This window comes from Haliotis cracherodii, unplaced genomic scaffold, assembly GCF_022045235.1.
Source record: "Haliotis cracherodii isolate W230 unplaced genomic scaffold, xgHalCrac1.p SCAF_1, whole genome shotgun sequence".
In the NCBI taxonomy this organism is placed as follows: domain Eukaryota; kingdom Metazoa; phylum Mollusca; class Gastropoda; order Lepetellida; family Haliotidae; genus Haliotis; species Haliotis cracherodii.
The window spans coordinates 53,419,244-53,544,065 of NW_027266264.1; the positions used below are offsets into that span (position 1 = coordinate 53,419,244).

Genomic DNA, 124,822 nt, shown 5'->3' on the forward strand with positions numbered 1-124,822 from the left:
CATGTGTCATTTGGTAGTTTTTATTGAAAGCTCTTGAGAAGGAAGATCCGTAGACTTCGCATTAGCTTCATTTTGAAATGCCCCCTTGACACCCATATCATTAAATGAGGGGTGATCTCATATATCAGGATATTGTTTTTTCCTCTTCAACAATAAGTGTTATTGATTCACACAACTGAAATCCATATAAGATGCGATTTAAAAAAGGTGTCATTACTTCATAATAGGTATTAGGTAATACTGGTGATGTTTCATTTCAGGGAAGAAAGGCATGATTCCATGAAACTATTCTTGACATGACCCCCAAACACATTGCGAGGAAAGTTGATGATGCAATGTGCAATAGACTAGGTGAAGGGCCTTTGACCACAGCTGGCGAGTCGATGGACATCCTGTTGACCCACATCCCTCCGGACACTGGGATGAAGTAATAACCGTTTCGCCGAGAAGGACCTTTGGCTTGGAGGAGGAAAGGATGCGATCTGTCAAAGCATTCAGCAATTTCCGCTGATGTTGGTCCGCTAATTAGTAAATTGGGAGTTTGACGCCTGTGTTGATTTATCAAGAGTGTGATTAAACTTAACTGCCCCTCGTCGTCACTAGCGAAGCATGTTTACCAATGCCTGTTGGATTCATGACGGTCATTTGACTTGGAGATTCCGAGGCTTAAATGATTAGGCCTTTCAGCAAGATGTGTTACCATGCATTTTTACCGTTTATGTAGCCTTGTCTACCTTTTATGTTGAACCTCAGTATATATTGAAATCATAAGAAGATATGTTAAGGGTATATATTATTAATAATAATAATAATAATAATAATAATAATAATAATAATGATGATGATGATGATAATGATAATGATGATGGTAATAATAATAATAATAATAATAATAATAATAATAATAATAATAATCACGAAGAATCATGCCAGACAATAGATCCCACCACCCTCGCTCTTCCCTCAATCGCTTATATTTACCAATCATTATGGGTGGACGTGGTTTGATTAACGTTGAGGCTCTTCATGATAGAATTGTTTTGTGCACTTTTGCATACATTTATTTGTTTGATGATCCTCTTGTAAAGCATGTCAAGACTCATGTTAAAAACAAGGCATTTTCTAAAACGATCCAAGGATGTGGGACATAATCTCAATGTCGGGGTTGATTTTGTTGATGGTTCTATACTGCTGGACGGTACAGCAATGACTGTCAACCAAGCGAAGTGCCATATCAAGTCGGCCCAGACTCAGTTTTTCAAGGAGAGGCTATCTGAACGCCCACTGCATCGAGCTTATGTGCAGTGTGTTGAGAAGACTCAGCAATCCTGCAGAGTCCTTCGCTTGGATGAAGTCGTCTGGCCTGAAAAGTGAAACCGAAGGCTTTCTGTTTGCTGCTCAGGACCAATCACTTCCCACTCGAAACCGTCAATGTGTTGATTTTGCATCAAACTGTAAATATGAAATTTAATGAGACTATCCAACATATTGTCAGTGGATGCCCAGCGTTGGCACAAACACAGTATCTTAAACGACATGATGATGTAGCACGATCATTTTATTACCGTCTTTGCCATGCTAGTGGTTTTGACACGGAGGTCCACCCATGGTACGACCCGGAATATGTATAGGGCGTCATGGAAAATGATAAAAAAACAAAATTCTTTGGAAGAGGCCCATTTTCAGTCTAAGAAGTATCCAGGCCAACAAACCTTATCTTGTCCTTTTTGATAAATCCAATGAAATCGTTTATATCATTGAATTTTCTGTCCCCTTTGACACTCATATGATTGACAAGATTGAGGTAAAGCATTGCAAATATGCGGACCTCGCGTAGAGCGGGCAAGGGCCCTGAGCTGTTGATGAGCCAAACCAGCCTGACTCTGCCAGGATCACCCAAACCCTATTTGCTACATTTTTTATTTTAATCTGAACATGATGATGATGATGATGATGATGATGATGATGATGATGATGATGATAATAATAATAATAATTTATATACAAAATGTTTATATTGTATGGTGGATGGGTGGATGTGCTTGCAAGCGATGGGCATGCTAAAAAAGAGTGTTAATGTTTCGCCACAAGTGATCATGGGAATGTAGTGGTAATGTTCACTTTATATAATCTTATTCTGTGTTGTCAGCTCGCTAGGAGCGCACATTCCCAAGGTAACAAGTTAAATGTTTTCCTAACATGTAGAAAAATAGATCTTGCAATGAAATTCACTAAACCCCAAGAATAGAACGGTTGGGGTAAATGTGCAGTAGTTTTTGACAGAAGAGTTTCAACATATGTTTGTAAGATAAACCTGCGATTCTGAAAGTGTAAGGTTTCTATTTCGTCCTGTTCAAGAATGTGTTTGCCGTGTGGATGTTTGGGCGACGAAGCGCAGAATACAAATACGGGATATACACCGAACTGTTTGCATAGCATTTCTATGTCTGAAGGACCGCATTTCAATAATTTGGAAACACCCATCGGCATGGAGCTGTCTTAATCCCAACAAAAGAAATGCGTTGTTTTCGTAGTGTTATATAATCTTCCTGAACAGCGGGTAAACGTTTTCAGGACAAAAAAAGACATATGGTGCTTTCAGGCGTTCGTTTGTAAAGAAACTGACTTCAAACCTAGCTTGAACAAAATCATATCATAATCTAATTTCTTTTTTTGTCTTTACAACTTTCATCTTGCTTCGAGTTAAATTGCAGTAAGATTTTTGAGCTGAGTAAATCTTATCGCCAAATTACCAGGACAATTTCGTTTGACCTACACAGAAAGGAGGGCGAAACTGTGTGGCCCAGTTGTATGTACCATCTGAACCACGCCTTGAAATGTCAGCATGCGTTGCTGATTTCGTTGTTTGAAAACACTCAATAAACCTATTGATACATATACTCGAACATACTCAGTGATATATCCCGTAGACAAGCTGTTCAAAGTGACATGTTTGTCATGTATTGTATATGTGTGTGACGGGTGCCAACTGTGGAGCAGGGAACCGTATAGCCTTATAACCTTATTAACCTTATTATTTAAATCGCACAATGGACTCTGCTTTTAGCAGAGTTTGTTATGATTATGAATTTGAAAACTATACTAATGCATGAGCATTCAAATGTGTCTGTGTCAAAAACAATCCCCACAGTTCACAATGCCTCATATATATTTTAAACGAAAATGAATCGTGCATATATTCCACTGCTTGTCTCGTAAGTGTGTTGGTGTTCCACTTATCGACTCGTGCATATGTTCCACCGCTTGTCTCGTAAGCGTGTTGGTGTTCCACTTATCGACTCGTGCATATGTTCCACCGCTTGTCTCGTAAGCGTGTTGGTGTTCCACTTATCGACTCGTGCATATGTTCCACCGCTTGTCTCGTAAGTGTGTTGGTGTTCCACTTATCGACTCGTGCATATTCCACCGCTTGTCTCGTAAGCGTGTTGGTGTTCAACTTATCGACTCGTGCACATGTTCCACTGCTTGTCTCGTAAGTGTGTTGGTGTTCCACTTATCGACTCGTACATATGTTCCACTGCTTGTCTCGTAAGCGTGTTGGTGTTCCACTTATCGACTCGTGCATATGGCGCTGATGCATATTCCTCACTTGCACGTTTCGGTGTCAGTCCTGTGTAGGTGTTCCATTAATTGCTTAATTTCCAACACATGAAGATGTTAAACTAGTCTTTTGTAGATTTGCAGGTCTTCCCTACATATGTAGGTTTGTCAGTACTCGTTTATGTGCACATGTTCCGTTCCACTACACGCCTCATGCATATCCAGGTGTTTCATCACTCGTCTTGTGCATTATAGGTGTTTAACTACACGTCTCGTGCATATGTAGGTGTTCAACTACTCATCTCGTGCATATGTAGGTCTTTAACTACAGGTCTCGTTCATGATTTATCTGGGTGTTACACAACTAATCTCGTACATATCTAGGTGTTCCACTACTCGTCTAGTGTATATGTAGGTGTTCCACTACACGTCTAGCGCCGATGTTGGTGTTCATCTACAGGTCTCGCTCATAATATATGTAGGTGTTTATATGCACGTCTCGTGCATATGTAGGTGTTCCACTACACGTCTCGTGCATATGAAGGTATTCCACTACTCGTCTCGTGCATATGTAGGTGTTCAACTACTCGTCTCGTGCATATGTAGGTGTTCCACTACACGTCTCGTGCATATGAAGGTATTCCACTACTCGTCTTGTGGATATGTAGGTGTTCCACTACCCGTCTCGTGCATATGTAGGTGTTCAACTACTCGTCTCGTGCATATGTAGGTGTTCCTCTACTCGTCTCGTGCATTTGTAGGTGTTCCACTACTCGTCTCGTGCATATGTAGGTGATCAACTACACGTCTCGTGCATATGTAGGTGTTCCACTACTCGTCTCGTGCATATGTGTAGGTGTTCCACTATTCGTCTCGTGCATATGTAGGTGTTCAACTACTCGTCTCGTTCATATGAAGGTGTTCCACTTTACGACTCGTGTTTTTCACCACGGTGTTTCTTCCCATATTAAGCTGATGTAACTGAAATAATCTTTCACCCAGGGACCTTTTTTGCAAATAAATCGGAACTGCTTCCTAATACACGTGTAAAACTCCGTAGGCATGCCGAGTGAGAATATGTTAGAACAGGTCCCCAGCAATTCGTCTGTCGTAAGAGAAGACCAAAAGTCAGACTCGGTGACTTTGTTGATGGCGTGTTATCGAACCCCGACGACGTGGATCGTTGTTCACTATATCAATCTCTGGATTGTTTTGTCCAAAGTCGATTATTTACAGGGCACCGTCATAGTATTACTGAGTGCGGCGTTAAAGAACTAACACGTATAAAATCCAATATGACAAACATGTTCGATTTAACTTCACAGCAAAGCAAAGCAAAGCAAACGAAGGAACTCTACCCTTGTCATAATGCCAAAGGTTGTCGTCACCATAAGCATTTTGATTTGGTATACTAATTAGTACATTTCATGATGGGTGAAGTGAGTATAGCATTACGTCCGTTTAGCCATATCAGGGCAATAAACCTCAGAAATGAACTTTACACAATAATTGTACTCATGTACTACAGCCTGGCGAGCCCATACATTGAGGACGAGACTATTTGACTAGTTGTTTTACGCCGTTTTTATCACAACGGGGAACACATATAACAAGGGGGTAGGGCTGGGACAAGTCCAAATTTACTACCCGGCTACCCAACCGCCTCTTACCCAACCCTACCCGGGTACCCACTGTAGGTCACAAGAGTTGGGAACACTAAGTCTAATTGGGAATAGTTTAACTGTGGCCCTGCCAAAAACTGTTCAGATATATGTATGAAACCAGAGAACATATAATTGATATGTGGTCTCTTATGAAACGATCGAATCATGCGTACACGGAAGTTGAAGGAAACTTTATCTTTACTTAAACATATACAAGTCAAAAGGAATGTGTGCATCATCATAACGAAATGGGAACATTAGCGATTTGTAGTGTAACCACTGAGCTCTAGTGAGTTTCGGTCATTAAACAATATGTCACGTGACTAACCACGGGTCCGGGTAGTACTGTGGGTACCCGGGACCTGCTCAGTACTAACCCGACCCGAGTACCAGAGTTACCCGTCCCAGCCCTACAAGGGAGGTAGGGTGGGATGGGGAGGGGGGACGGGTTCCCCCCTTAATAACAATATGAATTGCATTACATGTATATATTTGTACTGAGAGAGATGCGAGGAGTGTTTTGAATAGCCTGCTGGTAGTCTGTATTTTCAATTTTTTTGTTAACATTCTATTAGATTTTATCGTACTGTCTACTTGGGGACACTCACAACCACCTCCCATCCCGAATTTACTCTCGTTTTGGAGGCATATATAGAGAATACTGCACTCTTTCCCGTCAGATACCATAGAAAGTTCACGAGTTTCGTAAAAATGGTATCTAACAAGAATGAGTGTGGCATTTTATTACATATATATTTAGGTGTAAATAAATGACAACTTTCCTTCGTTGACAGACCAAACTGAAACCGGTTGTAAAATCTGGTTGCGCATGAATATTGATATATGCCCAAAGATGGGCATTGTTGACATTTCTGTGCATACGCATTAACAACATGTTCCTGCTGTTGTGTTTGCAAACATAACAGCACCGACGCTTAAGATCCGTTTGGAAGAATTTCTTCAATATATGTTAATTCAAGCGCCATGTTGTTGGTACGCAGGACACCTATAAGAAAATTTGAAGTCACATTTGCGCCGCGCTTTGAATATCACTTGCACTGTTGGGGTCCCGTCTGTGTATTTGAAATGGCTCGGTTTCCTTGATCTATCAGCTAAATTTATATCCTGTCCGTACCATTTTGAAAGAGGGAAATCAGAGTGTTCGCCAAAGACATTCATGTTAACTGTACCAACCTGTACTGAAGACGTGAAAATCAACAAACTCAAGTCTGCTTGCATATCAGTGACAGCTTCGAACGAAGGGCAAGGTCACCACCGGAATAAGAAAAGACAACCGTGATCTACTTACAACGCTTTATGCTAGAGATAGGGAATGTTCACATTTGGGATATTTTTGGCCACATAATCAGAACTCAGACACACTTCTGCGGAGTTTTCGGAAGATTTGTATCAGAAATGTCCTATTTTCACTCAGTGATCTGGTCGTGCCGTCGTGAACAAACAACTCCCGAAACAGTGCCACAAAATACGCTTCGAAGGGGACTCTGATGACACAACCGGATCATCCAAAGTAAGTCCAGATATCTGTCCAGATAGTTTAAACTGACTTCATTTCACAACGCCTATCCTTTACGTTAAATCAAATTGAAAGTTGCGAAAGTGGTCGGGTGCGTCAACACATGGGGAGCCTCGATCTATTGATCGGTAGGCGTACTTTGTAAATGGATATAGCTCGATTATATAATGTCTGTAGAAGCTCTATGCATAACTTATATAGAATGCAAACCGAATTTGATGCGTGTGACTATCTTGTTTGGTTTAATAAAGTGTTTGTAAATATCTCTCGCTCTCATGAGATTGCTACAGTTCTGCCTTGTTGCAAAATGAATGATGTCTAGCGATTTTTTATGAATGAAAAAAAGGTCACGGTTATCAAATCAAACGAATAAAACAAGGTCAACCTAGTACGACACACGTGTGACGTACGGATTTAGTATCTTACCACCTGTATCTTCACCACGTGGGTTATAAAGGTAAATAACAGTTTTGTATACAAGTATCATTACTAATTGTATCATAATATTTAACTTTTAGAAACATTTGAACTTAATGTGAGAAAACATTCACCTATTATTTCTATACATTAATGTGACATGTATTATTCTAAGGCTAGCATGATCCCAGTCAGAGACAACACGCACGCAGATTATAAAGCAGTGACGTCATATTTAATTAACGTTGCGGTTTCCTTTTAAGCAATACGTGACTTGGCGCAAAATGAGACTGAATTAATTCACCTTGCATGATATAACGTATCCCTTGACTTTGATTATGATTTTGAATCATCTGAAATTGAGTTGCGCAGTGAACACGATACGTGCCAGTATGTGCCAGCACCCCCAAAGCATTTCAAGTGTTCAGGCCCGTGTGTCCAGACAAAATGGTAGGTGAGGTGAGGTGAGGTAAAATGGGCACATATATAGCGACGTGCAAGCACATGTGTGTGTGTGTGTGTGTGTGTGTGGCTGCTTGTACCAGTCAACTGACATACCATGCAGCAGTTTTAACATAAATACCCCAATGACTTCGAGTCGACCAGTCCTTGCCAGGCAGGGTAACAACAAGTACAATCTTTTAACGTCTTTTGGTATGACGTGGCCGGGGATCGAACCCCCGACCCTTTGCTCTCCGGGCAGACGCTTGACCACTAGACCACGAAGGCGGTCGGGAACATTCATGGAAATCTACATCCATGAATGTATTGTTCACGTTCAAAGATGACAGCAGGTGTTCTCATGTAGAGTCAACCTGTTCTGTCCTATTGGTAATAGCCGTTGTGATTAGAGGTCGAGGTCGAGGTCGAGGTCAAGGTCAAGGTCAAGGTTGCCACCGGGCACATTACATTACCTTTCCAGTTTTTCACATATTATTCAAACAATACTTCTTATTCCATGATCATATCTACGTGTACATAGTAAAAAGGCTTTGGACTTACTTAGTGATATTTGCTTGTTTATAAAAGGGATGTTAAAATAGTGAGGTCCATGATGGAATTGGTGGTCATCTTGAATTATATATCCATGCTGGAGGATATAACACTTGTGTATAGCTGGACTTTCAACCACTTGTTTGTGTGGTCCAGATTCTATTATTTACAGACTGTATATAGCTGGACTTTCAACCACTGGTTTGTGTAGTCCAGATTCAATTATTTACAGACTGTATATAGCTGGACTTTCAACCACTTGTTTGTGTGGTCCAGATTCAATTATTTACAGACTGTGTATAGCTGGACTTTCAGCTACTGGTTTGTGTAGTCCAGATTCAATTATTTACAGACTGTATATAGCTGGACTATTATTTACCGAGGCATTAAGCAGCATTCACTCACTCACTCAATCCAGAATACCCAACACGTCAATCTTTGGGGATTCCGAGTAAGAATATAGGTCCCCAGCAACCTATGATTGTTAGAGGTGACTAAATGCATAGGAACTCAGGTGCAATGGCTTGGTTGTTTGTATCTCATCTCATCCCAATTGGGTGGACCGATGCTCATGATGTCAATCATTGGACTGTCATGTCCAGACTCGATAATTTAAAGACTGTCGCCATATAGCTGGAATAGCCTCACGGACCCCAGAAAATAAATAAGAAATGGATCCAACTCAAGTCTAGAATGACTTGGCAAATCAAGATTGACTTAGCTCTCGGCTGAAATATAGCATTGTTATGGGCTCCATTTGAATATGTTTTTATATATTGTAGATATGTATTTTAAAGTTAGATAACTTTATTTCTGGGACTACATTTAGTCACAGATGAAAGATTGCGAAGTTGAATATTAATCAAACAAACACAACTTATCCCTATTTGCATAGGGAAATATTTCCTTACCGACAATGATATATCTACGTTGAAAATATCACAAACACTGCAGCTGATCACAGATAGACAGCTCGCACATATTGAACGTGAATGTAGGTTATATCCTGTGTAGAGGTAGTGGGTGAATGGATTCGCCTTCCGCAACAATGACAGTGTTCACGTGTCTATAATACAAGCCGACAGCATTGTTCACGTTACGAAGTGTTGCCGGAAGGATGTGTGGCGGGCATTATTTCATGAAACAAGTTGTTCTGAATATTCTCACAACCATTTCATGAAATGCGAACTGCAATAAAAAATGTACCACACTTTGCCACAACCTGCCACATGTGAAACCTTGAGTTGACATCTGTTGCCTGTCAGCTGTTTCAAGTTTCAATCACTTTACATAACATGAATGAGAAGCCCAGATTCTTCTCACGAGATCTGTATATGATATATATCCACACCAATTATGATTAACCGACATGCCCAATAAAAACCTTATGCATTTCTTATTTTCTTCTAGGCTTACGTTCTTCACAATGAGTAGCAATTGAGGGAATAAGCCTGACCAGTCCAACTGTCATTCAAACTCCTGATGTACAGTGTACAACCGGCGCTTTAAAAAACACCGTTCAACATGTTCTGACAGTCCAATTTAAGAATTTCCCTTTTTCTGAACTGTGTCATTCACTCATGCCTTCAGAGGCGGGGGGAGTGAACACCCGCCCGCTTGTCTACTGCCTACTAAGAACGGGCGCATGCGCTGCACGAAGCTTGTAGCGGGAGTATGTGCTATAGAGAGGCGAGCGTCTCGGTGTGGCCGACCTGTCGATATCTATAGTAGTGGCTAACGCTCACGTACCTTGGCTGTCTATACAAGCAGAGCAAGGAGTACTACCTATGTGGATACTATAGTGTGGACGTTGAAGTTGGAGAGATGCCTCAAGTATAACGGTGAGTAGTAGTGTTTGTCAAGTGTTAAAACATCGTTGACTCTCAGTACCTAGTCGGGGGTCGAGTGAAGGGACAATTATCTCACTTCCCATAACTTGTAAATTACTTCGATAATTGTTATGTACAGATATCAGAAGCGAGTCTCCAAAATAGCCGTTTGATGAGTTGTTATGGTCCTCAGGCTGTCCTCACGCTGTTTTAAGAATAAATGTTTCGCTACAAATGAAACATTACTATCTATTTCAGATACTCGAAATAATTACTTAATGATCATTATACTGTAGAGATTATTATGAGACAACTGACATTACGTATATATCGGGTGATGAAGTGTTTATGAAATGCCTCGGTGTTAAGAAGTCCGTAAGCCATTGCTTTCTTGGTCGAAGTCTTTGGAGGGTGTTTAATGTTGACACGGTTGAAAGGTCAATGATTTGTTTCCTCAATAAACTATTCGTTGTTCAAGTTCTGATAACATTTCACCATACTCCTCAAGCTGACATTGCTTGGGACGAGAAAAAAACAAAAGTCCCAAACTGAATATTTATTTCGAAAGGATAGTGGTAATAGAAATATGATAAACTTAATCATGATGTGCAGACAAGCTGTCTCAATCAGAAAGGCATGTTCGAATGATTCACACCCAGGGTCAGCACGTCGTATTATCCGCAACCAGAGCCCATATCGGTATATGATATCTATATATGGTCTCTGCCTCAGCATACATTGATAGAAGGTGTCGTTTCCTTTTGACATAATGTTATACAAAGTGATCAGAGAGTGTAGTTTATGAGTTGGTGACAGGGGACGACTGCAGCCTAAGTGCCTCGGGCTAATTGGGCTGCCACGAACATCGTTTATAGCCTTCATCTCTATATTGGCAAGACATGGCTGATATTTTTAGAAATTTGTACATTTTGTGCCTTTGGTGTCAGTGACACCCCCAGGCGTCAATTGATTGTTTAGGCATTGTTGCGGAACCCACGGTAGCACAGAGGCAGCGTAGGATGAAATCTCCGATCACTATACACCTCGCGTCGCTGGGATGCTTATCTTGGATGAAATTCATCCTCTATTCATGTGGCGCACAGAAGAAAAGAACCGTTTGTCTATGATACTGTCAGCTGAACCGTCTTCACCTCGTATGGTCACGGGTCATGGTACCTCCGGCCTCTACCACATGTGGTGAAACCATCATCCAATGATTTACTGTTAGAACATCATGTATGTTCTCACAGCGAACGTTGAAACTCTTATGTATACAACTGTTCATTGAGTTCCCCTGCTCCTTTACAACTATTCGTTAACGTCATATAAATATACAGCGGATAAAGATTGGGGTAATGTTAACATTGCCCTGTGTGGAGCTGACTAGATTCCTCAGCAAGATGTTTGAACAAGAAGGGTTTTGTGTTGTGTTGGAATCGTGGTAAAGTGTAAAGTACATGTATGTGTGATGTGGAAATAGAGTCACATCCTTCATGTGTAGTTCTTTCAATGTTAACCTTAAAATTGGAACATTTCACCAAAGCGTTTGACAGTGCCCAATAGTTACAAAGCATAATGAACCTTTAAGCTGGACCTTTGTAACAATGCTTGAATGAAGAGAAACCCAGGTGGGAAGGGCTACAAACATGGGTCAACATTGACATAGGCCGATATCTGTCGAGCATCGCTTGGATGATGTAGGGAGTCATCAATTAGCTAAGCCTGTTGCTTCCAACGGCCTGTTAACTGACATACGTAGGCAATTATCACTGTGGAATACTTTAAGGCGCGACTTGACCAGTATATTTCATCAGTTAAACCTGTGGATATGTTGTACCAGGCCGCCATGTTCAAGGGAATTTGGACTCTGACCGTGAACCAATTAGCCTAGACAACATGCAGTGCATGAACTTTTTTATTCTCCTTGAGTCCTCTGTTTACAACAATAAAGATTCATTCTCTAACACCCTTTCCGAATGCCGATTCCATGTGGAATGCAGAAATCATTTGGGCTTACTAGAAAACTGGAATACAAATTGCAAATATTCAAGGTTCATGACTGCAATATTCAGTCCAATCAAATTTGATTCAAGTCATTGATAACCACTTTGTTTGGATGTAATTGTATTATGTCTATTGATCTAACAGCTAATAGGTGTGCTGAGTTAATAGAGACAATGCGTAATCTTACGCATGGTAGTGATTGCAAGGTCTAGACCTTGACTTGCAATGTGCACCAGACCGTAGAGCATAGCTCCTCTTTAAGTAGGCCCTTTACAGAATACAAGGAGAGATTTTGTGAGGAACGCCAAAATCTTGCTGTGATGGGGTCGTATAACAGCGTTGCATCATTGCATTGCCAAATGTATTGAACCATTCATGCTGGTCTTTCTTACCCCATTCAACCTCTCAAGCCCTCACATTTGAAGACGAATGGGTAACAGTTTCACTCGTCATTTAGAGGATCCGGGTTCGATTTCCCTGTAGACTTACATTTAGTCTGTGAAATCTGACTCTGAAAGGTTTAAGGTATTTTTTAAATATAAAATTGTCCTTAAATATGCAATAGATATAACCTTGGTAACCGCTAGGGTTTCATTTGAAATTGCAGACATCTAGACTTACCAAACTGTTATAGACATGCACGTAATATGTTTGATTGTGTTTTTTCTCTATGTGATTCAATTGTGCGACGTCATGGTGTCCCACCGTCGAGTATTGTAGTTACGTTTAGCTATGTAAACCTACATTTAATGACCATATATGTCAGATACGTGTCTTCTTTCGGTACCATTAATCCTGTCACACTGTTGATGTTTTCTTTCATTCGAAACCATCACAAACTGATTGGAACGATATAGGGGTTTGAAGACACAGAAAATCTCAAGTATATTTGTATAAATTCCTCTGTGGATATACCATTACAGACTTACTGATAATTTATATGGAGTAGACAGTGCCGAGACTATTGAATGAATCTTGTACAAATATTCATCAGTTATCATTACGAACAAAGGATCCTTACCAGGCTTGGCCTTGCATCGTCCACTATCAATTATCCCCAACCGGTATAGATGCGTCCACAGATAGGAATTTGCTAACACAAACATATTTCAGAAAGATTTCGGAAACCAAGATCCCGGGGTGAGACAGAGGGCGGGGGATGAGAGCAGGCCGGGAGGGGATGAGGTGTGGACGGACACTGGAAGAGAAACGGGAACGCAGAAAGATAATGAGGAAGATAATTTCATTCATTTCTCTACATTCCACGACAGAGGGGTTGGAAGGAATGTTTGAAGACATGCACCTGCTTTAGATTTCACACTCACGATTGGGAGTACATTAATCTGGCACTTATATTACCAAAATAATTTATTTCAACGTTATTAATGTTCATTTCAACGTTATTTTAGGAACGAAAGCGACTTATAGTTTGGATTTATAGCCTTATAACGTGCCACGTGTAAATCGACAATGTCATGTGCTGATAACCTTGCGAAGTAAATAGATTGCCGGGAAAACGAAAGTTTCGCTTCAAATTTGGATATAACCAAATCGTTTCAATCACCCTAGCACTGCATACTAAAGGACCAAAACACAACTGTAGGATGTAAAACCTGTATCAAATACATCACCAAACAAACAAACAAAACATCACCATCGAATAACCATTTCAGTTTGTTTCATTTCTAACCACCACCAAACATGGGTTAGACAAACATTTAGTCTCTGAAATCTTATATTACACAATAAAACAATAAAAAATTCCCTATGCTGATTTCCCTATACTGATTTTAGTGGAATAGAGCTAGCTTGAGCTGGCTAGACTTGCTTTTGTATGAATTTCTAGATTTTTTTTTCCATAAAATAAATATATTCCACGGTCATGGTGCAGGACTAAACATGGGTATATACTTTCTTCTACCCGGAAGTTTAGTATTTCATCAGAAAATAACAATCAACTATGTTATCAACTCAATGTCAGTAGCAAGTATGAAATATGTTGTTGAAGTATTAAAGTTAAACCTTTTTTTCTTTGAAAAGGGCTTTCCGCTTATATACTACTGGGATACTAGATAGCGAATGCATAATCCTTGTGATAACATGCGCGAGTCTTTAACAAATACAAGAGCATTGTAGCCAGACAACCCAGGGTCGTGTAGAGTGCAACAAAACAAAGTAGGGTAACTGGGTTAGAGCTGGAAAGGGAGGGAGGGGTGAGACTCCAATAGCCTTTGGGATGCGGGAGAAGTGTTAGGGGCGCGTAATGACTGCGAATGTGGAAGTGAGGCCCAAGCTACCTCCAGATGGCGCTGGGTGAGATCAAAGCCTCGGAATGGGAACAGTCTGGTCGGTCTCCTGGGTCTGCAGATTTGGGAGGTGGGGTAGTTACTATGGAACAGGGAACACATCATACGGGGGATCGTGTTTATTGCCCGACCTACTGGGAATATAATGGAGACTCCAGCAGATCTCTTCTCATCTGACATTCTTTAGATTATGCACTCTCATAAATGTAGATAATAACAAATTAACTCTGTAGACATGGTTATCAGAGCGCATGCACGAAATAACGTGTAAGTGTGTCACAAGCATCTGTTTCATTTCTTTCAAGGATAAGTTTTATATGTATGAACTAAATGGCGGATGTGTATATTCCAATATAAACACATTGTAAATTAATAATGGTTTTGATAACACTCATCACTTAAACCATGACAGTTTTGATGACACCAACTTAAGCATGAGTCACAATGTATTTGACGTCCTTATCGACCTTTATATGTGTCGAGGGGGGGCACGGGTGGCCCTGTCGACTAAGGCGCCGCGATTCGCTATGCAGAGTTGCGTCCCTTGGGTACGTCAGAAACCTGTGATTGTGGGTTCGAATCCCGGTTCGCCCCGACTATATTTCTAGGTTTGTCAGCACCATAGTGGTTAACGTCTCAGACCTGCATCACTTCGGGCTTTTCGTCCACATTAAGCTAACTGGAATAAGTTTAAAAGCGGCGTTAAACCCAACTCACTCACTCACTCATGCGTGTCGTAGCAGTAAAGGAATAAGATCAAAATTAGCTTGCAATAATTATTTGTGTTCAGAGTAAATAGATACAACTCAAAACAAGGATCATCCTATTTTACATATTACTATTGTTAATCTGACATGCCATGACCTAGAACTATAGTAATATGACATAAGCGCTGATTCATATGATTTTTTAGTAGTATGTATAAATATATATACGGTTGACATCGTTAAATCTATAGCGTGATATGCGTATTTCGAAACAAATTTTACATAAGCTCGTAATATAATACGTAGTTACTAGTTTGTTTGAACAAAGTAATCAATAGTGACCATGTGTCATTATATACATGTATATGTACTCAAATATACTCAGTTGCAGTTTTGATCAATATGTAAAGCAGCATATATTTCGCATTTTGCAAAAATTATCTCCAATTTCATTCACAAAATGTTCAGGCAAAGAAAATCTGCATCTCCTCTCTAGAAAAAATATCATAGCAATATTTGTATTCTATGTGTGTCCATGTTTAAATTAGTCATGTTCATGTTTTGAACCCTGTCCCTAGACTAACATTTAGTCTCTGAAATCTTATATCACACAATATCCTTCTTGACTCTAAAAATAAAAAAAAATATTACTCTATGCTGATTTTAGTGGAATAGAGCTAGCTTGAACTGGCAAGACTTGCTTTTGTACGCATTTCTAGATTTATTTATTTTTCATAAAATAAATATATTCCACGGTCATGGTGCAGGACTACCCTGTTCCCTGTGGGTGTTTATGTACAATATATGTTCTTCTGTAGGCCATATCATCATAATTATTATCAATATAAGGATATCAGTAGATTTACATAATTTCAATACGGTACTTTTGCATTTGAGTATATATACTTGTTTCGTCCAGTTGATTTCATTGTAACATATGGATGTTTGCGTGCTATCGACATACATAAGTATTCAGACAGTGGGTAATAGAGATACTATCACGCAGTGCTTAGATTAAGCTGCTTCTAGCCTTGTAGTGGGATAGATTAACATGATATGATAATGGCTGCATCATAATGCTTTGTATCGGGAACGTGGCGTACACTGGAGGCCATCTACGGGTTCCAGACGGTGTCGCGTTACGTTAAAACTAGTAATTCAGGACCATTTTACTCAACTAATCCACGATATTGTCAACAGTTTTCACATATTTTACATTTACGGCTTTATAAAATCCCAGATTCCTGCACACACTTCAATATTGTTAAGTCGTCCAGCCTAGGAATATGGAATGGTGTGCGAGGGGCATTATCAAGAGGGTAATGTATCCGCTTTAGAGGACGGACCAACGTCATCCTGGCTTGGTGAGCTTGATGTTAAGCCTACTTCTTGTGCAGCAGCATCCACAGATTACTGCTGTTCCTGATGTATTGGATCAACGATCGTGATATGAGAGCCCCCATGTTAAATGGCCACACGGAATAGGCAGATCAGCATGTCGACTCTCACGGCTTGACGTGCATTGCCCAATGTAGTGCAGTTCGACAAATTGATAAATAATGTTTGTCGTCAAGTTGAAAGTTTTCAAATAACATGAGATAAATTTTTATTTTATTTAAAAATGATTAAATATGTTTAAAAGTATGAAATCGTTTTATTTGAATTGATTACTCGTTGAGATTTGGTTCCACTTAACTAATACTTGAGTCGACTTAAGGGACCGGAAGGTCAGTCTCTTTGACTTGGATGAATGCATGTCGTCATGACCCAATGACATGAATCGTTACTCATGCTTTCAGTCACTAGTTTGACTGGTCCATGCTCGAGTATGTACAGGCCATCGCCATATAGCCTCCATATTGCCCTCTGCGGCGTTAAACAGCATACTCTCTCAGTCGCTATTTTAATTGATAACTGATACCTGAAAAAGATGGATGACTTCTGAGATGTATATCATCATGTACGATTTATGGCCTGACACATATTCCCCGCGGCTGATATGGAATTTAATACACAAGAAAAACGTGAATAAATACATTTTATGATCTTATTTGTGTTCGGGCAAAACTCATATATTATTCCATAATTGCATTTTGATGAATATATATGGCGATAATTTGTTATTATAAATGTATAAGAAAATCAATCCTGTGCCTGAATTACCAATTGAATTATACATTCATTCATATTGTCTTGTTATTCATTTTCGTGTTTGCACAAGTGAAATTGATCAAAATATGTGTCACAAGTTCACAAGAAGACGCTGAACTACATCATTGTGGTTGGCGTGATCGTCGGAATCGTACAATCGACTCTGAGATTTCTTTTGATTATGGAAATGTTTTTGTCGCTTATATTTACCAAAGATCTCTATTCATGGCACACCCTCACAAGGGCTTGGTGAAATTGCCTTTTGCATATAGATCCGTGGACGAATCTTGACTGTGTGCTGCCAATCATATTCTGCGTATTGGTGTGTTTAAACAGAGGCCCATGCTGTTCGCTTGAAGGGTCCCGAGACAGATTATCAGCCAAGCTAAATACTGGTATCGATGAGCTTCCGGATGCCTTGTCACACCTTCTATGATATATTAATTGACCGATGCTGCTGAACAGGCCTGATCTTTAGTTAACTCGCACTGTCTGTGGATAATCTCTCCAAATATAGTCTGTCGAATTTGAGCACAGTGAGAAATGACAGGGGAGATATTAATAGGGGCATTAAACCAGCGGAGGCGTCACCTGAACGACCTCATTATTTTGGAAAGTGTTTAGAGCCTCGGTGGAAATCCTGCTCGCAACTGCCATCTTCATATCGCTATTCTCTCTGGCTGAACACAGAACACCATCTGTAAATAAACACTTCATAATTTAAGTTAATGTTAGTTGTAAGGCATACATAGTGATAATGATTCAGTTGCCCATTTTAGGTTATGGGACGTGTTTATACTGGTTGATTTTGTAAGAATGACTGATAATCTTGGAAAAAACTTTGTAACCGTATGTATTACTAATTGTGTATATATCATGTATGGGCCTCAAGTGGTCAGCGTACTGGAAGAGGATGTGTTGAGTTGTATGTGGTTAAAGTAAAATATGATTCTTTACCGTATATGTTGTTCTCGGGGAGTTGCCCTGGGCGCTGCTTTTTAACATTATTTCAATGAAGGTATGTCCACTTAAAGTGGGAAGAAATTCCAATGTGTCGCAGATCCAAGACATTAAACTCTTTGTTGAAACCTGGGTATGATGCCAACATACCTAAGACAATACACGTTGGACTGGGACCCGAACCCACGTTCAGCCGATCCTGACATGACGAAGGGACACAACTTTGCACAGGAAGTTAAGGCGTCTCATACACACTGGGGCACCCTTGCCAAAGCACATACATGAGTCAAATTTTAAAGAATCAAGATTTAAACTTTCATCATTATGCTTCAGGCAATTTATTGATTTATCTTTTTATTACCTTTTGAAATCAGATTAGTACCCATAGCGACGCAGTATTTTACGCCAGGAACGTCCTTCAAACAATGGCCTCCCATAGTCAATAGGTCATCACGGTACATGGATTGTGTTTTGTCTGGAGCAATGTTTGAGGAACGTTTTGTGTGAGTTTCCTCATATTGTGAATCATTGATAAGTCTGGTGCTTCATATTTGTTTATGTCCTCAAGTTTCCCTTATACCATCTGCTCGGTTTGAAAGGATTTTAACTTGTAATATTCCCAATAAGCTGCGATAGCAGGTGAAAGATGAACCAGCAAGGATGTTTGAGAAACAATTTCATTCAATATGGACAGCTTACCAAAGAAAATGGATTTAAATAATGCCTCAGATCGAACATAAATTATAGCATCTCTTAGTTCCCATTCTGAAGCCGGCCACGTTGTAAGATTGTATCTAGCTGCTCTTTTGTCATAAACAGGAGGCCACTTGTTTAAGTATTACCAATTAGACCTGTTAACTCAAGTGAGAAACAAGAAGTGTATTATATAATAAACGGTTATAGGTTATTTACATCTCGTGAATGAACTTCAAAACCAAAAATAGAGCATTCTTTTTAACAGCAAATTCAGTAGCTAATGTAAAATGTATGTCACATCGTCACTTATAAAACTAAGTATGTACTTCTGTGAGGAAGTTAATGCATATTGATTCATGTTTATATATGTTGTATTCTATATTGACTTTGGGGATAAAAAAATGCAACATGTCTTTTGTTATCGGGTATCTTAATCTTGTGTTCTCGCCTACTCTTTCACTCTCACAGATTCTCGCAATGCGTGTGTAATCTCTCCTTCTTTAAAGCTTAAAGACAACGTTTCGTTTGTGGGAGGGCATAGTTTAGAATATTGAATCCATTAATCAGACTTTCTTCATGAAAACAAGATTAAACGGTATCAAAATACAATAACAGTGGTTCCAAACTGCTGCAGGGAAGGCATAAATATGACATACATGAGATTTATGACCTACAGAGCTGGTTGTATTTCAAGCCTCATAGGCGGCAAGGCACAGCTTAGATATCGCGGACACTCCCGTTCAGCTAAGCTATCCGTTCATTCATAGTCAAAGAACAAACACTTGACCATTCAAAAGTGAACAATACATTGCCATAACATATTCAATGATTGATTTGTTTGTGCTTGTAATATATTTGATGGGTTTCTAGTGGATGTGGCCTATAATGTAAATGTTTATGAGCTTGGGTTCGGGTCCTGATAGAGCTCAGTAAGTAGAATGACAAACATCCTTAAGAAGATTATCTTTGTTGGGCTGTGCGGCAGTCTTGTGGATGAACGCATTCACTCGTCAGCAAACAAAACGGGCTAGTTCCCATGTAATGCATCCCTTCGTAGTGTTTAAATATTGTGTAAACGTTAATGATAGGTTTGACACATAGACTAACCTCTAGTCTCTGAAATGACTATATTTTACAGAAAAAACCCAGTTCTTATCGTTATAAAATATAATAAAAAGGAGCGCAGAGATTCGTCTCATTTTCAGACCTGAAACTCCAGTAATCAAGACCTGTCCACTATTATCGATATGCATGGGCTGTATTGCTATAATTTGTTTAAGGGTCTGTATGAAAGAGTAGTTTGACAGTGCTCAATAAGTTGAATGATAAACGCGCGCAAGAAACTAATGCAATGTTTGCGGTAGCCTGGTGGTTAGTGCGTTGGTTCGTCACGCAAACAACACGGGTTCTGTTCCATATGCATGTAATAAACCCCTCCGCAGTGTTTAAACATTTTGTAAACCTTTATGATTTCAGGTTGTAGGTTTGACAAAGTTCAACGAATAGAATGAAAAACTAAGTAAGAAACTAATCGATAGTAGGGATGTGGGGTTGTCTGGTGGTGAAAGCGTTCACTCGTTTCCCCGGAACAAAGGGTTTGATTCTTAGGTGGTGTTTGTTGGTTTGTTGGTTTGTTGTTTAACGCCGCACTCAGCAATATTCCATATATGGTAATCGTCTTATATTGTTTCCAAGTTCATTGTTGGCAGCCATAACGTGTTAATGATGAAATCTTTTTTTTCACCAACTTTCTTTCCTTCAAAACAACGCAGAGGAAGCCAGCTAGACTGTCGTGATGCTGGACCTAAGTGTTGAAATTAAAAGGCTAAGGGAGTCATTGTATGAATACAAAGAAATCCCAGAAGATCATGGATGTTCCTGTTGAAGTCCATTAATTGACAACCTTGTTCTTTTGTCAAAGCCCGTACGATTGTATGGGCATCAGTACACCTTAGTCGTAGCTAAAGCATGCGACGCCAAATCAAATATTTTCGGCGCAGAGAGAAAACAAATCACCATAATTCATCATAGATATTCAACTTGTATAGACACCACTTGTGCCTGGCTTGTAATCCGTTACTCGGTCAAAACCCGTGTGTTTTAGAGATTGCTATTAATGAGTCACTTCTTACATAATTGAATACGTCCGCGCTGAACACGTAGAAACACGTGCAGCTTATGTCGGGTTGTAAAGTGGTATCATATATGTCTCCAAAATATTTATATTTAGCAAATATTTCCACTAAAAGATTTTGAAGGGATTAATCCTTTATGGTTGCCATGGTGATCGCCTCGGACAGATGTGTTGAAATGCGTAGAGTCACGATATTCACTCTTCACATCAAGCGTACGACAGGGACGTAATATGTCTTACACTCTTCCCTTACTTTCCCACAGCAAGCTGTATAAATTCCCCTATAAACCACTTCAAAGCAATTTTTGTGTCAGACCTCAATTTTAATTTTTAAAAATATGTTTTATGGTTTCTGTGCATACTGTTTTGTAATAAAATGTCTGCCATTGTGTACACAGTTTCAAGGGAATAAGTATATCCACCTTGGCAGGTGTACACTGCATCTATATGTGGTGTGTATGTGATAGAAAAAAAGATCAAAGAAGAATTGGTTGTATACGGGCAAGCTATATGTTGATTATCTGAATGCCTATGTGTTATTTCTTTGTATCACTTCTCAAGAAATGAACATTTATATGTGCTGTAAGACACTTAACATTGTGGGAGGTCCTGCTTTTCAGAATAACAAGCAGTTTTTGGAGAATTGATATGGTTGTAGTTGGTTTTAATATCCACTTTCTTAAGGCGTGATCACAGGTCTTTTTACTTGTATCTTGGAAAGTCGTCCTTTCACATGCTTTGGATGTAAAAGCTCCACAGTTTTCACTGCATTACTGAGGCTAGTTCAACTATGGAGCTACACCTTTGCTGTGACGTTAAGATCATTCGCCTCTCGGCTGGTGTGTCGTGTTGTTGCACGTGTGCAGAGATGTTAATATCATTCGCCTCTCGGCTGGTGTGTCATGTTGTTGCACGTGTGCAGTGGTGTTTATATCATTCGCCTCTCGGCTGGTGTGTCATGTTGTTGCACGTGTGCAAAGATGTCAATATCATTCGCCTCTCGGCTGGTGTGTCATGTTGTTGCACGTGTGCAGAGATGTTAATATCATTCGCTTCTCCGCTGGTGTGTCATGTTGTTGCACGTGTGCAGTGGTGTTAATATCCTTCGCCTCTCGGCTGGTGTGTCATGTTGTTACACGTGTGCAGTGATGTTAAGATTATTCAACTCTCGGCTGGAGCGTACATTTTGCACATTTGCAGTGATGTTACGATCATTCGCCTCTCGACTGGTGTGTACTTTTCGATGCACGTGTGTATTGATGTTAAGATCATTCAACTCTCAGTTGGAGTGTAAATGTTCCACATTTGCGGTGATGTAAAGATCAGTCGCCATGTAGTTACGCGTGTGCATGATATTAAGATATTCAGCTATTGGGCTAACCGCTGAGATACACCTTTACAGACATGTCAATTTCATTGGCTATGTTTAAAATGTGGTGTGGGTGAGTCAATTTGTTTTAACGTCTCTTTGAACAGTATTTCAGTTATGTCACGGCGTGTCAGCTTGGTGTGGGAGGAAATCCCGAAGTGTTGAAGGTCTTACATCAACTGTGAAGCCAAACCTTTACAATTATGTTAAGGCCATTGTCCTGCCTGTTGCTGAAGATCATGACATTAAGCTAATGTTAACCTCTTTGTAACTGTAGATCGAAACGTTTGAGTTTGCATGAGCGTCACCAAAAATCCCCCTCAGTTTGTTTGATCCGTCTCCATTTCTTGCGTACTAGTTTGATTTCATTGGCAACCATATTGAAACCGTTATTTATGCCCATTGGTCCGGCACTAAGCAGGTAATTGGATGACATTTGGCTTGTTGCTTATGTGCTGGGGAGTCCTCTGTTCTGTACTTTCATCTAGGTACTAATTCTACAGCATTCTGGCTTTTGACTATTTGTAATTTGTATTTTCAAGCTCTTCTCAGAACCCAGAACATTAATTGCATCTGATTTGTTTTATGGATGGTCTTACTCTTGTATTACTCAAGTCTTCTGAAGCCGATTTTTTTATTCCAGAAGTCAAAAGAAGTTTTTGTTTGCCAGCAGTCCTTAGTTTTAACAGATATTGCTATGAATGGCATGTACGAAGGCAATGTTTCCAAGCCTGTTTCGTCTTCGGTAAATTTTGTTCTAACCAAACCTATTGTTTAGTATTTAATATTAATGTCAATATCACACAGCAGACGCCAAATATGTTAAATAATGCCATGGTCTAACGTTACCATCAAATGCAGTAGTTGGTTTTAAATGCACGTATTGCAGTATACAACATCTGTAAACTATGGCCAACATAAATGGAAATGCAGGTCAAATGTAAACACTTACACAGAATTGTATAGGCAACATACACAATAAGTTCATTTCAGACACAAGGCCTTACATTCCAAAATACAATCGCTTCACCATTGTCAGCAAATCTGGTAGGATAATGCATGACAGGTGAGATAATTCGTACCCCTGTTTGTCAACATTCCTCCAGAACCATGAACGACTGACACAAGAAGAAATCCCCACTCTTTAAGTTTCCTCCTGACGCAGAATAAAAAGAGACCGCGTTGACTCTTGCTCCTTTCGTTCAACTCTCTACATGCCCGTGTTGAGACGTAGAAAGGGGTTGGGAAGGGATAGGGGGAGGAACAAGGAAGTTGTGGGGTAGGGGTGTGTGTGTGTGGGGGGTGGGGGTGGGGTGGGTGGGGGGTGGGGGGATGGTTTATGGTAAAATATTTACGATTGATTTATTGACCTACAGCATATTGCCCGAGATGGGGCATGACCCTGTGTATTGTCCATCAAAGCAAGATATTTAAACATCCCATGTTGTTTAATAGGTTATTATACCATTCACAGATTTATTGGAGCTGTTGATCTTTAACTGTGCATGTTGAGACGGGGTTCAAGGAGGTTGTCCTTTATCAATAGACGGGGCCTGTGGTGGTGGTGGTGGTGGGGTGGGGGTGGGGGGTGGGGGGTGGGGGGTGGGGGGTGGTGGACCCTCGTGGAGGGGACCTTTTTTCTCATGACTGTAAGGTGAACCAGGTTGGATTTTTCTTATTTAAAATCGCATGGAATGGCCTCCTGAGACCTGCATCACTTCGGGCTGTCTTCCCACATTAGGCTGACACGCAGTGATATAACTGGGATACTGTTAAAAGCGGCGTTAAACCCAACTCGAGTAAGCTTTTAGATTTACATATTACAAACTATATGATATATATCAAATGCCCAGATATTATTGCATTAACATGGCAAAACAACTTAAAATTTCACACAAAGGAAAAGTGTTTTTTATTTCAGACCTGGAATAATTCAAGAGTGCTTTTCTGCTAAAGAATCGTCTCACCAGTGTTCTACTTTAATAACGTTTTCTAACGTACGTGTGACATAAATCATATTGTTTCGGGCTGAGATATCAGATTTAAATAATGAAGCTTGACAGAGATAGTGTTGCACTCAGCCAACCACGGAAATGGCATTTTTAAATACCCAATACATCCATGACACCATGTCTATGTAAATTGCAACGGCTGTTTCATACAACTTAACATATTAAGCGTCCTATCGTCTAATGATGCTTAAAGTCTGTACCCAACATCAATCAACGTTTTCAGTTGTAATAATAGTCCAGACTTTTGCAACAAATATATGTTTAGTTTGAATATATATGTTTATATATCATGTTCTCTAGTCATCTTAAAATAACAATTATGTTCTAAATTTATAAATTCGCTGGACAATGGCAAATCGAAAACGTAACATCAATGACAGTCAGTTTGTTCAATAATGATCCAGCCAGCAACTTACTAGCTATATCACGTCGGCTTGTAAAAAAATGTTTGAGTCTGGACCAGACAAACCAGTGATTGATAGAGTTAGCAACGATACTCAACAAAGCAATTTCTTTCTCAACTTTTTAAACATAATTTTATTGCACATTAATGTTGCAATTATCGAAAAATAAACGGCTGGTCAATATTCTATTTCAAATCTAAGCTTGTGTCAAACTTTTCACAGGAAATGGCATTCAAAAGCCTTCACACTCGAGAATACGTTTTTCGAAATATTTCCCCTTAAGAAGTGTTGTGTAAGACGTTTGCCATGTCTGTGGGCGACATGGTGGACAAAAGTCCATCGATTAACACCCAGCGCCATACAGGCCAAAGGCAGGTTCTAATCTATACATTACAACACGCTTTCTAGAGAAATCACCGTCACCTGTCACACGTAATATCCGATCCGGGTTTGTTTTATGTGAACTCATTGGTAGTTGCTGTGATGTATGCTCGTGATATATTACGAAGTATTATCGAAAGTCGATGTTTTCGCAAGATGTCTCTTAACCTCATTTTGCAGCACTTGTACCTTTTGCTAAATATCTTTTACGTTTTGGGTTCATCATACTTCAGACCGAGGTATTTCATATATTACAATGAAAAACATTATTACATACTTCATTGTGAAAAACTGAGTTTTCACAAGTTGAGAAAAGTGATATTTTCATTGCAGTGAAAATAACACTTGATATTTCACTGCAGTCATGCAAGAGCTACCTTCCCGCAAATTGTCTCCCTTTATCGTAAGTGTCTGGCCGTTATCTTTTTTACGTTACTTCCACGTTGACAAGGCAAAACAATGACAGATGGTCATTTATGGAGTTAATATCTCTTTTTGTCGTTTGTTGTTTGTTTTTACATTTGTAATAATACAAATTAAATTTCAGTTAGACAACTACGCAAAAAGTATATTATAAATAGGAAATTCCAGGATACGCCACTCGTGAAAATATCTTCTTTCCCAAGTTATTCTGAAACTGTTGAACTGAACTAAAATGAATATGAAATGGTTGGAGAAACTTACTGTTTTACGCATTATTAATAAGTTATTTCCGAATATTCATGAAAGTTCCAGTTGAGGTAGCCGAGTGATAAAAATGTAAGCTCATCACACGGAAGGCCTAGGTTCGATTCCCACATGGGCCAGATGTCTGAAGTCATTTCGGGGACCCCCCGCTGTGATATTCCTGGAAATATGTATGAACGCCACTCAAACCATATTCATTGTTAATCTCAAGAAATATTTTTGGTAAGGGTATCATCGTACCATAAGCACCACTGACCACTTATGTAGTTCCTATGTTATACTTTCAAATGAGTTAATACATCACATATGTCTTCTTGTAGTAGCTGAGTGCGTAGTTCGTGCCATGGCACGTGCCACCAATTCATTGATACACGTGTGCCTCATTTGTCATGGAACAAACGACACACGGGGAAACAAATCAAGATTGACGGATAATATCTACGTTTTACTTATCGATGGTAATCTTTCTCTAAATATAAATACATTTTATCCACTTCATCTTCTTCACCGGCATTGCGCCCAGAATCCAGGCGGAAAGTATAGGTTATCCGTGGAAAGGTCATTGAAGGATAAATCCGCGGTATTGTTTCCATGTGATCTGTGAAGAATGTTATTTTGTCAGAAACACCAATCCATCGCTGAAACACGGTCTTCTTCGTAATTCAGTTGTTTCAGGACTTTTGTGCGTGGGTTTCTCCGCTTTAATCACCAACAGCATAATACCATCACACGCTTTCTTGAAGCACGTTACTGGCGTGAAGAATGGATAACTTCGGTCCATTACTGCAATGGAAAGAAAACATATATGCTTCTAGTGTGGTCTGTTAATTCCATTAGGAATTTGCTAACGTGAATAGACGTTAGTACAACTGTAACATCTGAGTTAATACTCAAGGCTCTTTGCAATTCACAGACAACTGTGTTGGACATTGGTGATTCTTGTACCACAAGATAAACGCTTTTGAGAAACAATCGAGCTTTTGACGTGCAATAGAGCTTTAGACATACATTCGAGAGTGTTCTATCTTCGAACATGTCTTTGGGGCACGGGTGGCCCAGTCGTCTAAGGCGCCGCGATTCGCTGTGCAGAGTTGCGTTCCTTGGGCATGCCAGAAACCTACGATTGTGGGTTCGAATCCTGGTTCACCCCGATTATGTTTCTAGGTTTGTCAGCACCATACGCGTGCTCGTGGGTTTCACCGAAGTGGTAAACGTCTGAGACCTGCATCACTTGGGGCTTTCCTCCCACATTAGGCTGACACGCCGTGATATAACTGGAAAACTGTTAAAAGCGGCGTTAAACCCAACTCACTCACTCACTCACTCGAACATGTCTTAGAGTATTATGCGACTCAGAAGTTGTTTCATCAGTAAATCTGTCAAAAATTATTATGATAGACATGTGGAGGATATTTCCATATTTGACGCATCAGTGACAAAGATAATGTCAAATTCCAAATTTGACATTTACGATATGTTCCCGTGTGTTTTTGTCAGGTGAACAGTTGACTTGCCTTTGCACGTGTTTGTGACGAATGTCACCGTTTGTGCAGGGCACTCTCACTTTTTTGCGAACAGCTGGCATCATCACTATTTGATAATGATTCATTTACACAGTCATGTTTATGCTGTATTCGGAATCGTATAATGGACTTTTAAGATATTTCTGACGATTATGGAAAGGGTTTTGTCGCTTTTATTTACGTTTGTTTTTAACACTTCTCTATTCACTTACTACTATCTTGAGAGGTCGTCAGTAAAAATTAATTGTGTGTGAACTTGCAGAACAAATAGATCAGTCTTGATGACATTATGAGCGCGTTGCATGCAGTGTATATTTGCTTATTTCTTCTTCCTAAGTCAACATGTGTATGTATGCATGTTGCGTATTTGCTTAACAGGTCTCATATTTAAACAAGGCTGTTCACGAAGCTTCGAGAGGTGGGGCTATATTGACTGAATGACTCGTAATTAAGACATATATCTCGTACTGAATACCCCTTACGTTTTGGGTTCATCGTGTGTAACAACAACGTATATCATATATGTTATGCACGGATGTATACGTGTAGATCGCGAATACAGTTGCACCGAGTTGAATATGAAATGGTTGATGTTGCCTCCGGATATTCATGAACAGTCTAGGGTCCAGAAGTCGTTAGCTGGCAACGCCAGGTTCGATTCCCCACATAGGTACATATCTTATTCTGCTGTCCGTCGTCGTGACATTGTTGGAATATCGGCGCAAAACCAACACTCACTCTCTGAAAATTCTTGGAATCCACGATTGTAACAAATGCAGTTTACACACTTACACGTAGTCTCGAATATATCTCATTTGGCACCAATTTCCTTCCGTACGGGACACAAACCACTTAATTAATTCTTCAGAATAAATAGGATCTCCTTCACGCAGTGGTCTAGTTGAAGCTTGAGATAGTAACCCTGTAAGGCTCATTCAGGTGCTGTAACAGGAAGTGTTATCTTAAGTAGTGCGTTTCTGTTTAGGCAATATCATGTTATTGAATTTGTGTTTTGTTCTTCACACGCTTCAGAAGCAATGCAAACTGAAATTGAAATGACAAGGAGTCAGATGAGAATGTGAACAGCCCTGAAGTAGTCAGTAAGCGCTTACAATGAATATCCTCGGGGTGCAATATGTCAGATAAAAGTCAGAAAAGTTCTTAGCTACGGACACGGACAAGAATAGACTCTGAGACCAGAGCTGCAGATTGGGATTGAAATGTCTTCTATTTCGGGGCTCACAATTCGTTAGGAGTTTAACTGGGACAATATATTCCGTTGAAGTCAAACTGGTTCTTTTATCATTGGTGAAACGGCATTTTCATTTCAATCAAACGAAACATTGATTTCTCTTGTTTCGGTGTCATGTGCTGATGCGTTAAGGTAATAACGTGGAATGTGTATGACGGCGTAGTTTACAGCTTCGTGAAATGTAATGGAAATATTCGCAAGACCTTTTTAAGCACGATGATAACGAATGTCCAACTATTCTAGATTATTTTATGGTCCAGGAACGTGCTCTTTCAGCCCTGACGATCAATCTAATTTCCTCTGTCTGTGTATGCTCATACAGCGACGTGTCTTCGATAATAAATTTCAAAATGTATGAAAAGACATTCAGTCCACAAAGAAAAAGTAAACGAGGTAAATGAAGAAAGGGCCTTTGTCGTGAAGAATCTAGGTAGTTGAATCGTGGGATTTAAAAGAATCTGTACCATGATTTACAAAAACGCAAACACATTTTGTATGTGTGACATATGAGGTGTGGGTAATGTAGGTATGCCTTAAGCTAGAATGTGTTCAAATTATTTCAATTCATTCTGAGGCAATGCTTGACAGTTTTCAAAGAGAAGGGTGTTTTATGTAAGTTCTTCGCTTTGCAACCGTGTGAATTATGCTTATTTAGCCATAAAATCACATCTCCTTCAAAATGCTATAACCCGGATTTCGTAATTCTGATCAGCTTTATAGACCCGGATACACATTAACAGGCACATGAATACCCGCTTCTCTAAACCGCCGTCAATCAGGCGTGTAACGTTCACAGGCGATGCCTAGTCACGATTTAGGGAAATGACAATGCGTTGCGTAGAGGACTCAAGTTGGTGAGTACAAACTCAAAGGGGGATGAATCTCGGGGTGATGATCATCCTCAGAAAAGTTGATTCCAATCGTTTGTACCTGACAGTTAAACGTGTATATATGTTTATCCCTAACAGAGCCCGATCTCGCCCTAATTTGAATATCAACGTCTCGGTAGCGTGTATATGATATACAGATATCTCAATAGGTTGTCCCCGAGGTGTGAAATCAAAAGAAAACCATTATTCTGTAAAGAAATGGAATAAATACCTTGTCTGTTTTTGGTTTCCTCTGACATGCACAAGGAGCAGCAAACATTAAGTCTCATGTTCTGTTAAACTTTTCAATATTGCTTATACCAAGAAGTCGGATGCTAGTTACATGTATAAGTGCAGGCAATATTGAACATGGTACATGTAGCAAAACCTCTGTTTAGGGCGGATAAACGTACGTGACAAGCAAATGTAAAGATCATCATTTACGAGACTAGGTGTGTCATTACTGCAGCGTGTACTGAGACATCGTTTGCTCCAGGATGATTATACGCGACCCCATCGATCTAGTAGTGATGAGTTCCTAAACCAGATGTAAGCATCAAGCAATTCACTTACTGACCAACCCACCTACTGGACAGGAAACATTCCCCCTTGTCATCCGAAACTGGCTCCCACTATGAAATTTGCAGACCATTGTGGCGTCACAATCAAATGACATCACTAATGGCTCTGCTACTGAAGCTGTTAGCAGTACTATTTACACTTAAGATACTGCTTATTACTGTCTACAAACTGAAAAAAATGAAAGAAATGATGATGGATGATAAATCAAATCTCACCCGAGTGCCTTTTGATATAAAATATATCAACACTCTTTGATAAAAGTGGAAAAACACCTCGGCAAGCGTCTGAATTTTATCAACTCGTCGTGATAGATTTGTTATCAAAAGACACTTGGACTCGGGTGAGAGTCTCTATAACTATATCTCCATATATGTAACATCTATAATGATAATGCAAGCTCAAACTAAAACGCCAAGCAGTGCAAAAGTAGAGGATAGAAAGCCAAGAGGACTGCAAGAATCACCTCTGACATATGGGTCCATGTAAGGCCACGTAGTGCAAGAGCAGAGGATAGTTTCTACAACACCAGTTTGTCACCTCTCAGAAAATAACCAGTCTTGATTATCCAACAAAACAGATTCCATTGGGCGTAATGGGGAAAACAGTGAAGAAAATCAGTTATGTCACTATGTGTTTGCCGAAAGGGTAACCATGTCTTGCCTACCGGTAGCACCCGCCACTCAAACAATTTGCATAAGAAAGTATGTGTTTAGTGCTTGACACCGCACGGCAGTACTCCTGCCAGGCGTCAAGTAAAGAATCAGACAAGTGATGGACCAGAAATCCAGCTCCACGGTTGCACAATTACTTATATTGTAGAAACGAAAAACGATATGTAAATTTTGATTTACATCTGCTGAGTACAAATGTAGAGATTCTCTTGCTTATGAGCAATGAAAGTCCATATATAACCACGAAGTGCACGAGTAGAGGAAAACTTTTTACAAATGTACACTAGTCTGTCTCCCAGACCACCGGTAAATTTATAAAGGAGACCAATTCAATTCTAGAATGTGGCAAGTCTAGATTGCCTCAGCTCCGGGACATGAAATTTAGGATTGTTCTGGGCTCCATTTGGATCTTTTTATTTTGTAGATATATATATTATTTTAAATAAGATAACTATATTTCTGGGACTGAAAGTCAGACTTATATATACACAAGCGGGGATGTTTAAATTGTTCTCTGCACATGCTGTTTGTCTTAATAATGATATGTAAACAAAACAGGAAAAAAAGGAAAATTTTGACAACCCATTTCCTCACCAGATATCGTGTGTTTTGGGGCAGCAATTGTTACATATCCTGTCTCTAACAGGCCCCACCCCAACCCCGTGAATATTAAAAGATGGGTTCCTAAGAAGTCAAACATGCACACATATACGTCCAGTAATAATTATCAAGTTCGTGAAGTTACGTGAAGCGTTAAAAGAGGATCGCAGTGACATTCCGCATCGCCTTATATTACCGGTGGTGTATTTGCTCAAGTGCATATTAAGTAAATACACAGCTATACTCATTATTGATTTTCCTTACTACATTCAGCTCTGAAGCCAGGTGATCTTACAATGAATGGATCGCAGTAGGATGATACCTCCCCGCGATATATTGTCAGTGGTGGAATATATACTCAACGTTTTGTCTTTTTACAACATAGTCTATGATCGTCGGCAATTTTTAGCCATGTCATTCAATAACACTAAACTGCCGGTAGAATATAACTTTACACTTGAAAATTGGACTTGACCATTTAGAAATGTTACCAAAACGTTAATGGCCTGAAAACAGTCACCGAAACAGTAACTTGAGGTCTCAAACACAACCTTGATATCCATCATATATATCACCACCGAATTGCCATTTCTTGTTTGATTTATTTTATCCACAATTAAACATGGTGGGTACTTTCTTTTGTCAGGCACTTTAGTATATGAAAATTGAATCACTAACATGATGGTAGTTTCAATACAACTGTATCCATTCCGATCGGATGACATACATAATAACACAAGGCACATTACATCTCGATTGTCTATACAGTATATCAATCAGCAATCACTTCCCCGGCTCACACACACAATGTTCTAGTTAATGTGTGCATCCGCAACAGGTTGCACAGTAACTGTCATTAAACGATTGTATCAATGTCACGCCCAACACGATTTGATTAAAAGAATGGGAACAGTATGTCAAGTGTTTTCAGAGGAAATATAGATTCTGATCAAGCGATATATCAAAATCGATTTTGGTGACTTAATTTGGGACTTTTGAAGATGTGAACTTGCGTACCAGATGAACTGAGCAATGTAATAACAGTTTGGCGATGTATACTCATAACGCCCATCTGTTAGTTTATCCAAATAAAGATGATTCATATATAGAAACCAGCCTCAATCTGATAGAAATTTAGAAGGAAATTTCAGTTTTTATTATGTTTATCTAATAATAAAGGCGTCGCTAACTCTATGTTGTTATCTTTGTTGATATAAACAAATAAGTGGAGAGTTTCCAAATACAATAATAACGGGATCTGAGAATAGTTTAACTTACACATGCTGCTAGGGTTTTCATTCCTGGCTCAGTTTGTTTTCAGCAACAAGTTTGTTTACAGACTTAGGTAACAGCTTGTGTTTAAGGAGAGTGAAGGTGTTTACCTTCTTTATTTTTTTCATAAAGAGAAGGTCGGTCTTATTTTATTCACAGTGTAAAATGTTAATATGAACCTTGTGAATCCAGAAACCTCTCATTTCGGACGTTTCTCTATGGAACGTCTATATATGTCCCGATCCCGATTTTCATCAATCCGGACTATTCATTGTCATTCATATATAGAATGTGAACATGTTGCATTCATACATAAAGCAAAACTAATATTATGTAATAAATCAACGACTGTGTACTTTATGTGTCAAGTGTCAGGGGGCACCTGTGCCCCAGTGATATAAGGCTCCGCAACTCGCTGTGCAGAGTCGCGTCCCTTGGGCACGCAAGAAACCTATGATTGTGGGTTCGAATCCCGGTTCGCCCCGATGTTGTTTCTAGTTTATCAGCAACATGCCCGTGTTAGTGGATTTCAAGAAATTGGTAGACGTCTGAGACCTGCATCACTTGGGTCTCTCCTCCCACAATAAGCTGACACGACGGGATATAACTGGAATACTGTTCATAGCGGCGTTAAACCCTACTCACACCTTGTGTCCCCATCGCACGGTACAGCAGTCGGCTGGCACACACAGACTAGATGAAAGTATTAACTTCTATTTTCTGTCACAGTCAAATCAATTTCGTTTTTGAATTTATATGAATGATTCATAACATATGTCACAAACAGGGACGCTATATTTATCGGCAAACAATACCGTGCGCACGATATAGTCATGCTTGACTACGTGAACCTTTTTTTCTGTTACAACAGGACATAGCAGGATGCGCAAGGTGACAGCATAATGGAATGAGGTGATGGGCTGTTCAGAGAAGTGTTAACACACGTTGGCTATGGATGCTTAATCGCTGAGCTGCAGAGAGCAGGGAGTAGACACTTAAGGTAGATTGCACTTCATTATTCTTTTGAAGTTCACAATGTCTCAATATTAATATCTTATTCATGCATCCACGGAAATCTTTCTCAAATATCTTCAAATTTTTCTTCAATATAATCATTATTGTCTCTGCCAGAATATTTCTTCCTATGCTATACTTTTCTTTAAATAACTTCATTTCTTTACTATATATATTATCCTATATTCATATCTTATCTATGCAACAATCTTCCGTTATATGTAATTTCTTCAAATTTCCAAAATATCGTCAAGATATACTTTATGATATATTTTCTTTACACAATTATATTTCTAGGCTCTACATATTTTTTCCCACTATTCTCTTTCTATTTATTTTGTTTTATGGCTGTAACGAGATGTACTTGAGATATTTCTAATGAGTACAAGGTAAACCCGACTCACTCACAAACTTCAATACAGGAGTAGTATATCTCTATTGTTCCAGCATATTACCTTGTTTACAATAACTTCTATACTATATATCGGTATTCCTTCATTCCCATCTTAATGCTCAGGGGAGGTAAGGTAGCCTGGTGGTTAAAGCGTTGGCTCATTACGCCGAAGCCCGGGTTCGATTCCTATCATGGTAATAATATGCGATTTCTGGTGTCCCCTCGCCGAACCATTGCTTCAGACAGCGTTCAATCTACGCACTCGCTATATGTACTTGTGTTGTTTCATGGGATATTATATTTGTTGGCTCATTACGATATGGGTGAAATATTGCCAGTTATGATTCAATATTTTCGCTCCTTTACTTCCATTTCTATTCCTTAATAGTTGGTAAATAACGAGCCAAACTCTGTTACAGTTTTATGCAAAACTGTATGTCATCAAAGATGTCACATATAAGAGTCTTGGTGTAGGTTTACTCTACATAGTATGTTCTGTGTTCTCTGTTCATAATGAAACTGAGGGTGCGGCATGTCCCCTTGGACCAACGTAACTTTCACAGTTGCAGCATGCACTGAGTATGTCAAAAGTGAATGAGTTGGGTTAACGCCGCAATAGTATTTCAGTTTTACCATCCCAAACTGGTCTGCACAACGAATATCGCTTGGGTGAGATCAACCGATCTCTGTTCGGAAATATCGCTTCCATGAAATTACACCACAGTGCTTTGCAGTTCATTGTAACGTCATCGGTTACCATGACGTCACAGTCAAATGACATCACTAATCTCTCTGTTACTGAAGCTGTTTAGCAAAACTTTTAACACTTAATACACTGATTATTGCTGTTTACAAAGTGAAACAATTGGAAGAACTGGTTAATAAAAGTTTAAAACTCCTCATCAAGTCGACTCGTGCAGACATTTTGATATCAAAAGACACGAGGGTGAGATTATATATATGTAATCATAGTATACTGGAAGAAACTCGAAGTGATGCAGGTCTTAGACGTTTGCCACTGTACAGTTAATACGACAAACTCAGAACGTCATTTTTCTTATTCGCGATGTGGTTATCCCTTTCTGTAATGGATCATATCATAATGAACGAAAAGGCAAACTTTACTACATTACTACATAATATCAATAATTGTTCATCTTACCGTGTTGAAAGTGACGTTTTGTCGATAGCTATGTACAATGTAGATCATTACGAATCACTGACCAGATTGTGAAAAGAGACATTTGTCACATTTATGAATATGGGTTTATTCATATAATTGAAAAGAGAATTCATTCGTAATATGATCACGTATAGATTTTCAGTAAACGTCAGGTTAAGCTAACTTGACATCTCCTCGTGAACGAAATTCGCTACTCGCCTGGACGAAAACGATCGTTTAATGATCGCTGTTGGGATACAAGAATTTAATCGTAAGTTATATCCAGCCTTAGGTACATTTTGCATCGTTCTATCCATCTTCTGGCTTTAGGTATCTGAAATCGTCCAGTCGAACGTCTGACTATATCTGACGTCGTTCTATCCAACTTCTGGCTAATCTGATATCATTTTATCCAACTTTTATGGCTATATCTGAAATCGTGCTATCGAACGTCTCTGGCTATATCTGACATCGTCCTATCCAGCTTCTGACTCTCTCTGACATTACTTACCATACTTCTTGAAAAGCCCTATTTGCATTTCAATTTAAGACGGCTCAACATGCATTTCAATAACCCACGATCAATTTCAAATACATTTGAATGGAGAGCAATTAATTCTGAATAAGACATTTTATATTCAGTGCTATTGACCTAATGCATGTTCGATTGCACTTTATTAGTTTAAGAACCTCAAGGGAGACTACTTATATTAAGAAAAGTTCCATATGTCCATACAAATTGGAAATTTACGAACCAGTATTGTGCATTCACAAATCAACCTAGAGTTACAATAATGACAACAAGAGTTAGGAAACGTACTTGCGAACACCTGAATTGTACAGACGTAACAGACCAAATATTTACTTTGAAACATGTTGCCTTTCTTCCTGCAGAACTTCCTTAGTGACATATTCTATTGTAGTGAACAATTATTTTCAATGGGTATAAGGCAGCCAAAGGTTGGATGGATGCCAGGGAGTCTATTTCTATCAGTTCTATTTTCAGATTCTTCAAAGTGAAATTTTTACAGAACCATTGATTTGACAAATGAATGTCGATGCTCATGTTAAATGACAAGAAACAGCAGGATGGTCTTGACGTTATAATTATAACCATCGACGTTTTGGGCAAACCTAGTTCTAATTGGACATGTCTATAATGAACTCACTATGTTTACGTCTCTGCAGGAAGGCATTAAAACATAAGCTAATTATGCGTTTGATGGATCGCCAATACATGACAATGTTCGTTTGATTGTCGCTGAGTGAGTGAGTGAGTGAGTGAGTGGAGTTCAACGCCGCTTTTAACAGTATTCCAGTTATGTCACGGCGTGTCAGCTTAATGTGGGAGGAAAGTCCGAAGTGATGCAGGTCTCAGACGTTTACCACTTCGGTGAAACCCACAAGCACGCGTATGGTGCTGACAAACCTAGAAACATAATCGGGGCGAACCGGGAGTCGAACCCACAATCATAGGTCGCTGGCGTACCAAAGCTTCATCTGTCAGTAACTGATACTGAGAAATGTTGTCGTTTTAAGCGGATTTAGATTACCAACAACAAAAATATAATGGCCTAAAATCTTGATTAGAAATGCTCGTTCTGTGAATCATAAAGTTTATGGGAATGTGTCGGCCGTTCATAAAATTTAAGTATCATATGTTTTATTTCAAATTCCGTGCCTTATATTTCCTGTTTGAACATAAAGTCTAACCAGCCAGGCCAGTCAGTTATAACCAGCAATGCACGCAATATTGATACCATGGCGATATCACCAGTGTCATGCAGTTCGTTTTTATGAGTTTCCATTTCTTCCAAAGAGCAGATGGGACATTAAGCACCAAGAGACATAATAAGCTATACTTAGAATTGAGGGCAAGGAACGAGCCTAATTACAATCCAGAAGGACGCATATCAACCCAAAATACTACCAGACAGTTATTAGATTACGCTAGAGGGTTCATCAAGTTTTCTAGTTTTTCTAGACTTGTGTATTGCATGAGTATACATTATCAATGATACTTGGACTTCATGCCTTTCAGAAAGATGCAACCACAGTCATCTAATGTTTCAAATCCTATTGTAATCTCATGAAACAATATACTGTGTAACTTTAAATACCTTTTAATAACTTTTAAACCTTTTGTCATACAATCGAGCATTCTCTTTCTGCGAAGATTTCAAAGGCAAAAGTTGTTTGATTAGGGTTACAACATCCAAGGCCTTAATAGAATTCTGAAAAAGGACACGTGGAGGTCATTATCAAATTTGACGCATTAGTGACAGATTTATGTCCGATACAAGTCCCTATTTTGACTTGTATAATATGTTCCCGTGTTCTTTGTTTAGGTGAACAAGTTGTTTGCCTTTGCATGTGTTTGTAACGGGTGCCACGGTGGGGTAGGATACGCTCACCTTTTCGCGAACACCTGTTATCATAACTTATTAAAAGGGACTCGTCACCACTTTGTCGGCACGTTCAACGGACTCGGATTTTAGTAGCGATTCTTATCATTATGGAAATGTTTGTTTTTGTGAATTATATTGCCATGTCAGACATGTTATTTGTAACACAGGAAAGCCAAACGATTTTCGTAGAAGTAAATGGGTACCAGGTAGGATGTAATTTCTTTCGGTTAACTCAAGGCCATTTGAGATAACTGCTTGTTTGGTACAAGTAAGTATGATATCACATAATAATTACCTGAAGTATAATTTATTGTAGCGGAGTTGTTTATTGAAAAAACGGTTTTATAGAAATATGATTAAGGTCAGCTGTCATTTTCAATCAAGGTAAGGTTATTAATGATTACAAAATGAGTTTAAGTAAGTGGTTTTTGATTGACTGTTTAAAGCAATTATCTTTAAGAACAGACAACTGTTCTGGGACCTGTTTTCATAGGCACCAATATAAACATGCATTGTAATGTATTGTTTGCCAAGTGTCTGCAATTAAGGACTAGACCTCCTTATTTCAACCGTCATGCCTATATAAAGAACCAAATACCTTGCGACATGGGACTGTTGTGTTTAGACGTTTCAATTGCAAGACAGCACGCAAATATGCAGGACGCCAGATAAAGTATTTGCTGGAATAAGTTACAAGCTCATGTTATAATAGATCGAAACCCATTGAAGATTTGTCTAAATTGGAGTACATCCTCGTTGTCTGCCTCCCCGCAAACTGTTATTCGATTCCTCCGGATCAATATAAATAAATATGGTTGGCATCAACTCTTTGTTTATACACATCTTTACCTTGACATTTCCGAGTGGGCCATTGTGTGCGTTCCTTGTTAGGTGGGAAGGTTGAGGGGAAATAGGATGCGGGAGAAGAGAGCATCTCGACGGAAGTGGATAGTGTTCCTCTCTACCAACAGCAACTGACGAGTCATCACGCAACCATTGGGTGAATGTCTACTCTGGCTTTGATATCAAGTATATCTTGATACCACGGATTGCTGCCATTATTTTTCAAATAGATCCACATCTGTAAAACCACGTTAAGATACATCAGTAGTTTTCGTGCGTGGTAAGAGCTAACAGAGTTCTGGAATGACATTAGTTTACTTACCTTAAGTTAAGTTGATATATAGCGTTGACGATAGTTGTAGCTGAAAGTGGCTTTTCGCAACTGGACCCTGGTAACGTCGCCAGACATAATTTAATGATTATCTTCTGTAAATCCAAACCGGGTTCAAAAGAAATTTCCTACCATAATGTATTGGGGCTGGTCACGTGACCACTTTTGGAAACCATACCATGTGTTATAGATACATGGAAAGCTCTTGGAAATATACATTCAACAATATCACTTACATAAATCAAAACCACCACAAAAATGACTTAGCAGCCATTTAAAGTTGGGAAACAATCAAATGTGTCGGTGTCTATCATTGACTCCTTATACATCAAAACCAGCGCTTATAACCCCCAACAGTATGGTATCAGCAGACCCTAGGCATGATCGCAATACAGACAAAGCAAGGTCATGGATAAAATAGGGACTAAGAACCCAATGAAGAAAAAGACCATGAACATACATTATAGCTGGCGAAATATGCACGGACATTCTTCCAAGTTCCAAATAATACGTTTGTGAGATCCTTAGGGTAATGCATACTACAATCTGGTGTTTCACTAATGTCAAGGGATTTACCTGTATATTACCTAGACGACCCGAATTCCCCAATATTTGTTGTAAACCCCGGCTGTCCTAAGGATGTCTATTTGTCCCTTTCTCGTCACTTAGTTATTAGTGTTTGTTAATTTGAGCTGCATATACTATGAAATGTTAGTTTTATCAACATGCATATTTTTCCTTCTTATCCGATTACCAATTTCATTATTTCATGTCCACGTGGGTACACAGTCAGTGTTACTATATATAACCAGGATAAACCATCATATGTTATGTCAATGTTGAGACGTACATTGCATGTCCATTTAGTGACTGGGTTCCGTCTTAGCGCAAACGGGCATACCTAAAACACTTGTCAACTCGTTGCGTAATTGTTTGCATGTATTTCCCCATATATCATATATATTTCACATGGAATTTAAAGCACACCGGGACATGCGGAATTATAAAGTATGATTGAACACATTTAACTGTGTATTTGGAATATTTTAGATGCAAAACATATGTAAAATCAAAAATTATTTCTGAGGGATTCTTTGTCGATGATCTTGAAGTCATGCGCGCATTCTGATTGGTTTGTCGTATTTTCGCACATAACATTCATCGATAGGGGAGCGAGTCCATGACACATGCGCGCAATAATAAAGAAATGCTTTCTTAGCGAATGCCACGGAATCACTTACTTTATATTTATGTTCTGGTGCCCCCAGTTGCGATATTATTGGAATTTTGTTAAGAGCAGGATCTAGCATGCTGACTTTCGAATACCTGTTTGCCACGAACGTTTCTAGGTTTGTCAGCACCATACCCGTGCTCATGGGGTTCACCGAAGTGGCCAACGTCTGATCCCTGCATCAGTTCGGTCATTCCTCCCAATTGAACTGACACGTCGTGATATCTCTGGAATACTGTTACAAGCGGCGTTCAACCCACTCACTCACTTATGGTCACTCACATTCTTAAGCGACTTTTTTCGTCACCCCATTTCACTTATACTCCACTCCTGTGTTCGATATCCTAATATGAACGTGTGATTACATGTGTCATTCAATGTACACCCCAGATAAATTGTACTTAAAGAGAAGATGTAACATAATTGCTCCAGTCGTGAGATTTCAATAAACGCGTGACGATTTCAATAGACTGTAAAAAAACCGTGTTCGATTATCTTCACTGGTAACAGACAGAATCAATTACAGTAGGTATTTTGAGAATAGTTTTAGTGACAAAACTATAGACCTTCAATAGCAATGTACTTTCATTATTGACGTTTGTATAGTTTTGTCACATACGGTCTTTATTCGATATATCTCCTACCTCACAATTACACAAGTGTCGATAGGTACTGTAGATCCATAGGTGTTTACGTCACGACAAGTTGTGTTTCTTTGCCTAATGGTTGTAAATTACTTTTGAACTCGATTTGGATTTGCAGAGGATATTCATTTAGTTATGTCTGGCGATGTTACAAGGGTCGAGTTGCGAAAAGCCATTATCAGCTACAACTGTCATAAGGCTATATTTCTTCAATCATTTTAATAAATTGAAAGATAAAGTTAAAGTAAATAAACTCGTTCTCATGCCAGTGTTTAAATTTAGTTCAGGATGGCAGTGAATTCCTGGCTGAGAATCAACTGCACCAACAATGGCCTGATGTCATCATATTGGTTTAATATCAATGTAGGATAACGGGGTTACACTTAATGTCATGTCGGCGATAGGGTCATGTCATAATTATGCTGATGTATACATATCGAGTGACACCAGCAATTCACGTCTACGTATACACAAAATCCAGGGTCACTCATACAGGATTACGCCATCACTCGAGTGCGCAGAAGTTTATGTGATAATGTCCTTCTGTTCTCATTTTAAATTAAGAAGAGTGAAGAATATTTGTACTGTCTAACCGTGAGGGGATTCCGTTCATGTAAGTCAAGGGTTAGATGCAGTTCACACTGGCAGGGAAAAAAAACTAGTAGAAGACTTATCATCCCTCGAAAAGAAATATTTTGCAAACTATGTCAATTTGACCTTGTGGAAGACGAGTTTCATTTCCTGCTAGTATGCGCTCCACATACTCACCTACGCCATATCTGTATTACTTCAAATGTTATTTACACCCAAATGTCTGTAAGTTTAACGTACTTTTATCTACTACTACAACACAAAGCATCATTAGTATCGCTAAATATCTGTAAACAGTAAAGAAGAAAGAACACGTATTTTATCATTGTGACTGTCGTCATGAATACGTTATACATTTTGTACAAAAGACCTGTGGCCTGTATAGTAATGAATAAAGAATTTGAATATCCATGTAGGTTGTGGGGGTAAAGTTAATGTAATTGGGCAATGTCATAATTGTGTATAAGGGGACGCGATATTGTGGTTGTCACTCGATATACATGTAATTACATCAACATAATTATGATATTATCCTTTTTCCGACATGACATTAAGTTTAACCCCCATAACCTACATGGACAATAAACCATTAGAACATGACCATTGTTGTTGCAGCTGATTCTGAGCCAGGAGTTCTGAACTAAATTTAAACACGTAAATCTATTAGACACTTTGCAAAACTAGAGAGAAATTATATTACGTGGTTTCGGTTAGAGAAATCACTCGATTCGGTTCATTCCCGAAGGAGAATTGACAGATTCTCGTGATTTCTCCATTACCAACAAAATCAGGAGATACACCTAGCTAGGTGTTTAGCTACTTGTTTGTCATGTTAGTGATCCATTCCTATAAGTTTTAACCACTATTTTGCTTTTTACGCCCAAAGAAATCTGTTTAGCTGTAAAGTTGCTGATCTTAGCGAAATACAACTGTTACAGTTAACACGTCATGCTGTTTTCCCAATATAATCATCAAAATCAATATTAACTATATCAGTGGAACTGTGGTGTGTCTCGGACAGTGAAATAGACGTTGTCTGTGCATCAAAATACATCTTCTGCATATCATCACGATATCTAATGTAGATGGATGTTGTATTATTTTGTCGTTTGCGACCCTGAATCTTCATTAGCATTAAATATAATGCATGTCTGACACACAACAGGAATATTTGAAAATATTATGCATCTTATAGAATATGTTCGGCAGGGATGGTCCAGCGGTTACGGCGCCGGTATTTGCTCCCTTAGTTACCCAGGATCCTAAGATTCGCTTTGTTAAAGATCCTTGATTTGCCAGCACTATAACCTTCGGAGATTTCGTAATACAAAACCCCCCCAGTAACGATCTGTATTAATGGCTGACCAGGATTCCTAGATGATTTGTTTGAATCACAGTATCGCTACGACAATTACCCTTGGTTTCTCAGCACTGTACCTCTTCTGATGGTGTCAATGGATAATCTACGGGGGATTCCGGGTGAAAAAATAGGTCCCTAGAAACCTACATGTATGCTTGTAAGAGGCGACGAAATGGATTGGATTGTCAGGCCAGGTTACCTGGTTGACTGCATGTTATCGTATCCCAATTGAGTGGACCGATGCTCTTGATGTCCATCAACGGATTGCCTGGTCCAGGCTTGAATATTTACAGACCTTCGTCATATAGCTGAAATATTGCCAAGAAATTGAAATGCCACGACCAGAACACTGGACACGTAATGATAATACTGGAATATTGTGGCGTCATACCCATCACACACTGGTCTGAACATCTCACATAACGCTGGTCTCAGCTGGAGAGTCGCCATTGCACTCCCTCGAACCATCTCTTCTCTCAGCATCTTCACAGCGGCTGTCAGTGTAATCTGTAAACATCCTGTCTCTACTTGCTGCACAGGGGGAGCGTCTACTTGTCATTAAGCTCGCTCACCCACGTAATGAATAATGTTGTGCGTTTACCACAAGGGTTGGAGAGAGCGTAAACACTTTAGCAGTTGCCTATCTTAAAGTCTTCATTAATTAGTTATGGCTTCTTCAATTAGAGTAGGCGTGAACGAGATGTATTGAGAAACTGTTATGCCACGTGTTTTCGAATTCCCGTAACGCAAACGTATAGCTATATAGACCCGGCACTGCACAATGTTTTGGAATATTTTTATTTTATGAAAACAAAACCAATCTAGTCCGCTCTAGCCAGCTCGATTCCACTTCAGCATCAGGAAAGTTATTTGTTTAAATTTTAGGGGAGAGAAATGTGTTGTGTAATGAAAGATTTCATGGACTAAATGTTAGTCTAATATAGACCATGTGGTTTTGTTTCTTGCTTTATAAAGTCAGTTGTAAAGGTAGTATGTCATTGGGAACTGTTCATCAGGGGAGTGGAGTTGCCTTGTACTTACGGGGTTAGCTCGATTGGAGTTGCTAGTATGTTTCCAAATCGGTGTAAAAAGATGCAAAAAACATTTCCATAACCATAAGAAATCTCTGCTAAAACCTGTGTTGATGAATCACCATCAAAGGAAAAAGATGTCATTGAGCTTATTCTGCCCTACCGGTGGGACATGCCACAAACGCATGCGGAGACAGATCAATTGTTCACCTAAAAAACAAACACGGGAACAGATCATAATGATACAAGTCAAAATAGGGAATTGCATCGGTCGTCATTTTTTCACTGATGCACCAAATTTGGATATTTCCGTCACATGTCTTCCTCCATAAAAAAACTTTTGAAACCTACCGAGTCCTTGAAGGTAACCCTGATCAAACAATGACGCTCTTTGAAAACCTTCGAAGTACTTCAAAAGTTGACAGTTGTGACACCAACGGCTGGAGCATCTGGATATTGCTCGACGTGAAGGGAAAGTTGACCATTGGAAAGTTGAAGTCATCTGTCCTGTTACACAACCTTGTGGAAATTTGTTTGTCACTCTGAATCTTTATGTATGAATCTAAGTACGAGATGAAGCGATTTCAGAGGTTTCATTCCTTTCTAGGTCAGGTGGGCAAATTAGTGAGAGGGATTTGGCTATTGTTTAACCATATCAGATCAGCGATATACCTAAATTTAAGTAATACTTCTTGACCCAAATCCCTTGTTTTCATCTTGCCAATCCGAGCAGAAATTCCGATTCATATGCCTAAAGAGTGAAATCAGCAAGAAGGGAAGAACAATTAGTGCCCAAAAGGGGCCTACTTCTTGCCTAAATGTCTTATCCCCAAATTTCAACCATCATCATTCACTAATTCACATTTGTTAACGACCAGTAAAGATCCGGGTTGACCCATGCGGGATCGGGTGGTCAGGCTAGCTGACTTGATCGATGTATGTCTTCGTGTCCCAAATTCGTAGATTGATGCTCATGATGTCAATCACTGGGTTGCCTTGTCCAGATTATTTACAAAACGCCGTTACGTAGCTGGAATGTTACCTTGTGTGGCGTTAAACACCAGACAAGCAAGCACTTATGTCTACAAGTCGTGTCTCTGGATGTTAGCGAACAGTGTATGGATGTTGTAGATAATCCCATTGTTATATACAATGTAAGCGAATGACGTCTATGGACTATTCCAGACAGTTTTAGTAGTACCGGGAAATAACTTCACTGATTTCGTTGAGGGAAATAGCTGTAGCACATACACAACATGTGATAGACACTTGGAAGCTGTAACAAAATTCCGACTCATATAAATATCTAATTTCACCTGTACCGTGTCGACCTTTCACAAAAGTACCTGTCATCATAATGTTAATTTGTTTGTGGCCGCTGTAAACCACTATACAATGGGTATTGTCGGACACGTTTATATTAGTTTTTTATTCGGTAACAAAACAATTTCAACCCTTTGCTGGAGACTGATCGTTTCGTGGAATATACCTCGTCACCTTATCGACATATAACCCCATTATTTTGAAAGATCCGGAACTTAAGTCACATGCTCAACGGACTTGCCATAAATCGTGACACACCACTTGTTGCGAAACTCAGATGCTTATGCAAGTGACTCCCACTGTCGGGATCATGTGTGTAGAATTGAAAGACATGACTGTCTGACCCACATCTTGATGGTCATGGGCCTGTTCTATTATACCGAGTAGGAGATGTCATCTATTGACAAAACGTTGACCCTTGCCTTTCTGGTGGTTCTATTATTGGCACAGCGTGTCACAACGAAGCACTTACGTCTAATTGGTCCCCATTATACACATTCTGAAGATATGTGTACCTTCAGTCTATCATGAACTTCCCACCTCAATAGAGATCGCACATTCGACGGGCGATGGTTTCTTTAACATCTTTTATACGTTGTCTGATAGGGGTTTCATGTGCCCGCGAAGTTGAGAAGTAAATCTTAGGTTGGTTGCGATTCAACTGAAGGAATGACAAATATAATAAAAGCGATAAGTTGAGATTGAAAAGTCTCCACCAAAGCGTCGAGGTCATGCATACAAGATCAACTCAATCCTACTACAAAAGAACGACCAGATTCGTGGAACATATACCAATGCAGTTAAAGTAACATTGTATACGTGCATCTGAATACGATTTGTCTGAATTTTATATCTATTTTATGTTTCGTTCAGTCTTATGCACATAAGCAGCTGCAATAAATTGCTTGTCGGTGTGTTCTGAATGTGCCCTGGGAAAGTCATAAACGACGTGTGTAGTTTACAATTTCTATTGAAAATATATGACATAGAAATTGTTAGCGTGTGACCCAGCTTCTAGCTACGGGCAATAGTTCAATGCCGTAAAAGGGACATAAACTGGCGTTGCTAGGCAGTACCTGTCGAAAATATGTTGTATTGTGACTGAAATCCCCAAACAGTCATTTGATGGGTATTCGTATTTACAAAACTGACACTTATTGGCAGGACCCTTGTTGCAAGTTTACGTGTACAAAGAGCAGATGAATTGAAAACTCTGTTTGGTCTGTTTCCTGAAGTTCCATATGGCTATAAAACTGAAATAAAATTGACGGTTGCATTCCAACTCGGCCAGCGGCAACATCTAACGCATAGGCACTGTACAAATTTGCCGTTACTCGTCTTTGGATTCGCATTAAGTCAGCGCTGGGATTAGGGAAGCGTGAACACTCGCCGACCTGGCTGTCCAGTCACGTCACAGTGCATTTACCGCTATGGCCTCGTTGCATGTATTTAGTACTGCGTTCCCGTTGTACATGTGGATAACGACGTGCTAAGCGTTCTACGCTAGCAGTATGATTTCGAAGTCCATGTTACCTCTACGTACAATGTAAACATTTTGTAAATACGGGCACATTATTTAGTTTTGAAAGACGTTCACGATGCTGTCCACAGCGCTTCAGTTTACAGTGTTTATCCAACCACGAACAGATCTCAGATTGAACACTTTGCAATTTGCCAAGGCATCAGGGGCGCAAGATGTTCAGCTTAGTTATTAAGTAAAAAAGCGTCGCTTTAAGTAAACACCATCCCATCCGTCAGGTGTAGTGGAATGCTTTCCCATCACAATGCAAAGTATATGGCACTTGAGACTGTCTACGTACTGGGCCATTTGGATGGTAATGTTTAAAAAATGTTCCGACGTGATACCATGCGATGAACAGACTCAGAATGTGGATACATGTTTATGTATCGTGCTGTACAATTACGCCTTTTGCCCAATTCCGCTTTCACAGTTTAGCTCCAGTTTGGTTCCCTACTTGGTGTCCAACTTCTTGTTTACCAGTGATGTAATGTACCAATGTGTTAATATTGTGCACAGGATTTCAAGAGTAGGTTTCAGCATACTCGTGCTCGTGGATTTCGCCAAAGTGGTAAACGTCTGATACTTGTATCACTTCACGCTTTCCTTCCACATTAAGCTGATATAACTGGAAGACTGTTAAAACTTCGTTTAAGCTTAAGCCAAGTTGAACTCACTAATTCAAAAATATATTTTGATACATTTATCGTTTTACATTGTATTCTTCATTCACATATTTACTGACACTTTAACTGATGAAGTGGCAGGATGATGGATTGAAACCATTTGCTTAAAGAAAGCAGGCTTTGAAAATCCATATGTCTTGGATCTCTATAAACTACCAACGTCTACTCCCCTTTGGGATTCCATGTTAGATCTGATTCCCAGCAATCTGTTGGTCGTGAGAGACGACTTAATGGATCGAGTGGTCAGGCTCTGTGACTTGCGTATCATACCTAACTGTGAGGATTGTTGCTCACAATATCAATCACTGGATTGTCTCCTCAGACTCGATTATTTATACTTTTTGGAACATTGCTGAGTGTACGGTAAATAACGGACTTCTGGATATTATCAGAGTTCTAGTAGTTAAAGGTTTTCGGTTGAATGTAGTATCTTAGTATAGGATTAAACGGATGACCTGCCGTTGCTAAGTCGTCTATTGTTAATGATTGTTAATCAAGGTAATCAATATTCCATATTGTATAATACATAATTCGTTTTCTGTGATTCACGAAATTAAGAGAACTTCATACACAGAGGTCTGACATTTGAAATGCCATCCTCGAAAACAGTTTCTTGTATACATCGTCGTTCTTTATACATATACCGCCGTGAAGCTGATATTGAAAAATTATCTTACCTCAATCCTATGCATGATTAGGGCTGAAGTATTTAAAGAGCTTTCCTCTCAGAACTTAAAGAGTTATCAATGTTTTTTGGAAATTTGGAATATTGGAATTACGAAATGAAATATGGAGAACATTACTCTATTGAGGACCTGAGAACTTTCAACTTTGTCATAAAAATTTGCGTCGGTTGCGCAATGTCAATCTGTCTCTCAATATTACTGTTGTCATGATTTGTAGATCCGATGTCCTTTTGTCTCTTCTTCACTTCTTGGTTTAAACGTATTGTGCAAATAGCTGGCGTTTTACCATCCCTCATTACACTGCAATACCTCTATTGAGGACCTGAGAACTTTCAACTAGGTCATAAAAATTTGCGTCGGTTGCGCAATGTCAATCTGTCTCTCAATATTACTGTTGTCATGATTTGTAGATCCGATGTCCTTTTGTCTCTTCTTCACTTCTTGGTTTAAACGTATTGTGCAAATAGCTGGCGTTTTACCATCCCTCATTACACTGCAATACCTCTATTGAGGACCTGAGAACTTCCAACTAGGTCATAAAAATTTGCGTCGGTTGCGCAATGTCAATCTGTCTCTCAATATTACTGTTGTCATGATTTGTAGATCCGATACCCTTTTGTCTCTTCTTCACTTCTTGGTTTAAACGTATTGTGCAAATAGCTGGCGTTTTACCATCCCTCATTACACTGCAATACCCCCTGCATCTACTTCCCCTACAGCGGCACCACTGTGACAAAGTGAAGTGTGTCTCCAGCTATATGGGACTCTCTCGATGATCAATTGCTCCATTGAGAGGAGATATTGACACACAACTACATAAGACATTTGCACGTCATGAAAGGTTAATGCCATTTCCCGAGACTTTATTCTTGTCTTGTTGACCATGCCACCTCAGACATAGCAAATAAACCTTTTAAGTTCTACGGGTCTTGTTTCCTGGTGCCTTCACAAAGTCGCGCCAGTCCATATGTTTTAGGTCATAAATTTGTCCCTTGTGTATAACCTTTTCATAACCACATTGATTTTAGAATTCCCTGTCTTTATTTCATGACCGGCCTGGTTGGAATATTATCGCAAAAGCAAACACTTTTGATGCCATTTCAGTCTCGTACTCATTGCCCGTTGATGTTATTTTCATAGTGTATAAGCACCACCTTAGAGTAAACAGTGTTTAAAGCACTCAAGGTTTCATGCACATCTGCAAAATAGCCTGATTCCGTTTCCTGCATTGTAAAGTCGGCGTGAGGTTGGACAGACACGTTACAGTGTGCATGATTTTCCATGATGTTCCCAGGGCACAAATGCCTCAGGGACGAGACAGTGACTGTTTTGGGGTCACTGTGATTTCTGTTTGAGACATGGTATTTTTTCGGACACGCCTCGGGGCATTTTTCTCTGAAAGGGGGGCTGCATAATATTTGTCACGTCATGAATTTTGATTGTACATCCATCGTGTCCAGCAAACTATAATTTTCAAATCTGTGGCAAAATTATGTTTTCCAGTATTTTCTGGGACAATTTGATTTCCCGATTTTATTTTCAAATTATTGTCAATCAGTGACATAGTTTGCTCAAATGTATGTCCAGAGCAGCTCACTTGTTTCAGAGAAAATATTTTCTTTCTCAGGGGAAAAGGAATGACTGACGCATGCCAAACGTTTAAACGAAATTCTGGCACTTTTATAGTTTGGACTTGTACATATGTGATGTAAATGCTCACTTGAATTGGAATTTCTCAAAACAAACTACAGATGTTTGTTTCCTTTTTGCCCAAATATATATGCCTTTACATGATACGTCGGTTTTGAGCTGACTGGGGAAATCATACAACCGCATTTTATTATATGTCTGCTGTCGCATTACTTCTGAAATAACATTTGATTGATCTCCTGCCATCGAAGACACTTTGGCAAGCCTGCAACTACAGTAAACTACGGTTATAACGAACTCAAAAGGACTAATAATTTTAGTTCGTTATAACCGTAATTCGTTATGAGCATATATACAGCATAACTACAGCATATAGTCGGGACTAAAAAGTTAGTTCGTTATATCCGCTAGTTCGTTATAAGCGTGTTCGTTATAACCGTAGTTTACTGTAATTAGAATATTTTATGTAAAGAACGATTATTTTACGTTTGGTGCCTACCCCGTTGGGATTCTGGGAAAAACACCCCAGTTTCCAATGCTTGTTGTCAGAGACGATTAAGATGCTCGGTCGGTCAGATTCGGTGACGTTTCTGAATGTGCGACATTGGTGCTTCAATGACGTTTCCGTCAAGGTGTCAGTCATTGGTTGTCCTGGTCCAGACACGATTATTTACAGGCCATTGTGATCTAGCTAGAATTTTACTGATTGCGGCGTTTAACAATATTCATACACCTGCCTGTTGTTCACAGTGAACATACGTTAACTGCCACTGTAGTGGATAGGGCCTCACACCAGTAATGCACCAGTAATCCCAGTTAGCAAAACGCCAACAAGGGAGTTCATGTTCGCATCAAATCGGTTGCTTTCGCCTTATTGTTGTTTGTTTGTTTAACGCCGCATTCAACAATATTCCAGCTATATGACGGCGGCCTGTAAATAATCGAGTCTGGACCAGTCAATCCAGTGATTGACACCATGAACATCGATCCACGCAATTGGGATCGATGACATGCATCAACCAAGTCAGCGAACCTGACCAACCGATCCCGTTAGTCGCCTCTTACGACAAGCATAGTCGCCTTTTACGACCTATTCTACCCCGTATCTTTACGAGCCTCGTCATAAGTAAAGGTAAGATAAACAGTTTCCTTTACTCACTGGTTTAAGTTGTTATTTTGGGGGGCGGTCGGGTAGCCTAGTGGGTAAAGCGTTCGCTCGTCACGCCGAAGAGCCGGATACGATTCCCGACATTGGTACAATGTGTGAAGCCCATTTGTGGTGTTCCCCGACATAATATTGCTGGAATATTGCTAAAGGCGGCGTAAAACATCACTTACTCACTCACTGTTATTTTTGCTTACAGATTAGGTCTGTTTAACCATTCGGAGTTATGTTCAAACAGTTCAGATTATTTACGTCATACATGTAAAATGATAGCCACGGGCAGAACAACTCGCTGTGTAGTTTTGCTTCCCTTGGCGATATGAGGATCCGCAGTCGTTGTTATTTATCCCAGATTCTTCCCGATAATGATTATTGATCAGCGTCATACATGTGCTACGTTCTCATTTTCTTCCTTATGTAGCTAAAACGATGTGATTTTACAGCACAAATATATCTGTTCAAAGCAGTGTTAGATTAACCCCACTCATTCATTCACTCACCCATTTAATGATTATGTTATTAGAAAGTGTTAAACACGTAATATATTACCTATATGACGTTGATGCATCTACTCCCTCTAATTCATGTTGTTGAGTCCCATAAATATGCAATGCACATAGCTTGTAGCCTTCATGAACAAATTTAATGCATTTAGAGAAACAAGGATCGATGTTGATACAGACAGACATTGATTCCATTAATAGTTTTCAAAATGGTTTGATAAATATGTTCTATCATGGAATAGTACCATCCATACTAGTTCCAGGTACATCCTATATAAGTAGTTGAATGTATCTCGGGACCAGAAAATGCATATGTTACTGCAGAAATAATACATAGAAATGTTGTGAACCCGGCTTCTAAGATTAAAGGTAAACGAATGTAGATGGACTGATATTGATGAATGTTTACGGTTTTGCACTGTATGTGAAACAAATATGGAGAACTATTATCATTTAACTTTAGAATATGAATGTTACAATGATATTAGACAACTGAAACTACATGTACCAACAAACGTTTGCCCTAATCCAAATATGGATAATTTTAAAATGCTGCTGTCATCCATGTAAACAATTACTTGGAAAACTATGCAAATACCAGTATAACAGCTGTAAGAGAAGAGGTATTAAAACCTGTAAATCCGCAAATTGTACTGGCATTACCTGTTTATTTTTCACAATCTAAATGTATGTATTGTCTATGGCTCTGTGTCCATTGTGAAAACCCTTCTGACCTGGCCATCTTTATGTATAATCGAGGTACAAGGAGTGATGTTGATAAAGACTGAAGTTGTTATTTCGATATACCCGTTCCAAGATACCGATAGTCTTTCTAACCTGTACCAGTCCCAAAGCTCACTCCATCAAAATAACAATTTCAAGACAGCATCAATGATAAACAGTGTGGTTATCACAAGCAAAGGTCTTCTGAAGAGTTCCTCCAATCCATACTACTACAGAAGAGCGATAAAACTCCGCAGCGCAAGGATCTCACTGCCGCGTGGTTTCTGATTGACAAAGACGTTTGAGGCTTGCTTTGATTTTCAGTAAGTTAGCGTAAGACACCTTGCTGAGATGAACATGTGACTCATGTTTCAGGTATGCGTTCTAGTTACTGAAAGTCACCTGCTCGATGGCAACATCCATCCACTGGTTCTGCACGAGGTCTCTACACAGACCAGCAGACATAGACTATGCTTAATGGCTGTTACAAATAAATAAAACTCATTTATTGCTTCGGTGATGCAATTAAAAGCTCACATGTGGCGTGTTTTAAATTAACCATCAGTAGTGGTAGCAGATTCAGGCCCCAACCAGACTCTCATGTTATTGCTTGTCTCTGATTTGATAGTAAGATTAACATAGCCTTAATCTTTATGTTATTGGAACTAGAAATGTTGAAGACGATTCCCTTTGTCTATAAAGAATCATTGATAAGTCGCACTTATGGTAGGCATATATATATTGGGGATTTCTGAGTAATGATCTCTTTATTATATCACGTAAGAGGCATTTTCATTTAGAAGAGAACAACATGTGAATAAAATGTCTGAGTAAACAGTAGAATTTATCATAAAGTGCCAGATTATGTACATCATTGTGTGTTTGTAGAGGCAGTCTCACATCGGGAAAGCTCTATCTTAACTGGTTGGGAACATTACAGATAGGTTTTTCGAGCAAGTAGGCTTCAAATTGATGGAGCTATTTAGAGAAGTTACTGCTGGTGATACCATTTTTGACGGAATGAAGAATTGCTCACACATGACACATCCTATTATGGGCCAAGAGCATTAGGTATAACATCGGAAAATATAGTAGAAAGCTGATTTTTTTCTAGATACCTTCAGTAGATCATACTGATGACCCAAGCAGAAAGTTCCCCCCTGGTGGCATTTTCAAGAAGGCCGCCATTATTTTGGAAAATGATATGAAATTTTGTAGTTTTACCCTCCTGATATCATGCAATATATCAAATGAAAGCTCTTTTTTATACACTTTCACACCATACTGATTTAATATTTGATCCTTGTAATTTAAATTTGATTTGTTTTATGAGCATTTGAAGAATTATTGAACTAGTTTTTTTATGGAATACCCGGTAATAGTCAGGTGGGGAAATGATGAAGGCAATCTATGAAAAAGAAGAAAGTATTTTTGAATTTGCAGTACTTTAATCAAACCGTAGAAAACATCCCCTTATGTCAATGTAAGAGTTTTAATAACTTCTTACACAATAGTAGGATAGCCAAGTACTATTAAAATCGATCTCCTGTGGATATCAGGTCCCTGGGAAGTATGTCCAGTTTCATTGCATTGTTCATGAGATGCTACAACGTAGTAAACAGTTGGAGCAGCATGTGTACAGAGATACAAATCGAGAAACAATTTTCTGAATAATTTAGTAGAATCAGCACGTCTTGAAGTGAAGTAGAAGTTTAACCATTAACATCATTATCTCGATGACATGCTTTGTCGCTACATTGCTTCCGCTACATCTCTGCTTTGCAGACGCAAACTATCATCATCAGGACTTTCAGAGGAACAACAGGTCTGTCAGTTTCAAAGGGAACAAGCAGGGAACAAGCAGCCCCTCTATGTTGAGCAACTCCATCTATGTGGGTGATAGTTTCCCTACCATTGTTGTACAGCATAATATGCCCAAATACTTTGGAATTTGGCAGCTACTGGTGTTGGAAGGAGGGATTCCATCTTGGATCCAAATGAAGGTAAGGTTGCTCGATGAATGGATTTGAAGTACATCTTGTAGCGATGTTTATCCAGTGACCGTAACCCCACAGCTTCAGACAGCTTTAGAAGGAACATCTCTCCAACTTCTGCAATCTCAGCTTGAGAAGAATGAGGTCGATGGATGACACCCAAACAGCACCAATTGTTGGTACAATGAAACAGTGCAAAAGCTTTCTTCTACCCTTGATTGTTGGGTGCAGACACAATATCCCATCCAGTGATTGCATGTACAAACACTTGGTGCTGTTTGATGCTGTGAAAAGTTTCCTGAATTTTAGAGATACTGTACACTTGTAATGGGTTCCGTCCAAACATCATATGAGATCCATGCTTGGAGTGTCTTGTGCGACCATCATTACCATCGAATCTGTGTCCACCACCACCACCACCACCACAAACAACAACAGCAACAACAGTATCCATTGCAGTTGATGCTATCAACATGACCCCATCTGTAGTGCTTTGCGTGACATTGTAATGCATCGGCATCGGGGCGTGGCGTGGCGATTGTGCTGTCTGTGATTCCACGACCACGTGTCATACTTACAGAGATCTTCAGCAATCGCATTAAATCTTGTTCCATTGCCTGATCACTGAAGTTTCCACGCAAGAATTTCTTTGTTCTTCGAATGGTAGTGAAGTTGTGGTACTGCTCAGGAGACATGGCATCAATAACATCTTTCAACTGGTCAATGGAGAGGCGGGCAGATTTCGCATATGCAAGATTCTCCATCAGATTCTCCATAACACTTGTGAGCAAGTGGACAGATTCCTCATTTACCACACACTCAGTGATACATTTGGCATTCATTGTTTTGTGTGAGACGAGTGGGATCCACCCCACTGAGGCACTCGGGTGTTAGTAGCAATGTGGACATGCTGGCTGCTGTTGATAGCAGGTGAGCACCGAGTGCATGAGCATATGCATGACCTGTCATCATGTGGATCACAGTGTTTGGGGCATAGACAGTTGCCTACATATCTTCTAAGCCACTTACACTCAGGATGATAACGGATAGAAAGACATATCCAATCGATCCAAGTTCAAGTCGAATCTTGCTCAGTGCTGGGTAAGAGGATTTCACAATTTCGGTTGCCTTGATGTAGAGAGGCTGGTAAAATGTAACAGGGCAGACACCAAGTGAATACATTTCAGCCAGCTTATGTGCAAAACACAAGGCCGAAAGGGTGGTGTCAGGCTGGGATTGATCCTGGATTACAAATGGTAGAATCTGAATTTTACTTTTTTTCATAATTGTCTCCCTTAACAGCTCACTGCATAAAGCCACTCCATGATGTACGTTGTGAAACAGGTCTATTAAGTGAGGAACATGTTAACCAGAAACAATTCAAGCATTTTGCTAACTTCTTGAATGTTGATGTGGTGTGTTTTTTGCGTACTTTTACTGGAACCTTACCGAATTGACCTGCAGAAGCACCTGTCATGACCCTTTGGGTAGACCGTGGGAAGGAGCCTGGACTGCCTCAGGACCTGGAGTAGTGGCAATACCACCATAAACATGTTTCACATACCACCCAGTACCACTGCCTGTGAGGGTTTTCCCATTGATACTGGCGTCATCAAATATAAGATTTACCAGCTCACCCTCAAGATCACACGATTTATCATCTGTGATTAGGGCATCGTATAGACGCTGGAACTACCTTTGTTTATCTGCAAATGCCAAACTCGTCTGAATATCGACCAATTCTCGAGATTCGTATTTGCGATTGATGTAGAGAGATGTTGCCAACAGTACTGGTGAAACAGTACCAAATTCCAAAATTTTGAAGTTTTACATTCATGATATGCAATATATCAAATGAAAGCTTTTTTTATACACTTTCGCACAATACTTTAATCAACCTTGTGATATAATGAAGATTTGTTTTAAAAGCATTTGAAAAAATATTTAACAAGGTTTTTTGGTGGAATACCCGGTAATAATAAAGAATTAAAATCGGACGTGTTCATATCATTTTGCAAAATAATGGCGGACATTTTGAAAATACCACCAGGGGGAACTTGGGGAACTTTGTGCCAGGGTATGACTTTTTGAAGGTCTCCAGACAATTTCAGCTTTCTAAAAAATATTTCCAGGTTGTTATTTTTTTGTCTTATGCTCTTGGTCTATTATATGATAAAGTGATTATATGAGAAACCCCTATGATCGTGGGTTCGCATCCCGTTATGTTTTGATTAGGTTTCTACGATTGTCAGTACCACACCCCTTCGCTTGGGTTCAGCAAAGTGGTAAACGTTTAAGACCTGCATCAGGCCTCGGGTTTTCCTCCTACATTAAACTGAAACGCTGAGATATCTGGTACATCCTGATTAGGAACATTGATTTGTAGTACCATTGCTGCATTCGCGAGGTACCTTAAGAGTCTACAACCTGAGTCCCTTTGGGATTCGGCGCACACGCAATGGTCACATAATATTCTTGGAATATTTCTAAAATCAACATAAATCCACACTCACTCACCGAATGTTGTAGCATTGAGCATCATCGCATATCTTGCAAATAACAATTACACTTTTCCTCTTACATATGTTGATTGTAATGAGACACAATTGTTCCCCTTTATCAGTGAGTAAATAAGTGAGTCGGGTGCAACGCCACTTTGAACAGTATTCCAGTTATATCACGGCATGTCAGCTTAACGCGGGTGAAAAGCCGGAACAGATCTCAGACGTTTACTTACCTTGGTGAAACCCACGAGCTCGGGTATGGTGCTGACAAACCTAGAAATATAATTCGGGCGAGCCGGGATTCAAGCCCATGATCATAGGTGTCTTGTGTGCTCAAGGGACGCAATTCTGCTTAGCGAATTACGGCGCCATAAACGACTGGGCCACCCCATTATCCAACTAAATTCAATCTGATAGAACTGATACACACACCGAGTTAACAAATGTGCCAATACAGAATATGGTTTGACTTATGCAGCACAAATAGAGAGCTGGTACGTACATGCACATAATCAACTCGAAGCAGGCGGTCGCAATTACAGCCTATGCTTGGGAATGTGTTAGGCAGACACAACAGTGAGAAGTTACGGTTCTTTAAAGTAGCCCGCTCTTGCAAGCGTGGTGCTGCAACACTTGCGAGCGTGTTTCCAGGGATTTCGTATCCTGGTTACTTAAGGAGTCCTAGGAACGTGCGGGGCCAGGCAGGTTTCAGACATTAGAATAACACGCATGTTGCTATTATGACGACATTGACTGGATTAGGACAAGAGTATCTATTGATTGCGCATCATCAGCGTGTTGGTATCGTGTCACATCATTTCCTGTGGACTTTAAATACGGAAACGTTGGATGACAATTTGTCTTGACGGTCTATAAAGTGCAAAAGTGTGGATTTGCTTTTTTCGATCTTCATGATAGATTTGATTCCGTTTTGAATATGGATAACTTTTGTTCAGCTATAGCTCTTTTATTTGTGATAAGTTTTCCAATCAGTAACCTGGCAGCTGTTCTTAATACCGTACTGCTTCTCCGTATCTCACTATCTGCTCCTCTATAACTCCTACACGTGGAGGCGGTAGCTTAGAAGATGGAACCTCATCGCATAATCATATGACTTCACAGAAGGTACGTCAGTTTGAATCTCTTTGATTATCCTTCGCTGTCATAGTCGGCAGAGACTTGAAGGTAAAAGATAAATCTGTAAATTACGGTCATGCACAGGACAATTATTTGGATCCGCTGTGATCATGAATATCACTTGATAAAACATGTATACGACATAACAAAATCAGAGAATTACGAAATGTGACAAAACTGCCAAATATATCTTGTTTGAAAGAGTTTAACAAAGTCACCACCATGACCTCAGACATGATCAATGTCGTGATATCTTTGATATGAGTTGTCCACCATAATTCCAATGTTCACGTATATACTTATTTCAGCTACATTGGTGTTTGTAGCAGACGGTATTATCATCCGCAATTTGTCCGTTGAGCCGAAACTCTACAAAAAGGCTACTGACATCTATAATGTTATGTATATCTGCATAAAGAGTCAACACTTGTTTCCCTGCCGAAATGCTTAGTTGTTTGATATTTCCCTAAAGTATACATATATGGTGAAATATATTCATAATATCGACTTGAAATTCCTGAACTTAATTCCATCTGCTTCAGTGTTTTTACCCTGTGATCTCTGTGATCTCAATTAGGTAGTCCAGTGGCCTGAGGAGCTACATTTCATAGTACAGATTTGCGTCCCCTTCGTCGTGAAAGGATCTGCTGGCCAGTGGGTACTTCACGGAGTATTGGTTTGTCAATAAAGTACCTGTCTTTGTTGGTTTCACTAAAGTGGTAACGTCTACAGCGTGACCCTTCAGGCGTTTCTCCCACAACCATCTGTCACGTCGTGATATGACTGGAATACTGTCCAAGGTTGCGTTATAACGGATCACTCACATATTTGGCCACAAAGCAATCCTTTAATCACTTCCTGGTTGCCTGAAGGTGACTAGAGCATTATACTTATGCTCCTGAATTTTCCTCCCATGAAGAAATTGATGGATGTCTAAGACCATAGTTTTCAATAAATCGCCTAAATTAATGTTAGTTTTTTTACAGACCTCTACAACCAGGATGGTAACGGATAGAAAAACATAAATATTAACATTTTTTCTGTCAATTAAAATTTGGTTACTTCTCGTTTGTTTTTAAAAATGTCTGTGTGGCAATTTTCTTAACAGGGAAGGTCTACTATTATTTTATTTGGCTACAGACTTTCATTTTGACTGACAAAACTATCTTCTGAAGCTTTGCACAAATTAACGAAAACGTCATACGATTTGAAGTAGTAACATCTGAGCGTTACTATTCAATGTAACTTCCACCAAGAGAAAATGTCAATTAATCTTTCAATTACGTTGCTATTTGCCAAGACTACGACAAGATCCGTACACTAACATTGATTCAAATGACATGCAGTCAGCAAATATGCATTTGAGCACTTTTTAATACCCAGTGATCTGCAATCAACAGAAAAATGAAAACATCGATCATGTTCACGGAAAGTAGATACTTTTGCAGTTTTACAGAATGTGGCATTACTGTAGAACTCAATAAACACGCGCATCACATTCGTTAACTGTATGATATTACATATCATTAAACCCACACACTGATGGTGAAATGACTCTATGCTCAAAGAAATAAAAACAACTTTCATGGTATTAGAATAAAAACGGAGGAATAGATCATGAAACATTTCTTCGCATTGAAGCACAATATCGTGTCAAGTATTTATACACTGTGATCTGTAATAATTATCGTTACATCGCAATTGTATCTAGTTCAAACCACTCCATGTGCTTACACTGAACAGTTTTAAAATGGTTAAAAAATGGTTGCATGGCATGTTTATTGCGATATTGTTCCTTCTGTGAATATGAATGACACACATTTCATAGAAAGGATTGATGGTGTATACGTATCTGTACCTGTTAAATTCATATTGTCCGAAGTACATTGCTATTACACTAACCATTTGTCATCGCCGGATAATGTTTGTTTGTTGTTTAACGCCGCACTCAGCCATATTCAAGCTGACGGCGGTCTGTAAATAATCGAGTCTGGACCAGACAACCCAGTGATTGACACCACGAACATCGATCCACGCAATTGGGAAACGATGACATGCATCAATCAAGTCAGCGAACCTGACCACCCGATCCCGTTATTCGCCTCTTACGACAATGAGTGTACAATACCATGATCATTTTATATGAATGTACCTCGACACAATGAAGGATCTCTGAAATACTCCTATATACTTCTATTGGGCTGCATGGTTGACTTGGAGTGGTCATCGACCAAAGGATGATGTAGTATTTAAAGGCCGACATGCGGGCATAAAATAATCTTGAGTTCCAAACATTCGCAATAACCTTGCGTTATATTTAAACATGTTTACATGATATCGTAGAAAATATAAATTGTCAATGCAAGAGAATAACCAGTCTAGGTTATCCGCCACAACAAATTAAAATTTGGCGTAAAGGGCCAAATAGCTGTGCAAATTATATGAATGGACCACTGAAAATCAGTGATGACACCAGGTGTTAGCGAAAAGGATAAGCATGTCCTGCCTTACAGGTAGCCCCCGACATTCACAAAATTTGCATAAAAATCGTATGTATTTATTGCCTGACGCCGCGCAGCACTGCTCCTGCCATTCGACAGCGACCCGTAAACAAACCAGACCTTCAAGTGATAAATGGACCAAACAATCAAGTGACTGGTTTAACAATAGGTTAATTTCGATAGGTTAATTTAATAGGTTAATTACATCTGCTGCATATACAAGGTATCATATTTGTCATAAAACTAGCTTACTTTAGCTTTCTGTAATAGCCTAAAATGGCCTTTAGAATTTAAAAAAATTTAAATCAATGTATCCATTAGGAGAAAAAACTCACTGAAATTATACGAAAACCTTAAGATCAGTTCTCTTCTCTTCGATCATTCAGACACCAGAAACAGGATATGAATGTTCGATGTTTCTCCATCGAAGTGTTGAAATTCAGGAAGCAAGAAGTCGCCTACAAGTTGTATTTTGTGGAGTTTGTAAATAAAACCCGTGATTGGAATAGCTAGTTCAATTCTTAATGACCAGGTTAACTTATATTATTTCAGCGTTTATGCATTATTTATTCAGTACATGTTCCATTGAATGAAACAAACTTGATCGATCAACAGATGTCAACCGATAAATGTGCAGAATGCTTCTTCTGTCAATATGTGATTATAAACTCAGGCAAACTATTTGATAGTTTTTCCACATATACGTGTGTAAATGGGCCCGCTGCCCTTAGTCTGTTAGAAGAAGGATGCCTCTGAGAACATGCATCTCTTGTATTGAAGATGCAGCTGATAAAACGTTTATAATGTCACTTCTCCTTAACGATATTCTGTTACTAGCTTGAAGTTGGCATCACTTAATCATTGTCCCTGACACGTGATACACATTAACATAGTATGAAATGCATTATCATCTGGATCAAGATGCTACTCAAGTCTGGTTTTAGGGAACGCGTGGATGAGACATGGGGAAGCAAATATAAGAAGTTATAAATTGTTAGCGTTACAGAGAAAAAGGGATTGCTTCCAACAACACTTATTTTCAAGTGCCTACTCTCTGTTGAGCAGCACTCCGTATGTGAAGATTGTTTGTCATTAGTGTGTGGAAAGAGAGTCCGTTAATCCCTTGTTCAGTTCCAATCGGGAAACTACGACCTAATATTTTATAAAAGTAAATTCCAAGGAGCAACGTACATCTGCACAGATTGTACTCTAAAGGGTGTTTACGATAGATGTTACTTTTGCTTATATATAACCATTGTTATGAATTAAGATAAACGTATATTCCATCGAAATATGAAAACTAGCAATCCCTACCTCTATTGTGTATATTAATGTCCATAATACTCCATAATATTGATATGTGTGTTCACCTTGCTCTGTTAAAAAAGTGTTCATGCCTAGTGACCAAAATGTAAAACATAATAGCATGGGCCTAATGCATGCCATTTCCGTAAATATACGTTATTCGTATTATTATTAAAATTATATCACATCTTATAGAAGCAACACCTTCCATGCATTCATTGTATACGACTGATCATTCATTGACAACATATAGAGCGGTTCTTCTGTCGTATCCAACTTGATTGTGATTGACATTAGTGTTGTAATAAAAAGTGATATATGTTTGTTGATGGTCCTGATGTAAAATACGTGGAGGTGTTTCTGAAGATTGAGACAGGGTAACTAAACCCTTGTCACAAAAAACCTTAAGTCAAATAATATAATCGTTAAACAACAGCAAAACGAGTAAAAGTAATGATGGATGCTTAACTGCATGATCAACATTTTGTACGTAACTCATCATAACAGAAGATAGAGGGTGAAGTCGTCAAAGTGAAATGACAACCTTATTCGCGAGCCGTTCAATACAAATCATTAACATTTCATACAAATCATTCATTGCTTGAAAAACGACTTTACGTTTCATCCGTTGCCTTGGTAAGTATTTTATATTATGATTTACATAACATTGTTTGATTTTCATGTGATCGAAAGGAAAGTCATTCATGTGTAGTTTGAATGAACATTTCTTTCTCTGTTTAAATTATATTTTTCTCAACCCGTCTTTATACTGCATTGTGAATGGCGCGATCGACTGACAACCGAACAAAGGACTATAGAAGATTACATGAGATGAACCATTTCTTCGGTAATTACACACCTCGCATGGTAGCAAATGGCGCCAGAGATCCTTGAGTATTATACTTCATCTGCATTCCAACGCTCTTTCAAGAAGCTTTTTTTGTTTGTGCGTCTCCTTACAAGTTAATTATTGAAACAAACCAAACAGCTATTACCCTTGCTTGTGCAGTGGTCATTATCAATTTGATGATGCCTCTTATGCACAGAAATACAAGAGTGTTTGAAAAACCCACAACATCACTTAGGTTAATATTTACAATACTGAGCCATAAATAAACTGATATATGTTAATACATGTCTCTGATGTAGTGATTGCTTTGTACTGAAAAGATCCTTTTCATAAGATCCATTATGATAAGAGCCATTGGTACATATCACGATGAATCTGACATCGCATGAAGGTCCATAACTTAGGTTCAGTTTATAAAGGTGCCCCTGATTATTAATAGTATTAACTACATGCATGTGTGTGCCATGTTGCGTCATTTCTGGAAAGAAAAATCTGTAGTAATCTATTTTTCTTTCTTTTAACGAAATACGGAATCACGTTATCGATGGTTGTGGGACGAAGAGACGGACATTGAGCTAAGACCGAACAGTGTATTGATTAGTTCAGAAACAGATTGTCGTTTGCTTGGCTATGATGGATTCCAACCACCAAACGGACATCACATGCGTTTTTTGACGCTCTGATTTAGACATGGTCGTTAGGTTGAACGTCAATTGCAGAAAATCAGGCTATACCAGGGGATAGATAACGCCTAATACAAAGACAGAAATTCATCTTCATTCAAGGTCATGGTAAGTTATTTCTTTTAGTAAAACTGGCGACATTTGACCTATTACTTCTTGATTAAGACAGCCCGTGCCATATATTTCTCCTCATTTTGTTTTCTTAAACAGACAACCGTCTGATTTGGTTTGAACTGTATTATCAGAAAACAGATCGTTTCCTTGATGCTAGTTTAAAAAAATGTTGATTGGTCAGAACAATTTATGATTGCAACATAATCTTGTGAATCTTGATGAACGGAATGAATGATATTTATGAATCCACACTTCAACATATAATCTGCGTTAGTTTAGGTTCAAACTACTCTTTTGGGAACGTAGAATTTATTGTGGAGGTCACACACAAGTATACGTCAATACCCAATGTTTTTTTAGTTTCATGTAAACTATATGTATTTTCCTTACAAAGCTCCACGAAAAACAATATGTTAATCCAGCAATCTGTACGTCAGAAAACCCAGTGTGAAACCAACCAACAACCAACAAATGGTATACTATCAACAAATGTATTACAAAATTCACAAAGTTTACAAATCAGCATAAAACACTGCACAGCAGTTACAATGGTAGTAAACAATAGATTGGTTGTACAATCTTCAATGGTAATATTTAATATAATGGCAGTGGTCAGTTTAAAATAAACAAATACAGTGGTGATAGCTAAAGTAAGTGATAATAACGTATTTTCACCCAGCGACGACACTGGTCAGGCTTACGAGATGGGCTAGGCAGGGAATTAGGGATAATGAGCGATCCTCACATGCAAGCTGGTTCAAAAGCTATGAAATGCGTGTGAGACGAAATGTATGCGAGAATTTGTGAGAAATGAGGCAGGGACGCTTTGTCCGACTATATATACAGTCTAACCAGCTTCCAGAACTTTCCAGACAAGGCTCTATACGGGACCAGTCTCGCCGTTTCCGGAATTTTACGCACCACACTAGCCAAGCTCCTCACAGCGATAGTACGTTCCCGGAGCTCCGTGTAACGAAGGTGTCACGCGCTGGGAAGGAGCTTGCACACTAGCATCTAAACATAGTAACTTCCTGACGACTGCTTAGATTAAAAGACACTACATTCTTGACGACTAATCACTTACCAAATACAATGCAATGAACGTAACATAGTAACAATCATTGTTAAATACTAGAAATAAAATACGCTGACATATAACAATTAAACAGTATATAATAATGAATTATATATGCCACAGGGGATACAAGTTCATGACTAGACTGCTGATGCCTTACTGTTTTAAAGACGTTGAACCAAGTGGACCTCTTAGAAGCGAAAATATACTATATATATTGTGTATATGTCACCATTATTGGGAAAGTCTTTGTCAGATTAGATAATGCAAGTAAGTCGGTCGAGGTTATCAGTCAAGAAACCTAACCTTGACATCTAAACGTGAAGGCTTTTTATTCATCAGATGTTTACCTATTACATTAAATCCATTACAATAGCAATTTGTGCATGGAAATAGGTTGTGTGTCTATATAGGCAAAGTGGGGATAAGTCATCAACTATGTGTAGTTATCTAAGGGTAATACCATTTGAAAATATATGAGATTGGCCATAGAATTTTTTCTACCTCTCTGAGCTTGTTTATAGATATCCAGCTTTGAAGGATTACGCATATATTTATATATGAATATTTAACGTGGGTAACAAAAGTATTTTAGCTGATATTTACTTCTAATGTAGACACAGCAAAAACATTTACTCATGCGCAAATAAAATAAAGTTTACCCATATTCCACAAGATACATGTGTATATAAAATATATGTACCGCACGTTTTAAAATGACTTGAAATGGTTTCTTTCTTCTGTCTTTTTTTTTCCAAATGCTTTCCGAAAGGAGATTATTATCAAATAATATTAAAGAATATGAAGATTTGATTTAATTTAAATTGCCATATTTTGAGATAGTTTACATCAAAAGACTCTAGATTTAGATTACAGAAGCGTTATACAGACCGAGTATCTAACAGGGGTAATTTCCGTAATGACCGCAAGTTAGGTCTTCAAATGTGACATTCTGTGTTAGCCAAAGTCGTAAACCTGCCATTAGCGGTCAGACATAGAAACGTTGTCCCGCATTGGCAATCATGCAAGGAGAATCTTGCTCTTCCCTGTGATGTTTGGTCGTTATTCGATTGGACAACTTAATTTTTCATCTAATCCGCAAATGGATTCTGTTGTACGAAGTTTAATCGCGGAGGTAATAGGGAGTTTACGTAAAATTGAAACTGCGTGAAATTCCCTCTGAGCTGATACAATCTGATGAATAGGTAAAGGGGGTTCTGTCAACAGTCGCTGAGTAATAGGATCACATTAAGAAATCTATAAGTTCTTTCAAGGGCGATCATATTTGTAGTTACCATCTTTGGCTGGTTAAATAGTTCAGAGCTCAGTGCAGGCCGTTTATGGCTATTAGTATTGATTGTCGTGACGATGAAACAATATTTACAGAGTGAGATTAGACGGTCAGAAGTTCCAGACTGCCCACACGTACCTTACTCTTCTTCTGAAGTAGTTACTGAACCCCCGGATGAAACAGGAAAGGACACTTTACGTGTACTAAAAGTCTGTTTTGCGTATCATGTATGATGCGGGTAAATGAAGTTGGTTTTAAATGTGATAGGGATGTTTTTGCCGAGAAGCCCAGGATCTGGTATAAACATGTTATGTAGTAGACACAAGGAAGTGGACATATGATGCTGTGCACTCATTGTTGTTTGGATCAATACATCAATATTCATCTAATGAAGAGTCAAGACTTTCATGGCGAGAATGAATAGCTGATTGCTTGTTTATTATGCTCATGGTACTATGTCTTGGAAGTTAGGTCTCAATTTTGATTTCTCTGTTTGACGAATGGAGCTGTACTATTGAACTAATTCGGGCTGGGTGAGGAATGTTTGTTTTCGGTCTCCATTAGAGTTCAACAGAAAGATTGCCTGAAACCATAACTGGTTCCGTCTCCGTGTGAGGATATGTACATGTAAACCCCGTTCACGTAGAAATTAGTTTCTGATTTCATATTGTATAAAAACACTTCAAGGAATAGTTTGTCTCATTGTGAATTCGCTTTGTTGTGGCATAATTTGAACGATAATGAATCACACATCCCAAATATTTGGCCCTGCTGTTTTCTCAGAAACTGAAGGAAACGCGCCTTCTCGACATTGTTCAACTCATTTTGTTTTTTTTGGAAGCAATGTTTTAACAGGGACTTATCCACTGTATGGAACCAAGGGGTAAATTAATCCACAGTAACTGATGTTTGTCATAAGAATCAGCTAGATCGGTGTATTGATTTATTCCTTGTCATCCTGCCAAAACGCACCATGTGGATCAATGCTCATACTTTTAGTCACTGATTTGCCTGATTCAAAATCGATTATATACATGTGTATGTCGGCTTGATATAGCTGGAATATTAATGAACGTTGTGTTATACATTCACTTGACACATGTGTAAGTGACGCCATACCGAAGCATGCAGACAGGATACTGTACACGAAATACAAAACCATCGTGGACCAAATGGAACTGCAGCTATTTGTGGAAAACCGGTAAACGACTAACAAGTACCATGATGCATTGCACATTTGGTTAATGGTCCACCGTACTGACATACACAGAACCAGAGCCACTCCCTACACAGATGACATTTACACCCTGGGAAAGTACATTGCCCTGTTAATGGTGGCATATAAAATTCTGTCTGCAGATAAATCACATTACTTCACTTGTGTATTGAAAGCAGGTTGCAAACGCATGTTGTCTATTGCTTATTGTGTTTGTGGATGTATAGGATAATATAAATAAATAAATTGTCAATAAATGAAAGCTTTCCAAACTCATAAGAAGTCTCTGCCAAAAGCAAAGTCGAGTGTACGTTTTTGACTATATAATAAGCATGAGTTTATGAGTCATTTTAATACAGTGATGACAGGTGTTCGCAAAAAAGGCGAGCGTGTCCTTCTCAACCGGTTTGACTCGTCACAAACATGCAAAGGCTAGTCTATTGTTCACTTAAAACACAACAACAGGGAAATGTCCCCTACGTGATTACATGACTACTACAACCTTTCGCTGTGCAGAGCTAGCAAATGAAGTTGTAAACATCTGAAGCTTCTGTCACTGGCTTTCCTCCCATACTAAGCTGATCCGCCATGATATAAGAGAAACACTGTTTAAAGCGGCATAAAACCAATAATTCTAACTTCACTCACTAACTGACTCTGAAATATGTTAGTACCTATTCTATTCAATCTAGCATGTGGTAATATGTAGTGTACTGTTTATTGTCTCCCAAACACTAAATGTGCTCACCGATTTACTTACCAAGCCTCTGGTTATTGCGTTTCGTTCTACAGCCATTGTCTGGCCCAATCTAACAAATATGACAACATTATGAAAACAGTTGTGTTGAGTTACAGTAATAATGAAGATGCATTATAATGATGGCATTGTGGTGCTACAATCTACCTGCGCCGTGTGATTTTCCCATGTGGTCCACAGACAGTTGTTTCTCTGTAATGTTATCAGCTGGCTACAATAACGGCATGTGGAGAAACCTACCGTTGACGCCAAAGCTTCGAACGCCACAATACAGCAACTCGGCTCTCAAGTCAGACACCCGCTCCCCATGGTGTTATGATTGATTGGAGAGCCGCGGAGAATGGCACAGGTAGTGTAAACCTTGATACCTAGCCATAATAGCTTCATGATGTTAGTTTACAAGACCATGATTATTCGACACAAGGCCACCATCTGGTCACATAAGGCCTTAATGCTAGAAATACCACGGTTGATTCAGAAATACTACAGACAACATGATAACAAAGAATGTTATGCTACTTTGTGCAGATGTAACCAAAGCTTGTTATTCTTGTGGGAAACATCCTTATACTTGTTTCCAAAGTTATGGGGTGGTGGGAGAGTACAGTGTTTAAGCTTTGTTTATTCTCGCCAAGATCCGGGTTCGAATCCTAACATGGGTGCCATATGTGGAATGCACTATTGGTGTCCCCAGCGTGATATGTTAAAAGAGTCAAGCATGTTTTAGTTATTAATTAGATATTGTTTGCTAACAAGACCGTTTAATTAGTAATGTCCCCTCCAACTACTCTCCACTGTCAACGCTGCTCGTTACTGAATCCTCTCGGAGTTGAACATATCAGACCCATTTTGTAATACAAATTTAGGACTGAAGAGTAATTGGAGTTGTTTCAGATAATTCCTTATTTTACTTCGTAATCAAATTAATGTTGTCGCACATTGTGTTGTTTCGCTATTCACTGGAAAGGTTACTTCAGCATAAACGATACTCTGTCATTTTGACTTCCTTTAGCGACAGAGTCACCTATGATTTGTGTTTGTGTTAATTTGTGGGGATAGAATTATCTGGCATCGGATTGATCTCCATTTCCATCAAATTTGTTTTTGGCATTTGACAAATGCGTCAGTTAAATCTCATGCTCATGATAATAGTATTACTACGACATTTTTGAACACGCTTTAAAGCCAATGCGGCGTTGCTTAATATGACAGCACTGTTGACAATTTGATGAAGTTTAAAAAAATATAACGAGAACACGTATATAAAACAAAACAACTGATATTTTTCTATATGACATCATAGATATTTTGTTTTTTCTATGTCTTACGTACACACCAAAGATTCGTAACGTTTCTGAAAGATGAGCTATCTTATGAGAAATAGATTGTCTACATTTGCTTTCAACAAACGCAGTTATGAAACATTATCTTAAATTGGTTGGGGGAGCAGCAAATTGACGATGCTGTGGCATGCGAAGTAATCGTTGTGTAGGCCTGTACTCCAACGTAATGGAAGCACAACATGAAACAATTTACAGCTTCTATAGTTCTTTGTTTGAAAGAACTAAATGAGTAGAAAGGCCCATTTGCATCTGTTTTTTATGGAACGGGAAATGGTAAGAGTACCTTCATGACGCGCTATACGTCATGCCGTGTTATACATTTATCAATTGAGATCGGTTTGTAGGTCCTTACTTCATCAGAAGCTTCAATGGATTCGTGACACGCTAAACATAGAACGGCATGTCCATCGTTGAGAATATCGTCGTCCATTAGATTTCTTGGCAGTGACAGAAAGGCCGTGCGTGTGAGGCGACCAGTAGGTCAGAATCTATTTCCCAAACAACAAAAGAAACAAGACAGCAAAGAACTGAACAACTAATTACATGAACATCTTCATTTATCACGTCAGTTGTAATAATAAATTGGATTGATATTTTTTGTCCGTAGATTTTTTTTGTCTTATACCTCTGGGGTATTAACGTTCAAGACAATCAGTTAGAACACTTCCTGTGTCGACGACTGCATATCCCGGTTATAACGAAGTAAATCACAAATTTTGACGGGACAAAAGTCTGCCAAAGAAAGCCCAACGGCATTCTGTATGATATGATGCGTCATAAAGACAGCGACCACATCACTGTAATATGTCATGTTGATGACATCGGTTTTACATTAGATTTTGCACGTAAAAGTAAGAAGCAAGATTTATTTAGAGCATATGTCCTTCGTTGAAATGTAAGTGAAATCGGTGAGTATATTTTTACTCCGCTTTCAGCAATATTCTCAGTGTTTCGATCCACTGAGCCATACCTAAAGATGTTAAACGATGGTACTTCGCTGTTAACCAGTATTGTGCTCGGCATTAAGGGGATAAAGCAAGGACGGGGCGGCTGGGAGTTGGTAGAATATGTCTGTGTTAGTAATCCATGTCAACTGCGAGATGGTTTCTCAATGGGTAAACACTATAAAACTGGCATAAGTCTGGACTAGTAGAACCAGCCACACAAACACGTCCATGTCAGTCACTATATCAATGAAGTAATCGTGAACGCGACGTTAAACTCAATTTTACCACGCCTTTGGCAATATCCCAGCATTATCACTACATGGGAAACCTAAAGCAGGATTTCCACATCGTACACATGACTGGAACAGAACTCGCGTTTTCGGCTTCACAAGCTACAGCTTTAACCACTGGGCTACCCTACCGCCTGGAACATCAAGTTGTGCCAATAGCATCGGCATAGTCAGTTTCCATGGAGTGTAAGACTACAGCTTGCCAAATGTGAACCTATTTACAAAATAATTTTTGATGTGACACACAACTACAACAGATTAGTCTAAAAACTCCAAACCCGACCAGCAAGTGTGTGAATGTAAATAACGGTAAGTGAAGGCAATTTCGTATTATCGGCAGGCAAATTATTTTACAACTATGTTGTAAATAGAGGGGACTGATGATTTATGACGTGGTGATATAAAATGTGAATGACAGCAACCCATTCTTCCTGAATCAGTATCGGTTCACCTGTCATCTTTACAGACACACTATGAGGTTAGTGTGACAGGTTGATAGCAAAGGTCCACTCCCACCAGTTACAAGCACCTACATAACACTGGTCGTGACTCATGCTCTTCTCATAGCGTATGGCGTTACAGGTAGAAATACTGCGATGATAATAAGACGTAAAATTCATGTGATAGGTCGACGTTAACAAGGAAAATCATATGATTTCTCCACCCAGCCGTCTCTTAATTCAAGTCAAAATCTCTCAGCCGCTAACACTGTCATATTTCGCAACTTTAATTGGCTCATTAAAATCAAGTGGGCATGCTTTGAGCTTCTATACCCATACAACGTTGCACACAACAGCCTGTGTTCGCATTCATGGCTATTCTTGACACTCAAACATAGTATTTGTATCAAGGCTTCGCTGAAGCAGCTTGATAAGCCTTACTGATACTTCTGCACGGATAAACTCGAATTATATCATGTAAGTCTATTCAGTAATAGGTAAGGTACAAAAAAGGTCCTCATGCTGACCTCTGATGTTCATTGGTGGGCAGACTGATTCACCTAGCGATGCTCTACACAGGAGCAATAGTTTATGCTTGGTTTAATTAGGAAACGTCTTTTTGCAGGCAAGCAGACGCTATGACGGTGGAGAGAACGCCGGCTTGTGAGATCCTGTAAGATCACCCATACAGGTGGCTCTCTCGGAAACAGAAAACATTCAAAGTAAGTCACACAAACCATCACAAATCTGTTATCTGATGGCGTGATTCAATTGTTATAATGAGTTGTGTGCATTTCGTTACTTGTTAGGTCTTGAGAAGTGTCAAAAGTGGTTGTTTCAGTGAGCTATAATTGTTAATGTAGATGCTTAGAGTAAGTAAACTCCGTTTTTGTTTGATGGTTTTACTGTGTTCCATACGTGGAACATTTGTTTTTTTATTTTAACGAAATTTAATCGCTGTGAACGTTTGTTTGTGATGGTGCCAGAGGTAGGTTCACCTTTGCGAACACCTGGTAACGTTACTGTTTGAATGTGATTCATAAGGACACGCTCATGATAGTCGGAATCTACAACGAACTTTGCTTTTATTTGGGCTTTTGTCGCTTTTATTGTAAGATGTTGCAGATGCATTTGCCATAATACTGTTATATTTATTTATCATTTATCACATACAGTTCATGATATATCGCTGGGATGACACATGATGCATTATTTCAGTTAAGGTACACACTGCCTTTTCGCACAGCAATTCAACTCGTAATGATAACCATGTGCTTTTTAGAACATGCTTGTCCATTCGCCTCCACACCATATCAATGGCTCTTAATGTTTCTGAAACTATGATCGAGATGCTGAAGGTTCTTTAACAAGTGTGCTTATGGTGCTCTCGATTACAATAGAGCCGCTCCCCTTGTCACATGCACATGGTACAACGCTCGAGCTGTTCACATGAATCCTCTCGCTATCCATCACCCCTGAAGTGGGTGGGATGGTACTGCGCGTTAAAGATGCTTGGACGCCTTTCTCTGCTGAAGTCGTGCGAGTACACATGACATCTCCCATGCTGCTCCCCCTCGATCCCGATAGAATATCACTAGTAATCTATAATCATGTAAGAAATACTTTCTGACGGAAATTAATGGCGTGGTCTCATGTGATGAAATACAAAATGTATTTAATCTTGTATATCAACTTACTTCTTTGCACAGTGAATAATCTGAATTTGACACTCGATAGTTTGAGTTTGTTGTATTGATTATGTTCTAGCCACAGTTTTGGGCGTTTGAAAATGAATTAATGAATTAATTAGAGATGTCTCATTAAAAGAGGCACTCGATAGTTTGTGCCTGTTGTATCGATTGTGATCTGGCTGTACTGTGTTTTCGAAATCGAAAAATGAATTAATGAATTAATTAGAGATGTCTTATTTAAAAGGACATGCAAAGGTGGTAACGACACGAAGAAATATATACAGATGTTTGTTCTTTTGATGGTGTATGCAATCAATGTATGTCCAAGTTTGATTGTGTTATTGTCTATTTTTATAATTAATCAATTCAAATTTGAGGATGTCGATGTGATCAATGAATGTTCAAGTTGATTATATTAATTTGTTACATGTGTATTCATTATCGAATTTAGAAACGACTTTCAAATGCGAAATGCATGCTTGTGTGTTTTAAACAGTCGCTGAGCACTATGAGGACGTTAACCGTTTTTCTTTAACAAGCGGTCAGTTGCATCGGTGGGTCTGAAATTCATGTAGACAAAAGTTGTCTCCAATATGATTCGTACATGTAGTTAGTAATAACAAAAAATATATTATTGTCAGTGACATTTAGTCATCTGTACTATGCCCTATCAATAATGAGTTGTGACATGTAGAGTTACATATTATTTTTGCTATTCCGCATATCAAAGGAACAATACTACTCCTACCCTTATCGGATCAATTTAGGTTCCTTTTATCATTCAGATCGATATGTTTTCTAGGCTGTTGATGTCAAGTACAGCCCTAGAGTGTCACGATTGCCATTTGCAGTTGGTTCTACCGGCACGGATATTGACAGCTTACCTAAGATGTATCACGATGTAACGTTTCACAGATTGCCTACAATCCATTACAGAGTGCCGTTGTTTACATCATTTGATTGCGGATTTCCTTGTCTGTCACCAAATTTTTTTTGAGGATGAATTATGCGTGTTTCAAGTGCAAGGGATGTATATCTTCAGATTTAGAAGGAGCGTGTTCGTCATGATCAGAATGAGTGTGTAAATATTACCTGGATATGCGGGGCGGTGGGGTAGCCTAGTGGTTGAAGCGTTCACGCCGAAAACCCGGGTTCGATGTGTGAAGCCCATTACTGGTGTACCCCGCCGTGATATTGCTAAAAGCGACGTAATACCATACTCACTCAGTCACTACATTCAGCTACTGGAGAAAGTTTTGTTGTTGTTTAACGTGGCATTCAGCAATATTTCAGCTATGTGACGGTGGCCTGTAAATAATCGAGTCTGGACAATCCAGCGATTGATATTATGAACATCGTTATAATCGCCGAGGAACAATGACACGCAATCAAAGGATTCCGAATCGAGATACGATGTCACATGTCACACATTCGATAAACAGAACCCCATTCAGTGTGCCATCTTTATGTGTGAGGAAATCCCGAAGTGAGACGTCTTAGACGTTTTCCTCTTTGTGAAACCCACAAGTGCGGGTATTGCGCGGACAAACCTGGAACTATAGTCTGGGTGAACCGGGATTTGAAACCACAGTCATAGGTTTCTGGCATGCCCAGGGGATGCATATCTGCACCGCAAATTGCGGCGGCTTAGATGACGGGGCCTCCCGTGCCCCCAGTTACATAAGACACACATAGTCTCAAATTTCATGACACACATTGAAAACATTTTAAAATACTTTCCATTATACTCGTTCTTAAAAATAAGACTGTTTAACCTTGCCTCTTGGAATTACCATCACCGAAAATGAAAGCTGAAGTTTTTATGTGTGCCGTTAGGGTAATTAATGTATCAATTCACTTTGCATCGTAGATTAAAGTTCTGGATATATCATCATACGTAAGTACGAAGAGATATTTTTCATTTTCTTTTGCCTGTACGCATAAATGTCAGGAGTATATTTCAGTTTTTAGCCTACAGACCCCCCTGCCTTCTTCAATCGGCACTCTCGTAGACCAAGAATGTAACTAATGGACTTGGTTCCAAGCCAAAGTTATTGGCAACTAATAGGAGAAATGGGAGAAGGGCTATAATTTTTAGATAAACGTAGCGTGTCTTAGTTAATTTTCATCATTGCTTCTTGAAGACAAACTGAAGTTTCAAAGCATACTAACGTTATGTTCTGGTCATGGGTACCCATGTTTTGGTGCTTAAATTTTTCAATTATCTCGACGGCTCGATGACATGAACCCATTCGTGGAGCGATCTTTGGCACAACGTAGAACGCCAATATTTATGTTCCTGTCTCTGTATATGTGTGAAGCTGGAAACAAATAACCACTTCACACATCAATTACCATCGTTATGTCTTGTCCTTATAATCTTTGCAGACAGTGAGGATAAGTGCATCTCGGTCCCATTTTTCAATCCGTGTCTTATTTTTCTCATTTTCATGCATGTGCTTGTGTCTAATTAACTTCCAAATATGAACTGCAGATGGTGAAAATGCGCCTGCACACTCGCTGAACCTAGCTGTCAAATACAGTCTGAAAGCATTCAACAGAAGTGCGTCATTCACAAACTTTAAAACATCGAAACTAATAGTTTCTTTACTGAAGTTGTCAATCAATTTTCAGCACGTTATTTCTCCTAGTCATTGAAAACATATCAAGTAGTACATATCAAGCATGAATGAATGAATGAATGAATGAATGAATGAATGAATGAATGAATTTCTTTATTTCCTCCAGAAGTTACGTCCGAAGATTTACACAATCTCTGATATTCTCAGAGCAAATGCATCGTGCTAGTATTTATATAGATGGGGACAATATTAACACATAAAATACATTATACATGATATGTTTTCCCATGTAGACTGGTTCATAATTCCAGATTGTGAGTTTACTGAGCCCCAGAATAGTGCGAGCATATCATTCTCTTCATTCAGAAGTTCAATTTGGACATAACTTTCGATATCCAGTTTGTCAATGAGGGTCGATCATTTATAAAATATTCACAGTGTAGAAGTACATGTCTGTCATAATCATAGGCATGTTTAGAACATTCACGTGATGTAATGGGTCGGGAAGCTATCTTAAGCGAATATTGGATGCAATACCCAAGATGAGGATAAGTCAGTGCTAGTTTCCATTATACATGTAGTTTAAGTTTAGAGTGAACTGACTCCACTCGATGAGAAGAACTCTGAGCAAGTAATGTATTTCACTTTCAGTGTCATTTTTGTTGCGATTGCGAAAACATGACATGAATCACAATGTGAGTGACCCTCTTACCGAGTAGATATATATGTAGGTAACAGCTAAAGGTTGATTTAAGACAACTGAAAACTTGAACAGAAAGATAATACGGTGTGAAATGAGAAATATGTGTCCTAATAGCAACCTGGTTAGTACGGTCGGTAACTGAAGGAATATTTACAAATATATAAGAGACATCACTCTGTTTAAGTATTCGATAGTTCAGTGGATTAAATAAGTAACGTTTTGTTCAGAATTTTCACTGTGGTTCATTTGCAATGTACCCAAAGGTCTATATCAAGGGCATCGTAACTTCTGTCTGCATGTATATATCCCGGACTGTCTATTACAGTGGTGTCATCGATGCACTGATCATCAGCTGCATCAATAGTACCCTAAGTACAGATAGACTACGTGAAATTCATGCCTTTGTGGTTTTGGGGTAGCCTCGTGGTAAAAGCGTTGGTTCATCACGCCGAAGGCCTCAGTTATATCTCATCAAATGGCGACGTCGTATTTATGTTAATCTTTTTTCTATTTTTTTAACCTTGCAGGTATTTACAACATGTACATATTGTCAGCCATGTAACTTATAACATATTGTTAGTGGACGAAACATCCCTTGAAACACCAGGAAGAGGAGGACCAAACATGTTAAAATAATTTGTTATTGCTTTACTATGTGTGTATTCACCATTGTACACCTTGTTGGCTGGTCCGGTCGTTTAAACGTTCACTCTACAGGCAAGAGAACCTGGTTCGATACCAAACATGAGTATATTACGAATGTGAATCTCGTCAAGTGGCCCCCGCCACGAATGTGTTGGAATTATTCTGCAAGCGGCGAAAATCCACTCACTCACAAGATGAAACTACGAGGCGTACTTTTTTAGTCCTAAAAACTTACATTACAGACAAACATTGATAGGAATGTCTACATGTATAAAAATTCCGTACGATTTGAAAAGGCTTAACTGTATACAAAATCACACGCTTGATCAAATTAGGTTCCTACAAAAGGATTTATTACTTGTAGATTTACTTCACGAAACATTCTAGGTCTGATTTTATCTGCAACACCGTACCTATGTACGAAGAATGTGACAATTTTAACCCATCCTTGCTTTCCTCAAAACAATGGCCCGAGGTCCCCGTATCTACTGGATTGCCGTACGTGGCTAAGCCCAGCTACAGGGCATACGGAAGACCTCGGCTCTATGACGTGTAACAATGGCTCTTGGGAATCAACAGCCACGCAGCGAGTAGAAAAAAATACATTGTCCTTAAGATGAGACAGTATGTTTATATATGTCAGAAACGACATCCCTTGAGAACACCACGAGCTGATGGCGAGTGAGATATGAACGTAGAACGAATAAACAGATAAATAGATAATAGAATGTTGATATGAACGAACAGTTTAGGTTTACATAACAAATAGGCTAAGACAGATTAAAAGTAAAGGACCTTCTTCTGATCTGCGTGTGTCTGTGGATATTCCAAATGAAAAGGGTATTTCTTTAAAGCATCACTGTATGCCATGCAGATGTCGCTGCATGTCTCAGACAGTACCTCACAAGGAGACAGTTAGACATGAAGAAAACAGTTTTCAAAGCAAACACAAGTTGATGATGTAAAAAGCAGCGAATTTACTCAGGACCAAAACGATAAATTGTAGTTTACCGTGAAACCTTGTTTACTAGTAATGATGTAGTTTACATCAAACGGTCGAAGTTATTGGTATATTGGGTAATGTAGATGAATGACTTCATCTCATATTAAATAATAGTGATACGTCTTCAACTACACACAACGAAAATGTGGTATTGGATAGGGAATGCATACATTCATCAACAGACCTCTGTTTGGCATGCACATGTGTGCACGCCATAAAATGCTTTATATTATATAATATCATTATGTTGTGTCTACCTCTTACTTTTCCTCGTGGCTTTAATTCCCGAATTCCACCGGATCATGATCTTGGTTTGTGGGCACCTTCTGTGGCTCATAGATTTCACATTTACAAGTACGACCTGCATTACTTTGGGCCAACTTTAGGCTGATATGCCGTGACACATGTACAACTGAAATATTGCTCGAAGCGGCGTTGGGCCTTGCCATCCACTTTCTTCCCCATTAAATGCAACTGAAGAATTCAAAACCATTCTTATACGATTTACATATGTGTACATTTTATTAATACCTCTTTTCTTTTCCAGATGAACACAACCATGGGAAGCGTGGTCAACAACGGCGTGTACAACAACATGACTTTAAATGAGACTCGACTAAGTGATCTTGGATTAAACAGTCAACTAGACTTCGATGAAAGATTTTCGCCAGAGAAGGTGTTGGTTGACCAATATGTAACACCCGTTATATATGCAATAGGCTTCCCTGGAAACATGCTTTCATTCATAGTCTGGATTCAAAAGAGAATGCGTCATTCGTCTGGGTGCTATTTGGCGGCTCTTGCGCTGGATGATCTTATCTTTTTGTGTCTACATGTCATGTTCGAGTTGCAAACAGTATGGCGGGTACATGCTCTGGATGCCCCGGGAGTCTGCGAGATCTACCCTATCTTTTATATTGCTTGTCAGTACCTCTCCCCACTGCTGGTGCTGGGATTTACAGTGGAGAGGTACATATCCATTTGTCATCCATTTAAAAGGGAAAAATTCTGTACTACGAAAAGAGCCAAAATTGTGATAGCCTGTTTAACTGCATTGTCACTGTCTATGAGTGGTATTCAAGGTTACATCTACACCTACAACAGCAATGCATCAGACTGTGGCCCCAGAGATGAACTTGTTACAGCACAACCCATCAACTTTCTCATAGTTTGGAATATGAGTATCGAAATGTTTGTCTTCCTTCTTGTGCCTCTAAATGTTCTCTTTCTAAACATACTGGTGATCCGGGAACTCAGACGACTGTCCAGAGTGGAAACCCAACAGCTTCATGGTCGCGGTCAGAAGACGTCTGCAACAACGGTGATGCTGCTAGCTGTGTCTTTCTATCAGATTATCACCACCCTTCCCGTCACAATCGTCTACGCTCTGTACTTCGAGTTCCCTTCAGGGAGCTCAGATGTCCCAGTGTCCCAGGTGCTACAAGATCCTCAGTGGAATCGGTTTTTCACATACTATTTGATTCAAACTATCATAAAGGAATACGGCACTACCCACTATGCATTTAATATATTCATATACATGATAACGGGGAAGCTCTTTAGAAAGGAAGTCACCAAGTTGCTGTGTATGTCAAAATTGTGTGCGTTCCAATTCAAAGTTCCCGTTACGGAATATTCAAGCCTTCGCAGTACTGCCCGAACATCACTAAGACTTCCCAATCTGTGGGTATCTGTGAACGGGCACGTGGAGAAGGAAAAAGATGAAACTAAAGTCTGACTAAGGAATTGAAACTTACTGTGAAGAAGTCGATTCCGAATTGCCAGCAAAGGCATCCCTTTAAATCAAGGGCGCTGCAGTTTACTCTGCTTGTTGAAGTTGGTGAATTGAAGTGACTGAGAGCAGAAACTGGTGTCTGGTGTCTAGCCGAGTGCTAAAGAGGATTACAATAAGTGCAGTCTGAAAAGCTCAAACAGTGACCGACAGGAGAGGCCAGGGCAAAAGTTATCGTATCACGGGCGTGTTGCTTTGGACTGAGTAGTCTCATCATAGATTTTCCATCAATCGTCGTGATCGTACAATCCTACTGGAGGGGGCTAGATATTATCTGGACTGTAAATATGTTAGTATATGTGCTCTAACACTGTAAAAACCACATTGAGTATTGTTCAAGTACACTTGTTGAAGATGACAAATTATGTTGGTTGTGTTTCCGGTTAAATCCATGGAACGGACAATAATACGGTTACGTTTGGTGAAACTAACCAAATGATATATATGAACCAGAAGGGGTCTTGAATTGTCTTTTTGGTTTTGTCATTGGTAAAGACTAACATTAAGTGCCGATATGTTACTGCATCTATTTTTAGGAACATACAAAGACGCATGAAATATATACCTACCCAAATGTGATCTAATCATTGCTTGTTTGTAGACATTATTAACAGTTATTGGAGTTTTCATTTTCTAACGTCCTTATTCATGATTCAAATATAAATCGTAATGCTATGAATGTGCTCTGTTTATGTAATATACGCTATACGTGCGACAAATTCCTCGTGGGGAGAATGTGATATGATTATGCGCTGTGATTTTTGTACCTAGAACTCGTTTTCACTGTGCATGTTCTTTCTAAGTAAAACATATTAATGTTATCCAATCATTGTCTTAACTTACTTCATAGAGAATTATTGAATGAACACTATTGCCTAAAATTATGAATAAGTGAATTTGCATTGTCGCCGATATTGGCAAAGAATATTGCCTGATCAGTGAAGTAGAAACACATTACAGCCATGATGTGGAATCGAACCCGGACACACGGATGTACCAATATAACGTCACACAGAACAGTTTCGCTGTGTTAAAGTGAAATTCACGTTATTCAGTGGACTTTCACTCCAGGTTCACTATTTAGGTTATTCATTTATGTTTCAGTTTAGAGCAAAGCAAAACCGTGGTTGCGCAGTTAATTGCATCAATTGCCACCCTGTGTCGTGGTAAACCGTACATAAATGTAATTGTTTTTCTCTGATTGAAACGTTTGTCAGAAGTCCCTGAAATGTATACCAATGATGTCTTATCAGAGTACCTGACTTGTAAGTCACGTCAGCCCTTTTTTACGTCGTCCGTCGTAAACATCTTCTCCGAAACCACTGTTTCAATGAAGCTAAACTTCATACGCTTGTTCCCAAAAATGATGACACATTATTTGTTGAAACGGTTCTGGTCCGAATTTCAATATGGCTCCATGGTATCTAAACCGGTGGTCATTATTCCGTCGTTTGTGTTCAAAATGAAGTGAAGTTTGGAATGAATGTATACCAACGGAAAAGAGTAATTGTGCTTCTCATAAAGTCGTGTAAATGTTATGTTATTGCAAAGAACAAGATAATATTTGGTCATTCGTCTGATCAATGTTTTATCATATCAATACCCATGCCGGGTAACAGGACAATGAAAGACACGCCCTAAAAGAAGGGTGGTGTAACTATTCAATTAACAATGAGTGACCACTGTTTGCCTTCATACAAGCGATGCATTGAGAACACAAGATGACTGAAAACAACAGTACGGGCCTGTCATTAATTGGTTTCAACCCAGGAATTGTCCGAGCTGTTAATGTGGCAGTCTGGTATTGATTCCGTTGATACACCAACTGAATAGGGTTGTCTTGTTAACGTAACGTCACACATGGACCCTCGGCCGAGGTATGTCACGAATGTTGTCCTGCTGTAGATAACATCTCCAATTCAAGCAACTTCGATTTGCTCCATATTCCTGTTTGGAGCATACCCACGGCTTGGAGACGTTGATTTTCAACAAGCGTGGCATTGCGTAAGCGTTACTTACGGTTAAACAAAATTGTTTTATGAGAACAAACAATCATTGTGTGTTACTCACACCCCGTGTGTGAGGATCATGCTGCCAACAAACACTCACGCATCAGATTGTGCACCGTGCATGAACATACACGTGCAAATTGTGAATCACGACCTTAAAATCGAGATGAATATGTATTGAAGGATGCAGTATTTATTTTTCAGAATACAACTATTTTTACTTAACGTAATATGAAGCAAAGTTACTTCTCTGGAAGCATACCATAGTGAGACTCAATGCCACTGAAAGAAGTCAATGCGGTATTATAAAATGCCATTGAAAGAAGTCAATGCGGTATTATAAAATAAAACTTATGCACGCTGATAGTGCTCATATGCCCTAAAAATACATTCTAGACTCTCTGGATACCTTCTTCACCGAGACAACGGAATCAGTGAAGCTGAAACTTCCCATGCTTAAATGTTCTCACCTAAATGTTTTAAAGAGGTTTGAATCCGAATTTCAATAAAGCCGCAATGGCCGCAATATTGTTAACCCTGCTTATTGTCATTGCTCCGCCATTTTGTGTTCAAAGCGTAACTACATTTGGCATGTCTTTAATCAGTAGTAGGATGCATATGATTTTACACAATTAGACTTATGCCCATGATTTGACATTTGCCATCAGAACCTATTTTTAAATTCTCTTAAGCATCTTCTCCGCTGAAAATGTAGGAATGAGGAACCTGTACTGTGACCTGTAGACGTCTTCTTGTGATGACATTATATATCGTTTTAATGAGGAGGATGTGTTTGTTATGTTTCGTTAAATTTAAACAAATATCAAAATACACTTAATATGCTTACATGCTATTTGAACCATGTACACAACCAGCCAATGAATTTTGAAGGCATCCAAGTGACAAGGTATTCTCTGTAGATGACAATGGTGAAACGTGGCTACCGCGCTGCCATTACGTATCTCGTACACGTATATCATGATGCTCCGTCCTTTGCCACTGTGAAATGAGATAAGAAAAAGGGCATGTAAGATGATCTATGATTAGAAAGACCTTTAGCTGCCACCTCAAGCGTAAAATAGGCACCCTACAGTAAGCATCTCTCATAAGAGAGTTGAGAACATTCTGAGCAATGAACTGGGCAATACAATGGCTCAGCACGCCTGCTGCTGATCCGAAATGCTCCAGGTTCGTCATCTCTATTGTGAATTTACGTGTTTCTGGGATTCCAAGGGACTACCTCCCGAAAGATCAGACCATTAATGTCCACTACTAATCTGCTCAAGCAACTACGCAAGAATACCAAGGCTTGGAAACTCACTGAAGGACAATATTCCCTGTGCATAAGACAGTTGGCGCCATGGCTGCAATGCCATCCTCGATATTCACCAGATTTTGGAACAGTCAGATATCCAGCTCTTCCCAAACTTGAAGAAAGATTTGTCTGCCATACATTATGCAAATGATGATGTCATCATTTCTGCAGGAGACAACCTTTTCTACCACCAGCATCGTTGACAGACCTGTGTGGACCTTGGAAGGGATTATGTCGAAACATATTAAGCAATCAACTCCATCACATCAGGCCAACATAATTTCAGGCGCCCGCTGTACCTCCAAAAGAAACACATTTTTAAAAACATAAGATTCACAACAAACAGATTCAAAACCACTGTTTGAAATTATTACTCTACTCAATCGCTAATGTTCATGTGGATTTGTTATTCTGAAATCACACTGCGAGTGAGTGCCGAGTTACTACGTGTAATGTATCATTGGCTGAATGTACTGGTCGTTTTGTAATGTGCCAGGAGACACACATACATTGTATGTATCTTTATCCACAGCGTAATAGGATAAATCCAGTAAGATACTGATTTCTGTGTGACCATTATTCAATGTCCAGGACACGCGGGAATATGGAGAAGGAAGGGTGTTATTCAATTCATTGTCGTTCAAACCCAAGTCACCTTATATTTACGTCGGCCTCAATAATCAAATAGGAAAACAAATACGTGTGGGGAAATGTTTGCAACATGCACAGAAGTGGGGAATTTGGCGTCTTGGATGAGGAAGAAACGCGCTTCGTGTACCTATCGGTGTTTCTGTTGCAGATATGCAAGTCTATTTATGGGGTCCGCTCAAATATTAGGAATCAATATGAGGATCGCTTTTCTGGGACATGATTCTGTTCTTGAATATAACTTGAGAAGTTTTCACATATTTTGTATCTGCATGGGCAAGCTAATACATATGATCTTCAGATGACATCCTATATTTTGTTTGAGTATTTACATTGAAAAGTATTCCTTTCAGAAATAATTTTTATGGTTTCGAAGTATGTTTAATCTTACGCCAAACAATTGCTGAAGCGAACCACCAATCACAATTTTAGGTCCGCAGATTACTTCAATCATAATATCTGATGAGGGATAGCTGGAACCCCTACACGTGTGTCCCTGTTTGAAATGTACAGCATTTAAATAGAATGTTCCCTTTCTGTCTATGCGCAGTGAAAGCTTTATGAGGCGTAAGACGTATTTCCTTCGCGATCAATTCCAGTGAAGATATTTTTCGATGGTCCAGTTGTTTAAGTATCGATAATGTCTGAGGACGCTTGGTAATGAGTGTCACGCTTTTGCCTTTGTTTTCATATATCAAATAAAACACAGATAAAAGTGAAATACATTGCAGCCTAATCCTTGCAGCATTATGTTCGATCCATGTCTGAATTATTTCTGTATGAAATGGACTCCAGTCTGTCTACATCGATTCTTTTGCCTTGGTAAACCTAAAGGATAGCAGTGTGCAGAGACAATATGTCGTCACTTATTCCTATATAATTTGCAAATATTTACTTTCACACTATATCATGATTCAACAGACATGTCCCTTCCCATATTTAGCCCACCTGAACCAAAGATCATAGTGATCTTACAACACGGTCTTTTCGTCTGACGTCCGTCATCATCGGCGTCTATACATAGCTGAAACCAATGGATCTTCATGAAACCTGATATACCTTTCCTCATGATGATGATGGTCCTAAATATTTGGAATAGATCATAAACGATTGTCAATAGCCAATTTCATCAAATGTTCTGTCGACATTGTCGCCAAAAGGATTTTGTCGCTATTATTTGGACATTCTTACTGTATCGAGATCGTTACCGAGTGGGCTTTGTCTAAGTAGTGAACTGGATTTCGAAAGTACACACACACACACACACACACACACACACGCACACACACACACACACACACACACACACACACACACACACACATATATATATATATATATATATATATATATATATGTGTGTGTGTGTGTGTGTGTGGGGGTTTTTTTTTTGTTACTGTGTGATCGTTTTTGTGTGTGTCTCTACGTCATCTTCGAGCTGCACAGTGTGGTGACCACAAGGCCTTGGCTGGATTATCTACCCTATGATTCTATTTTACAATTACTATGTTCATATGTTTGTTTCATAACTGGCAAAACTCTTTTGAACACAGTAACAATGCTACTTTGTATGTTAACATTGTATGCATTTCAGTTCAGTTACGCTATATTCAAGCCTTCGCAGTACTGCTGAAGGCCAATAAGACTTCCCAGTCTGTCGATGTCTGTGAACGGTCATGCGGAGAAGGAAAAATATTGAAACAAAGTCTGACAAATAAATTGAAACTTACTGTGAAGAAGTCGATTCCAAACTGCCAGCAACAGGACCCCTTTAACTCAAGAGCACTGCAGTTTGTGCAAGTTAACTGACTGAGAGCACAAAGCGGTGTCTGGCGTCTGGCAGAGTACCAAAGACGACTGCAAGATGTACAGTCAAAAATGTTCAGTCATGTCATGTCATGTCATGGGCATTGCATTATCACGGGTTGTCCGAATTCTATTATTCACTCTACATGCCTACATTACATTGTGAAATACAACATAGAAGTTCAGTAGAATACAAACAGCTATTTATGTTAAATTTGACCTGTCTCATGCAGACCCTGAAACAAACATATCTGAAAATTCCCAAGCAAATCTACAATAAAATACGTTCAGATCTAGAAAGTGAGGAACCCTTGCTCTAATATACTCTCCCCAAAAGAAGGTAATATTTGAAAATAACAGATGATTACAGATATAAAAAGAGATATCGAGTGATGTTACATTGGATGGATAAGAAAAGCGAAAGACAAGGTGTAACGATCAACGGAACATGTTGGTGGTGTATTGGATGGGTGCAAACAACCAAAACAGACGACAGAGACGTGCAGTTAAAAGATGAACGTTTGATGTGACTTGATCAATAATGGGTCATACCCCAGCGATTGGTCAAATATTCACTTAAACGGTGTGGCATGGTTCGAATCAATATTCCAATGACAATTTAAGCGAATCTTGTCCACTCCTCTTGCAGCGCCTGGCCCAGTTCGGCTAACGTAGCGGACTGCAGCTGCCTTTGACGTCGGAGCACACGTCTCCCGATTATGTCCCAGACGTGTTCTAGAGGGGATAGGTCAAGATTCATGGCTGGCCATTGCATTCTTGTGATGTTTTGCTGCTGGAGGTAGTCAGTAAAGATACGTGCACGGTAGGCACGAGCGTTATCGTCTTGAAAGAAGAAATATGGACCAGCATGGCGCAAAAAAACGGCACGACTTTTGGTGCTAGTATCTTGTCTGTGTAGTACTGCTAAGTGACCCATTCACTGGAAAATATGCAGTGGCGTTCTGGCAGTCGTAGGGATTCCGCTCCACGTCATTCCAGACCCACCCCTAATCTGTCCTGTTAGCTTATGTTGATGTTCGTTAGAACGCCTCCAGACACAATCACGCCTATCCAGAAACCCAGGGTGAATCTGGACTCATCTGAAAACATTACACGAGGTCATAAGAGATTATCCCTGTTCCTAAACTCCAAACAACATTGGCGTCTGGCTAGAATGTGTCGACATGTTAACGGTTGTACAACATGTTGTCGCTGAGCATGCAGAGATCAATGACCAAATATAACTGCAAATTTTCATTTCAGGAAATGCTAGTCCAGAAAGTCTGCTTAGAGATTGCAACGTCGTACAATCATGTAAAACATTAACGCAAGAGAATGATTAGCCTCGATTATCTGTCGGATCAGATCCGAATAGCAGTGGAAATGATATGAATGGATCACTGAAAATCTGTGATGGCACCAAGTCCTGCTCTACCGGTAGCACCCGCCACACACACAAGTTCAATAAAATGTGTTACTTTGTTGCCTTACGCCACACAGCAGTACACTTGCCATACAAGGACAGCCTGTAAATAATCGAGTCTTGACCAGACAAACCAGTGGTTGTGGACTAGAAACTCAAGCGATAGGACGTTTTCTGATTTTTTGAATACTAAAAACGATGTATTAATTTCGAAATACATCTGCAGGCTGTAAGTGCATACAATCTGTTGCTTAAAGAAATTATTTAAATTTGAAACACATTTGGGTGAATGTAATTATAATATTTTGAAATAAACACTTTCCTACATGCATGTTGTCACATGGACATACCAGATAAAAGTGATATTCATCCTCAGTAGATTACCCACGGGAACATTCCGGGTTACAATTCGGCCCCAGCGACCTACACATGTATGCTCGTCCGTGGCGACGGTGACTTGGTTGATTGGATGCCACCGTACTCCCACGGCGGGGGAGCGTGCTCATTATAGTAATCATTGGTATGTCAAGTCATTTGTTTTTGCTGACAGGCCGATGTCAAATAGCTGGAATATTGCAGAGTATGGAGTTTAACAAACAAACGCACAAGTCACACAGAAGAGTGTTTGTTATTTGAAAAGAAAGGATAAGACAATACATGTATTATTTGTTTTATGGGGCAAATAGTAACTTAGGGCACGTTTCTAGTTCGCTTTAAAAACAATGAGAAGGAGACAGATGTTTAATTCTAATTCTTAGCGCCGTTTTGTCGCATTCATAACTAACAACAAGTAATGAGGTCGTGGACGTCAACCGCTTTGATGAGACCTTCGAGACGGGCGTCGTGATACCACAATGAAAATCGTGCGAATTTTAATTACAACAAAAATTTTTTGACACGTTTCAGATAATTGACCACAAGTGGAAAGAATAATAGTCTACCGTTAGCTTCCAGCATGTCATCGGATGCTGATACAGTCCCAGAGCGGGAGAAAGTGAGGTGTCTGGAGATGGGGTTGGGGATGGAGGCGATGTACAGGTAGGTTTTCATGATGTGCTGCTAATAGATCGGCATTTCCTTACAGTAACACATGGGAGACATAAAGCGAAGGTTCCAGGTTCAATAAACAGCACCAGAACCAAGGATGACAAAGGTTAATATGGGTATGGGAAAGCTCCCGATAGGACCGTCTCACTTCCATTGCAACTATTTTATGGTGTTTGTTATCAATACGCTACATGTTTATGCAGTTGCTTCTCAACGGTAAGGTAATACCAACTGCGTTTCAGTGTGTACCTCAAACCATGCCATACAAACAACATACCACATTCACTTGACAGAAGATCTGTGAGTGAGTGAGTATGGTTTTACGTCACTTTTAGCAATATTCAAGCAATGTCACGGCGGGGAACATCGAAAAATGGACTTTACACATGGTACCCGGATCTTCGACAGTACGAGCCAGTGCGTTAACCACTAGGCTACCCCCATCGCCACACAACTAGAGAGCAATGCATGTCTACAGGGGACCTACATGTAATCTGTCCCTGGATCGACACACAGCTAAAGAGCCATTCATGTCTTTTGAGGACCTATTCTGTCCCTGGATGGAAACACAGGTAGAGAACCATGCAAGTCTACAGAGGACCTACATGTATTCTGTCTCTGGATGGAAACACAGCTAGAGCGCCATGTATATGTACAGATGACCTTTTCTGTCCCTGGATCGAAACACAGCTAGAGTACAATGCATGTCTATGTAGGACCTACATGTATTCTGACCGACACACAGCTGGAGAGCCATGCATATCTACAGGGTACCTACTCTGTTCCTGGATCGACAAACAGCTGAGAGCCATGCGTGTCTACAAAGGACCTACATGTATTCTGACCCTGGAACAACACAAAGCTAGAGAGCCATACATTTCTACAGGGGACCTATTCTGACCCGAGATCGACACACAGCTAGAGTGCCATGCATGTCTACAGAGGACCTACATGTATTCTGACCCTGGATTGCCATACACCAAGAGCTCCATGTATAAGTACAGAGGTCCTTTTCTGTCCCTGGATCGACACACAGCTAGAGTGCCATGCATGTCTATGTAGGACCTACATGTATTCTGACCCGGGATCGACACACAGCTGGAGAGCCATGCATATCTACAGGGTACCTACTCTGTTCCTGGATCGACACACAGCTGAGAGCCATGCGTGTCTACAAAGGACCTACATGTATTCTGACCCTGGAACAACACAAAGCTAGAGAGCCATGCATTTCTACAGGGGACCTATTCTGACCCGAGATCGACACACAGCTAGAGTGCCATGCATGTCTACAGAAGACCTACATGTATTCTGACCCTGGATTGCCATACACCAAGAGCTCCATGTATAAGTACAGAGGTCTTTTTCTGTCCCTGGATCGACACACAGCTAGAGTGCCATGCATGTCTATGTAGGACCTACAAGTATTATGACCCGGGATCGACAAACAGCTGAGAGCCATGCGTGTCTACAAAGGACCTACATGTATTCTGACCCTGGATGGAAACACAGCTAGAGCGCCATGTATATGTACAGATGACCTTTTCTGTCCCTGGATCGAAACACAGCTAGAGTACAATGCATGTCTATGTAGGACCTACATGTATTCTGACCGACACACAGCTGGAGAGCCATGCATATCTACAGGGTACCTACTCTGTTCCTGGATCGACAAACAGCTGAGAGCCATGCGTGTCTACAAAGGACCTACATGTATTCTGACCCTGGAACAACACAAAGCTAGAGAGCCATACATTTCTACAGGGGACCTATTCTGACCCGAGATCGACACACAGCTAGAGTGCCATGCATGTCTACAGAGGACCTACATGTATTCTGACCCTGGATTGCCATACACCAAGAGCTCCATGTATAAGTACAGAGGTCCTTTTCTGTCCCTGGATCGACACACAGCTAGAGTGCCATGCATGTCTATGTAGGACCTACATGTATTCTGACCCGGGATCGACACACAGCTGGAGAGCCATGCATATCTACAGGGTACCTACTCTGTTCCTGGATCGACACACAGCTGAGAGCCATGCGTGTCTACAAAGGACCTACATGTATTCTGACCCTGGAACAACACAAAGCTAGAGAGCCATGCATTTCTACAGGGGACCTATTCTGACCCGAGATCGACACACAGCTAGAGTGCCATGCATGTCTACAGAAGACCTACATGTATTCTGACCCTGGATTGCCATACACCAAGAGCTCCATGTATAAGTACAGAGGTCTTTTTCTGTCCCTGGATCGACACACAGCTAGAGTGCCATGCATGTCTATGTAGGACCTACAAGTATTATGACCCGGGATCGACAAACAGCTGAGAGCCATGCGTGTCTACAAAGGACCTACATGTATTCTGACCCTGGAACAACACAAAGCTAGAGAGCCATACATTTCTACAGGGGACCTATTCTGACCCGAGATCGACACACAGCTAGAGTGTCATGCATATCTACAGAGGACCTACATGTATTCTGACCCTGGATTGTCATACACCAAGAGCTCCATGTATAAGTACAGAGGTCCTTTTCTGTCCCTGGATCGACACACAGCTAGAGTGCCATGCATGTCTATGTAGGACCTACAAGTATTCTAACCCGGGATCGACACACAGCTGGAGAGCCATGCATATCTACAGGGTACCTACTCTGTCCCTGGATGGAAACACAGCTAGAGAGCCATGCGTGTCTACAAAGGACCTACATGTATTCTGACCCTGGAACAACACAAAGCTAGAGGGCCATGCATGTCTACAGGGGACCTACTCTGACCCGGGATAGACACACAGCTGGAGAGCCATGCATATCTACAGAGTACCTACTCTGTCCCTGGATGGAAACACAGCTGAGAGCCATGCGTGTCTACAAAGGACCTACATGTATTCTGACCCTGGAACAACACAAAGCTAGAGAGCCATGCATTTCTACAGGGGACCTATTCTGACCCGAGATCGACACACAGCTGGAGTGCCATGCATGTCTACTGAGGACCTACATGTATTCTGACCCTGGATTGCCATAGACCAAGAGCTCCATGTATAAGTACAGAGGACCTTTTCTGTCCCTGGATCGACACACAGCTAGAGTGCCATGCATGTCTATGTAGGACCTACATGTATTCTGACCCGGGATCGACACACAGCTGGAGAGCCATGCATATCTACAGGGTAACTACTACAGGGTACCTACACAGCTGAGAGCCATGCGTGTCTACAAAGGACCTACATGTATTCTGACCCTGGAACAACACAAAGCTAGAGAGCCATACATGTCTACAGGGGACCTACTCTGACCCTGGATCGACACACAGCTAGAGAGCCATGCATATCTACAGAGGACCTATTCTGACCCGGGATCTCTACAGTGAGACACACATGTGCATGTCCTATGGGGAATCAAACCCGGGGCATTTACGAGACGAATGAACAATTTGTTTACTTCAGTGACATTTCCGAATCATGTTTACATGCTTGATGCACATAAGCTACGACTTTTTACAGGAACACAATTAAGACATACATGTACTTGTCTATATGTACGAACATGTAAACAGACTTGAACGCAATAATATATTGCATGCACATTCATACCATGAAACCGTTCGAAAAAACATTGAAAATATAGGAACAGTACAGTGTGTTAAGCTTATAAAATCTGCACATGGCAGCGAAAGTTTCTGTGCAATGAAGAGTTAGGGAGGAACTTCTCTTTGGAAAAGAAACATATCTTGAATTAAATCGCTCTAAAATAACAAAGAATCACATAAAAAAGAATTTGAAATATTAAAAGGGCTCTTGGGTAGCCCAGTGGTTTAAACGTTGACTCGTCACGCCGTAGGCCCAGGTTCGATTCAGAACATGGGTATAATGTGTGAAGCCCATTTTCCTGGGTCCTCCGCCGTTATAAGGCTGGAATATTGCTAAAAGCGACGTAAAACCATACTCACTCACTCACTGATATATTAAAACATTAAACTATGTTGATGTAAAATCAAACGTTTTGGTGGGGAGCGTAAATGGATTACTGGTCTTATTTTAGGAAACGAAATGTAGGTCTTAATACGACCGCGTCAATATGTATTTCACTTTATCATGCCATTGAAAAAATGAGTTCCTACAAATTATAGCTTTGAGAAAACACGTTTATTTGGAAACATGGCATCTTCCAGATTTTCTTTGAAGAACTTGGAAACAGATGCGCGTTTCTGAGAAGATGTGCAACTGTCGTTGAAACTGCAAACGATTATATAACATAAATTCAGTCTGTGCTTACACCGAGATGTGTGATGTTATCCTGATGATATGATATTTGCATTACTGGGAACGTTCATCCTTTGAGGTATAAATCATTGGCAGCAACGTGAGATTTACAAACTAAATAAACACAAGACTTGGATTAATTTATTTCGGATGAATGTTTTCATAGAACAGACTTGGAAACACCTCAGTACGAAATAATTAATTCTTTACCTATCCTTGTGGAGCTGCAAGATATGGTGCGTGCACACATGCAACAAACTACACCTGAGTGGTATGTAGGGAGCGCTGGAGGAACAGAGCGATTACGTCGCAATAAGAGGAATATCAAAGTTAACGAAGTAAGAAATTATTGTGATAAATAAAGAGGGTGAGTATGAATGCCCTTTTTGGAATGTGATTCTGTCGGCCATCAATTTGTTTTAGCTGACTTGCCATAGTCTTGTATTATTGTGTTTATTGGTGTTTTGGGATGTGCTTTGACACTCGTCATTGTAAAAAGTACATTAAAAAAGTGACCTGAATGATGAGTTTATGATGAGTGCAATTACCACTGTGTTATGATGTGTGTTATCAATACGCTACATGTCAATGCGGCTGCTTCACCAAATGTGTTTCAGTATGTGTTTTGAAACATATGCCATCTAAACAACATACAACATTCACTTGTCAGAGGACCCTAGACTAACATTTAGTCTCTGAAATCTTATATTACACAATGTCCTTCTTGACTCTAAAAATAAAAAAAATTCCCTATGTGGAATAGAGCTACCTTGAGCTGGCTAGACTTGCTTTTGTATGCATTTCTAGATTATTATTTTTTCATAAAAAAATATATTCCACGGTCATGGTGCAGGACTTAGAGGACCCGTGAAGACCCGGTTAGAATTGGTCTTCAATAACCCATGTCGGTCGTAAAAGACGACTAACGGGATCACTGGTCAGACTCGCTGACTTGGTTGATGCATGTCATTGCATGTATTGCGTAGACCGATGCTCATGCTTTCAATCATTGGAATATATGGTCCAGAATAATATTTACAGACCGCGTTACATACCTGGAATAATGCAGAGTTCGGCGTTTGACAACAAATAAACAAAAACAAAACTTGTTAGAGCCTCAGTTGTACATACTAAACTTGTGAGATGATAACATCCACGTGTTATTTACAATGTATTTACTCAGAAATGACTTGCGCGGCTGAAAACTTGACAGTAAATTCAGCGTCTACTTCTCATTATGACATCAGGCATTGCTAAATGCATCGACAACTGGCTTGCCATTATATCTCCATAAACAAGTGTAAGGAATACTAAGCTCTAGGTGATGTGTGTTAAGTGTGTGTTTAGTGTGAGGCCGTAGGTTTTTGGTGATACTAGTATGCTGGGTTAGATATAATGCTTATTTATATATATTTAAGGGTTTCAGTTGACAGCCCACGTCGGAGACGTTAACAACTTTGGTTAAAGCCACGAGCACGGATATGGTATTTACAACAATTATTTTGTGTAGAGTGTATTGTGTGGACTTTAGTGTGTAGTCTTCAGTGTGTAGAGTGTAGTGTTATGTAGATTGTAGCGTGTATTATGTATAGCGTAATGTGCAGAGTTTAGTGTGCTGTCTGTAATACTTAGTATGTATTGTATGGTGCATATACATACCGATTAGAGTGTGATGCATCTTTTGATTTTAGTATTATACGATATTTTCATCTTGGAGCAGAACAAATACAGAGCATGATAAAATAATAATAATAATAATAATAATAATAATATCATTATTATTATTATTATTATTATTATTATTATTTTAATTTATTATTTACAGATTAGATATAAAGAAATGCAGCAAAGAGGGTTTGGTCGATCATGGCACAGTCAGGCTGGTTAGGCTCATCATCAGCTCAGGTCCCTTGCCCCCTCTACACGCAGCCCAGAAAGCGAATGGGACTTCTCCCGGGAAGCACTGCCTTGTCATACCCACCCAGAACTTTTCGTAAATGTGAAGACTCCCCATCACTGCAGCCTTCTGCCTTACCCAGATTGTCAGAAGGGCTGTATTCCTGGTAGCAAACCCGGGTACTCTCCCGATGTCAGTCAACAGATTGGGAGGTACCAAACCTAAGGTACCTAGAACAATGGGGAGTGGTTACTTTGGATGCAAGCGTGACATTTCAAAAGCAAGGTCTGCATATTTGCCATGTTTTTCCTCAGTCTTGTCAATCACATTACTATCAAACAGGACAGAAAATTCAATGATATAAATGATTTCATTGGATTTATAAAAAAGGACCAGATCAGGTTTGTTGGCCTGGATATGTCTGAGGCTGGATACGGGCCTATTCCAAAGGATTTAGTATTCATCATTTTCCAATACGCCCTCTACATATTCCGGGTCGTACCGTGGATGGACCTCTGTGTCAAAACTACAAGCATAGCGAAGACCCCATCATGTCGCTTAAGATACTGTGTCTGTGTCATCCACTGACAATGTGTTGGACAGTCTCATTAATTTCATTACATAATCTACATTTAATATTCACATTCTGATGCAAAATCACATATTATTATTATTATTATTATTAATAATATTATTATTATCTTGTTAATTGTTTATGTTGCAGGATTAACAAAGTTTACAAGCATCACACAGATGGGCGATGAAGTGAGACTAACCTTTAAGAATCTCCATTTATGGACATTCCATTGCGTGCCGCGTCTGGAATGGAGCTCCTCGTGGTGATTCTTTGAAAATTCTTTCAGTTATGACACGGTGTGTCAGCTTGATATTGATGGCAAGTGTAACCCGATGCAGGTCTTAGACATTTACCACGTTGGTGAAACCCATGTACACGAGATGACTTCGTGAGTGAAGCATATGATGACTCATCGTCTCGGAAGCATCTCACTCGTTGAGTTATGCTTCAGTTATCTCTCAACTATCTTTCACGCTTTGCCTAGCATAACTTCTTACAAAGGCTTCATACATCTTCTCATTCAGAATTTCGCTTCGTGTTATAACTTAAACTCTCTGGACCTTGTTCAAAAGCAATTACCAAAAGAACAACATCTCTGCTGAGATGTACATATGTCTAAAAACGGCTAAATACCTTTCTTTTATAAATTGTTTATTCGTCATGAAAATACCCCATTCAGTGTCTTCCCCAGATGAAGATCATTCTGTATCTGCTACCTTTCTTTTAAAAAAACAACATGATTCTTTATCGTCCGTCGGCGTTAAAACATACATCATTCAACACATTGGATGCTGTCGTTTCTCATGCTATGTTTGCTAAACATGACTAAAAATAAAGTTGATATACGTGCCCCTTGCTCAAGCTAAGAGCAAAGGTGTTCTAGAAATAGACTCTAGCTTTCTTTCCCATCTATAAATATAAGCTCATTACTATTTTGAAGGATGCCATTTCAAACGGTAAGAGGAAGTTAAATGGGTGTCGTGACAGATACTCCTATCTTGCTTCTGTAGAAAGTACAGAACATTCATCAAAAACATATCGAATTCCTGGACATCCCTCGGAAGAAGATAGATTACAATGTTTGTAAATATTTCTGATAAACATAACAAGATACAAATAGAGCTGTACTGGATGCATACAGTCATAAACAACCCGAGCTCTATCCCTTCGTCTTCTTTTGTAATTCCAGCTCATACAAGACATATTTTTACTTCTAGACGTGTAGGATTTATAAGTTATTACTTATAGTATTCAGAGTAAACAGTTGGTTTGTTTTTTAACGCCGCACTCAGCAATATTCCAGCTACAGGACGGCGGTCTGTAAATAATCGAGTCTGGACAAGACAATCCAGTGACTAATATCATGAGCATCGATCCATGCAATTCGAAATCGATGAAATGCATCAACCATGTCAGCGAGCCTGACCACCCGATCCCGTTAGTCGCCTCTTACGAAAAGCATAGTCGCCTTTTACGGCAAGCACGGATTGCTGAAGACCTATTCGTCCCGGATCTTCACGGGAGAATGTAAACAGGAAGTTTTTCATCATGTAAATTGCACTTTATAATAAAATTTTCAAAAGTGTTTAACCTGGAATTGCTAATGTATTTTAATTCCAAATGGCGCTTAGTGGCACAGTCAGAAGCGGACGAATTTGACGACTGAAATAAGAATGTGTTTACGCTCTCAGTGCAAAGAGATTCAACTGTACAAAATGTTTTCAAGTATTATACTATTGTGTATGGATTGATATTTGCACATTAATAAACGTATTCAGAAGCGACAGAATTTGGCTTGTGAAATTGTACCTGAGAAACGTTGCTTTGCAACTGCCACCTCTAAATAATCAGTATTAGTGAGCACTGCCACATGGGGGCCGTGTGTCTGTGTACATACAAGACGTAAACGCCATAGATTAACCACTTTCGAGTATCTGCCGATACAGATTCCATGAGGCGCAAAAGCCAAAATAGCGGTGAAAATGATATGAGGCGCAAAAACCATAATAGCGGTGGAAATGATATGAGGCGCAAAAGCCAAAATAGCGGTGAAAATGATATGAGGCGCAAAAGCCAAAACAGCGGTGAAAATGATATGAGGTGCAAAAGCCAAAACAGCGGTGAAAATGATATGAGGCGCAAAAGCCAAAATAGCGATGAAAATGATATGAGGCGCAAAAGCCAAAATAGCGGTGAAAATGATATGACTGGATCACAGAAAAACGGGTGTTCGTGAAAAGGTTAAGAACTGTCATCCAATGTTGTGACGGTATCAGACGGACAGTGTGGTTTTTGCGCTGCTTTGATCAATATTCCATCACAATCACTGCGGTAGTCACCAGAGTGGGTTTGACATATTGATTGTACACATTTGGAGAATCAAACACGGGCGAACGACGAACGGCTGGACTGACACCCCAACCAATAACCCCCACCCCCGCCCCATTTGATCTTTGTAGAGACTGTCATTCGGTGAGCGGAAGGTCGTTGGTTCGATCCTCTGTCCCAATCATGCAAAAAGATGATATTGGTTATAACCCTGCCCGGCGTTCAGGGAGGTAACAAGGACCGGACGGCTCGGAATATGTATATCTTATGTGTCTGAATGGGGTATCCATGTTGAACTACAGCATGGTATCTCAGTGGGCAGTGCTATAACACCGACATAGTCCGGACTAGTACAGGCACCACATACAAAGGTGCATGGGCGTCGCTACGTAAGTGCAATGATATTGAACGCGATGTTCACCAATTTCACCTCAAACCAGCTGTATATAAGTTGCGACGTCATTGGCTACTCTACGGAGATGTACAGTCATATGTCATGGCAGTTAGCATGTCAGAGTGAGTGAGTGAGTGAGTGAGTGAGTGACCGAGCGAGTGAGTTTGGTTTAACGCCGCTCTTAACATTATTCCAGTTATATCACGGCGTGTCAGCTTAATATGGGAGGAAAGCCCTAAGTGATGCAGGTCTCAGACGTTTACTACTTCGGTGAAACCCACGAGCACGGGTATGGTGCTGACAAACCTAGAAACATAATCGGGGCGAACCGGGATTCGAACCAACAATCATAACTTTCTGGCGTGCCCAAGGGACGCAACTCTGCATTGAGAAACACGGCTCCTTAGACGACTGTGCCAGCCGTGTCCTCTGTGAAACAAAACATAGGTACATTATAATACAATTTGCGTATAACATATTCATCTACAGTAACCACTTTGAGGGAAACACCCCCCAGCTATTGTTGCACATGATCCCACTTTCTGTATTATAAACAATCTGTCACAGTCAGTCATTAAGGTGACGAGGTCATTGAGGTCACACAGTGTGATAACAAAACGAGAGTAAACAATTTTCGAGTTGCGAGTTGCGAGCCGTGAGTTGTCATTTGAGAGTCATAATTCGCAAATTGCGATAAATGATATGAAGATTTCATTTTTGTATGTAAAATATATGCATTCGAAAGGAAGACTAGCCCTACAGATCCTACTTTACAGATACATACCAAGCTTCCATCAGCATCCCCACTCCCTTTTTGTGGAAAGTTTAACAAGGATCATACATGACTCTCCTGATACCGAAAAGATATCTAAAGAACAGGTAATATGATTGTAGGGTCGCTTTTAATTAGACCATGTATATTAAATAGCATCCGGTATGTAACGTCAGCTAGTCATCCCAACATCGAAACTAAAATCCTATGGTTTATAAGAAATAACTGCTTCACAGAAATGGCATATGCTCTTCCAGATTCCCTCAGAGCAGCCCCATCACTTGATCTTTTCACGCCATGACCTTAAACAGTTTTGTTTGACAACTCAGCCATTTGACTTTAATGTAAATATGTATTTGTGTTGTCAGCGCTTTGATCATGTTTTATGGCGTGGAAGTTAGCGTATTATAAGAATTCTTCATATATATTACATAGCTCTCAGATTCAGATATTTAAAATCGATCTAACAGAGTTTGATAATAAAATGTATCGTAATATATTAATCTACCCTAACCAGTTTGAGGATACCGCTTCCCAGCTATTGTCCCACGTGAATCCAATTTCTGTATTACACACAATCTGTCACAGCCAGTCCTTGAGATGGAGAGTCACACAGTGTGAAAGCAAAGCCTTGAGAAACTTTGTTTACTGAGCCTCAGTCTGAATGAATTCAATAGCAATGAAACTTAGGCAGCTGCAATCTGTTAACGAGGTACTGAAACATATCAGCATTCTGGGCGTCCCTTGAAGATAATGAAAGATGATTTTGGAAAAAGTGAAAACACAAAAGTCGCAACTCGCAATTCAGCAATATGAATACCCGCGCCAAACCTTGAGACATTTCGTTAACTAAGCCTTACATAATAGCCTTATTCTGCTGTTGATACATGCTAATGAAACATTGGCAGCTGTAATGTGTTAATGAGATGCTGAAACATATGAGCATTCTAGGTGTTTCTGTTAGATATGAAAAGTGAATTTGGAAATCGCAATTTAGCAATATCCATCTGTTAATCACCGAGTCAGACGAAACAGTTATTGATTTATTGACCAAAGATCCATTCCGATAACATATGATCAGTTAGTATTCATATTTGATCGATCCTTATTTTAGTCAGCTCGTTGACAAATAGCGGCTACTGTTGACCTATTCCGCCCTGGATTCCACACAGGGGGGACAATCAATGGTGTTGTTAATATGTGTGGTGGCATTACACATCTAAGTTTCAATGAGTAATGGACATATCTCGTTGAAAGTTTTCTCTTGGCGACATATAGCTCCTTGCTCAAAAACTGATGTACAGTTTGAGTTGATGTCTATCAACACCTGGTCCCAGAGTGGTTGTGATTAATTCCCCTGGTTCTGGTATAAGATTTATTGGGTCGTGTTATCTGATCAGCCGCTATCAACTCAGGCCTGGGGAATCTCTTCATACAAAACCCTGGACTGTATAATAAACATTAGACCTGCCAGAAAGTGACAATCGGCCACACATCTGTTTATCTGACTTTCGCCAGTATACGTTTAGTGCGATCAAGGATTAAATGTAAGACATATCTTAAATATATATCAGTCAAGAATGTAAGCCAATGTCTGCTTCCGATTCTACGACTATAAGCAGACGTCATACACCACCCCGGAGTCATTAGGAACACTAAAGTGAAGATTCACCGCAAGACTGTTCTGCACTCTGATTTAAATCCACTAATATCCTCTCCTCATTTTTCCTCGTCTGCCTATGCACCTGTATCCACTGCAAGACTCTTTTCCTCGCTCCTCTCTTTGACCCGAATCCCCTGCAAAACTCGCTGCTAGACCACTAACTCCACTCCTGGCTCCACTGCAAAACCCCTTTCTAAAATCCTCACCTACTCAAATGCAAAACTTTAGAATCCTATCCTGGCTCCACTGCCAGACTCCTTTATAGAACCTTCTCATGGCTCCTCTGCAAGCCCGTAGAATCCTCTCATGGCTTCAATGAAAGATTTCCAAATTGACTTCTCTCTTTTCTCCACTGCAAGACTCTCGCTTGGGCCCACGTGATACTTGTACTCAAATTCACATTATGTTTTTATGCCGAACAAGGGTTCAAATATCCCTGGCGGATGATGAAATATTAATGTTATGATCGGTCATGAGAAGAAGATACATCATTGAAAAATGATTAGCACACATAGAATGGTTTCCGAACCAAAATGTAACGCTCCAGCACATCAGGAAACCCGAGCTCGAGAACGATGCAATTCCTCAGTGCTCCTGTCATTCTTGATTTTGACACTTCAGTGATAGGTCGTCAAATCGCTTTTCGCCATTTGTATTGTTGATTTTCATTATCCACAGTAAACGTAAGCTATCTGTTCTTGCTTTAAAGCGGTATGTGCGATCAGATTGGAAATGCAGCATCTACAACGTAACGAACAGCTAAGAGATATTGGCATGTTCAAACAGAGAACTCAGCGAGAGGTAACCAATATGTTCAGTGTATCTCAATCAGTGATTGGCTGACACTGGCAAACGTTTCTGCAGACACAAAATGTTAATGATCGGCCACGCACAGGGTGACACAGATCCAGGATCGATTTCTCAAAAAGCAGACTTTACGAAATGGAACCCACACAATCAAATCGATGTTCAATTGCGCACGAGCACCTGAGTTCAAGATGTTGTCCAGATATCAATGCTTGGAAGAGTACCGACTCACTCCGGACTTTCTGGATAGGCGTGGATGTGTCTGGAGGAGTCACAACGCACGTCATGCGAACGTCAACGTAAGATAACAGGACAGTTTTGGGATTCCGGAAGGCCACTGCATATTGTCCATGAAAGGGGCACTGGACAGTACTATACTGACATATGTATACTGGCGGCACTACTTGTACCGTTCGCGCGCAATGCTGGCCCACGTTTTGTCTTTCAAGGCGATTGTACCCGTGCTCACCATTCGCGTATCGTACCTAACTACCTCCAGCAGCAAATCATAACAAGGAAGCTATGTAACAAAGGTTATATTTTGGAATAACACTTTCTGAGTAAAGTACAGATTATCGTACTTTTTTGGCGATTAGGTGCCTCACTCTGGCAGTGTGGGTTCGAATCCCGGACGTGACTGAACCCCCAAACTCACGAGAATCTGTTCTCTACTCAGAAAGTGTTATCCAAAATATAATATTTGTTTCGTTTCACCACTTCATAAATGGCATTGTGTGTTCAATGATGCAATGGCCAACCGAGTCCTGACCTTTCCCCTATTGGAGCACGTCCGGGATATGATTGGGAGGAGTATGCGCAGATGTCAAAGGCAGCCCGGTATGTCCTGGGCCAGGAGATGCAAGAGGAGTGGACAAAACTCCCTCAAATTGCCATTGGGAGATTGATATGGATCGTTCCTCACCGTATAAACATGTTTGACCTTTCGTTTGGGGATGACCCATTGTTGATAAAATCATTTCAAACGTTCATTTAAATAATAATAATAATAATACACAACCCTGTCAACTGTCCTGGTTGTTTGCACCCTTACAATATGCCGCCAACATGTTCTGTTGACATTTGTGTTACACCTAGTCATTCTTTTTTCTTATCCGTTCGTGACAATCACTCGTTACGTCTTTGTATTAATGTAATCATATTGGGTTGTTTTTGTCGAATATTCCCTACTTTTTTAAAGAGAATATATTTTTTATTGCAATTTGACTGATTGTTGTGTCAATTACGGAGCAACAAGAAAAGTGAAATATGTTTGTCATTATTGAAGTCCTTTACCGGTGATCGACATCTTTTTTTTAACGGGCATGACATCAGGAAGTGTTTGTAAGCCAGGAAATGACAACCGTGGGAGTAGCGTTGAGTCCATAGTATAGGAAACTAAGAAATCATTTATTTTAGAAAAAAACATATTCAGTTGAAATAACAACTTTTAGGGCATGAGAATCGCAATACGTCATAATTTGACTTACTGTACTGAAAAATAGTCTTTCAATCATATTATCGGGTTTCACTGTTGCTGCAATCTCCATGTGTTATAACATTATCATACAATAGACAAATCAAAATGTCATATAATACATTTTAAGATACTTTCTTTTCTCACCTATGTTCGTTCATGGCGCCTACTCAAACACCTATTCTTTGAGGGGCGGTGGGATAGCATAGTGGTTAAAGCGTTTGCTCATCACGCCGAAGACCCGGTTTCGATTCCCAATATGGGTACAATGTATAAAGCCCACTTCTTGTGTCCCCCGCCGTGATCTTGCTGAAATATTGCTAAAAGCGGCGTAAAACCATACTCACTTACTCATTCTTTGAGCGCAATTGGCGCAGTTGGCACAGCGTGTACTCAACTATTATAGAGCAGAAAAATCTACTCTACTGTGGGAGTAGTATCCTGCAGAGCACACAGTGCCTACTCCTCCGTTGTACTTATGCAGCTGTTGGTGTGAACAGATTCTACTCCATTGTTGGAGTGCATAGCACCAACTCCACTATTGCAGTACACATCACCTACTCCATTGTTTCACTGCACTGCAACTGTCATTAACAGTATATAAAAAGACTACTCCACTATCGGAGTAGATAGCGACTTCTCCACTATTGGAGTGGATAGCGTCCACTCCACTGTTGGGCTGCACAGGGTCTACTCCACTGTTGGACTATATGTCAGTTATATCACAGCATGTCAGCTTAATGTGGAAGGAAAGCCCGAAGTGATGCAGGTCTCACCCAGGAGCAAGGCTATGTTGTTGAAGAACCTAGAAACATATTACATGTAACTGGGATTCGAACCCACGAGCATAGGTTCCTGGCGTGCCCAAGGGAGTCCACTCTGGGCAGCGACGTGCAGAGCAACAGTTTACTCCACTGTGGTAGTGCACAGTACCTACGTATACGCCATTGTTGAATTGCACAGCGATTACATAACTGAAGGAGTGCACAAAGACTTCAACACTGACAGTATGCAAAATGACTTTTGGAGTGAACAGCACCTTTCCCCCCTCTATTTGAGTACACAACACCTACTCCACGGTCGGAGTACACAACACCTACTCCCCTGTTGGAGTACACAACACCTACTCCCCTGTTGGAGTACACAACACCTACTCCCCTGTTGGAGTACACAACACCTACTCCACTGTTGGAGTACACAACACCTACTCCACTGTTGGAGTACACAACACCCACTCCCCTGTTGGAGTACACAACACCCTCTCCACTGTCGGAGTACACAACACCCACTCCTCTGTTGGAGTACACAACACCCACTCCACTGTTGGAGTACACAACACCTACTCCCCTGTTGGAGTACACAACACCTACTCCACTGTTGGAGTACACAACACCTACTCCACTGTTGGAGTACACAACACCCTCTCCACTGTCGGAGTACACAACACCCACTCCCCTGTTGGAGTACACAACACCTACTCCACTGTTGGAGTACACAACACCTACTCCACTGTTGGAGTACACAACACCCTCTCCACTGTCGGAGTACACAACACCCACTCCCCTGTTGGAGTACACAACACCTACTCCTCTGTTGGAGTACACAACACCCTCTCCACTGTCGGAGTACACAACACCCACTCCCCTGTTGGAGTACACAACACCTACTCCACTGTCGGAGTACACAACACCTACTCCCCTGTTGGAGTACACAACACCTACTCCTCTGTTGGAGTACACAACACCCTCTCCACTGTTGGAGTACACAACACCTACTCCACTGTCGGAGTACACAACACCCACTCCCCTGTTGGAGTACACAACACCCACTCCACTGTTGGAGTACACAACACCTACTCCCCTGTTGGAGTACACAACACCTACTCCTCTGTTGGAGTACACAACACCCTCTCCACTGTCGGAGTACACAACACCCACTCCCCTGTTGGAGTACACAACACCTACTCCACTGTTGGAGTACACAACACCCTCTCCACTGTCGGAGTACACAACACCCACTCCCCTGTTGGAGTACACAACACCTACTCCACTGTTGGAGTACACAACACCCTCTCCACTGTCGGAGTACACAACACCCACTCCCCTGTTGGAGTACACAACACCCTCTCCACTGTCGGAGTACACAAAACCTACTCCACTGTTGGAGTACACAACACCTACTCCACTGTTGGAGTACACAACACCTACTCCCCTGTTGGAGTATACAACACCTACTCCCCTGTTGGAGTACACAACACCCACTCCACTGTTGGAGTATACAACACCCACTCCACTGTTGGAGTACACAACACCTACTCCACTGTTGGAGTATGCAACACCTACTCCACGGTCGGAGTACACAACATCTATTCCACTATTGGAGTACACAACACCTACTCCACTATTGGAGTACATTACACCTACTCCACTGTTGGAGTATACAACACCTACTCCACTGTTGGAGTACACAACACCCACTCCACTGTTGGAGTACACAACACCCACTCCACTGTTGGAGTACACAACATCTACTCCACTGTTGGAGTACACAACGCCCACTCCACTGTTGGAGTACACAACACCCTCTCCACTGTTGGAGTACACAACACCCACTCCCCTGTTGGAGCATGCAACACCCACTCCACTGTTGGAGTATACAACACTTACTCCACTGTTGGAGTATACAACACCCACTCCCCTGTTGGAGTATACAACACCCACTCGACTGTTGGAATACACATCACCTACTCCACTGTTGGAATACACAGCACACACTACCCTGTTGGAGTACACAACACCTACTCCACTGTCGGAGTACACAACACCTACTCCACTGTTGGAATACACAGCACACACTACCCTGTTGGAGTACACAACACCTACTCCACTGTTGGAGTACACAACACCTACTCCACTGTTGGAGTACACAACACCTACTCCCCTGTTGGAGTATACAACACCTACTCCTCTGTTGGAGTACACAACACCTACTCCACTGTTGGAGTATACAACACCCACTCCCCTGTTGGAGTACACAACACCTACTCCACTGTCGGAGTACACAACACCTAGTCCACTGTCCGAGTACACAACACCTAGTCCACTGTTGGAGTGAACAGCCTACGCCTTTAATGATAGATATAGTCAGTAACGATCAGTAACTTGATTGGTAGAAGCGGTTTTGTGTCATGTTTTCGTGGTACTACACTGCAGTACATACAAAGTAAACTGTTGAAACTACGCGACATGTCCTCTTCAGGAATGCTGAAGCATGATAAGTCCCAAAAGGATAAAAATGCCAGTACATATATGTAAAAATATATAAAAGTAACGATATGACAGGGACAAGTGTAACAACATGAATAGCCCAGCTAAATGCACAGTCACAATGACTGTCGAGAAAATGTTAAACAATCGTGACTTGTGGAGACAACTTCCATCGGGTTCCATGTAGACCAGTTGTCCAGGTTAATCTTCTAATTCCTCAGCTGGAATCCATAAACGAACTACATGGGGAAATCATGTTTTATCACCAGATCTTTCGGTTAGTGTCCTCTTGTGACTAACTTTGAATAATGCAAATATTAATATTAGTAGTAAAATGTTTATTAATGTTTCGAACACTCATATAATAAGTGCGTCCAGCCAAAACTTACTTTTGAGCCACAATAAAAAAATTATAGCGTCGTATTTACTTTAAAAACAAAATTAATGAATGAATTTAAGATATAAATCAACAACAAAGTATTAGTAATACTAAAAATGAGTTGGTATTACAATAAAGATCATAATAATAGCATCCTCGTGGGTATTCCATTACAATATAGTCATCCCAAAAGTCCTAACACTGTGCCCTCATCATCGAGTATTCTGTCATATCACCTCTGATGTCGTCGAGCATTTATGAGAATATGATACAACGTGGTAATAAAACACGAACTGACAATTTTTATTTTCATGAATCCAATTATTGGTTTCCCCCGCGGTGCTGTTTCCGTATTATTACACATCCACTCTTTGTATGGTTCTTTGGGGATTATATGCTGGGGGCGTTCAAAGCGTGCGTAAAATGTTGCTCTACCTTGTGGAGGAGCGGTGCAGTCTGTCGTGTCATAATGCTTAACCAGAACTAAAACGTTTTACTTTCATAGTATTTGAGAGAAGATATTTCATGCTTTTAAATGTCTGAAGCAATTCCCTACTTTAACATGTAACATGTATCCCCGTGTTTGTTCAGTCGAACACCTTACTTGCTTTTGCATGTGTTTGTGATGGGTGCCACCGGCGGGACAGGATACGCTTAACTTTGGCGAACACCTTGAATCATAACAATTTTGTAGTGATTCATACACACATGTTTATGATAGAAAAACATGGTTTCGCAAATAAAATTACAGGAATGACATGAGTATGTCCTGTGTGTTCAGATGAAAGGAATATCTTAAAGCGGTGTAATAATGATCGACTTTGGCGGGTATGCTGAACCAATAATCCTGGTTTACCAAATTTTCCGAAGATGAAAGGAAGTTGTACGAAGAAAAGGGGAAGTATATCAGGAATCCTCAAACCTAAAGCCTTGTATGCTCTGGTGCTTTCACGTTGTGGTTGTCTTTGATTCTCGCATTCTTTACTAAACAAAGGGAGGCAGCACGTTTGCACTGATTGTACGCACGTTCGCGATGGATGAAGGGCTCGGGGCACAGGCGTGATAGAGTCACATGGAGGTTTCAGATATGTTTGAATATAAAATTACACATGTATGTAATTTAGATGAATGACGTTTTGACCTGTGAAGTAGCGTCCGCTTCCCCCTACTGATTTCATTTGCAATGAAACTGAGGGTGGTGAACATTTTAGAAAAGTCTTCAATACATTCCATAAAATGTGTTTTTGTGTGTCCAGTCATGTATTGGCTTCACAACCATAAGATTTTTCAAATTAATGACTTGTAATAATAATTGCCAGAAAAAGAAATTTCTTCTTAGATAAACTGCAATGCAAAGGCAAGTAAATACTTCTGAAAATTTGACTTACTAAACAATTACAAACGTTATGAAACATAACCAGGCAACTGGAAAAAAACTGCAAACTGAAGGTCTGAGACACAGATATGATACAAATGCACAACTGCATAAGTATTTCTTGTTTGTTTCATTATTAGCCAACATGAAACATATGGGTGTATACTCTTTCATGGCTGGCAGTATGTATGAAATATCAATGTACAAATACCAAATCTAAGAAATATACAGTTTTGTTTCTAAGATCATGCTATTTACACAGTCATTATGGAGGTATTGTAGTATGTCCAAAATTGACAATCAGCCGACTCTGGCAACCCTGTGGTAAAAGGGAGATAATTCATATTACTATAGTTAAAAGAAGTGTTAAGCACTTTGTACTGCGTGAACATCAAGGAAATGTCGACATGGGTTCGTATCATCGCATCCAATCAAATGTTGGACATGGCTCTCGGTTATACATTTCAGAAAGGGGTATTCACATTTTCATTTTGATGCTTGCAGAAATGTGCTGCCTGACTGAGTGAGTAATTGGTTTAAGTGTAAGTAAGCATGTATCTGAGCATGGGAATTATTGTACTTAATACATGCAAAGTGTTAATGATGTACTATACATCCTTCGTAGTGACGTGCAGCTATACATCTTCGTAGTTGGGCTCAGAACTTTTCAGCTACCCCTTAGACCTTCACATGGTTAAAGTTTTGATGCACACACATACAAACACACTAAAAACACAATATAAAACACACACACACACACACACACACACACACACACACACACACACACACACACACACACATACATACATACATACATACATACATACATATCACTCAAAGATGTTCCTTCAGATTACTGTCATATTGTTACACATGTTATGTTTATATACTTATTCATGCAGTTTAGAAATGTCATCATCCGTCGAAAACCCTTATCTTAATTTCCGTTTGTTCCACAGATATATTTGGTACGCAATCAGACCAAAACAGCAAAAACTGTTCGATTATAGATGTAACTATGTTTTCCGAAATGCGTAACACATTTATAACCATTTGGATCATTTGTTGGTGCAAGTTTATGAATATGATTATTCCGATTGATCAGTCTTTCGGCAAGTATGAATGTTCAAACAAACTATTGAAAAGTAAGTCTAAATTGGGCATCAGGATGTCAGTTGAAGGATGCAAACATTCAGAGATTAGATGGTCTGTTCAGAGTGTTCTATTGCTGATCTCTAAAATATCCTCTATTGTGTTTGGAGTGCCACACAAATTATGAGCAGAATCAATGCAGTCGTTTTTTCTGTCCGTTTTGATAAAATCTATTTTGGGGTTCTTCATCACATACTTTTGGATGAATTTCTTTAATAAATATAGATTTAACGTTATTGAACCACTCTTCTTTTGTTTGTCGTTGCATAAAGCCACACCGACGTGTACAAAATCAAGTAGGACCTATTTAAACCTGTGATCGATATTAGAATCAACGTTCCACGTTCCACGTTCTTGGGGAACGATGACACGTGTTTAATCATGACACTGGGTCTGATCCTTTTAGTCGCTTCGTGCGACAGGCACAATTTGCTTGTGACCTATTCTAACAGTGATTCCCCACGGGCTCCATTGCAATGTTTGATGTGTACTGATTCGGATTTGGACATTTGTAAAGAGCAAATCCACATGTAAGTGTTTCATACACTCTCTGGTAAAAAAAAGAAATCCAAAGAGTACTGTCATTATGGATAAATATCATAAATAACGTGTGTGTCTGGGTGCATGCATGAATTCATCTGTGTCTGGGTGCATGCATGCATTCATCTGCGTCGCTGCAAGGTCGCAGCAAGGTCACCAGTCCCCTTTTAACGTTATGCGGGATTAGTCTATTCCTCGTTCAGAGCCTGAATCAATTCTAACACTTGTCTGTCAATCTGAGTGTTTTGGGGGCGGAGATTGTGGGGAAGGGGTGGAGGGGCATTCCGGTATTTGTTTTTTTATTATTGTGTGTGCTGGATGATACCGCTCAATTTGGTAGAGACTGGTTTTGTATCGATTGATCCTGTACTTATGTCGTTGGCCTGGGACGCCCGGAGCGGGGTCGATCGTCACCATCTTGGGTTTGTCTGTACCTGTCCTATAGCCTGCTTATCACAGACTATGACGTAATGGCCACTGAACGCTTCTGCCAGTTTCCAGCATGCCAATTGGCCGCAAACGCTCCGCGCGTTGCTTGCAGGACAGACGCCCCATCGCTACTTCAAACACCAACATTGCATGAAATCAAGTAAATCACAACTGTATGATAAGCAGAATCAATAAAAAAATAATGGTCCACTGAGATAATCGATCATAGTTGGAAGTGCCAAAATCGGGAATGACATCATACGCACGTGTGTGGTGCAACTACTATAGGATGCATTTTAGTGTTAAGTTTTACAGACACAAACGTTCTTGCATAGCTCGTTAGTCGTCAACACTATTCTTTGTTCTAATACTTTGTACTAACACTTATATTTCACGATCCCCTACATTTTTAAAGGAATATTTGAGACAAGGGTTTGGTGGCACATTTACTGGAACCTGCTTTATATAGCCATATACGGATTTGTATGCTTTGGAATCTCCTACTTTTAATGGACTTTCGTTTTTTGTACAAGATCCCAATTGTTTCTTAACCATGCCATTTATAGTGTGTCAACCGCATAATCGCAGGGAATATAACCTGGGTCACCACGGCCTCGGCCCAGTTTCTTCATACAGCAAGGCATATTGCCAAATATAATTCCATAAACAGCATAAGTGTAACCTGATACCCATTTTTCTTAACTGGCTTAATATATACCGACCTTTTGATGTTCCACGAGGGGGCTGGAATTTTTTTTATCGCGATTAGATATTAATATTCAGCTACAGCTACAAAATCCAGATATTTTTATTTAGAAATATGAGCCTGATTTTTTGTAAAGAAAACCTCTAGCAGTATCATGTTTGTGGCAGGCATTTGTTCAACAGTCTGAAGCATTTATCTTTTAAAAGAATTTACAGGGTCCAAATATTTAACATCGATACAATCCCAGCCTTCCACACGCACGCACACTCCTCTATTCACCCTGCCCCACCCTCCGAATATCAAATGGTCGGTCCCTTACCAGAGACAAATCAACCTGTTGTTGCCTGTCAAATAAATCATAGCTAGGTGGCCTATACATTTACAGTATATGTAGCAATGCAGTATCACTGACCATCAGCATGTGAAGGGAGGTTGAACGAAGTGGATGATTCAACTGACATACGAAGAAAGGGCACGCAGAGGGCCCGAGAGGGAGGGCCTTGAATCTGTATAGCAATCACTTAGTAATGCCCAGACACTGATGTCCCTGGACTGTTCTCCATGTCAAAAGGCAATAGCAAATGACCACTTGAGGTTACTCATTGATGGATCGATGCTTTTAAAAAGATATGATGACTTTTTGTTGGTTTATGTCACATAGATCCCAAGCACGTTGGTAATTTATCTAATGTCTCACTGCTACCTCTGCTGTGACTCAGCACTGCGTGCACAAGCATCAACTTCCCAACATCAATAATTAATTTTTAATACTCTTACATTTATGGGTTTTAGCAATGATCATACGATACTTTTACAACTGTTTCAAACGCTAGTGTTTGAGTTACTGGTTCGGACATACTGGTGTGCACTCCATTTCCAGCCTGACGCCAGACCTTCTGACATATCGTGAATCATTAAACTAGAAGGTACAGACTAGTGTTTCCTGATGAACATAATACAGTGCTGTCTTGTTGTCTGGAACCCCCTAAGAACTAGTTAAGAATGTTCGACTAATCAGTCTGATCAGTGTGGCAGTTGTGAATGTTGTAAATGTATTTGCAGTAATTGCCGGTGGCAGGGGACGATTGACGGGCCACTGGCGGCGTAGCAAGTGATCTGAGTTTTCGCCCCCTGATTGTTGGTTATGAACATGGAAGGCTTCATCGTTCGAGAAATTTCGGGCTGGGACAGTTCCAAGAAAGCAGGCTGTACCTAAATAAAAGCGGTAAGAGGACGATTCGAGGCCTTTTTCAACCTTATGTGTATCTATCTACCAAGTACGGACTGGATAGCAAGTTATGAACACCGATATCCTGTCATCTTCCTACACTATTCTGGATTCAAGAATGGAGACAGGCCTGTTTCAAAACATACAAAAGTGACAAAATTCTTAACATTCGCAAGTGCACTTACATTATTTCTAGGGCCTGTTACTTATGGTGTCTGCCACTTGTTTCACCTATTGTAATGCCATTACTTTATTGTTAACCTAAGTTCTTTTGTATTTCAACACAATTTACTGATTATTCATTGATCATGTGTGGTCATTTACTGATTTCACAATTCAATTCTCTGCGAACCGCTGTCTGGGTAACCTTTACGTTTCGATTAGGTCATGCCCTCGTAACAGTGTGTAAAGTAAGTAATAGAAACAGAAGCATTTATTATATCCACCTTTGTGCATCTTTATGCATATTAATCAAATTGTACAAATTCTAACTTGTGGTAAGTTGTGCTTTGAGTTTTTTGGCTTTAACTCTTGGGACTATTACTTGGGTTCGAGACAACCCTGAATTCGACACATTCATTTGGACACATCCGGATTAAACTAGTGGTAAAATAGTAAGAGTTTACAGGGAATGTGAGTTCGATACAACCGGGGATTGGAAACGTTCGAGTTCGACACAACGGGGTTCGACTGTATATGTGTTGTAAATGTACGATTTCATAACGTTAGTTACACGATTACTGACATAATTCACAACAGCTGGGCTCCATCTTGCATGAACTAACAAAACATGCACTTGATGTATTCATTTAATAGTTCATGACCTGTACATACATAGATACAGCTAAACTGAAAAGGAATCATTCAAACGAGAGAAATCAGATGGTGTAAAACGTATGAAATTCATTCTCAGTAGAATCTCGTAGCATTTTGCTGCGTGTTTATTTTGACTATGACAAACCATGTATATAAATTAAATATAACATTTTAAGGTCACCAGGCGGTAAGCTGCTCTCTCTTGTATACTGTGCATAAAGTATTAATACTGGGAAAGGTTAGCTTATCGTTGGGATCAGAGAGATTCGGTTTCACAGCGGGACCTGGTCGATGGACATGCTTTACCACAAGCATACAGTGATTAATGAACGCACGGCGATAGCCATGTACGTAGAACATGCGCGAAACAATGGTCCATCACACTTATCCCATGCAATACATCATGCTCATTCTTCTTTTCGACAAGCAAGAGTGTCTGTGTCATTGTTAACCATGGTGACTTCGAAGTTAATGTGCACATCGAAATATATCACTTATCAGTGGCGTGTTTACATAAGGGTTACTGACCACAGATTCAATACATGGAGTCGGCTCTGGAACATTGAGGGACAGTTTTATGCAGAAGCATTATACATGAGGGAAATAATATGGATGTGTTGAGACGATTCGTGCAGTAGTGAGGTATGCGCCAAGTACTCTATGTAAGCTAATGAATACATTTTTATATGTGAGTGAGTCATTGAGTTTGGTTTAATGCCAGTTTGAACAGTATTCCTCATATAACCCGGTGTGGCAGCTACCTGTGGAAGGAAAGCCCCAAATGATACAAGTCTTAGACGTTACCACTTTAGTTAAATACACGCGCACGGGTATGGTGCTGACAAACCTAGAAACAATCGGGGCGAACCGGGATTCGAACTCACGATCATAGGTAGTTACTAGCGTGCCCTTCACAACGAATTGGACCCGTGAAGAGCCTGGGTAGAATGGCTCTTCAGCAACCCATAAACGGCGACTATGCTTGTCGTAAGAGGCGACTAACGGGATCGGGTCGTCAGGCTCGCTGACTTGGTTGATGCATGTCATCGATCCCAATTGCGTGGATCGATGATCATGATATCAATCACTGGATTGTCTTGTCCAGACTCAATTATTTACAGACCGCCGTCATATGGCTGGCGTATTGCTGAGTGCGGCGTTAAACAACAACACAACGAATTGTGGCGCCTTCCACAACTGGGCTACCCATGCCCCCTTGATACTAGTATATGATGACAGAGGACGTAGGTATCTGCAGAGACTATTATTTCCTGAAGCATTTGTTGGTCTCAAAGAGCCGGAAATAGTTTATCCAAGCTTAGAGAAGCATGATAGCTATATTGGGGTTCAGAACAGGATTGTCATAGGATACATGTGTTGTTCATTGGGAGGGAGGGAGTATGATTGTACGCCGCTTTGAGCAATATTTCAGCAAAAACATCAGGGTGGTCTTCTTACATTGTACCTATATGGAGAATCAAACGAGGGCCTTCGGAGTGACGACCGAGCGCTTTAACCACTTGGCTATCCAAAGGCCCATGATTGTTCGTGAATATGTTCTGATAAATAGTTTTGTATTCTGTGATAGGCATTATGACGTTGGAAGAGCTTTGAGACCTGAAACATGATGGGTAACAACTTCTTTATCATTGTAACGACGATTGTGCGCTACTTCATGCCACCTCTTTAAATGAAAACATCTCTGAAACGTCGTTACAAATATAAAAAAGAAGTCGTTAATAATATCTATAAACGTTTCATTTCTTGATAATTAATACGAAAAACTTACTTTATGCCAATTATATGAATGACGAGTTCAACCGATAGAATAGGAATGTATACCTTTTTCGCGAACACCTGGTGTCATCACTGATTTTCAGTGGTCCATGCCCATTCATATAATTTTCAAAGCTATTTTGCCCTTTACGCCAAATGGATCCTGTTTCGGCAGATGATCTGGACTGATAATTCCCTTGCATGGACAATTTGTATTTAATAGTACAGTGGTTTATTCCCAATGTGCCCACAGTCTCATCCAAACAAATTCCGGTTCGATAGTTGTGTATTCATGCACCAGTAGGTATTGACTTACATTTAAAACAGACCTGTGAACCATTTTGTTTTACTCCCAATGTGTCTACACAATTTCAATACATTGTACTTTTTACTCCAAATACCAAGTTGATAATATTCTGATCACCTGACATGCACGCTATATTCTCGACAGTATTTACTTATACTGATCAATTAAAACAACAGCTTAGCCTGACTTACTGTCGTACTTACCCATGTTCCTTTTCTGATGTATATGGGATTGGATATCTATTTACTCATGAAAAGATAAATCTATACATGGTAAAACATAGGTGCATATCTGTTGTCAAACGTCAGTTGAACCCCGAATATTAAAACAATTCTCTGGAATCGCTGTCCATCATTTGAATACGTTTTAAAGTTAATTATTTGGGGAACTATTAAATGAAACAAACAAGAACAAAGTACCTTACATCATCTACAAATAGAAACCGTTTGGAAAATATGTACTGGTACAAATCTTACCCTTCTTCTTCCTTACTTCGTAAATATATATCTTTACCCATGTGAGCTTAGCATAGCCCCTTTATGTTCATTTATGAAACATGTTTCCATCGTCTTGTCATTGATTAGATACAAAACACCATCCCCTGTAATCAATCAGCCAAGATTATGAGCCGAAACAGATTCCTTTTTGCCTTGAAGGCAAAACCGGTGAGAAATATATGAATGGATCACTAAAAATCAGAGATGACACAAGGTGTTCGCGAAAAGGGAATTATCCTGCACAACTGTTAGGGCGCCACTCATACAATTTCCACAAAAATGTACGTATTTGTTGGTCGCCTTACGCTGCACAGTAATACTCCCTGCCATACGAGAGCGACCTGTAGAAATCGAGTCTTGTCCAGATAATATAGTAACACGATAGCGCATTTACTGATTTTGTGAAAACTAAAAACGATATGTTAATTTGGAGTTACATCTGCTGTGCACAAGGGCAGAGACTCTGCTGTTAACGAACAACGTTTAAGCAATAACTTCGTGACTGCACTGCTTAAATGCTGAATTGACATGTCTGATAAAGAATTTACTTGCTGTGAGGAACTTTAAATGTAATAACTAACAGTTCTCTTATGTGAGCAGGTTAAGAACATATACCTGGCCAAATAACATTATGACTTTCAACCAATCAAAAATCAACATTAGATACATATTTAAAGGCTGTTTTAACCACGCAACTGTAAAACCTTGGTCTTAGAATGTAAAACCTCCAAGCAGGTACTACAAATCAACTGTAACACCCCCGAGCAGGTATTACAATTTAATTGTAACACCTCTTAGCAGGTCTCATTTGAAAGTTATACCTCTCAAGGGTTTACGATGAGACAGGCAAACATCTACAGTTGCAGTAGGTCTATAAATGTTCAACCGAAACCTCGGAGTCTTGTTTTAACTATAACAACGCGTTCGTCACTACGTCGATTGTTTTAGCGAGACTACGGGACAGAATAGACCCCCTGTAGTACGTGCTTGTCCACCGATGTAGTTCACGTGTCCAATAAGTCCTATGTAGAACATGCTTGTTGTTAGAGCGGAATTTAATTGAGCTCGGATAGGGAAACGATGGTCCTGCTATCGACCACTGGCTTGCTATTACCCAGATTCAATTTATCGCTTTGGTATTGCTGCTTTTGACGCAAACAATGTTGCATTAATTCATTCACGCAATCGATCCTAACCTAGAGAGTATGTTCCAGCGTGCGTGACCATATGTGCAATGCGTTGTGCGTTGGGTTTGTTTTCATAACAGTGCCATGTTTTAGTGTCACGGTTGAACCAACATTTATAATTCACATTCAACGAACGGCAATTTCCACGTTTATGCTATCGATGGCATCTATTTGTAATTCAGTTCTGTCCTCATCATCTAAACTCCATCATATATTATGGGGTACATGACATTTGGAATGCAGTCTGGGAATACTATCACGAAAATAGACGTTGGTGCAAGTCCTGGATGATATCTGGAAATCGCTTTTGGTAATTGATCGGATATTCGCTAATGTTTAATTGTAGGTTCATCACGAGTGCTTTCTGTGTGTGAAGGTAAGAGAACGGGTGTAGTCAATTGGCATGAACTAATGTTCTTATCAAACATTTCGGAGCTAAACACGTCATTTAGCCTACTATCGTTGGCATGAACATTGTGGTTCCAAACAATGTGGAAATATTGGTGTTATTGAACAATTATGCCCATTTAGACCAATGAACATGAACTACTTGTGTCGATCAATATGGTTGGAATTATATTTGAACGAGCATTATTTTAGTTATGAGTTAAGGTTAATGCAAGTTATGTGTTAATGTCAGTTAACTGTAACTCGATCTCGAGTGAATAGACGCACTTTAGTCTTTGCGGCTCCGGCAACGTTGATTGTGGATCATCAACGATGTGAATGTGAAAAGGTATGCTTATATGCAGTGTCGATATGTTGCCGTGGTATAATGCACTACAAATATAGACGCCCAGACAGAATGTACACATTGCTTCAGTACATGCATAGGGTATACGTATTTACCACATTGATTCGTTGCTCTGGTATATTTCATTGTCATCACAGCTGTACATGTATTACACTGTGACAATACATAGATGTTGTACACAATAACAATACATGGATAGTGTGCACTGTGACAAAACACTGATTTAATACATTATGGCAATAGAGTGATGTTGTACACTGTGACAATGCATCGGTGACGAACATTGTGACAATATATGGGTTATGTATACTGTGGTCAATACACTGATGTTGTACACTGTGCGACTACGACAATGCATGGGTGGTGTACACTGTGATCAATACATGGATAGTGTGCACTGTGACAATAGTGCGATGTTGTACACTGTAACAATAGATATGTGGTGTACACTGTGACAATAAATGGGTGGTATACACAGTGGCAATACATTGACGTTGTACACAATAGCAATACATGGATGCTCTACACTGTGACAAAGCACTGATTTAATACATGATGGCTATGGGGTGATATTGTACACTGTGACAATACATCGGTGAAGTATATTGTGACAATACATGGGTGATGTTGTACACTGTGCGACTGCAACAATACATGGGTGGTGTACACTGTGATAAATACACTGATGTTGTACACTGTGCGACTGCAACAATACATGGGTGGTGTACACTGTGATAAATACACTGATGTTGTACACTGTGCGACTGCAACAATACATGGGTGGTGTACACTGTGATAAATACACTGACGTTGTGCACTGTGACAATAGAGCGATGTTGTACACTGTAACAATACATATGTGGTGTACACTCGTCTGTGAAAATACATGGGTGGTGTACACTGTGATAAATACACTGATGTTGTGCACTGTGACAATAGAGCGATGTTGTACACTGTGACAATACATGGGTGTATACACTGTGATAATAGAGCGATGTAGTACACTCTGACAATACATGGGTAGTGTACACTGTGACAACAGAGCGATGTTGTACACTTTAACAATACATATGTGGTGTACACTGTGACAATAAAGCGATGTAGTACACTGTGATAATACATGGGGGTGTACACTGTGACAATAGAGCAATGTTATACACTGTAACAATACGTATGTGGTAAGCACTTTGACAATACATGGGTGGTGTACACTGTGACAATAGAGCGATGTAGTACACTGTGACAATACATAGGTAGTGTGCATTGTGACAATAGAGCGATGCTGTACACTGTGGCAACAGAGAGATGTTGTATACTGTGACAATACATGGATAGTGTACACTGTGACAGTACAGCGATGGTGTACATTGTGCCAACAGAGAGATGTTGTATACTGTGACAATACATGGGTGGGGTGCACTGTGACAATATATGGGTGGTGTACACTGTGACAGTACAGCAATGGTGTACACCGTGACAACAGAGAGATGTTGTATACTGTGACAATACATGGGTGGGGTGCACTGTGACAATATATGGGTGGTGTACACTGTGACAATAGAGCGATGCTGTACACTGTAACAACAGAGAGATGTTGTATACTGTGACAATACATGGATAGTGTACACTGTGACAATACATGGATGGTGTACACTGTGACAATAGAGCGATGCTGTACACTGTGGCAACAGAGAGATGTTGTATACTGTGACAATACATGGATAGTGTACACTGTGACAATACATGGATGGTGTACACTGTGACAATAGAGCGATGCTGTACACTGTGGCAACAGAGAGATGTTGCATACTGTGACAATACATGGGTGGTGTACACTGTGACAGTACAGCGATGGTGTACACTGTGACAACAGAGAGATGTTGTATATAGTGACAATATATGGGTGGTGTACACTGTGACAATACATAGGTAGTGTGCATTGTGACAGTACAGCGATGGTGTACACTGTGACAACAGAGAGATGTTGTATATAGTGACAATATATGGGTGGTGTACACTGTGACAATACATAGGTAGTGTGCATTGTGACAGTACAGCGATGCTGTACACTGTGACAACAGAGAGATGTTGTATACTGTGACAATACATGGGTGAGGTGCACTGTGACAATACATGGGTAGTGTACACTGTGACAATAGAGCGATGCTGTACACTGTAACAATACATAGGTGATTACACCTTGACAATGCTGTGAAATATGACAAATCGCAATTGTTGTATCTCTATCTCTATCTTCTATACCTTTCGCTCTTACTCACATGTATAATGAAGCCAGTATGTATAGCTATCGTACACTGGTGTGGTACACCAGGTAAACATTGCTGTCGTTCACGAGGACATTATGCATTCGTGTTGCTTACGTTTGATGCTGTACATTGTTGTGGCACACGGACATATGAAGGTAAGTAAATGCACTTGGGAAGTAAAATAGTGTGGTACACCTATAAATGTGATGGATTAATACATTGATGTAACAGACTGTTGTGGTGCACTGATGGAATTGGGTCAGTCAATGCATTGGTTTGACACACTGTTTATGGTTTAATGGTTAAATAATCACAGTTTATACATTCCTGTAGCACACCGCCCTGGAACACAGAAAGACTCTTGTCCGTTTATACATTTATAGAACACAGTGCTAGCGCGGATAACAGACAGAATAATGCCAGTTTATGCATTCAAGTAATACACTGTTGTGGTACATTGATATAGTATTCTCACCGAGTGCATTGTTATTCCGCCCATAAAGTAGCATGAGGTTAAGCATTGAAGAGGGACATTATTGTTATACACTGATAAAGTATTAGAGGTATAAAATACAATACGATAAGGCACACTATCTCAAAATACAATCCTATAAGGCATATCACTTTATTGTTATTCCAGAATTCGCCATCATTCAAACCAATGTACGCCTCGTGTTTACCTCCATAATGTAATTTAGCTTCATGGTTACCCAGGCAAAACTCGATTGTTCAACCCAGCGGTGTATAGATTCACCGGCACATACGGCTGATGCCAAAGCTCGATGAAAGCACACAGGTTCCAAGCAATTAGAAAATGAACTGGGCCGAAGCGCCTGGCATCGGCTAGGACAACAGCAATGTATTAAGTAAACCTCCGTCGTAATGAAGCACTACCAATTCAAATAATATGATCAATGCTAATTATTGTTGTTCTTACAATAGGGTGTGTTAGATAATGGATTCAGTCAGGACATGTAACCTGCATGTTCATATGGGCAGGATGTTGAAATCACCAGGGCCATAGTTCTTTTACAGGGACGTTGCACCTTTTGATGTGAGTATTAATTCTGCTCATAGTTTAGTATTTAGGTTGACCCTGTCCATTGACAGTAGAATATTTTGAAATGTTATACAGTTGATGTGTAACTGTAGATATGATTGTGAAAGTCCTGTGTGGAAGAACCTAGTTGTCGTTTGACGATCGCCGGGGTTTGTGATAGCCACGTACAATGTAACAATCTAACGCCTTGGGAATCACTATAAATTGACATGGTGCCTTTTACGTGGCGGTTGTCTAGATGTCTTCCCAAGGTGCCTACAGTCCAATTGTGCCTACAGTAAAATCATGACATGATACGGTCTGATGCTCAGAAAGTGATGCACGAGTGAACATGACTGTTACCTGTTTCACCTGTGATATGAGATACACTTGTCCATACTCACTTTGATATCTGGCTTGTTTGAACAACAATGAATAAACATGATCTCTGAAAGAAAATAAAGTTAATACAGTCATATGTATTGACATATTTACATATTTTGATAATGTCCCTTATAAAGTAATACGTATTTAATTTCTCTACTCAGTTTTGTTTATTTACTAACAGTTTATCAAGGAATCTGCAACAGTACAAGCCTGACTTGATTGGGCCACACATATTGACAAAATAATTACTAGTATAACTTTTATCCTGAGGCTTATCTCTTTGCAAAAATAAGTCAAACAATAGTGGTTCGGTCAATTTGCATAACTAGGGATGAAACTGAGTTCCCAATGTGCCTATTTCTGTAGGCAATTGGGATGAAGGCACAATGGGATGTAGGCACAACGGGATTGAACCGATGTCTGTAGTAAATAAAAACCTAACAAGTCAGTGCATTATAATTAGAATGATGCATTCATACAGATTCTATCATTCGAAAGGAAGCAAACTAATTTCAAAGACTTGTCCTCGCGAATTCTTGTAAACGTACGTTAGTGTTATCGGGTTTTACAAACATAACATTGACATAACGGAGAGATCATTACATACCCGTTACTCGATTACCAAATGTCACTGATATACGTTCACGACGATTCGTGGGGACAAGTCTTGTCATTTTTCCCTTCCATACTCAAATTACTTGAGTAAGGAAATTAGGTTGTCCTGGAATTAATATCAACATCACATTTTCATATACATGTCGAGCTTTGTTAATGGTTTAGGCTATCGGCAGTCTCTACCTTGCGTGAGGTCTATATAAATGTGACGAAATGACTAATTCCGGACAAAATTACAGTTCATATCAGAAGTGGATATACCATTGTACACTGCACGTATTCATGCTATAGGCTCAACAATAGCAACCCTTTTATGGATTCCATACTTATACATATATGCAGAAGGTCCAATGCATGAAAATTAAAGGTTAAACTAAGCATTTAGAAGACAGAAATGTACCAAGAAATTGAAAAATGGTTCTAGAATTAAAAGCCAAAGGCTGATGAGGATATTCAAATGTGTTTGCTTTGAAATATTTTGGACCTTGAAGTTCCAAAGCCGTTACACATCTGAGTTTCTAATGAAGATGAGACGTGGGTGACGCCTAACTTTAAGAATATAGAGAACCCGCCCTGGAGCACCTGTATAATTGTAAATGTAAAATTTACTTTTGGTAAGTTGAAACCTTCACTTCAGGATTCAAAATATATTTCACTGGACATGTGCTGTTCCATCTGTTATCCTAACACTCCATATGCATTTTCGCTGTGAAATGTAGCCCCCATTATTGGCGTATTCAAATGTGGCTCCTGTTATTTGCATATTTCCCAATGGGACATTCGATTACTTCACGATCTGCCTTTTATTAAGCAATGACCTTCTTTTACCATTTTAACACCGATACATCAGTCATCTGGGCGTCACGTATTTCCTATGAAATTCACGTATTCGCTTATCATCTTACGATCACACATCGTCTGAGAAGTCTCTGCATATTGATAAACGATTCTTCAGATCAATGTTTAAGATATTCGAAATATTAGCCAGTTAAGGAAGAAAGTGTGTTATGTGTTATGTGTTAATGCCTGAGTAACGAATAATGACACAGTTTTTGTGAAACCTGTTTAGGCAACCTGAAATGTTAAGTATGACAACGCCCTTGGCGAGAGACAAATACGTTATGCAAATACAAAATTGGAAAAGAAATTGGTCGCGGACTTCTTTGTTGAGAAGATACATTCGTGCCACACATGGATGCGTTGGATGGTGGGGACGAAGGCTTTTGTGAGAGTGCATTTAATGCAGCATCGGTACCGGTGTGAACTCGTTGTCTGTGTGAAGTGCAAAACTTTAAAAATAATACGAAAGCTGGTATGAATTCTCACAATAGACAAAATATGTGTTGGATGATAGGAGTGGAGTTTATTTGGGTTTTACTTTTTTATTTGGGCACGAGAAACTCTTGAGGTAAGAGCAAAATTAGTAACTGTTTGTATTTGCAACCAAAACATTAACACAATACTTATATTGTTTAAAAACAAAAATGTTACAAAAAAAGATTATGACCTGGTATAGAATTCTTTTTACTCTTTGCACACGTACGTTTTAGATATTCTTGAAACCCATTGAAACAGTAGCATCATACGTGATTAGTTCAATATTTTACTTCAGGACAATTCAATTGAAAATGACGTTCCGGATGTGCCATGTTCCCGAGTCCGGGCCCAGTTCCACAAAGCGATCTTAGCGCTAAGAGGGTGTTACTCCCATCCATTAACATAGTCTTTCGATAGTCGTAGCGCTAAGATCGCTTTGTAGAACGGGACCCAGGTTTCTTCCTTCCACATAAAGCTGACACGGCTGATATCACTGAAATTTTACTTAAAGTGGGGAGACACCCAACCTATTCACTAATTTGAGATGGCGAAAAAATGACGAGCTCCTTATCCTCATCAGTTATCACTAAGTTTAAGAACTTTTTTCTAGTAACTCGCGTTCCTTCAGAACATATTAATATATCCCTCCATCATGTTGGGAAATGGTATTTATGCAAAACAAGATCATAAACCTTTTCGTACTCTTCTCATAACGGCATTCATGGTTACGAGTTCGTGGATACCTGTTGTCCAACCGCAGAAGGCCATGCCGTCTGTGATAACCTATGTATAGCTAAACGAAGATATTTCTACGTTATGTACAGTATTTGACAGACTTCTTATGTTACTAATATAGTGTTATAGAGCTCCTGGATGTTGATGCAGAGGTTTGACGAATATATAGAATGGTTCACATATGTTTCCTTGACACGTGTCTCTTCGTGGGGGCACACTCAAGAAGTAAAGCAGCTCTTGGTGACAAATACTATTCAAATTTTGACAGAGGTAATGAGATTTGTCATTCATTTTAAATATACACTTGACATATTATGAGAATGAGCTTTGTGTACCATGAAAAGATACAAATATCCTTAAAAAGAGGACTTGTATAGTCCAATATATATTATGTATGTTAGTAGCCAAGTTGGATATATTTTCCACCAATAGATATATCACGTTTCCCATATCATTTATGTTGCTTCCTCGGAAAAATATGATAGATGTAAAAATTTAATTTTTACGAGAAGATTTTAATATAAAAGAGATGTTTTTGAAAACAGATGGTTTCATATTTGTTGCAAGATAATATTTACAACTGAATTAAATTGCATATCATGGATAAGCGTTAATTAATTAAACATAGTCATCTTATGTTAATGAACATGTATATGTATATGAATATAACATAGTAACAGTCAGTGTGGGTATAATGGTTATTCAAACTGTACTGCACTCTTGAAAGTTGAGAATGCGATGGGTTTTTTAACACTTTTTATAGCTTATTATCTGCATGACCTCTTAATAATGACTGAGTATATTTTAAAGTACATGTAAGTCTCTGATGTCACAATTTGTGAGTGCTGGGCTTTTATTAAATTAACATCATATCTGGTGACTGACTTAATAAACATTGCAATATAATACACGTAAAACAATGTATTATTATTATTATTATTATTATTTGATGTCTGAACATTAACAAAACACAATTTAAAATGTTAAAAAATGATACCTGTAACATAATAAAGTGAAGTTGCGTTTGCTATTTAAACTTGAATTGTAAGTTTTACAACAAAAAATTAAGAAACTTACACTAGTACGTATTAGGTTACCTACTCGGTGGTTGACAGGTTACACTTATTATGACAATATTAAGAAACTACTCAAATAAATGGTGTAATACTTTTCCAGATGTATACCATGAAGGAAAATGGGGACGTGGCAGCAGATGAAGCATACATTTTACATATTAATAATGTACATGTATATCCAAATGTATTACCAATTACGTATGTAACATGAACTAGTAAGAATTAAACTTCATTTGCACTAAATCCGGGGCGCAAGCGTTAATGTTTCATTAAGTGAGTGGATGAGTGATTTGCATATGAAATTATGGTTATCCAAATCACTTATCTATTGTATATATCATAGCCATTGGAAACAATTGCTAAAATTTGAGTTTTCAAACTAAAAAGTATTTCATTTCCCCCCTACCTTTCCCTTTTTTCTGTGTCAATGAAAACATCATGTTGAAATGTGTTGATGCTGTTGATCGAGGTTGACCACAGCGAGGAGAGTTTCTGCACAAATGACTTTCAGGAATTAAAATGGGATGCGTTGTGATATAAAGTTAATGAAATACGTTATGCCTTTTAAGGTTTTCATTTGGCCAAAGCACGTTCAAAGATATAACATTCTGCGAATGCTATTCACTCTGAGAAATAAACTGCTGTTGCATAACGACACGTCTCTGGACAATAGCGGCATGATAATTACCGCAAGCAGGTTCAACATGATAATTATACCCTGTGAGTGCATTTTATGAAGCATCGGTGTGAACTCGCCGTCGGTGTAGTGTTTTATAATCGCACGAAAGCTGGTACGAATAGTCGAAAATAAAACTAAATCTTCAGCTAAGTTTAACAAAGTTGTTTTACGAATTATTTCAGTCTTTCCGGTGGGCAGTAAAAAATCGATTCATGGTCAGGCAGACCTCTGGTTGATAACATCTCTTTTGACACGCTACACAATTAGACGGCGCACCTGTGAACAGATGTTTTCATATGTCCTACATTCTTGATGTAATACATGAATAGTTATTGACGTTATATGCAATAGTTTAAATTTACACACAATAGTTAATACACATTCGTTTAGACGTCATTATTGATAATGTTACACAGTGTTCACCACAATGTTCAACACAGAATACACTTAAGAGATAAACGTGCATTGTTTTCAATGTAAATCTAGGGTACCGGTAGATATATCCGCGCTAAATTGAATTTGGAACCGAACGTGCATCAAATTAAGCACTCTTTAGTTCAACATCGCACGTCGCTGTTATGACGTCACATAGCTTATTGTGACGCGGAAATGGGACGTCACTGTTGGCCTATAGAAATGCACCAAATTCCAGTCTGTAGTCCCTTATACTTGAACTACTTTCTCTCAGTCGATTTCTGTTTTGTTTTCTGGCCAAAATGTTTTACCACACACATTGTGAACATTGTAATAACCGAAAGTCTCACGTTGTAATTTGTCATTGCACATTTAACATTTTAACGCGTACCTACAATGACTGAGAAAAAAAGTGCTTTTCTACAGATATTAGCTCCGGTATGATGCGGTCGTCAAATCATCTGTATCAATAAGAGGTGGTTATTGTGATTTGATACCTCTGATTGACCAAACAAATCCAAATTTTCTAAATTCGTGGTTGCCTATTTTTTCAACACAGTTTTTACAGGAAAGCAACAATTCGTTCATTGGTGCATCGCGCTTTATGTAACGCTCAAGCGTTGGAACACAATTCTGATAGACGTTTCATAAACGTATGATCATCTCTGTTTCGTTTTGCTCAATTTAACATTCATTGTGTTACAAGAAATGTCATGCAATGTTCAAATGTAAATCGTGTT

General features: G+C 39.6%; 2 protein-coding genes across 2 annotated transcripts; both read left to right on the top strand.

The window, feature by feature from the left end:
• Positions 1–9,800: 9,800 nt before the first annotated feature.
• On the top strand, positions 9,801–79,529 carry LOC139479401 (growth hormone secretagogue receptor type 1-like). Its single transcript, XM_071262258.1, has 4 exons — positions 9,801–10,013; positions 33,453–33,581; positions 70,918–71,014; positions 77,464–79,529. The coding sequence occupies exon 4, from the start codon at positions 77,464–77,466 to the stop codon at positions 78,652–78,654; it is 1,191 nt and encodes a 396-aa protein (XP_071118359.1). The 5' UTR covers positions 9,801–10,013; positions 33,453–33,581; positions 70,918–71,014; the 3' UTR covers positions 78,655–79,529.
• Positions 79,530–86,864: 7,335 nt separating this feature from the next.
• LOC139456252 (uncharacterized) lies at positions 86,865–104,252 on the top strand. Its single transcript, XM_071237873.1, has 3 exons — positions 86,865–86,947; positions 87,160–87,172; positions 102,198–104,252. Exons 1-3 carry the CDS (start codon positions 86,865–86,867, stop codon positions 104,250–104,252), a joined length of 2,151 nt encoding a protein of 716 aa, XP_071093974.1.
• The last annotated feature ends 20,570 nt before the right edge of the window (positions 104,253–124,822 follow it).

What these genes read in the sequence shown, in the direction of transcription:
- LOC139456252 (XM_071237873.1), top strand. Translation starts at nt 86,865, where the DNA reads ATGTCATCGGATGCTGATACAGTCCCAGAGCGGGAGAAAGTGAGGTGT.
- LOC139479401 (XM_071262258.1), top strand. Translation starts at nt 77,464, where the DNA reads ATGAACACAACCATGGGAAGCGTGGTCAACAACGGCGTGTACAACAAC.